Below are 144,179 nucleotides of genomic sequence, written 5' to 3'. Positions count from 1 at the left end.
CTCGGTAACACAGGTGTCAATCACCGCCGGGCGTCAGGGGGCATGAGGGGGTCATCGGTGACGACGACACCTCACCCCACCTGCCCCCAAGGCTGTGATTGGTCCGTGGGACCCACGGACCAATCACAGCCAAGGCGCGTGATTTAAACTAACGGTGACTGCACTGCAGACGCCATTCCGGTCTGGAATTGCGTGCAGAGCGGTCACCGTGCCAATCTGTCGTGATACATACCTGATCCTTGCCTGAAACTTACCTGATCACCGCTGATCACCGCTGGTAGCGTGCTGCCAGCAGCTGGATACTTCCTGGATCTTGTGACTTCTGTGTGTGCTGCTGCTGCAGTGTCATAGAGTCACAGATCGTGAGAGATAGGGACAGATAGTGACAGAGAGTGATAGAGAGTGATAGAGAGTGATAGAGAGTGCTATATTTTGTGTCTGCTGCACCCCCTTTTGTGCTGATCACTATATCTGAGGTGATCAGCAACTTTTTGGGGGTGCAGAGGTTTTTTTTTTTATATATATACCTGTCAGTTGCAGCAAAGGTTGTGCTGCCTGTGCAACTGACTGCTGCCCCCCCTTTTGTGCTGATTGTGCTGATTAATTAACTGATCAGCAACTTTTTGGGGGTCCAGGTTTTTTTTTTTTATATATATACCTGTCAGTTGCACCAAAGGTTGTGCTGCGTGTGCAACTGACTGCTGCCCCCCCTGCTGCCCCCCCTTTTGTGCTGGTCAGTTTAAATTAATTAATCAGCAACTTTTTGGGGGTCCAGGTTTTTTTTTTTATATATATACCCTGTCAGGTTGTGTGTCTGCTGCCCCTCACTGCTAATCAGTGTTGCATCACTGCATCACTGATCTGCAGTTTTTTTTTTTTTGGAGAGTGCAGTGGGGTTTTGTTTTTACACCCACGTTGCTTGTGTGGGTGTCCTGTGGCCGCTGAGCGCTGATCAGTGACGTACAATCACTGAACAGCATTTTTGGCACAGGGTTGATATCATTTTTTTTTCTGCAGTTTTTTTAAATTGTTTTTTTTTTTGGAGAGTGCTGTGGAAAAAATGTTTAAATTGTTTTTACACCCACGTTGCTTTTGTGGGTGTCCTGTGGCCGCTGATCAGTGACGTACAATCACTGAACAGCATTTTTGGCACAGGTTGATATCATTTTTTTTCTGCAGTTTTTTTTAAATTGTTTTTTTTTTTGTTTTTACACCCACGTTGTTTTTGTGGGTGTCCTGTTGCCTTTGAGCGCTGTTCAGTGACGGACGTTACTGACCAACATCTGTGCTCAATTTTTGGCGCAGGACCTTTTTTTTTTTTTTTAACCCCTTCAATTTTTAATTTTTTTTTATTGGGATCAAATTCCTGTATAATGTATTTTTTTTTTCTGCACTACATACACACTACACACTACATACCCCCCGTGTTGAAATAAAGTTTGTACCCCCCCTACACTATACACGTGTTGAAACATTACACTTACAGAAACACAAAAATAAAAATGGCATCCCAAATGTCATCCCAGTCATCCAGAAGAATGTATTCAGCGGAGGAGGCATATGCCATGCTTGCCTCTGACTCTGACTCTGACACAGCCAGTGATGCAAGCGGGGAATTTGAAGGATTCGCCTTAAGCTCCTCTTCCTCCTCTGCTGATGAGGGACCCCCTCAAAGACGCCCCCGTAGAGCAGCTGAGACCCCCCCCCAAATGATTGATCCCGTATGGACCCCACCACCAGACAATTTTGAGCCCCAGGTTCCTGAGTTTTTGGCCATCCCAGGAATCCAATTTGATTCAGCAGGTCTCAGAGAAATTGACTTTTTTAAATTATTTTTCTCTGATGATTTTATAAATTTAATGGTGGACCAAAGTAATTTATATGCCCAGCAGTTTATTGCTCAAAACCCCACGTCATCATTTGCTAGGTGGACCCCTGTAGATGCAGTAGAGATTATGACGTTTTGGGGTCTGGTGTTACATTTGGGCATAGTAAAAAAGCCAGAAATTAGGCAATATTGGAGTACAGATGTTCTGTACAGCACCCCATTTTACCGTATGGCCATGACTCGGGCTCGTTTTGAGATAATCCTTAAATTTTTACATTACACCGATAATACACTGTGCCCACCCAGAGATGATCCCACCTTTGACCGGCTATTCAAAGTCAGGCCGGTCATTGATCATTTCAGTGCCAAATTTGCAGAGATGTACATCCCTGAAAAATTTATTTGTATTGACGAGTCCCTTATACATTTTAAAGGAAGGGTTAAATTCCGCCAGTACCTTCCCAGTAAGAGGGCAAGGTATGGCATAAACATGTATAAGCTGTGTGAAAGCACCTCAGGGTACACCCACAGGTTTAGGGTATATGAAGGGAAGGATTCAAGAATTGAACTGCCAGAATGCCCCCCCCCTCCCTCGTAGGTGTTAGTGGAAAAATTGTCTGGGATTTAGTGCACCCCTTCCTGGATAAAGGTTATCACCTCTATGTGGATAACTTTTACACTAGCATCCCCCTGTTTAAGGCCCTTGGTTCAAGAGGTACAGCAGCTTGCGGTACTGTGCGTAAGAACCAAAGAGGCCTCCCAAAAACGCACATTGCCCAAGTAATGAGAAGGGGTGAAAGCAGGGGAATATGCACCGAAAATATGTTGTTGGTCAAATATAAGGACAAGAGGGATGTCCTTATACTGACAACAATTCATGGAGACAGTACCACCTCCATCCCTGTACGAGGTACCAGTACCCACACCTCAAAACCTAATTGTATCCTAGATTACAATAGGTACATGGACGGAGTGGATCTTTCAGATCAGGTACTGAAGCCGTACAGTGCCCTGCGGAAAACAAAAATCTGGTACAAGAAGCTGGCCGTGTATATCATCCAGATGGCACTGTATAACGCTTACGTGCTATTCCGTTGTACCAGCCAGAGGGGGACATTTATGCACTTTCAAGAGGAAGTCATAAAGGGCCTAATATTTGGGAACCAGCAGGCAGAGGGCCCCAGTACTTCTAGTACTGGCCCCCGTATTGTACCAGGGCAGCATTTTCCGAACGAAATCCCCTCCACTGCAAGAAAGGGCAGGACACAAAAAAGGTGCAAAGTTTGCTATAAAAAGGGAATAAGAAAGGAAACTATTTTCCACTGTGAAACTTGCCCCGACAAACCCGGCCTATGTATAAAGGAGTGTTTTAAAATATACCACACATCTATGGATTATTAGGTTCATCATTTCACCGTGCTTCGGGGGTCTTGCTAATGCCACATAGCACCCACCATTCATTCCACCAGAATCTGAGCTGCAAAATCCAAAAATCACTCCTTCCCTTCTGAGTCCTGCCATGCACCCAACTGGTATTTTTTGGTCACATATGAGGCATTGCCATACTCGGGAGAAATTGGGGCACAGATTTTGGGGTGCTTTTTCTCCTTCATACCTTCTGAAAATGATAAATTTTGAGCCAGAACTGCATTTTTGTGTAAAAAAATGTAATTTTTAATTTTCACTGCCCAGTTGTATCAAAATTGGTGAAACCCCTGGGGGTTTGAAATGTACACTATACCCCTAGATGAATTCCCTGAGGGGTGTAGTTTGCAAAATGGGGTCACTTGTGGGGGGGTTCCACTGTATTGGTGCTTTGGGGGTCTTGCTAATGCGACATAGCACCCACCAACATTCCACCAGAATCTGTGCTGCAAAATCCAAATATCACTCCTTCCCTTGTGAGTCCTGCCACTTTTTGGTCACACATGAGGCATTGCCGTACTCGGGAGAAATTGGGGCACAGATTTTGGGGTGCTTTGTCTCCTTCCTTCCTTGGGAAAATGAAAAATTTTAAACCAGAACTGCATTTTTTGTGTAAAAAATTAAATTTTTCATTTTCACTGCCCAGTTGTACCACAATTGGTGAAACCCCTGGGGGTTTGAAATGTACACTATACCCCTAGATGAATTCCCTGAGGGGTGTAGTTTGCAAAATGGGGTCACTTGTGGGGGGGTTCCACTGTATTGGTGCTTTGGGGGTCTTGCTAATGCGACATAGCACCCACCAACATTCCACCAGAATCTGTGCTGCAAAATCCAAATATCACTCCTTCCCTTGTGAGTCCTGCCACTTTTTGGTCACACATGAGGCATTGCCGTACTCGGGAGAAATTGGGGCACCGATTTTGGGGTGCTTTGTCTCCTTACTTCCTTGGGAAAATGAAAAATTTTGAGCCAGAACTGCATTTTTTGTGTAAAAAATTAAATTTATCATTTTCACTGCCCAGTTGTACCACAATTGGTGAAACCCCTGGGGGTTTGAAATGTACACTATACCCCTAGATGAATTCCCTGAGGGGTGTAGTTTGCAAAATGGGGTCACTTGTGGGGGGGTTCCACTGTATTGGTGCTTTGGGGGTCTTGCTAATGCGACATAGCACCCACCAACATTCCACCAGAATCTGTGCTGCAAAATCCAAATATCACTCCTTCCCTTGTGAGTCCTGCCACTTTTTGGTCACACATGAGGCATTGCCGTACTCGGGAGAAATTGGGGCACCGATTTTGGGGTGCTTTGTCTCCTTACTTCCTTGGGAAAATGAAAAATTTTGAGCCAGAACTGCATTTTTTGTGTAAAAAATTTAATTTTTCATTTTCACTGCCCAGTTGTACCACAATTGGTGAAACCCCTGGGGGTTTGAAATGTACACTATACCCCTAGATGAATTCCCTGAGGGGTGTAGTTTGCAAAATGGGGTCACTTGTGGGGGGGTTCCACTGTATTGGTGCTTGGGGGGTCTTGCTAATGCGACATAGCACCCACCAACATTCCACCAGAATCTGAGCTGCAAAATCCAAAAATCACTCCTTCCCTTCTGAGTCCTGCCATGCACCCAAATGGTATTTTTTGGTCACATGTGAGGCATTGCCGTACTCGGGAGAAATTGGGGCACAGATTTTGGGGTGCTTTGTCTCCTTCATTCCTTGTGAAAATGAAAAATTTTGAGCCAGAACTGCATTTTTGTGTAAAAAATGTAATTTTTCATTTGCACAGCCCAGTTGTATCAAAATTGGTGAAACCCCTGGGGGTTTGAAATGTACACTATACCCATAGATGAATTCCCTGAGGGGTGTAGTTTGCAAAATGGGGTCACTTGTGGGGGGCTTCCACTGTATTGGTGCTTGGGGGGTCTTGCTAATGCGACATAGCACCCACCAACATTCCACCAGAATCTGAGCTGCAAAATCCAAAAATCACTCCTTCCCTTCTGAGTCCTGCCATGCACCCAAATGGTATTTTTTGGTCACATGTGAGGCATTGCCGTACTCGGGAGAAATTGTGGCACAGATTTTGGGGTGCTTTGTCTCCATCATTCCTTGTAAAAATGAAAAATTTTGAGCCAGAACTGCATTTTTGTGTAAAAAATGTAATTTTTCATTTGCACAGCCCAGTTGTATCAAAATTGGTGAATCCCCTGGGGGTTTGAAATGTACACTATACCCCTAGATGAATTCCCTGAGGGGTGTAGTTTGCAAAATGGGGTCACTTGTGGGGGGTTCCACTGTATTGGTGCTTGGGGGGTCTTGCTAATGCGACATAGCACCCACCAACATTTCACCAGAATCTGAGCTGCAAAATCCAAAAATCACTCCTTCCCTTCTGAGTCCTGCCATGCACCCAAATGGTATTTTTTGGTCACATGTGAGGCATTGCCGTACTCGGGAGAAATTGGGGCACAGATTTTGGGGTGCTTTTTCTCCTTCATACCTTCTGAAAATGAAAAATTTTGAGCCAGAACTGCATTTTTGTGTAAAAAAATGTAATTTTTAATTTTCACTGCCCAGTTGTATCAAAATTGGTGAAACCCCGGGGGTTTGAAATGTACACTATACCCATAGATGAATTGCCTGAGGGGTGTAGTTTGCAAAATGGGGTCACTTGTGGGGGGTTCCACTGTATTGGTGCTTGGGGGGTCTTGCTAATGCGACATAGCACCCACCAACATTCCACCAGAATCTGAGCTGCAAAATCCAAAAATCACTCCTTCCCTTCTGAGTCCTGCCATGCACCCAAATGGTATTTTTTGGTCACATGTGAGGCATTGCCGTACTCGGGAGAAATTGGGGCACAGATTTTGGGGTGCTTTGTCTCCATCATTCCTTGTAAAAATGAAAAATTTTGAGCCACAACTGCATTTTTGTGTAAAAAATGTAATTTTTCATTTGCACAGCCCAGTTGTATCAAAATTGGTGAAACCCCTGGGGGTTTGAAATGTACACTATACCCCTAGATAAATTCCCTGAGGGGTGTAGTTTGCAAAATGGGGTCACTTGTGGGGGTTCCACTGTATTGGTGCTTGGGGGGTCTTGCTAATGCGACATAGCACCCACCAACATTCCACCAGAATCTGAGCTGCAAAATCCAAAAATCACTCCTTCCCTTCTGAGTCCTGCCATGCACCCAAATGGTATTTTTTGGTCACGTGAGGCATTGCCGTACTCGGGAGAAATTGGGGCACAGATTTTGGGGTGCTTTTTCTCCTTCATACCTTCTGAAAATGAAAAAATTTGAGCCAGAACTGCATTTTTGTGTAAAAAAATGTAATTTTTTATTTTCACTGCCCAGTTGTATCAAAATTGGTGAAACCCCGGGGGTTTGAAATGTACACTATACCCCTAGATGAATTCCCTGAGGGGTGTAGTTTGCAAAATGGGGTCACTTGTGGGGGGGTTCCACTGTATTGGTGCTTGGAGGGTCTTGCTAATGCGACATAGCACCCACCAACATTCCACCAGAATCTGAGCTGCAAAATCCAAAAATCACTCCTTCTGAGTCCTGCCATGCACCCAAATGGTATTTTTTGGTCACATGTGAGGCATTGCCGTACTCGGGAGAAATTGGGGCACAGATTTTGGGGTGCTTTTTCTCCTTCATACCTTCTGAAAATGAAAAATTTTGAGCCAGAACTGCATTTTTGTGTAAAAAATTTAATTTTTCATTTTCACTGCCCAGTTGTACCACAATTGGTGAAACCCCTGGGGGTTTGAAATGTACACTATACCCCTAGATAAATTCCCTGAGGGGTGTAGTTTGCAAAATGGGGTCACTTGTGGGGGGGTTCCTAAATTTTAGCATCTTATGGTGCCTAGAAACCTACATGGTGCCTAAAAAATAATCTCATAAAAAGGAGGCTCCAAAATCAAGTAGGTGCTCCTTCTATTATGAAGCCTGTGGTTTGGTCAACGTGCACACTAGGGCCACATATAGGATATTTATGAAAACAAAAGAATTGGGGGAATCAATTTTTAGTCACATTTCTCTAGTAAAATCTACTGTGTTCCTTAGAAAAATTTATTAAAATTGCAAATCTGCAAAAAAAATGAAATTTTGAAATTTCACCTTCACTTTGTTTTAATTCCTGTGAAACACCTAAAGGGTTAACAAACTTCCAAAATGCTGTTTTGAATACTGTGAGGGGTGCAGTTTTTGAAATGGCATCATTTATGGGGGTGTCTCACATACAAGTCCCTCAAAGTCACATCAGAACTGAACTGGTCCCTAAAAAAATCAGTGTTTGAAATTTTCTTGAAAATTTGAGAATTTGCTATTCATATTGTAAGCCTCCTAGTGTCCAAAAAAATTAAAAGGAAGTTGAAATAATGATGGAAACATAAAGTAGACATATGGTCTATGTTAGTTATTAACTATTTTGAGTGGTATGATTATTTGTCTCACAAGCAGAAAATTTAACATTTTGCAAATTGCTAAATTTTCCATTTTTTTACGACATTTTGGTATTTTTCACAAAAAAACACAGACTGTATCGACCCAAATTTACCACTAATTTGAAGTACAATGTGTCACGAGAAAACAATCTCAAAATCACTGGGATAAGTAAAAGCAAAAAAAAGTTATCCCCACTTAAGTGATACATGTCAGATTTGAAAAAAAGGGCTCTGTCAGGAAGGCAAAAACTGGCTGTGTCAGGAAGGGGTTAAGCAAACCACATTGCCATAAGCAGCATCCTCCTCATCAACTTCCTCTTCAGCACCAGCTACATCAATATCCTCCTCCTGGTGTAGAACATTGACACCTTCAATCTCAAAATTAGGAACTGGACTGTGGGTGATCCTTCCAGCATATGCAGAGGGCATGCTTCAAATAGTGGAAGGATCCACCTCTTCCCATACAGTGATGGCAAGGTAAGGCATCGCAACCACCAACACCCTAGGACTCTCCTTGGGGATTACCAATGTGCCTTCTAAAGACATGGGGATACCATGTCTTTAGAAGGCACAGTTGTTTGCTCTTTTTGATGACAGCTTAAAAATTTCTAGCAGGGGGGGAGGAGGGCTTAGATCGTCATGTGAAGCTGAACCACTAGTCATGAACATAGGTCAAGGCCACTCCGTGTCATCAATGGCATATTGGCAAGCTTACGTTGCTCCTGAAACAATTTACATTTATTTTCTTAAAGTTACAGAATTTTGCCATTTTGGATTTTACATACCCTCTACAATGACATTGGGCATCGGTCTTGGCAGAGGATGCTGATGGCATTTCGTGTTCTACAGTATGTCATGACTAGTGGCAGCAGCATCAGCCCTAGGAGGAAGTGGTTCTTGTTCTTTCACTATTTTATCCTCCAAATATTTGTTCTCCATTATTTTTCTGGAGTTATAATAATATGCAGCACAGAGGAGTGTACCCCGAAACCACATACACACGGCAAAGCCTTAAAAAATTAAATGGATTAAATAAACCCTTTAATTTTGGGGTTATTTATTATATGCGGCCATTATACGGATTTAAAATAACCCTTTTATTTTGAGGTTATTTATTATATGCGGCAGCACAGGAGAGTGTACCCAGCCCATGCACACAGCAAAGCCTGAAAAAATTTTGATTAAAATGAATCTTTTTTTTTTTTTTTTAGAATGTACACTGGACCATTTCAGGGTAGTAAAATGATGGTGGTGGTGGTGGGCCACTTGCTTGTGTTGCCCCCCCAGGCTGAAAGTTGCCAGCCAGCCCCTGGGCATAGCAAAGGAGAGAAAGAACTTGTTGTTACCAGTGGCACCTTCAGGAGGATAGCCTCAGAGAATCAGACCACCTTGTGTGACTCTGCACATGTGAGAGAGTGCTGTGAGTGTGACTGCATGTGTGAGAGAGTGCTATGAGTGTGACTGCATGTGTGAGAGAGTGCTGTGACTGCGACTCTGCATGTGTGAGAGAGTGCTGCATGTGTGTGAGCAAGTGGTTAGTGTGGTGTATCTAGAACCAGATTAAGGGGGTCCAGCAGAAGAAAGTGCCATGGAAAAGGTTTGTCCACTGTGTGCAGCAATTAAATGACTCTGAAGGGCATAATAATTAAAGGACTATATAGGTATAAATTGAGCCACAGTTTAGCGACCATTAATGTACTGGTGCAGAGTGAAAATTGTTCCATGTTCTTGCTTTAGTTTCAAATGGCAAAAGTTCCAAGACCAAGTGCATCTTGATATTGTGGTTGATGCAGAACTACTTAGCAGGATGAGAATTTAGGAATAAGGTTAACGATGTTTACCTGTGCACTCTGATTTGTTCAGTGCTAGCAGGTGCACTTGCCGTGAGACCAGTTTGGCCAAGTTAAACGAATTAGAGTGTAGTTGTAGTGCTGCGCTCTGCTCCTTTTGTGTGTGTTAGTGATGACTGATGGAATGGGTATGGAATGGCCATGTTTAAAAAAATAATAATAATAATAAAAGTTCTGTATTAAATTTAAACCTATATTATTTTCCTACAAGTGTACCCCGAAAAGCCTTTTAGTTCTCTTTGCTTTTTACACTATATTTACAGTTATTCCTACTGAACATTTCAGGAGCACCACCAACCATTTACTGTATTTATGATGATTTGCGTTATTGATGGTTTAAACCTGATTATTCTTCTATGAATTGTGTTTAGATTATTATAAAAAAACAGTGCTAATCCCCTAATCCCCCTGCTAGGCATCAATATGAATAGGTGCCCAACAGAGCAATTCAATTGTTGCTCCATTTGGGTGCTCATTGGTACTGACGTGTCTAAAAGCACCTAAAGAGGGGCTTAACCCACCTGAAGCAGTGGTTTGGGTGCCCAACCCTCAAACTTTGTACATATTACTTCTCGTACGTGCAAAAAGAGATGCATGTCACCCCCCCTCCCCTTCATGCAGTTTTAAGCATCTAACCCGAGTAACAATTGAAGTGCTCAGTTTTGCGTTCCCTAGTGGAAGCTGTGGAGAAAACAACTGAAAAGCTACTCCAAAATAGTATAAAAATATCAAAACTGGGGTCTTTTATTTTCTATTGTCTCTGGGTAATAAGTGGGGTACATGAGGCATTGCAAAATTAAAATATTAAATATGCACACTATTTGTATCTATTCAATGACATAAAGTACAGTATACTACAGGGTTCCGTTGCATTACATGCTACAGAAACCATTAGTGGTATTCAATCTATGCAGTGAAAGGTTTCCTCCTGCTGAAGGGAACTTAACTCTTTAATGAGTTAGGCAGGTGGATCGTGTATTTTTCCTCCATATACTCAATGTGTGTTATTAGTATTACTAAGACTTTCAATCATGAAACAAATTTATATTAACACTGACTACTTAGGAATATAAACTAGAGTTTATATAAATAGCAAATGTTAACATTTCACACTGGTACATAATTTCTTTAACAAACAACATTAAGTTACCGGGCTACACTTGATCATACTACAAAGAGAAACATCCAGACTTCTGGCATACACAGTCCACTGTTTGTTTTCCTTCTTCTATAGCAACTCTCTTAGCTATCTGTCAGCTAAGTGCAGTGGGCAATTGCAGTGATTGCCATAGGTGTATAGTGTTACTAAAGATTAATCTTAACTTTAGTCACTAGGTGGCAGGTGGTTATTTAAAGTTGCTGAAATGTCAAAGGCAATCAACTTAATATATGGAGCTTGGGAAAGTTATATGAGCAATCATACGATGATAGATAAAGGGCCTTAGTTAGCATTAACCAGCAAATCATTGCATATGGTCTTGGCATTTGAATTTATAGCTCCACTTACTGGGTCCTATCATTTTTAATTCAAGAAATTACTTTTCAGACCCGGTGACAGTCATTATGTAATTCTGTCTTTGTTTATTTGCGTTTAGAAAATAATAAATCACATGTTGATGCCTTGATGCGTTGTAAATTCTAACATAATTAAATTCTAACGAATACCGAAATCCTACGAGGTGTATTAGGAGACAATTGTAATGCTTTTAGTTATCATGCAGAACGCTTTGACGGAAAAAAATTGCAACGAGTAAATAAAATTAAAAATCTATGAAAAACTGTCATATTTAATACCACTGCTTTAAGGCAGAGATGACGGTTTCTATAATATCTGATTCCCACTTTCATTGTGTCCCATAAGTGTTTTATCTCTATGTAAGGATGTGTGAAAACCATGCAGGGCCAAAGTAAGATTTTTCAGGCCCTGGTACTATAGGATGTGACCAAGCATATGGGGTGTGGCCATGCCCTGTTGGAAATACTGGGGCCCGCCGTACATACTGTACTGATAGGCCCGCCATGAGTACTGTGTACATTCCCCGATAACCAAGTGTATATTTAGTGTGGTTCCCTCAGAACTCATCACTTGATAGTTTAGAAAGGATGGAATAATAAAACCATTCAAGAGGTAAAATGAAAGTAGAAGGATCAGCCATTCGCATTAAATGAATTCCGCTTGCAGATGTGTTTTGTCTTAAGAAATAATAACTTTGCCTGATATGATTGTCTTTGCACATATTTTCTAGTAACCAGCCAGGAATAATTTCTGTAATGGGGTGTACAAACGCTTTGATTTTTACATGTTTTGGATTCAATATTGCTTCTAGAAGCAAAATTGAATTGAAATAGAATAAAAAAGAATCGAATAGCCTTCGATGCAGATGTGATCCCGATGCGCGCGATGGAAAGCAGCAATAGACTTGGCAGGCAAGTCTCTTTGTGCTTTGATCTCGAAGATCTGAAGCAGTGTAATCCTGCTCTATGCAGCATCCCCCTCCCTCCCCCTGTGTGCCATCCTCCTGCCACCCTCCTGTCCTGCTGCCCTCCCTCCCTCCTGCTCAATTTCGGCAACCTGCCGGGTCCCGCGGCGATCAATATCAAATTGGTATCAACGTCCGCCGAGGTCGAAGCATGTGTACACCCCATTACACTGACTGATTCCTAGCCTAAAGCTGGGTACACACCTACAGAGTTATCTGTCCAATCTGTCTGAGGGAAACAAAATTTGGCAATGACATTAAACCATTCACTCCCAAACGCTTGAAAATGGTCAGAAACGATTGTTTGGATACATTTGTTGAAACAAATGGATTTAACCAATATTCCTGAATTACCATTGTCTGTTTTGTAGTGTTTGGGAGCAAATGTTTAATTTTTATATGCTACCCATACATTACCAGATGTTTGTTCCCACCAGATAGCTTGGACAGATTCATCTATAGGTGTGTACCCAGCTTTAAATCTGCCAAATAGCAAGGGATAGACACCAGTACATTTGACCAGCAATACTGCCCAGTTGTAGCTTATTTATGAATTAAATTAATCATAAGAGAGGGGGACATTACTTTGCTGTTAATACTGAGATGTGTTTAAACAGTACAAAGTTAAACTTACCCTAAAAATAAGATTGCTGAAGTATTACTAGTAGGTACAAAGTGCATTTTATATCTTATAGATTGTAAACTTGCAAGCAGGGCCCCCCTACCTCTTTGTCGGTTTGTTACTACCTAGTTTGTTTTTCACTGTTCCCTTTTGTAAAGTGCAATGGAATTTGCTGCGCTTTATATGAAACTGTAAACAAATATATAAATTACATGTATAATATGAGATATGATGCTTTCTCCCATTTTGCCGAGTGTAATAACTGTGTCTTCTTTTAGAAAACAAGCATCCTCTTAAAATACACTTTTTCCTTTACTTTATCTCCCTCATTGATTTTTCTCTTCTCCACAAACCATGAACATTGGTGCGAAGCTAAGAGCGTTAGTACTGATCAACATAAACAACATAAACAATGATTTTGTACTATACCATTCAAACTGTTGGGCAGTATTCAATGTGGATTTTCAGCATTGGATTGTCGCTGTATTCAATGCCGCAGGGGCTCGCTGCCCCTGATGGTGAATTTTAACTGCCGCAGGGAGCTGGGGGACAGCGGCAGGCAAGGAGATGGAAGCCTCCCTGTCAGAACCTGCTCTGCATGTGTGGTGATTTTTAGTAACATCTTCCCATTTTCGCATCTCATTAAATATGCGATTTGTATACTTTCCAATGAAAAACATCTGGATGCAAGTTCCGGCAGTACTAAAAAGCGATTTTGCTGCAAAATCCAAGTTTTTTTGCCGTATTTCACATCTCCTTAAATTAGCAAATTTGGGAAATGTGCGATTTCGGATCATTGCGATCTGTGCATGGTCCTGTCTAAGAAAATGTGTACAAGTTAATTTTGTAAAAATAAATGGCGTGGGGTCCCCCCTCCTGAGCATAACCAGCCCCAGGCTCATTGAGCTAGACCTGGTTCCAAAAATACGGGGACAAAAAGTGTAGGGGTCCCCCGTATTTTGAAACAGCACCAGGCTCCAACATCCCGCGGTGTCATGCCACAGCTGGGGGACACTTTTTACATAAGGTCCCCCAGCCGAACCATGATCACTGTGGCTGGTCAGCCTTGGACGGGGTCTCTGGGGGAGTGGGGACCCCCCCATTAAAGGGGTCCCCCCCCAGGCTTCACCCATCCAGGGCTGAAGCCCGGGGCTGTCACCAGAGTCCCTGGGCTTTGGACGCCAGCCTGATAGGGTTAAAACACTCATTCATAACATTGCTTTATACAGCTGAACTACAAGTGCTAGCAGCTGTCCCAGCGCTACAGAGGCTGCTGGGACAGCGCTATAGAAGCTGTTAGCAGCACCGGAGAACTTGTAGTTCATCTGTATGTTATGAATGAGTGTTTTAACCTTATCAGGCCAGTTTGTCAAAGCTCAGGGATGCCGGTGACAGCCCCGGGCTTCAGCCCTGGACGGGTGAAGCCTTGGGGGGGGACCCCTTTATTGACCAGCCAGGGTGCTCATGTTTCGGCCGGGGGACCTTATGTAAAAAGTGTCCCCCGGCTGTGGCATGACACCGCGGGCTGTTGGAGGCCGGTGCTGGTTTCAAAATACAGGGGACCCCCAAATTTTTTGTTCCCCGTATTTTTGGAACCAGGACTGGTCCAAGAGTCCGGGGCTGGTTTCAGAATACGGGGGACCCCTACGCTTTTGTCCCCCATATTTTTGGAACCAGGACCGGCTCAATGAGCCCGGGGCTGGTTATGCTCAGGAGGGGGGACCTCACGCCATTTATTTTAACACAAATTTGCACATTCCCTAAAATTCGCACATTTTCATCACTAAAAATCGCACATTATCGCACTTTAACCGGAATACGCACCTCATTAAATATGCGAATTTGCGGCAAAAAATGCAATTTTAAAAAATTGCGATAATGGGCGATTTTGGAAAGTTACTAAAACTCTCATCCTATTAAATGTCACCCTACTCCTTCAAATTAACATCTGTCACGAATACCAAATACTTGTTTTTAGCCATCCACTATATGTGTACATAATGCTTCTCACAGCATCTGCCAAATATGATGTCATTGCTGCCTGATCCGAGAGGGAATCTAGACCACGCTCATACAGAAAGCTATCTGCAGCACATCTAACACATTTATATAAATCATTTGCCCACTAAGATTATTCTGCCTCTTTTATTCAATATAATCTTTCTATCATATGTTTGCCCATTTATTGAGGGGAGGGGCCAAGGGAGCACAGAATTGTGGGAAACAGACAGAAAACAATGTCCTGATTTTCTCCTTTTCTGCCTACTAACTGTATTCACATTGCTACCCAATAATGGCATTTTGTTTTCTACATTTTACATTTGTTATTGGCGCACATGTCTGAAAAGGGAGGGTCGTTTCTGACCAGAGGCGGCTCCAGAGGTAGGGTTGCAGCACAGTTCAATATTCAAATAGTGGAGCCACACCAACTGCTATTACAAATGGACTCACTGGCAGTTGGTGTCGCTTTGAATTTTGAACTGTGCTGCAGCCTCACCTCTGGAGCGGCCACTGCCTCTGACCCATTAGGCCATACCCCCTAAAGGATGATGTTTTGGGGGTATGACTTTCACCAGTGACAGCTTGTCCCCCAAACTCCCAACCTCCCATGGGCACCGGCCTCTGGATGAATCAGTGGGACCGTCCTCAAATAGTAGAACTGTGGTGTTAAAATCAGGGTGGTTGGGAAGTATGTGAATCCACACAGCCAGACGACTTATGCAATAACAAAATAGCATTTTTTGCAGGAAATATAAGTAAGAAAGCAATATTGCGCAACTTTCTCCAACAGCAGCAGCAGCACTTAGGGCCTTATTCTAGTTCACTCTTTCTGCCAAAATCCTTCTTAGATGGAAAAAAACATGTGCACTGCAGGGGGGCAGATGTAAAATGTGCAGAGAGAATTAGAGTTGGGTGAGTTATTTTGTTTCTGTGCAGGGTAAATACTGGCAGCTTTATTTTTACACTGCAATATAGATCTCACTTTGATGTAAAACCCCACCCAAATCTAATTCTCTCTGCACAAGTAACATCTTCCCCCCTGCAGTGCACATTGGTTTTGTCCATCTAAGAAGGATTTTGTCAGAAAGAGTGAACTAGAATAAGGCCCTTAGTTACACAGGAAAAGTGGCCATCTTTACATGGTTTACAGGAAGGGGCATTAGTGTAAAACTTAAATAGCACTGAATGTTTTCTCAGATTCATGGGGGAGATGTATCAAACCTTGGAGAGAATTAAAATGTTTCAAGATAAAGGGCCTGATTCAGACCTGTTTACTAGGCTGCATATGCTCGCAGCCTAGCGCCAAAACCTGCGAGGTGATGTGTAGGAGAACACATCCCCTTGCACGCGGCCAAATGGAAGAAAAATCATTTGATGGTCGCCGACCATTAAATTATTTTTCTTCCCTTCGGAAATTAAAGTCAGTGAAAACTGACATTTATTTCAGACGGAGATGGCCGAAAAGGGGGAGGTAGCTGACATCATGTGACGTCATCCGTTTTCCCCAATCAAAACTGGATACATTCTTGGCCACTAAGGGAATCCTATAGATATGACTTACTCGTCAGTATTTACAAGTTAGATAGGTTGAACTTGATGGACTATCGTCTTTTTTCAGCCTTAAATACTATGTTACTATGGGGTTTATTCTGGTTTGTGCGGCTGGGCCGTAAGCGTACGTTCCGTTTTTTTTTTGATCTGCGCATGCGTACCTTCCGCAATGCGCAGGCGCGACGACTGCACAACGCTCACGGACGGTTCTTTACATGCAAAAAAACCTATCCGCAAGAGTACGGTCATTGTGGGCAGCATAGGGGCTTGTTGAGGGGAGCGGCCGAAATAATGAGAAAAACTGGGCGTAAACATGGGCCTACACGGGGGTGTGCACAAAAAATGTACGCTGCTACTACCGCTCGATCGGCGAAAGCACTGTGCATTTCGGAAACAAAACAGGCGGCCGCCACCTCCAGACCACGCATGATAACGCATGAGAGCGGACGCCTGGGTCTACTAATTAACTCTGATTACTACTCAAACACATACACCTGAATGTAATAAGCAATGCTGCAGCCTATTAAGTCCAAACCATTATTTCACTACCTGCAAGCCACACACAGCACTCAAACACATTGGAAGCATATCTTTCTACACTTCTCTACATGTAAAGGTTGATTTAATTTTAGGTAAGATTCATTCTAAGACCTGCTTATATATGTCAAGGTAGTTATTTTATAACCATCTACACCCATTCAATAAGTGTTTTTGTATACTTTAAAAAGCAGGACACTCAATTCACAGAAGTCGACATGTGTCAACTTTTTCACTATAACACCAACATAACTTTATTTAAAAGTAAAACCAATGTGGGGACACATAGATAGTGATTAAAATGCAACATTAGAACATAATAAATATACATGTAAGGAGGGGTAAAATGTATTTTTATTAGGCTGTTCATTAAGGTAGACAATTGAGGTAATAGAAAACAATAATTGAATAACAATTAGAATTTCATTTTATTGGCTTAATCATAGTTGAAAGGCTAGATTAGCAGGTCCATATATGTGAAGGGTATGCCAGCGTGCACGGACGTACGCTCACTCTCACGATCGGTGACATACGCTGAGTTTTCCATTGAAAACAATAGAGACCCGTCCGTGCACGGTGGTGTACGCTCAGATAGCTGCAAGATGTCGGTGGGAAAACGGATGAGAGACGTCCGTAAACGGTGGCGTATGCTCTGTTGTACGCCAGTTGTTGAAGTCTAAGCGGTGATCCGTCCGTGTACGGTGGCGTACGCTCAAGTGTACACCACTCCCCTTTGTCGGTGTTTGTGACCGTCCGTATGCGGATGTTTTGTGGGTGGACTTTCGCTCAACGTCCGCGCACGGGAAACGTACGCTGATACGGAACGTTTGGCCGCCGAAACCAGAATAAGGTCCTATGCTACTAAATGGCTCTGTGAGTGTGAAACTCGCCGAGGCCGTTCGCTCCCAGGGTTTTCACATGCGCGAACCCCCCCCCCCCCCCATCGGACAAGAGGCCCAAATTCAAACCCAACCAAATGGGTCTGAATCAGCCCCAAAGTGAAAATTAATCAGTTTCTAACTGCCAGTTTGCAGGCTGTGTTTGAAAAATGACAACAACTGGCGTTATCTCCCTTCAAATGTTATAAATCTCCCCCATAATGTGTACCCGCTCTCAAATTGAGCAATCTGCATTTATATCTGGTATAGGTGCAACCGCTGCTTTATTTATAATGGGTGCAAGGTTGGTGGTGCACATGGGCCTCTAGCATTTTTAGGGAGGGCGTGTGACTTCAGCTCTGGCCTTGACCAGCCTGTTTCTATTGCAGAGTTGTGGAACAGTCAGGGTTATGCTCACTTGCACACACTGGAAATATCATCCATTGGTGAGTGTGTTACGTATGGATTTGCATAGGGCCGACGATTGGCAATATTTTAGAAAGCCATTCGCAGACTTGCGTGGGGCAGGATTTCACTCTGTCTGGGTGGCGACTATCTGATCGAGGGCTCTGCAAAATCGGCCAGTATCAGCCCCAATATTTTGAATACCAACACTGAGCCAGTAACTTTTGCAGAGGAACTGCAAAGGTGCGAAATAGTGTTACCAGTGATGCCAGTGCTATACTGTAGCTAAATATCCTATTAAGATCTTGTTCTTCTTCCATTCGGTTTTATCAAGCATAATAGCTTACAATTGTAGGAACACTAATGGTCCAGTATTTCATAAGTGAGGAAAGGGAACAAGTTCATTACTCAGGATGACATTATACAACTCATACCCAGTATTTTGTGTTGCACCTGTCTGTCATTTGTTTTCTAAAGTGCATGAAGATATTTCCAGCCTGGGATAGCAGGCACTACTCTGTAATAGTCTGCATGAAATATAATAGCTGTGTTAACAAGATTATTGTCACAGGCAGCTGAATTGCGCAACATGAAAAAAAGATTAGGTTGTAAAAGTCCTGTACACTTATTAGAAATCTATTTTGCCTAAACTAACATTCTAACAGTAGTTTCTGTCCTTGCTGGTATGTATTAAAGGAAATATTTCAAGTTATGTATCTAGGTTTAGCGATCAAAGAAAAATAGATACATCTAAAGAGTTTCATGTTAAATTTGATCATTTGGGGACTGTTAATCATCACTAATGGAACCATTATATATGCATTTTTATGTGAAGGGCCTATTTGTTTTTAGGGCCTGAGAGTATTCAGCAAAACTGAAAGTTTGCTTGCAAGAACTAATGTCAGATGGCGTTGGTTCTCAGTCTGGGGTTACAAAGAGGGATCGAAGGGATCGAAGCAGATCCATCCACTGCCTCTAGGCGAACCTTTGGCTATGGGCGTGGGTGACATCAGGTCATGCGTGATTCTCCAGTAGGAATCACTGCTACTGCTAAACAGTGTCAGATTTAAGTGTCAGTCCACCCCTATGCAGCACCCCCCCCCCCCAACCTATTAGAAATTTTTCATTATTAAGTTATAAATCCTAACTTGCCAATTTCCAGTATACTGTAATAGTACATGAGCCTAGAGAGAGGGTGTAAAGAGAGGGGGAGAGAGAGAAAGTGAGGAAAGGAGGGAGAGAAAAAGAGAGAAAGGGAGGGAGAGAAAGAGAAAGAAAGGAGAGAGTGAAAGGGATGGAGAGATAGTGAGGGAGGGGAAGAGAGATAGAGAGAGAGAGGAAATGTGAGAGAAAGGGGGAATTGTGCCCTCGCACAACCCGTGAGGGGGGGATGTCTTGCCACCCCAAGCAGGCCTCACGGGCCTAGTGCATACCTCACAGCATGACCATTCAATGAAGGACAAAATGCTCTGTTCCGGGACTTCTTCACCAGTGACAGTATATATACAAGCTTTCAAAGCATTTGCATTTGCTTCAAGAGGGTATATATATATATATATATATATATATATATATATACCCTCTTGAAGCAAATGCTTTGAAAGCTTGTAAGGTAGCTAATGTGAGAGAGGAAGAGATGTAGTTTCACTTGCTGCCAACAGATGGCAGTGTCTTGTTGACACACAGATATATATGGGTTTAAACGTCTGCCACTCTACTGTATATCCAATATTGCAACGGCTCCCGTGCCCACCTCCCCACTGGGGATAAGTATATGAGTCAGGCTGGGTGGCACCCATGAGTCAATTTCAATGAATCACAAACACAATGAAGCTGTAAGTCCATGGTCATTTTAAGACTTATCAGCAAAACTTTAGTCTAATGCCACCAATACCCACTTTCCAACCCCTTAAGGCATACTTTTCTAATATTCTAGCAGGTAAGTGCCCAAAATTCATGTGGTTCTCCCAGTCCCTGGAAAGTTGGGCAAGATCCCTGCTTTTCCTGGTGGCTCTTTGCCACCCACAACAGAGTACAAGGAGGAGGGGGCAGAAAAGTATGGAAGTATGCCTCAAGGAAAAGTATGGAGGTGAGCTTGTTCCACATCAGCCACCTACATTAAGTACAACAAGGATCCTCATAGACATCCTTGAGGCAGACTTGGTGGCGACCCCCAGATCCCAGCGTCCTATTCAGCTGCCTAAAGCTGCCTAATGGTAGAGCCAGCCCTGTGTAAGTCAACGTTTCGGGCTGTTTGATAAAGAGCATAACAGCATAAAGAGCATAACAGCCAGAAACGTTGACATACAGTAAAGCATCGTTGTGATTGTGATTTATTGAAATTGACTCACGATTCATGCTATATGCCACGCTGACCAGGCCGCAGATGCGATCCAGCCGTTAAGATGACATTGCGGGAGGCATTGGCTGTGTGCACCCGGTGCTGGTCAGGGACTGGAGCGCCGCAGGATGACAGAAGGTGACAGTCTCTGTGCAACGCTGGAGAAGCATCTAGATCAGGGGTGGGCAACAGAGGGCCCATGGGCCGCATGCGGATTGTGAACAGCTCCTGAGTGGCCCACCGCTCAAACCTGTAGCGAAATGACAAGTGGCCCCACTGACTGAGACGCTTGTCCCAAGGCCACCACTGAGGAGAGCCGGGGTATTTCCTCCCTCTACTGTGATGTGACACGCTGCATCCGTCTGCGACCGCGAGATACTGGGAGGCGGGTACAGCTAAAGAGTCAGTCAAACTGGTGTGCTGCTGAGGAGAGGTTCTGTGAAATGCTGGGTGGCTTGCTGGAGGGCTGAAAAGTGCCAATCTCAGTGCCAAATCTCGCAAGAAGAAAAAGTCCTGGCCACAGAGAGAGGACATGCTGGTGGAGTCTGGATGAGGATGGAAGGGCTGGCAGCAGCCCGGGAGCAGATCACATCGGGCCAGGGAGTAGCTCAGGACCAGGCCGGAGGCGGTGAGTGAGATGTCTGGGAGCGGCCCTGGAGACCCGAGGAGTGGCGGCTTTGCAGGGAGCCCACGATGCTGGAAGCAGGACGGCCTGGGAGACAGCAAATGGGTGAGTTGTATTACCTCCAGGATAGACTGCGTCCATGCCATATCACCGTATGCATTCAGTTGCCCCTAGCCTGGCTGGATCACTGGATGTACTGCTGACAAACACAACTGGTACATGTGTGCCCAGTACATGGAAAATATTATTTCCTTATAGTGAGCACACACAAATATCCAGCTACCCCCTCTCCTATACACACATCCCCATCCACCCCTCCCCTATAAACACATCCCCATCTACCCCCCCTCCCCTATACACACATTCAAATCTACCCTATACAAACACATCCCCATCTACCCCCTTTTTACATCCCCTCTCCCCCAGGACCCAGATAGCAGCATCTTCTACCAGGTAGAAGATGTTGCTATCTGGGATCTGGGGGAGAGGAATGTAAAATGGAGGTAGAAGCAACCATCATTTTACATTCTAATTTGATTTAATTTGATTCCTCTGCATCAGATGAAAACATTCCAAATTGCACTAGTGGAGGAGTGCCTTTACATTTGAAAAGACACCACATAACAGAATTTTGCATCATACGGTGGCTCAATCTGGGTGCTACAGGTATGTGAATTTTGGATCATTTTGTGTGGCATAACGTGAATTTTGACTCATTCCATGTGAATTTTGGCTTATTCTATGTGGCATAATGTGAATTTTTGGCATATTCAGTGTGGCATAGTGTGAATTTTGCCTCCTTCCATTTGAATTTTGCCTCATTCTGTTTGGAATAATGTGAATTTTTACTACTTCAGTGTGAATTTTCACTCATTCCGTGTGGCATAATGTGAGTTTTGGCTCAATCTGTGTGGCATAATATGTAAGGGGCAATTATAAAGGGCCTACTATTGTGTTGCATGATGTGTGAAAGGGTTATATGGTGTGCTACAATACATTCAAAGACACACACCCATTTGAGTGACTACACCCCCTATTTCTGGAGTGCGGTCCTCGAATATTTGCTGAAAGTGTTAAGTGGCCCTCCCAGCTGAAATAATTGCCCACCCCTGATCTAGATGGTAAATAATTATTTCTTAAATCTTGAATCGTGACTGGGATAAATTTTCACATGTGATGTTGCTATCGGCAACCAATCAGAATATAATTTTTATTTATTCTTCTATAAGATAGAATATAATAGATAGTATCTGGTTGCCCATAGCAACATCACATCTTCTTAAATTTCCCCTTTAGGGGTAAATGTACTAAAGTTTAAGATTTTAGAAGTTAAAGACGTTGCCCATAGCAACCATTCCAATTTTTTCTCTCTCTTTTGCATCCTGGAAAATGATAGACCACTTTTCATTTTTTAGAAGCTTTAGTAAAATTTTCCCTAGCTAGAAGGTGCTAGATAAATAATAAGTAGAATCTAATACAGGGTTGCTAACTTTTGTAGTCTCTTTTCCGGGAGAAGCCCAGAGAGGAGACTTTCAGCAGGACTTCGGGGGGCAAGGCTTGAGCGTGACGCCATTAAGCCCCATCCCCAGGATGGAAAATAACTTGTTTTGCCGATCTCCGTGGAGGGGGCGAGGCTAAAAGGACATGATCATGACACACAATGATCATGTTATCCTACAATGTTTTAAAGTCACTACAATTGTTCCTGTTCCTAAATCAGTGGGAGTATTTGGTTTGAACGACTTCTGCTCGACTGCCCTCACTTCCTTAATTATGAAATGTTTTGAGAGAGTGGTTTTGAATCACCTTAAGGGCAGGGCCGGATTTACCACTAGGCCCGTGAGGTACGGGCCTATGGGCGGCACCTGCTGGAGGTGGCAAGGCATCCCCCCTCCCTTCACGTCACGGAATGATTTGCTGCAAGGGGGGGGGGGGGGGGGTGTTTCAAATCTTACAAATATTACCGACACTAGTCGAATGCCTGCAGCCTAAAGCAGCCGGCTCCCCTCCTCCACTCAGTGAGGACCCGGGAGCTTCTGAGCGTGGGCATGGTAGGAGGCGCAGTGCCAGGTGCTGTCTCCATCCTTTCTGTACAATACGGCGCGGACGGCGGCGCTAGCGCTCACATTGAAGATAATGAGTGCTCACCTCTGCTTCTGAGACACGGCAGTGAGTGCATATAAGCACAGGCTGGCGGCACATGCGCAGAAGGTCGCGGATGCTGGGGCTGAACACAGCGCTTCTTTCACTGTCTCCAGCCAGCAAGTCCCAGTGCCCAGGCGGCTGTGAGGAGCCCTTGCCCCCCTGGTCCCTGCTGCTGCCCAGTGCTCAGGCTACCCTAGCAGGGCCTGGACAGGCTCCAGCCCTGTGTTTTTGGACCCACCCTCTTGCGTCCTGTGAATGCCACTATGTGGCTGTCTCTGAGTAGCCCTAAGTTGGCCCACTGGCCCCTGCTGCCCTGCTCTAGCAGGGCCCTCCTACTTGACCTGTTGTCCATGAGCCAGCTGAGTGACACAGACACCACACCAGGTGTCACTGGCTGGCTGTTCCAGAGACCCCAGTCAGAGTATGAAACCCCTGGCATTGAGCAAGAAACCCATAGCAATGAGCATGTACTGTAGGTACTGTAAGTGGCACTTATGTGGCATAATATGTAATAGGCAGTATGGTGTTTGTTATTATATATAATGGGCATTACGTTGTTTGGTATAACGTGTAATGGGCATTACGTGTTTGGTATAGCATGTAGTAGGCATTATGACGTGGTGTAATAGGTATTACGGTGTGTGGCATAAGTGTAATGGGCATTATGGTGTTTGGTATAGCGTGTAATAGGCATTATGACATGTGGTGTAATAGGTATTAAGGTTGTATGGAATAATGTGTAATGGGCATTACGGTGTGTGGTGTAATGGGCATTATGGCATGCGGTATAATATGTAGTGGGTATGTGATGTGTAATAGGTATAAGGGTGTCAATTTTTGGTTGGATGGAAGGTCTACTGTGTGAGGAGGAGTTGCTAGGGATGGAAGGTGCACTGTGTGAGGAGCATGTCAGATTGCACCCCGTCAGGGATGGCAAGGTTAATTGAGGGAAAAGTGCCCAGTTTTTCCCATCTGTTATTTTAATTTTGAATTGTAGTATGTGAATTGTCAGTATTTCTTTCTCTCTCTTCTTTCTCTTCCTTGCGAATTTCACTTATGCATTTTTTTTAATGTTGTAGTGACAAAAAATTTGATTTGATGACACTTTAGCCCCGCCCCTCCTCAGAGATCAGCAGATCAGGTTATTTAAACGTCAAGGTCAGGGGGGAGGAAGCCATGATCAGGGGGCAGAGCAGGGATCCCCCAGAAACCGGGAGGGTTGCCCACCTTTCTGGGGGGCCGGGAGGGGGACCCAATTTTCAGGACCCTTCCGGCCATTCCGGGATGGTAGGCAACCCTGATCTAATGTGTGCAACATCTCTCACTTCTAAAAATTCACACTTTAGTAAATTGACCACTTATGCTGGGTACACACCAGGACGACTAGGGCCCGATCCCCACAATCTAGATCCAATTTCGATCAATTGGATGTAGATTGTGTGCTGATTGGGCCCTTTTCTGACCTGCTGTGGACCGATACCGATCCGATGCGCGGTCCCGCGGGTCGGTCGTTATTGAGATCCTACCTGCTGCAGGTAGGATCTCAATGACGACCATACAGCCGGGTGCGGGTCGCCATCGGATCGGACCCGCTCACGGTGCACATCGTGAGTGGGTCGTGCCCCCCCGCGTCACCGTGAGCGGGTCGGACGAGACACTGACGACCCGCTCACGATGTGCATCGTGAGCGGGTCGTCCTGGTGTGTACCCTACATTAGAGCCCAAGTATTAAAAACACACACAAGCAGGGCAGACTTGCAGGACGTTTGAGTTATTTTCTGCAATCACATTTGGTTTCTGTTCTTTTTTTCTTGCTATTCTATATTTCTATGTCTGCTTACTTTAAGTAGTTCAAGAATTACTACATTTTGTGAATAAAGTCTCAAAGCTCTGTCTGGGGTGTAATGTTTTTATGGCAATAAATAACACAGATGGTGACCTCAGTATCAAACTTATATAGACAATGGATCAAGTAATAGCAGCTTATGACTGTTCTATGACAGATTACATATCCTCCATGCACAACCTCTAGATGTGTTATACTACTGGGAATATCAATGATTTATGTTATGATCATTTTGATAAAATACAGTTATAATACGCCATATTCATTAAACTTTACAAAACACATTTCAAGAAGTTTGAGCATAATGCTGGTCCACAATCTGCGGTGTGAAAGCACCACAGCCACATTTCCCGGGTCGTCATTTTGACACTGGTCACAACCAGGGTTGAACACGGTTCTGACTCGGGTTGCTGTGCAGTGTGAACGGGTAACCCAGGTTGAGCGACCCTGGTCCTGTTCACACTATGGAGGAGGCAATGCTTGGAGACAGCATCATCTGCAAGCACTGCCTCCTCCCTCGCCCCCCAGTGACCCTGATATAAGCAGCCGGTTTGCTGTGGGAGCTTTCAGACTGCAAATGCAAGATCGCTCCTTGGATGGACAAGTGTTCCGATCATGGGTGCAAACTGGCATTTGCATCTGAAAGGGGTATTAGCCATACAGATGGAGCCAACCTCAGCCAGCCCGCCAGTGCGATATATCTATAGTGCTGGCGGAGACTGGTGGGGGCGTGGCCAGTGGACAGGGACGCACAAGCAGCTCACTCGCTCGCACGTCCCACACAGCAAGGTGGCAGGGAGAGGGGACCAGGTGCAGGGTTGGCCACAGAATGGGGCATGTGAGCATCTAGTGCGTGCTCACCCCATTCTTTCAGACTCTGGCAGACGGGCAGGGGAAGGTGCATGTAGACAGTATCGCTAGGAGCCACTCTAATGAGAGCGGCTCCATCTGTTAAACACACATTAGACCTGTTGCGTGTAATCGCAGCCTAGAGAACAGGTAAATGCCGCCTGGCCAAATGCCCAACCCCCCTCCGCCACATGAATCCCTCTCTTTTGCACCGGATTTGGACCAGTCCCTGATATCATGTGATGTCAGCCACCCGCCCCGAGCAGGCATCTCCACGCCTGCGTTCATAGGGTAATGCCCAGTGTTTTTATGGGGACACCCATAAAAATTCTGGGTGTTCGCCTGCTACCGCCTCTGGCCCTCCCTTCCTGAGTGTGAAACTCGCCAAAGTCGTTTGCTCCCGGGGTTTGCACATGCGCGTGCACAAACCTTAAAATTCGGAAACGGGGCTGAATTCCGACCCAAAAGAACAGGGCTGAATTGGCCCCATTATTTGTATCAGTGTGCCAACAATGCAAAAGAACATAATACTGTATTCAAGTTGCCACTTTAATTTTGTGTTCTGACCCAAGGTCCCTACTGAGCATGTGCATCGATCCTGGTATCCCTGGCTGCTGGCTGTCAGAGTAGTACTGTAAAAATATAGTGTAAACTGTGGACAGTACATGTATTTTGTGTATTGTTGTTCCTTTAATGCTACAAAAATTGGATTACATTTGATACAAGTCTTATTGTGGTACTCAATGTACACAGGTACCAAGAGGGGCCCAGTGCTCCTCTACATTGGACCAGTACACTTCATCTGCTTTTTTCAGACTTTTACCACTGAGGACTTTTCAGTAGGCTGGATCTTACAGAATGTTAAGTGTTTCCTTTTATTTTCTGACAGGGAAAATAACTCAAACATGATGTGCAGGACCTATCTCCTGTGAGAACCCCATCCATTCTTAGAACATTAGGCAATGATATTCCATGCTGATTAGGGATCAGGAGATGCTGCCTCGCCTCCTGTTTGCTAATGTAAAAGGATCAAGGGTACATCGAAAAAAGCCTGATTGGATAGGTATTTCTGAGTGGGTGGGGTGCTACATAGAAAGCCCCCAAGACATATTATACAGTATGCAATCAATTTCATCCATGTGAAAATTCCTTTATAGTATGTGGGATGCATATTTTCAAGATGTACTAAATATTGTGACAATAAGTATTTAGCATGAAACAATTTAAAACGTAACTCAAGAAATCCTGCAATACATTTAAGACATCTGTCTAATAAATGCATCATGTACAGTATTCATTAGTAGCCATAGTAATATACAAACTATTAGAACCCAGACTGTTAACTAATCTGTAAGCACTAAGCACATAAGACTGTATACATGTGACCAGGGCTGGCTCTTAGCCATCTATGCTTAGAGATGGTCTCCCACCATTGATAGTAACAATGAGCCAGATGTTTGTTTTGGCTGGCCCATCTCACTAACTTGAAAGACTGAGCTCAGCTATCAGTCAGCAGACTAGCCCCCCTCCCCCTGCTCGTACAAAGTAAGATGGACAGCTCGCTTTGCAGACTTGAGTGGCTGAGATCAGATAGCCCAGTCCCACCCCCAGTTCCGACTCATACACTGTGCCGGAATGGATGCGCATCTCCTCTGCACATTCTCGAGAATTTGATGGTTAGAAATGGTGCTACATAGCATAATCGTCTACCATCAATGGTTCAAGTTACTACAACCATCGATGGAGACCATTCTGATGGCAGTCCCTATATGTGGCCTTTGTTGATGTTTGATGATTGGCATGTTACTTTATGTGCTCTGTAAGTTGTCTAATTCTAAAATGGATGTCATTTGTGCTGTGAATTCTAAGTGGATCAGTGATCAATTGATTTTAAGTGGACAGAGCGAACAGAAGCCCAGCCCATTGCAGCGTCTGGTGCTAATATCACTCATTATTTATTTGCACAGTGCCACCCATTTAGCACTGTATAGATGGAGAATACAGTATTTGTCATTTACACGAGTCCCACATTAGCAAACACAGTAGCACACCACCAGGGCTGAAACAAGGATTTTCATCACCCGAGGGAATGCATTTATTTGGCTCTGCTCCAGCTCCTCTGCCCTGGCCCTCCTCCTGATTGCACTTCTAGGTATCACATTTAGTACCTAGGGCATGCAACCTCCTATTCCCCACCCCACCAGTTGCGGCCCTGATGCCCACAATTATCCTGCTTTTGGTTTGACAGATTGTAGTGTACTGTCCTGCTGTCCTACCCAAAAGCCACTGTATCCAGCATGGTGGGTGTGCGAACAGCAGTTGAATAGATGTGGCATCAAAACAGTGCAGGGATGAGCCTTGTGCAGCCCAGTGTGATAACCCCAAATCAGCAGCATGTTCCCCAGCATGGAAGGGGTTTATGGCTTGAAATTAGGATTCTACAAATCTCCTAGAGATGGTCCAGAAAGCCTAAGAGATGACTGAGGACAGGGCCTCCTGCAGAGTCTGCCAATTGGAGCTGTCATCATCTGAGAGCCTGCTTTTGCTGCAGAGGGACACAGTATGTAACCATTAGCAGAGGTGACACAAACTGACAGCAGTCGTAGCCAGGTTACCCTGTGCCATCACAGACAAAGTGAACACATTCTGTAGCGAAGTAAGCTCAAGTGCTGATTCAATTGTTTCAGCTCTTGAAAATTAAGTACTGTATAATGGCCTAACTATTTCTGAGCTCAGTTCCATTAGGACCCAAGGGTGTAAGTCAACTGGCCCTGGAGATTTATATATCTTGATTTTGCATAGATGCTTATGGACTTCTTCCTCAGTTAACAAGGATTAAGTAACGGGATGTTATCAGAACTATTGTTTTGTAATAATCTCACCATTTGGTCCTCTCTAGTAAACACTGAGGAGAAGAAGGCGTTCAATTCCTCTGCTTATCATTGCTTATCGCTGCTTGTCCTTATCATCATTAATTAATCCGTCTACCTTACTTTATAGGTGTCTTATATTTCCTTTTTTTTTTATAATTTTACCATTGATATAGTTAAAATAAAGTTTTTATGGTTTAACTTGCTTTCCATTGCAATTTGCTTCTCATTTTCCAATTTAACAGCTCTGAAAACACAGACGTTTTCTATGTGCCTTTTTTTAGTTATGTTTTCCAATGGGCTACTTGCACATGTTTGCTGCTGTGTTTGCCGACAGTCAAACACTAACGTACATAAAGCATGCACAAACTTCAGAACCCCCAGTCATGACTAGGGATTTTCATGGGAATGTGGAACCCAAAATAAAGCCATCCTTCCTAGGGCATTGAAGGCCAGGGCTGATGCCCGGTAATAAGCTTGGCTATCTGGGGCAGTGTTAAAATATGAATTAATATTGGCTTTTACAGGTGGAGCTCCAGCAAGCCTTGTCAAGTACCAGCATGAGGGGAATTTAAGTGCCCTCTGGTTCCTGTAATCCCCCTTAAAAGAAACATTAAAATAAAAACAAAACATGCACACCATAGAAAGTAAAAATGTAATAAAGCATACATTCACACTTACACTCACATACATATTTGCACATACTTATCTACGATCCCCTATTGCCCTTTGGTCCTCATCTACAGCCTGGTGCTCATTTCCAAAACACGGGGGACCTCTACGTCTCCCCTGATGCTGGTTATTTAAATACAGGGTGATCTCATACATTTCTCTGTCTGTATTTTTAGATCCAGGAACATTTCAAAGAACCTGGGACTGATTATGCTTATAGGGGGAACCCTACACAGTTTTTTGTTCTCATTTTTAACCATTTAGACACATTTACTGTAATTTTCAGGAGACAGAGCTGCAGTCTGATTACAAGAAGGAGGGCAGGACACTTGAAGGTAATGTTAAACAGCAACAACTCCATGGGGTTAAGGCAGAGGCTTAGTCGAGGGAAATCAAACGTTGGGACACAAATAGTAGTTATATAAAGCAGGAAGCAGCAACAAGTCTGTGGGGTTAAGGCAGCGGCTTAGTCGAGGGCAATCCAAGGTCCTTACACGAGTCGTAGATATACTGTATAAAGCAGGAACTGCGACAGGAACTAAATCACTGGCAGAAGCACAATAATCTGGCAAAGGAGGCAGGAACAGGATGGGCTTATATAGGAAGCTCAAGGGGTGGAGTAAAAACATGCCAGATCATCAGGTAACCAGATAAACAAAGTAGTACATGGAGTGAAGGCAGGGCACTGTCCAGCAGTGAGAATGGCTCAGTCAGTAGAGCAGCAGACTGCAGAGACAGAAGCTGTGACATTTACACAAATAATCACTGCACAGATCTTACTTGACCTGTGTAAGCCTAGGAATTGCTTAGAATGGCTTACAAAAATTAGCCGGTTTGGTGATTAACTGCGAATCCATATGCATGCTGCTCACCATCTAATGATTTTTCCAGTGTGTGCAGTCTGTGCGTAACCCAGGACTAACTCAGTGGCTGCGATAGAATTAGTCAAATCTCTTTTACATGTTGTGTTCTATAGACCATGCATTAGGTTATAATGGCTAGCACGCATTCAAGCTTGAATTCTGGAGAATGGCAATTTTGGAATTGTAACCCCATCCCAAGAAGATTAGCAGGCACTCCTCCCAAAATATGTGGGATATATTTTTTTGATACACAGTGCTGAGGCCATGGGTTTGATACCCGCCATGGCCCTATCTGTGTGTTTGTATATTCTTCCCGTGCTTCTGTGGTTTCCCCTGGGAACTCTGATTTCCTCCCACAATCCAAAAATATACTGTTTGGTTATTTGGTTCCTACCAAAATTAACCCTAGAATGAATGCGTGTGCGTGCACATGTGGTAGGGAATATAGATTGTAAGCTCCACTGGCAGGGCCGGTGCAAGGCACCGGAGCGCCCCAGGCGAGTCGGGGTGGGGGCGCCCTGGTGCCGGGGGGGGGGGGGGTACCTGTCGTTCGGCGCTGTGTATTTAAATCTGGTGGCGGAGGCAGCGGGGGTCCCTGCAGTCCATTAAAAATCACGAGCGCTATCCGCCGGGCTATGCGGAAGCCCTTCTAGTGTGAAAACACTGGCAGCACGCTGATTGGCTGAGATCAGCGTGCGCCGTGCTGCCAGTGTTTTGACACTAGAAGCGCTTCCGCATAGCCCGGCGTATAGCGCTCGTGATTTTTAATGGACTGCAGGGACCCCCGCTGCCTCCGCCGCCAGATTTAAATACACAGCGCCGTAGGACAGGTACCCCGGCGGCACAAAATGCCGCCCTCCAGTGGCCGGCGCCCTAGGCAAATGCCTAGATTTGCCTAGTGGTGGCGCCGGCCCTGTCCACTGGGGCAGGGACTGATGTGAATGTTCAAATATGCTCTGTACAGCGCTGCGGAATATGTATGCTCTAAATAAGAAACTGTTAATAAATAAATAATAGTTGTAAAAGTGAAGAAATGAATGGACCATTAAGAAATGTAAATCAAAGGGTTCAGTGACTCCAATATTATTAATAGTATATACATTTAAAAATGTGAGACTGAATTATTGCCTATTTTGAGTGAATCATTTCAGAACTCTTACAGCACAGTGATGTGTAAGTTCCTTCTGTTACTAGACTGAATATGGAGTATCCTGGAAAGTTAGAAATAAAAAAACATAAAGTTCACGCTATGTATAATTTATTGGGTTACTAATGATAATAATATCGGAATTACTAGTAAAGTTTTAGTTCTTTATTACTATTGGATAAATCTCCGGCCATTCTACTTCACGCATAAAAAACTCAATTTCTGGAAAAGAAAGCCAGGTTACATATTATAGATATATGGATTTCCATGTTCTGTTTGTGTACATTTACATTATACTGTACTGTACTTGCGGTAATGATGTAATATAATTGGCACAGAAGAGACATTCATTGAATACGTTAGAGATTCTGGACATCACTACCATTTAATTATTTCAAAACAGAATAAAAACAAAATAATAATTTTATATTTTATTGTCTCTGGTTAGCTCATTTCCACTAGACCCAAAACGCAGCGCTCAATAAATGAGATTACACATTTGCTAGTCAGTGTGGATGGGAATTAGTTGCCAGGTAGTAAGAGACTGTGACATGTGTGGCTTCAGGCATTTGACCTTTTCAACTTGATCCCCTGACAAAATATACACCCTGAACTGTCTAAATTTAAAGACATCTGCTAATATAATTTTTTTGTATTCCAAGGTAATGGGACAATGCCATATAATAGTGTGCCAGAGAGCATGTATGTAAGAGAACTCGGTACAATGAATGAGTCTTCATGAGGTATAGTCATTATCTTGTCACAGTAATATATAGGCAATAACTCTACTTTATTACAGGTAACTAGATTTTGCCTTTCAATTGTTAAAATCATAATCTGACACTAATACTTCTTACGTCAACATGGAAAGAAAATATATTATTTCTCTGTACAACGGCACGCTTCCATATCCAGTAATACATTTCTTATACAGTTTTAAAGAGCAGACTTTTAGTGCATACATTTTCACACATAAATCCCAACAGTGTAGATATAAATATACATTACATAAGTATTTTCAGAAAAAAAGAAACAGACTGTTTGGAACAAATGAGCTTAAAATTCGAAAATGTATTTTATAATATTAATGTTTAATTTAAATATTTCAAAAAGTGCTATTGCTACATAGAGCTGCCAGGACTCAGTGTGCTGCTATGGATGTAGGGGAATGAATATGCTTTGCAGACCAGAAGGTGGAGAAGAGAGGGGGAGGAGCTGGAGATGCACAGCCGGTGCATGCGCTGTCTGTAGCAAAAGTCGCACACCGTAATCCAGCCGGGAACCAAAAATGAGGTTGATTGGAGCTGAAAGCAGGTGTACTGGATCTGAAGAAGAGGTGGCCAGGAGACAAATAGGATGCTGATGGGAGCTGAGAAGATGTGTACTGGAGATGAAGAGAAGGTAGTCAGGAGCTAAAGAGGATGGAGCTTTCACCTGGCTGAAATCTGCATAAAGCTCCCTCTACTGCTCAGCACTTTAAGCAACTGTATTTCCACGTATATAGTATGCATCAGGCAGTCCATGGCTGCAGCATCAGTATATCAATGTCTCTGTAGATAACTATGATCTGGCCCCAATGGATATGCCAGTGGCAGGAAGGGGAATATTTTTGATTTATGAATTAATTAATTGTTCATGTGATCTGGATATCTTATTCATGCAATCCCAACCCTCCTCCAAAGTTTGGACCCAATTTTAGGCCTGACACTGTCACTTTCTGCTCCTCCATGTCCCCTCTGGCTGTCTGTGGGGGATGTAGTAAGAATACTGTCAGCAAGATCCCAATGGTTACAATCCTGGAATATCTTGAGTAAGTACAGGGGTTAGGATTAAGCACTAGGGGAGAGGGTTAGTGTCACATTCCGGAACTTCATCTGATTTACCTTTCAATCTGTCCTGCAGGTCAGATTATCTAGTTGTACTTGCTCTGTGAGCTGGATGATGTAATGACGGATCTTGTCAGCTGATTATATCTCCTTTAATCCTTTTTAGCCTCATCTGACTCCGGCAGCCAATCTGTTACCTCCAGCTCCTATATAATCTTTCCAGTTCATCAACTCACTGCCAGAGCAATAGGTCACATTGCTGAAATCCTGGCTCTTGTTAATCAGCAAATTTGTGATTTCTAGTGTTATCACATTGATCCAGTATTGTTGTCTGCAAGTTTCAGTGCTGTTGTACATTCCAAGCTGCAGATTATCCATGTAACTCCTTTGTATCTACTTAACTAATACCACTTTTACACCAGAATACCGGGTAGGACCCGGGAAATCGAACACGGGAAATTGCCAGGGCATGCCCTGCCTCAGACCCCATTTACACTGCAATTCAATCCGGGTTATTCCCGGGTAAGGCCCTTTCACACTGAAAACGGATCAGCCCTGTCTTTCCTTGCTGGTGTCATTAAAAATGGACCTTTGGGCTGTTTGAGATAAGGTCACAAGAAAGGGAAAAGGGAGGGGGTGGGTTCTGCTCCCAGCATTGCAGCAAAGATGGCAGACGGAGTAGCTGTGTTGCAGTTTGTGCTGTACTTTTCAGCAATTGAGAGTTTGAAGCAGCTTCTCACCCTGTGCTACTTGCTTCACACTTGGAGGAGGAGAGCACAATTCTTGGCTGAGAGGTCTAGATCTCGATAGATAGATCTAGATAGAGGTCTAGAGCGTGGTAACGCTGCTGCTGCGCTGCTACATGCGCCCTGTGCGGGTCTCCAGCAGATGACATCATCTGCCAGAGCCGCAGAAGCACCAATCAGCTCTTCGCGCCCCTCTACCCACCAAATAACCCGGATAATGACCATTTACACCACCCTGAGCCCCGGATAAGCCCCGTGTCCGACCCTGAACATTTGCCGGGTCAGATTCCCGGGGAACAGTACCCGTGTTATTTTTTTTCAGCCCATTTACACCATGCCCTGCCCCGGACTGGAGCGGCAATATCCCGGGTCCAACCTCTGGTGTAAAAGGGGTATCAGCCTCAGAGTTTATAGCTACAGTCATTATTTGTGTTTCAAAATCTGATCTACCTCCAGCTGCACTTCACTGATTATAAACTCCTCAGTGAGCTCCAGTCACAGCTATAGCATAGTTAGACAGCAGTATAGCTGGTTTCAGCCATGTCCCCTGTGTAGCTCCTGCCCAATATCCTGTGTAACTGAAACCAGTACAATATCTTATGTAGCCAGTTCTAGTCTGGCATCTAGCTATTTGGTCCCAGTCTGACATATTTTCCATTATTCATTCCCAATCCATCATCCAGTTCCAGTCTGGTCCTGTAGTAGCATCATTACATTTATTAGCTATTTCATTACAGTTTCAGTATATGTGCCCACAAATGAGATCCTGATTCAGGACAGTTAGAGTTAGGCTGCGGGACATATAGAGTTAGGCTGCGAGTTGAGGAGAGTTACGGTTAGGCTTCTGGAGGGGTGGAGTAGGGCTAAAATACCAGTATCAGGGATGATGGTGTCAGCATTCTGATAGGGGGGTAGGAGGGGCTTGTGGTGTAAGTAACCCCAGGCCTCCCACACATAAGTTGCCCCATGGACCTATAGGAAACTTTCTTAGTTTGGTCTGAGGTCTTGCAGCTGCATTTCTTCCATAATCAGGAGTACTGCTGCAACTGTGCAGAACTAGACTTTACACACTGCACTGCTTTGATTGGAGCAGAAGCACTCAGCAGTACTGTAGGTAACTGTGGTATCCATCTATATCTACATATTATATTATAAAAAGTATGGTACAACAAATCAAGTTTATTCTTGCAGCCTTCTTCAGTCATGCTCCAGTACTCAGTTCCAATGTTTCCTGTAGTCTGCTTAAGCCATGCTTCATAATTCTGTTTCAGTGTTTTCTGCAGTGTGCTCCCAGCATTTAGGGCCTTATTCTAGTTCACTCTCTCTTACAAAATCCTTCTTAGATGGACAAAACCATGTGCACTGCAGGTGGGGCAGATGTAACTTGTGCAGAGAGATTTAGATTTGGGTGGGGTTTTACTTCAAAGTGAGATCTATATTGCAGTGTAAAAATAAAGCAGCCAGTATTTACCCTGCACAGAAACAAAATAACTCACCCAAATCTAATTCTCTCTGCACATTTTACAGCTGCCCCCCCCCCCTGCAGTGCACATGGTTTTGTCCATCTAAGAAGGATTTTGTCAGAAAGAGTGAACTAGAATAAGGCCCTTGGTTCCAGTATAATTTTGATCTGATAGTCTACTTTCTGCTACAACCACAGGCTGTTCCAATAGCCTATATCTGTTCTCAGTGTCTGTCCTACCCATTCAGTAGCATTAGTCTTCTTCTACTACTAATAGTGGCCTTATTAAGCCTCTATTACTCATAATCCAGTGCATACAGCTAGTTCAAGGGTTCTAAAACACATGTTTTGTGAGAGGCATTGGCTGAATGTATACCGCGGGCAGTGAAACCACTTTACTAGGTGTTTCATTCATTACCATGATAGGAGTGAGTAGGTTAAACCATGGGGGGATATCAGTCACCACTGCTGCATTGCCTGGCTTCAAATTGGTATTCTGATCTGTTTGCTTTCTCTTTGCCACCATACTATTTATATTGTTATCAATAAATTGATAACCACATTCAGTGCCAGCACTTTATGATTGGGTGGCGTGGGGGTGCATTTAACATTGTAAGCACCCATTAGGGTGCTTATACAATGTTTAATCGCATCGCATCGCATTGTATGGCATTGTATGCCATATACAATGTCATACAATTTTAAAATTATATGACATTGTACAATATCGCGCGATATCGCGTCGCATCGCATACCATGGCATGCCATATGGTATGTGATGCGATGGGCGCCGCTATAATACACAAGTACCAAATAATATATTAATTCCCCACTAGTTAAATTAAAGGTAACATATGCATCAGTGGAAGCAGAATAATTTGACCACCCACACAACTTTCACAATCTTTGCCATCTCATTGAGGGAAATCCTGGGGGTCATAGAACAGAAGTCAGTAGAAAACATACCATACCACCTCACAGCCTTCAGCTCTTGCCTCCTGCCCTCCCCAACTCCCCTAAACTGTAAGACATAGGGCCAGATGTACTAAGCTTGAAAAGTGATAAAATGGAGAGTGATAAACCCCAAGTCAATCAGCTGCAGCCTGCCATGTGACAGGGGGTTTGACAGGTAGGAGCTGATTGGTTGGTGACCTATCACTCTCCATTTTATCACTTTTTAGGGCTTAGTACATCTCGCCCATAATGAGCAGGGCTCTACATCCACGTGCACGATCTATTCTGAATGATGCAACATTGCAGGCCACAGGTTTGGCTTTGATGGTTTTGATGGTACCAGAATTTAAGAGATTTCTGGTTTTTGAAGTTGGTATTGTTTTTTCACATTTTTTTTACAAGTTAAATGCTGTAATAATATTTGTCTGCTTACAGCTATATTATCAATGAATTTGTACATCTTCAGCTTCAAATTTGCTTCCCCAGATAGCAGAGTTGCTATAGCAACCTGACCCATGTTTCATAAGTATATCTTTTTGGAAATGTGAAAACAATGATCCTGAACCCCATGTGTGACTTTGCTTGAATTATCTGAAGGCTGGCTATGATACACTTTGTACACTTGTGTGCTGTAGTTTAGGCATCCCAATAGTACTGTGGGCCTGATTGCGAGGTAGATGCTAATAGTCCCATTTTACAGTTACATATGTGAAAGCAGAAATACTGCTAATGTCGCAGCCACTGTTTTTCTACAGCCTCCTGCCTGCATTAGTGATCTGAGCTATGTATGCAGCATTGGATCAGCTGCTACCCTACCGGATGACCGGGTGAAGCCATGTCTGTCAGAGGTAAGACTGCCTCACAAAATGCTTGCAACATGCTTGTGTTTCACAAGCCACCTTCTCCTAGTTACCTCCACTGAACCTATCTGATTGTCACTACAAGCACCATTGGTTAACCATCGTGATACATGCGCTGTGCAACTTTGATGCTCAGCACAAAAAACTGGACAAATGTGCAAATATCGGCATAGCATTCACCTCTGAATATGGTCTTTTTATCTGGTCTTTTTAAAATTTTAATATGCAGTAGTACATTTCAGTGTATGTTTTTGTTGTTGTTGCACATTGACAGAAATGTCAGTGTGTTGTCATGCATGTGCTGTTGTAGGATATGATTAAGCTGTGACATTTGGTTAGACCGGTTAGCAAACATGTGTGGTCGTTTAATGCTTGGAATCTATTGTGTATACTACCTTCAATTTTTATTATTATTAGAATTTTAGTTATAAGGCGCCAAATGTGTTTTGCAGCACCATACAAAGGACAGTAAGACAAACTTAACATTACAGTAAATGAATAATAAAATAGAGTACAGGTAAAATGAATGCCATAATTCAATAGATTGTAAGCTTGCAGCAGGGCCCTCCTACCTCCAAGTCTGTCTGTTGTTATCCAGTTTGTTTTATCACTGTCTACTATTGTAAAGCGCAACGGAATCTGCTGCGCTATATAAGAAACTGTAAATTAATAAATAAATACTCATTACAGCTTAAATGTATGTAGTGAGGACTTGACCAATGTGCTACTAGGGGCTGGTGGCCAAAGATGGAGATGAGTATGTAGACAAAGATGGTCGCTGAGTGTTTGAGTATGGGAGAGCTGTGAATGAGATGTTAAGAGAAGTGGGCTGTTGACAACAGGAGGGAAGAGGGCCCTGCTCTGAGGAGCTTACAATCTAGTAGGAAGGGGAGACAGACAGATTACATGAGGTGCAATTGGTGGGTATGTTTAACTTCAGATTGTGTAACCCTTTGAGTGCCAAGTGAATTTGTCAAAATAGGTGTGAAAATTGCAGAGCAAACATTTTTATTCATCATAATGACCTGTAATGTTACCTTATATAGGAAATGGCTGCCATTTTTAGCGGATATTTTGAACATCTCTCACGGAGATGTTGGCACTCAAAGTGTTAAGTACTTGGATCCAAAGTAGTTTATATGTAACATGATGCTAGGTTTGGGTGTATAAAAACATTTGGGAGTATTATGACTGCTTCTGTGCTTTTCTTATGGGTGAGCCCTTTGCAAACTTCTAAAAAAGCGCAATTACCAATGTCATTATGTAGCTTGCACATGGAGTATGCGATCTCTGAAATGCTGTTGTCACTTCTCAATCTTGGCATGCTTGATAGTTTGATAAAAATAACTGTATGCTTTTATTGTTACACAGTAGCTTTGCGAGTGTGGCAGGTCATTTTTTATAGCCTTAAGGCTTATTTCAGCATATATCGCTAATCAGAGAATTTTCTGTGGGCTGAAAAGCAGAAAACTGGTACCCAGGCAGAAAAAAAAAATACCCTGTGGAAATAAATGTTGAATAGATTGCTAACCGCAATCCATTCGCAATTCCCGAAACATTGGAGAGCTTTTGCCATTTGTGCAAATATGGGTAGGTCTGAGGCTTCCACTGACTTGTGACTGAGACAGGGTTGAAGTTTTAATCACTAACATCACAAACCCACCCTAACACCTCCTGGGCACACCTACATTATTTTCAACCACACCCAAAAAGTCAGGTTTTCGCCACCCAAATGCTGACTTCCTGTCAGCTGAACTGCGGCTACAATGCGGTTACGAACTATTCAAATATTTTATCACTAATTCCCCCCCAGGACATACAATGTGAATGTTCAATAATGTCTCGATTTGCGAATCCTTTGATTAGCGATCTATGCTGAAATAGGCCCTTAGTTATATCAGGTCTTCACACACACACACTGGAAATAGTTTTTTCTTTGCAAATACATTTTTTTTATATCTTTATTGCGGACAACACATGAAGACAATGGAATAGGTACAGGCTTGACTAGCACAATAGCATGTGATACAGAATAATCTACTTGAGCAGAGAGAAAAGTAGATGATGTATAGAGTTCTGGGTGAAGTAATTAGCGAGGTGTTATCATACATCCACATAACCAACGTATGTCTCATATATGTATTTAGCAGTTGAGGAGTCTTCATGTTTTCCAGAAGGTATGTTCAGTGATAGGTAATGTCATTTTATCTAAAAAAGGTGGCGCATTTTGTTCCAGAGTAGCCATGTTATACCAAGTGGATAGGAGAACTATGCCACAGATGTGATCTTTGTCACTGTCAGATAAAGTGCGTATGTAGGGCAACCGGATGCCAAAGAATTTTTGTGCCCTTGACTCTAAGTCCAATGAGCATTCAATCCACTACATCTTTAGGGAGCATCAATGAAAGTAGAATAAAGTCTGCAAATACATTTTTATTGAAAAATTTCCACATAATATATCAAATAGATTAAAAAAAATGGATCACAGAAGAAAGCTGTATACAAGAATTAACATACAGTCCTAGCACAGGCATTCCCAACCACGGTCCTCAAGGCACACCAACAGTACAGCTTTTAGTGATATCCAGGCTTCAGCACAGATGGTTTAATCAGAATCCCTCAGATACTAATTAAGTCACCTGTGCTCAAGCCTGGATATCTACAAAACCTGCACTGTTGGTGTGCCTTGAGGACCGTGGTTGGGAATGCCTGCGCTAGCAGGTTCATAAAACAGAGCATTCGTCAATAACATATAATCACACATTTAAAGGATCAGAATCAAACAAATAAAAAAGTGTTTGTTAAAATAATCAGACAGGACATAAAAATAAGTATACATCAAAAATTAGATAGAAAAAGAAAGGGAGAAAATAAGAGAGGATGCAGAAGGAACTGGAAGAAGTAAGACAGTGATATTCTAGACGTTTAACGCCTAAGAAGCTTCTTACCAATTATCTCAAAGCTTTACAGTGATCTGAGGCTTTACAAGCCAACCACAGATACCAGGGGAAGTGAAAGTCTTCCTTTTCAGGGACAGTGTGGATGCAAGATCATCTATAGCCATATACTGATCTATGCGTGAGCACCATTCCGGCATGGTGGGAGCTACTACAGATCTCCAATGCACCAGAATTACTGCTTTGGAGGCACTCAGAATATGTTGTGTAGGTGTTCTTAAATGGGATTGAGGGTGATCTTAACAAATTCAAAAGCCAAAAATAAGGACTGAAGGGCATATCCTCACGAAGGATAGTATTGTCCATCTCAACTACCTTCCACCAGAAGGGCTGAAGACGTTGGAAATCCCACTAAATGTGCATGAGGGTACCAACTGCTCCACCACATCACCAGCATGAGTTAGGCACTCCTGGGTAAATATTAACAAGCAGGCCAGGGCAATGATACCAATGAGTCAGGACTTTGTAGTGCATATCTTGTATTAATACATTGGTGGATGAGGAAAAAGACGTTACTGAAGATCTCTTCCCAGTCATCCTCAACCAACAGATCCCCAGACTTCCATTCCCAATCCCTTGTAAACTTAGTTTTCAAAGAAAATCTGTGCTTAATTAATAGTGTATAGGTTGTGAACAAGAGATGGCATGGGTAGGTCTGAGAGAGACACACATTTTCAAATGAAGTTGTTGTACATCTACTATCTGAAGAAAGTGTTTTATCTGGAGATATCTCCAAATGTCTTTATCAGACAGGCCCCAGGTGGTTTATATGTCTGGGAAACTTAATAGGCCTGATGCATCAAACAGCTGATAAATTATCAAGATACTTTTGTCATGCCAAATCCTAAATGCCATTGGCATAATACCTGGGGGAAATAAGGAATTACCGAATATTGGCATAAGAGGAGAAGGAATAGGAGAGATAAATGGTTGTGTGCGTAATTGACGCCAATTAGCAAAGGTAGGGCCTGCAAGTGGATGGGAGACATATGGAATGTTAGTGAGCCAAGGTGAATCAGAGTGTTAGTCAAGGGAGCAAAGCTAGCTCAATATCAACCCACTGTTTCCTATCATGTGCACAGGACCATTCCACGATTCTCGTAAGAAGCGCAGCGTGGTACTGTAGTATGACAGAAAATGTGGTAGCTGGGCTTCCCCCTGAAATTTCTTCCTATAGAGGATGTCATGTTTAAACCTGGGTTTGCGACCTGGCCATAAATAATCTCTGATAATTTGCTTTAAGATAATGAACCATGAGCGAGGGATGGAAATATGTAAAATTTGAAGGAGGTAGAAGGCTCTGGGAAATATGTTCATTTTGACTACTTCTATTCTGCCAATTTACAAAATCCTCTCCACCCACCAACCACCAAGGTCTAACCGGAGTTTGACTGGAAATAGTTTTGAGGTGTATTTGAAGAATTTTAAGAAATTCTTCCCATATGTTAGTAGCCAGTGTAACAGTGGATCATTTTTAGGGTGAAATACTTTAGGGCTATTCAGGTACAAATCCATTAAAATCTATGTGAAAGGGATAGAAAAGGGTATTCATCAGTCACTTCCAATGTCCTTCAGCAAGGCACAGTATGTTGCGTAAGGTAGAGGGACCTTAGCTTTGTATCATGCTCTACAGAGTTGTATATATTGTCATCACAAGTGCAGGAACCATAGTATTCCTTTTTTACCTATGTGGCAGGCCACATAGGAATGTATAGTGCCTGGTTGATCTCAGGTAGCACAATGGGGACGCTAATACTTACCAGCATATATGGGGCCTCATTCAGAGTTGTATGCAAACCCGATGTTTTCCCAAATGACTTTGCATGCATCTAAGGCACTAAGGTGTTTGACAGCAGTCGGAGGGAGGATTTTTGCAAAAATGATTGACAGTCATATTGTGATTGGGAGTGGTAATGGGGTGGTGGCCAAAAAACGCAAGTATGTCGCAATTTTTTTTGAGCCCTGTTCCATCTTATGTTTGCAATTCTGTACGCAGTAACAGTGGTTCAATCATCTCTCTTCTTTCCTCTTCTTTTATCTGCGCTACCATAGGGCTAATCAGAAGTTAGATAACCAAGTGATTAAGTTATCTCTTCTAAAAATTGCAGAGCTACTTGAGGGCATCTCAATACATTTCCAGGTGGGGGCAGCATTAGTGTATTTTCACACATTTACTGTGTACAATTATATGACTGCGAATGTGTTAAATGTATCCCTGAATCAGGTCCATGGTGTTTTCTTCATGCTGCACACCGCTATCTGTGCCCTCCTGCATATTTGCTTATACCTAGCTACTAGAAAGCACCCCCTTGCTGGCATAATATCTATATAAACAACTATGTTAACTACAAAAACACTTGTATGATTCTTACGCACACTGTACTTGCAGTGATTGGTGTATGTAAAAAAAGAGGCGAAGGCCTAGCTGTAAGAGACAGGAAACCTTAAGAGATAGAGGTGGTGTGAGGATAAGGTAAAAACAATTTTATTATTTTTATTATTGTTCGAATTACAATAATTTAATGCAATTTGAAATTTAATAATGACAAGAAATTCTGGAAACTATTTTACATTAAGACAGCTTATTAGATGTAAAATATTATACAAATCTTGTGCATATAAAAGAATAATGGCATAAAAAGTTTTATGTAGTGATAAACGAACAGAAGACACCTTTTTCTTTTATCGTATGATGTTTATACTCTACCTGAGAATACAATATTGTCCCTAACTAAATTTAAAATTATATTAATATTACTATTATTATGATTATTATTATTATTATTGTTTTTACCATATTTTGTTGTATTATTTTGAAAACTACACTTACCACCTATTAACCTCAGCTGAACCATTTCTGTGTTCGTATGAATCCAATAGTTGGCTGTAAAATAGTTTAGAGTATATAATATAGTTTACAGATAACATTTCTAGAATAACTATTTAAGTAATAAGGAGACTGAACTTGTCCATATTTAGTCAAATTCAAATGAACCTGTTTCAATTTACAGCCAACTTTTGCTGATCTCTACTTAGATATCAAAGTAATAAAGAAAAGTTAGTTTGTATCATTGTTTATAGCTCCTTAATTACTGAAATTAGATTTTGGACACTGCAGACTACAATGTCTTTGAGAATTTTCCTATTTGGTAATAGATTAATTCATGAATGCCTTGTCATACTGTATATTCTTAAATTAAAATATGTACTGTACAAGGGACTTCTGAGTAGATGGTGACTTTTGGGGAAGGCCGCACAATTATTTTTACGATATTGGTTTCTGGGGATAACTAACCTGTATTGATGGAAAAATGTCCTGATCAAATATATCACATAGCAAATTTCTTGGAAGAAAACTATGAATGTTTTGCTATATATAAAGCTATATATATATATAAAGTTTTTGTCAGTGGTGCTCCCAAGAGTCACTACCAATGTACTTGTATGTAAGAGAGGAAAAAGTAAAGAAATAAAAACTCTAGATGGGAGCACTCTTACCTTCTAGATGGGAGCACTTTTACCCAAAACCAACCAAAGAAGTATTAGAAGTAATTATCAGTATTGTTTAAAACACATTTTATTAGTAGCCATTACAATTCTGAGTATGATATGCAAGAATGATGTTCTTGTGATGTCAAGTTTGTGGAAAATCTAATGCCCAATCTCTTCTGATCTTGGAAGCTAAGTTGCGTTGGGATGGGCCAGGACTTGGATGGAATGATTAATTTCCATATTATACTCTCCTATTTGGAATAAATACTGGACGAATGACAGTCTTTTAGGAAGAACAATATTGACCATAATATACATGCACCTGAAACACTGGCAGTTTTTCATACTTGAATGTTCTTTTGCATGACAGGTACATTTTAAAAATAATAATACTTAGATAACTATTTTACTGTAGGTTTTCTGCATCTACAATAATAAACTAAGTAGATATATAAGATTCAAGTCTATAACAAGTTATTTCTGTTTTCAGTTTTCCAAGTCAAGACATGTGATACTCATTAATTCCCTTCATCGACCCTACATTATGTTCTTTAGGTGTTTTTAAGGCCCCTTCAAACTTACCCACTCAAGCCATTGAAAACATAATTTGATGTTGATTTTGTTAAATATGGATCTTTTTCTTTTACTCTTGGCTAAGATAAAGGCTTTGTTCATCCTGTCATCTTTATCTCACTTGGCCAACATCAACATGGCTATGTAGAATAACATTTCATGGCAGAATAAGGGCATGGCTCCTTGACAGTGCACAGATAACTTTATAAATGGAACACGCAAATGAAAAATATTTTAGAGATCCTGATTGTAAACAATTAAGCAAATGTCACTCTGACAAATGGGACAACATGTAGTTAAACATTATATTTTTCCAGAAAATAATAAATAAGAATGAATAAATAAGAAACCATCCACTGGCTACTCCAAGTATGTTAATGTATTGATTTGTTCATACACACAGTTATCTTAGTTAACAGATTGAAATATATTGGTGCTATTGCTAAAGCTGTATAGTGAGTATGCAAAGTATTAACATTCTAGAAATGGTCTCCAAGTGATTTGGAACATTCTATTGTGTGACATTTAAGTTTATTTAACTGCATGAGGCACAACAACTTTCATTCATTTTAAGCTTTAGGTAAATATTCTTCTCAATACAAAAAAAGTTTCTACACTTTTTGATATACAGTAGCACTTTTGTTATCAGATAATAAACTCAGAGATGCTATGGAAGACTGTACTAAGCTGTTGCCATGTCAATTACACAGGGCTATATTTTTGTGCTCATTATTATTCTTGGATGTCCCAATTTACATCTAAATGTACTGACTAATTTTGATCCAATCATGTCAAAAGTGATAGGTAATGTGTGGGAGGAGATGACAGTCCTACCGCCAGGAATTGCCAGAATGAGAATTCCTCGGGGCAATGATTTAATGCCCAACTCAAGCACTGCTGTCAGAATGGAAGGCCAAATTATGACACATTATGCTGTACTATGGACTCACACATACAATACATATAAAAAAAATGACTGAGATTGGAATTATTAAACCGTGCTTTAACCCCCGCTACAATTCCTTCTCTTTCTCTCTATTTCTCCTTTGGCTTATTGCAGTTGTTCAGAAACACTAATCGTACAGAAATTGCTTCTATAGCTGCCTACATTTGGAATCTTGCAGAGCGTGTGTGCGTGATTAAAGTGGGAAGAGAAATAATGTCACTTGATGTATACTTCGGATTAGGTCTTTCAATCATTTACAGTTCTTCTTTTTTACAAACTACATGTCAGCTTACACTTAGTTAAGGTGAAGGTTATATTTATTCTTTTCCATCTTATTTCATAGCATTCATTTATTATTCCTTTTTCTTCTCAAACAAATATTATATTACACAGGGAAACTCAATGTGTAACTTTCAGCAAGTTGAGTGCTAATTTACATATTAGATACCTAATTACAAATCAACATCATGTTTTCTAGATTTAGGGACTTTGCCTGTCAAATGCAAGAATTTTGGCATATGGAAATCTTCTAGGACGTGCATTAGACATGTTACTTGCTTCCCAAATAATTGGCTTTGAGTCATTTATGTGTTGATTATAGTGTCAATAGGTATGTTAATATGAATACTCAGTTATTAAGGATACTCAGCTAATCTAGCAGATGGAAAAACAACAAAAATGTCTGTCTATACCTAGCTTTTTTTTGTTTTAATTTGAGCATCAGTTTAATACCAAAATATATATATATATGTCAATGTATGTTGTGTTTAAGTAGAATTACTCAAAAATGTTTACTGTAGTATCTTAAAGTTAAAGTAAAGTTATTATTAAGACACACTCAGATCATTTCACGTTCATACAGCTAAACATAAACATAATAAATAAGTAAAAAACAGATAGATAGAGAAATTTACATTATCAAAAGATCTCACGACTTTCAGCCGAGCCATAGAATTCAAAAGCCCAAAATAGGGTAGTAAAAAAAATGGCTGACATTGTATAATAAAGAAAGAATATTTTAATCACTGTTCAGAGCTGCCAAGAAACTTCTGTGACCATTGTGGCCCTAACAATAACAACCGGTTTCTTTCATATCTGCAGACTAATAAGTCCCCATTTAGAGAGGATTTCTTGGCTCATGGTCTTCAAAGCTGTAACTTGGAGTAAGCCTTCACCCCGAATCCAGACTCCTATAGCACAGATTTGATGTGATTGGAATCCTGTAGGTATATTTAGCATTTAGGGTGTAGCAGTCAATAGTGTATTTTATACACTGACCAATAGCAAGGGAATTTGGTTTCCATCTATTGTTATTTTTATTAGTTTTATTATTATGATGATGATGAAATAAAATATATTAAAGCTATTTTTTTACTACAACTGTTTAATAATGAAACTGGTCACTTTGTGATAATTGTTTTGCTGCATAGACTTACTGTAGGTAGTTGTACTTCTATGTTACAAATTAATGTAAGAACCATTGGGCCATTCTTCAGTTACAACAGTGAATATGCACTTAATTCTATATAGAAATGTTAACTTGAAATTAGCTAGTAATGTATATCTATTACAGAATGCCATTACATCTAATAATGTTTACATATTAACAGTATCATTGACAAACAAATTGAGAACCATTTGATTGGTTAAAAACATAGAGCTGTCCATACAGTAGGAGCAAACATTCTCAAAATGCCTGGTTGTGCCCCTCTGTGTGACAGAAAAATGTTATAGGCAGGTATAGGCAATGACATAGGTAGTGGCTGCTGTGGAACTGTCCATACTTACACAGTCCCTTAGCAGCTTTAGTAACTAGTGTGATTCCTCTAAAGCACCAATTCTAATTCACTCAACTTCCTTTCATAGGTAGATTGGTATATCACAATGTTGTATACTTACACAGTAGACTTTATTGTTTGCACATAAGATTGTACATTATTTCATATGTGTATATTGCAATAATATATTATAACAAAATGACTTGTATTTTTTTGATTTCATAGTTGCCAATGTGTAAATAATAATGAAGTAATGTGTAATAATAGGTGTTGCAGGCATTTTTCCAGACTCTGAAGTGCCTCTGTTATTGCCTCTGCCCATATTCCCGTTATATTGGCCAGATTATTCACTAGTACTTATGATAATGTTTATTCAATGTTATGCCAAGTTTTGTCTCCCTGTACTATTCCTTTGTACGGCGCTGCGAAACACTTGTGGCACCTTATAAATAAAAAATAAAATAATAATAATAAATAATAGTAAGGATTTAATTGCAGGGTGATTGACAGGAAGGGACTGTTTGTTTGATTAAAGGTAGTGGCAGCATAAATGCATACATACAGATGGAGCCTTCCTCAACTAGCCTTCTCTGGTGAGCCATGGTTTATTATCATCTATTGTTATCAGCTGCAATACAATACATAGAACAATACATCAGGGGATTAGTGTTACAGCTCTGGCTCACTTAATCCTATTAAAGGAAAAGATGAGGATGGCTCCATCTGTATCATGGACATTTTTTGGGCATGATCATTTATGTACAGAAACATGGCGCAAGTGTCGCTGCTGCCATGTTCAGTCAGCATAGCCATAGATCTACCCCTCCAGTTGTTCATCTTTCTCGCATACACGATGAGAATGTGTATGCAGTTGTAAGCTAGTTTGTGATCACTCCAGTGGGCGTCTCTTTTCATTTCAGAGTGGCAGCTTCACTTGGTAAGATTAGCTATTCCACAGCATGTAATATCGCGCTTCCTAAAGCATATGTACAAACATGAATTAAGCCCTATGCCCCTAATGTACTTCCACTCATGTTCTATGTCAATGATTCTTTCTGTTCACCCACTCCTGGGCATAGGGTCATTGAAGAATACTATTTTAATGTCAATCACTAAGGTATCATATTGTGTTGTTTATTTTAGGCACATTCTTTTTGGGTATAATTTTTATTTATTTATTGTATAAGTAGTAGTGCCATAAATAGCAAGAAATTTGTGAAATAAATAAATGCATACAATTAACAACTGCATGCTCCAGACTAAACCTCGATTTGTCATTTTATGTGAACATTTTATTTCTATTGAGTCCTGGCACATTTTAAAAAGAGCACTGATATTACTACTGTTGCTACTAGTCTACTACTACTACTACTACTACTACTACTACTACTACTACTACTAGGACCTCTGCAAGACACAGTGATGTCAGCAAGCAACAAATGCTGTTTAAATCATTTTCTGTGTAGGCTGTACAACTTTTAAAATGATGATAATTAATCATGTTAACGGTTATATTGCCAGCAAGAGTAAATTCTACATTATACAGTATGTAGCATTTTAGACTTTCCAACTTCACAACATCTGCATTCTGGTGTCCCCATAATGCATGTCGACAATCTGAATGCTGAAAAGCCTACTACTTCACATTTTGTCATTCAAACTTCAGCAATCAATTGGAGCAATTTGCCATTTCACAGGTAATTGTGCAACTAAATCTGCAAAGTACGTGTTTCACAGATCACAGATTCTGATCCAAAATCAATTGGGATTGTTTAATTTCACAGATCAATAGGGGATGTAGATTGTTAGTGTATGGTCAAAATCTTCAGATTTGCATATCATTTCTAGTAGATTTATGAGTCTTTCAGGATTAGCAGATCTGGATTATCTGAAAAGGTTCTGAAAAAAATAAAAAAGAAATCACCTAAAATGTTTGGGCACAGATTGATGTTATGGTCAATCTTTAAATGAAGGGGGGAAAAAAACATGGAATCTGTGAATTATTACTTTACTTACCAATCACAGCTCCACTTATACTAATGTGATAGGGCTCAGAACTTAAACTGAGCTCCGAGTGATTTTGGCTATGGATGATTATGAGCCCAGAAACATAAAATCTTGAACTAAAATATCTTCACTTGCCATTTTGACTATGTGCTATTTGGTCTGTGGCCAAATACATTACAAGCAACATAGTCATAATTGCCTTGCCTGCACAGTCAATTTATCCATGTAATACCAACCTAATGGGGCCATGCAATGGTACTGCAGGCAGTGCAATTTCGGCTAACTTTCTCTACAATTTTGAGTATATAGTCAAAATTGTAAGCCAAAATTGCTCCGTGTATACATACCTTTACAGTACTAATCAAAATTGTTACTTTGAAATCTGAATAAACATCTCTATTGTTACTATATTCAGTTATATTTTAAAATATTCTTTACCTGTAAAGTATATATAATGTTTCCTATTATTTGAATATACATTTAAATCATAAAGTATTTTTTAATTTTAACTTAATATAATTTGTAGGGAAATGTTTATAGCCAGTATCCTAAAATGTTGGCTGAATGCATTTATTTTTGCAGTAACCCTTTGAGTGCCAACATCTCTGTGAGAGATGTTCAAAATATCTGCTAAAAATACTAGCGTCGCTCACATTTGTTAGATAAATTCAAATAAAAAATGTTTTGTAAAAACAGATTATATTTGTTATATAAGGTAAACATTACAGATCATTATGATGAATAAAAAATTTTTACACCTAGTTTGACAAATTCACTTGGCGCTCAAGGGTTAAAGAAAACCAAATGTAATGAACCAGAAACCTAAACAAAGAGTTAATTTTAACTGCTGTTAATGTTGTCCAACTTAATACAGGTCAGTGCAGTTAAAATTCAGCCATAAAGTATAAAAAGAACGCGTATAAAAAGTATGATTTTATTTTTCAAGATATTGCTTACCTTATTTGCCCCCAAGAAGGATATTTTAAAGTAACATATTTGAGGTCATACGTAGGTTCATGAAACTGAGCCTACTGTATAAACAGCATATTTGTAAATATAGAATCTTTCCGTTTGTTTCCATGAATGCCCCATGGATGGAATATGTTTGCTTTTGGTTTTAAATGATATCAAAGAGATGTCTTATAGCTGAAGCAAATGCCCAAGGGAAGAGTGATGCTCAACCAGTCGTTCTTCTGATGCAGTTGTATGCTCAAGGATTAACAATAATGATTTACTTGTAGTTTGGAGCAATTCTTATATATGAAAAGAGCTGTCATGTATCCTTAGAAAAATGACGATTTCCCCTGTAGCGTCTAATTTTCCGGCACCATGGTACATAGGGCAGCTGCTATTGACATCATACAATTGGAATAGGACAAAAGGTTTTTACTGAAACAAAGTGGTTTGGTTATTTCAATGAGAGAAACCAACACACTGTACTGTATGTACTATATAAAGAATACAAACTGAACTATTTCCAAAGTGTTACAGTATGAATTATTTCACAATTTTTTGGGGTGTTGTCTTTCAATTAAATGTAAATAACAATAAACCAATGATAATTTATTGTAAAACATGACTATTTTTTGTGTGCAAAAATTAGTTCAAACTTTGACATTTTAATCTTCCCTAAAATAAACTATGGTACTCTGAAAAACAATACCCAAAATAAATTACTGTTGGTTTAGATTTATTTGGATGGGGCTAAAGCCAGCCCTATATTGATATTAATAGTGCCTTGTATTGATATATACCTCTTTATTTGGGAGATGAGTACATTTAACTGCAGTGTAATGGGGTGCTGAAAAAAAAGGACTTGCAAAAAATTGTAGTCCATTGACTATGGCAGGCATTCCCAACCACGGTCCTCAAGGCACACCAACAGTGCAGGTTTTAGTGATATCCAGGCTTCAGCACAGATGGTTTAATCAGAATCCCTCCGATACCAATTAAGTCACCTGTGCTCAAGCTTGGATATCTACATAACCTGCACTGTTGGTGTGCCTTTAGGACCGTGGTTGGGAATGCCTGGACTATGGTCTGCAAGCTTAAATGTTTTGATGAAAATACTGTATGACAAAATACCCTCTGTTTTATTTGTTACAGTACCTACAAACATATTTGCAGTATATTATTAATAGCACCAATAGCAAAAATGTCTATATCTAATTTTGGACAAAAGTAAGGGCCTATCAACTGCATCCTAGTAAGGTCATTATTATAAAGGTCCCTAATATTAGAAAGGTTTAAGTCTAGGGTGTGGGACACCTCTGTGCAAATCCAACCAAACCCCACTAGTGAAAGATGAGGCAGGAGGTTGACCTTAGGAAGCCTCAGATGCAGGAATAGGTGAATACACAAACCTAGGAGCCCTCTGAGGATTCTTAGACATGCACTAAGACTTGAAGAAATGCCCAAAGGCGGGACCAGGACAATGGAGTAAGAATAAAATAAAGTATTTTATTTAAGCACGCAAGATGATGACAGCGGCAGATGGTAACGATAACTATGAATAGTATATCCACACAGGCAATAATAAAGCACAGTCAATAATATATAACTTGACACTCAGAGATGGAGAGAATGTAATACTTGACTGTAATGAATAGTCCTGGATAGTGTCCTGGGAGAGGACACTGGCCCAAAGGTGTGGAGCACCAGTGATTATTAACTGAAGACACTGGGGTACCGATGTTGAACGAACAGTCGATATTGTAGAACTGTGGTAATGAAGAATAGATGAAGAAGAACTGTGGTTCTGAAGAATCGATTATGAAGAACTGTGGTACTGAAGAATTGATGATGAAGAACTGTGAATTGATGTTGAACAAACAATCGCTGGTATCACTTAAGAACTGAAGAATATCTGCTGAAGTATTGAAGAATCGATGTTAGATGAATAAACGCTGGTGTAGTTGAAGAGCTGAAGATTATTTACTGAGCTATTGAAGAATTGATGTTGGACAAACAATCAATGGTGCTGAAGAACTGAAGAATATATGCTGAAGTATTGAAGAATTGATATTGGACAAACAATCAATGGTGTAGCTGAAGAAATAAAAAATATATGCTGAATTATTGAAGAATCGATGTTGCACAAATAATCAATGGTAGCACTGAAGATACAGTAATTTGAATAAATCAGGTCAGTCAGGTGGCACCATTGAAGATAATAGGTGCTGGTCTCTTTACGATAGATGGCTAGCACAGCAGCACACATCCATCTGCACTGAAGGCAATTGAAGCACTGATGATCTGCATCAGGTCTCCCAGCATACAGTACTTATCCCCACAGGTGGATGGGGATTCGCTGGAATGTCAAAATGGCTGCACCCAGACCAGACTGTGGAGGTGAAGTATGTTTGTTAATGGCGTGGCTGTGGCCTACTGTGATGGTGGCGACATGCGGCAGTGTTGGTGGCTTCAAAGGCCACGGGAGACGAGACCTGGACACCGGGGAAGCTGAGGAGACAATCGGCATGTTATCAATACACTGGAGACCGGATGCAGACGGAGATGTTGTGCGGCGAACACCACGCAGGCATCGCTCATAGAATCCAGGCCTAGCATGCTGAGACATTCTGAGAAGGCAAAAAAAGGTAAAAAATTTGTGTTTAGTTACCCAGATTGTGACAGATAGCAAGTAAAGTGTTCACTTTTGTGCTGAGCGATCTATTTAGCACTGAGCGCTTAGCACACATCACCTTATACACACATAGCAGGATCATGCATCGCCATTACAATGGGGCATACACATGGGGTGATGTGTGCTTAATTTGTAAGTGAACTAGACAGATTGCTTAGAAAAAAAAATTGCCCCATGTATATGCACATTTAAGGGAGCATTCAATGTTGGGTCACGGCTGTTGAACTGGCCCGACAACCGTGACCCTGTCCCATTCTCGGTCTGCTCGATTCAATGCCCCGACTGCCGCGGGATGAGAAGGGGGCATGGCTGCGGCTGGGAATCATCCTTTCTCAGCAGAACAATCCCGACTGCTTGTGAAGTTGGGCTCGTTCTGCCGAGATCCCCTGTTCAATGCCTTCAGGGAATACAGCATGGAATAGGGCCCTGCAGCCATCTCCCTGTCAGGAGATGGCTGCTGGAGATTGAATATCCCCCATAGAGAGTGTTAGATAAGTAGTAAGATTTGTTAAGAATGTTAATGGAGATAATAATTAATGTGTTAAAAGTGTTACATTTATAAAAACAAATAAATAGGTTGCTGTAAAGTGCTAAAATAAGTGTTAAACCTGTATTGTAATTTCCTGAAGCTCAGAGGTCCCACGCACCAAACTGTCCCCATTACTGAAATACTATATATAGATTTTTTTTCCTTTTATCTTTACTGCCAAATCAGAATCAGACTTATAATATACAGTAAGTCTACTTAGTATGGTTGCATCAAATACAATGATAAAAGAAAATGACAAATATCGCCCATGTTATAAAAACAAATAACCTTTAAGGAATATAAATTAGAATCAAATTAAGTATGATTACTGTATTTAATTATAGCAACACAATTTTGAAATAAAATAGAAAAATTAAAAGATACATAGAAAATAATAATAATTACACACATTGGAGTAGTGCGACCTCATCTGAATATGACTAGACATTGCATATTTTGAGCAACCATTAACCAAACAAAATATGAAGTTTTCTAGTATTAGTGAGTGAAAACGCTCATAAATAAATTATGCCCACAGAATTGTGGCACTGCATTGAATATGATCAGTTCTGTAACTGACAGTAAATATAAACAAGCTGAATATATGAACTTAATTTCTTGCTGAGGTGCATTTGATACCTCAATCTTTCCATATAGTATAGCAGTATAAGGGTAAATTGAAAAAACATTCATTCTATGTGTAGCAGAAGGAACCCAACCACCAAGGAAGAAAGGGCATGTGCGAGGACACTTCGGTCAGTATTCAATTGTTTTTCACCAGCATTTCAGCTCGTTATCCTCAGGGGTGGTGAGCAGAAATGCGCGAATGCGTGGCTAAATCTGATCATAATGAGCGCGATATGCACAAAAAAATAGATCAATTGAATATAGGCCCATGATCTTTCGTCACTTTAAATGGGAGATCGGGCACGATATAACAAGTGAATACCACCCTTAATGGCTGTAGAGGAGAGTCAGCCTGGAAGACTCTGCCGTCAGGAAAGACTCTGGCCTGTGTATCCTGCAAAATGGGGGTTGGGAAAAACAGTCAGAGCTATGGCCTTTATTCTGATCTGTGCGGAAATTCCCGCATTCTTACGGAGCGGTCCGCACGCCACGGTGTTTTTCCGCATGCGGCCATCGTCCGTAGAAACGCCCACGTGTACTCCGCATTCGGACGGACTCACTCTTTAAGAACAGGGCGTGTTTACGGACGACATACAAACCATGCGTGTGCGGGAGAAACACTCCGATTCGGCACGGTATTACAGAGTATTACAGAGTATGCTCGGGAATACCGCATCCGAACGGGAGCCAAGCGGTGCTACCGCACGTAAGCGGAGGATTTCCGCCAAACAACCCACTATGAAGTATCTTCTGCAATACATCACATGACCCACTTATTCAATTACCTACCCTCATAAAAAACAGCTTATTTGGAATTGGAATCAATTAGATTCCAATATATCCTTACAAGCATGCCTAACACATGCATAGCACACATTAACCCTTACAGCAATGTAAGTGCAATGGTTTCTATTACACCCTGTGTCAAACATTATAAACATTCTACACATATACTATTTAAAGTGCTAATAAAACCAACAACTGTGAACTTGCATAAAGAATTTATTAAAATATCGATTTAACATAATGAAAAAAAAAATAAATGAAACATTAAAGGAGCAGGTCTTTTAGGTCCTGCAAGTCGGCTTGAAGGAGCCGGAGATGGTGCTCTACTCGCAGGAGGGCCCCACGCACCCCCTCATCTGCCGGTGTGGTGTCATCTGTGGGCATGTCAAAGGGGCAAAAATTAGTCATGTTATTCATGCATACATTTCACATACTACGACATAAATTGCACAAATGCTAGGTGACATGTGTGTATATATATATATATAGAGATATATATCTATCTATGTAGAGAGATAGAGACACACATAGATAAATATATATGACACATACATATATACATACATGCAAACTTATTTACTACATACTGTCTTTTTTGCCCTCGACCCTTAACTCTGCAGAAGACATAACAGTCATATTGTTTCTTCTCAGTCACAACCCACCCATGACTAACCAATGTCAAGCAGGTCATGGCCTACGTCAATAAGAACTTGTCACAATCTGCTCAGTCTAAGTTCAGTGATGGTTGGTGGCATGGGAGTTATGCAAATGTCAGGAATGCACAATACACATCCTCTAAATCATAATTCTGTCTAAACCAACCTACAATTCTGTGAGTGACAAAAATAAATCAGAACTACAGGGGGGGTTTAGGTAGAGGAGGCTCCGGGAACACTGCCAACTTGTGACGCCATTCCAAGGTAGGCCGGCCCATACTCCATTTCGAGCATACATCCTACAGTTTATAAATAACATTCACCAACAATATCGATGCCACTATTTGATGGGTCATAATCTACGCTTGCAGCAGGTGATTTTAATCCACAAATGATCCACTCATCCCTTTACTCCTGGATCCTGTTTAACTACAACGGTTATGTGGCAGTCAAAATGGACCTCCAACCCATCCCACAAACCAGTGTAATTGAGAGGTGTCCTGGATGAAAGGGATGCCTTGGACACCCCATCTAACCCGTACCTGTATCTGTAGCTACCCACTTTGGGGTCTATATGATTAGTATGGGCCCAAAATTTGTAATCACCAGTGCTACATAACAAATACCAGTACAACTACTTCATGAATGTTGCATTATGTCAACATACCGATCTGCTGTGACTCGGGTGCCTGGCACGCCTCCTCCCCCTCGGAATTGGATGCGTCCGGGGCAACCGTGGCCTCCTCAGCCCCCTCCTCCGCCAGCTCCTCGGCCAGAACAACGTCCTCCTCAAACTCCTCCTCCACCTCCTCCTCAAACTCCTCCTCCAACTCCTCCTCCAACTCCTCCTCCTCCACCACCACCACCACCTCCTCCTCCACCTCCTCCTCCGCCACCAACACCTCCTCCTCCGCCACAAACTCCTCTTCCACCTCCTCCTCCTCCACCTCCTCACGCACCACCTCCTCCTCCACCATTTGCTCCTCCTCCACTTCCTCCTCTTCCACCCTTGCCGCCACCTCCTCCTGGGGGTCTTGGGCCTCGTCCTGGGCCAGGCCTGCCTCCGCCTGTTCACGGGCCTGTCGGGCTCGGGCTCGTGCTGTGTGGTAGAAAAAAACATCATGGTCAATGTCGGCTCATTGGGGCACATTTATTAATCCATAACAAGACATACATGGAAGGGTGATAATGATGGCAAACGATGCAGGAAAGTAGCTCCTTACTGTTAATGGACTCCAAATTGTGACATTGAAATTATTATGTGATTGTTAGTCATTTGTTCACACATTACAACCCAGGCATTTATCAATGTGTAACACATATTAGATTGGGCACATTGTATGCATCAGAATCCTCAATGCTATGGCATGACATATAAAAGGCACATGACTGCATGTTAACCAGGAAGAAGCACACATAAGAGTCTATGGACTTTTAAACCCATGGACACCCACTTATCATGAGACACATTTTATTGCTTATATATGCTATGTTGTAAGTGCGAAATTTCATAGCTAAAATACTCACATTCAGCAATTTCGCCCCTTATTTGTGTGAGCAGCTGGGGCTGGCGCCTGCGGAGGTCCGACCACCGCCTCTCCAGCTGCCCGAGGGACCTCCGCACCCGAGTGCGGGCGTAAATCCGGCGCCCTGCCGCTGTGTACGCCCTCCGCTTATGGCGGTTTGTTATGAAGGGCCCCGCACGGCCCAGCCTTGTCTCCATGACGGAGACAAGAACCCTGAGCTCCTCATGTGTGAAGGGTTCTGCCCTTCGTGTCTCCGCCATGTTGACAATGGCATCTATCAACCAATCAGGTGGTGGCATTGGTTGATCACAGTTATTTGTGATAATAACTTTATTGTTCATTTTTACATTAACAGCGTCTCTGCGCCAACACAAATGGTGACAAATTCGCATGCCTTCAAAACCGTAGTGTTGATGTATGCCAATGAACAAATCTGATATATATAAAACACAGTGTGTATGCCCTTAGCAAATCCAATAAGGCCGCGCTCCGCCAAGCAACGCGTGCTATAGCTTAGCAAGGCATAGCTGTAGTTAGCATTACTTACTCTATGCATATATGTGTATGCGTACATTTATGTGTAAAAGACACATACACACACTTGCAGGTATCCTGAAACCAGCATTATACACCAGCCCTGCCTGCCTGCCTGCCTGCCTGCCTGCCTGCCTGCCTGCATGCTCCTTGAAATGTTGAAACATGTGAATAAATTCCAACATCATATATAGATATATATCTATATATGCAAACAAATCATACATCAACACAGGAAATAATCCCCAACACATGATAGAATAAATCAATGTACTCACCAGTCATCAGGGATAGTATCAACTACAATAATGAAGATATAACAAACACATAAGATCCCTTGTCCAAGGTATAATAATTAGCACCTATATTGAACTTCCCCCAAAACTAAACACATATGCTAAATATCTCCTATTTCTTTGCCATTAGGAGGGCAGGCTGGCTAATGTTCGTTTTGTAACACTGACAACTAACACACTGGACTTATTTGAAGGGGTGATTGTGACTAAAATGGGTGTGTTATGTCAACTCAATAACATGTACCTGAAGTATCTTTGCGCCACAGAGTCCCGCAGCTGGTATCCCCTCCGGCATTCAGGGGCGCGGGATGGGCGCATGGGCGGATCTTGCGGCTCAGATGGTACCTCCCACTCATCAAAGGGTATCTCACGCCGCACAGCAATGTTGTGGAGAAATATACACAGGCCCACGATCCTCGACACCATTTCAGGCGCATATTGCAAGTCACCACCAGTGCGGTGGAGCACTCTAAATCGACCTTTTAAAAGGCCAATTGAGCGCTCCACCACTTGCCTGGTGGCAACATGCGCCACATTGAATGCCTCCTGTGGGCCCGGTGCTGGGGAGCTGTACGGCGTGAGTAGCCAGGGCGTACATGGGTAACCGGAGTCACCCAGAACCCACGCATCACGGCCTTCCAGCTCTTGGAGTCTTTGCCATATCCCGGTTTGTCGGATGACATGAGAGTCATGGGCACTTCCGGGAAACTTCGAGTTGAAGGCGAGAATTTCCATGGATGGGCCACATACCACCATCACGTTCAGTGAGTGGAACAATTTGCGGTTCCTATATATCTTCTCACTTCGAGATGGAGGCACAAATGGTACATGGGTGCCATCCACAGCCCCTATCACATTAGGGAAGCCAGCAATTTGTTGGAAGGCGTGCTGGCTTCTGCGCAGGGTCTCGGGGGCAAATGTCATGGCCATGAAGTGCCCCTTGCGCCTGAACATGGCCGACGTCACACGCCTCAGGATTCGGCAGAAGGCCGGCTGAGATATTCCAGCAAGTACTGCCACTACTTGTTGGAACGATCCTGAGGCGCAGAAATGCAACACCGCCAGCAGCTGTGTGTGAGGCGGAATTGCTGTCGTGATCCCGTGTAGAGGTTCCAAATCACTCTGAATTAAGTTGAGCAGATCCAGAATTACATTTGGGGGTAACCGGTACCTAGTAAGTACCTCATCATCGGGCATAGCAAACAGAGTCACCCGTGTGCGATAGATTCTAGCACGTCCTGGCCTCCTTGGGCGACGAGTGGGGAGAGCCGCAAGTGCCCTTAGCCTCCTCTCCATATAGCGCATCAATGCTTCAGCAACCTATAAAGAAATGAACATAAATACTGATGCACCTATGCACATAATGGCCATATCCCACTACAAACTGATTTGTAGGCTTCTATACGTACAATTGATGGCCGCCCCGTGTAATCACGCAGATCCATTTGACTCTATAATGATGACACAATAATATGAACTCAATACACACCGTCCAAAACACACAGATAAAGGTGTCTGCATTTTTTGCCAACATCATGTACTATGAGACATTTCATCTATTGCTGGGACATGTTGTCCTGCAATAGATGATCCCACACAGGTTTAAGACCTGTGAGTGAAATAGTGAACATGTGACATGTTGCACTAATGATACACACACTTTGCTGGCCCAACAATCTGTAGTCAGTGAGGCAATGGTGCATACCTTCATACACTTACATTGTGAATGGATATCATATCTACAAGGAGCATGGAAGAGCTTACCTTAGACCCTGACAAGTCGTGATCTGGAGACAACTGATTCTACCAGCAACTCACTATTTATAGGGCTCTCACATGTGTGGTCTATAACAGTAGAGATGAGTATTGCCTGACTTGTGGCCTGGATTCTCTAAGGGATTGGGCTACTTTTAGCTTGCAATCAAACGCCATAATACGACAGTAGTCATGATTCAAATGTCATGTAATGCTAGCAAATAGCATGTGTATTGTGCAATAGTCCCAGGTGTATCCGAAGATTCTATGCAATGTTATCATTGGTGACCAGTATTTCATTTAGAACTTTCGCCAGGTTTTCCACAATGGAATTTCCGCCACCGTATGCGGCGCGAAATAACAGCGACGTACGCTCACGCACGGAACGCAGCTGCCGCTGATGTCCGCCAAACAGGATACACAAACAGTATATAAAGGTGTATTACAGGGTGACAATGTTGTTGCTAACATGTCTGGCTCCCAACCAGAGGTAGACCCAGAGCTGCAGCAACTTTTTGCCCAGCTGGACTCCAGCACCACCTATGTGCCACTGCACATGCAGGCAGTGGGTAATGAGGAGGCTGCTGGCCCTTCTACAGCAGGCCAAGCTGCACATGACCATTCTACAGCAGGGCAACCAACACCTGGCCCTTCTGCAGCAGCCCAACCTGCAGCTGGCTCATCTGCACCATCAGCAGATTTGTTTGGAACACAACAGGGGACTTCACAAGGTAGTACCATGGCCAGCACTTCAAGTGCAGCGACTGGTGCCAGGGGGCGTGGCCAGGGACGTAGCAAGGGGCGAGCCAGTGCAACAGCCGAACCACCAAAAAAAAACAAGGCATATGAAGCACAGGAGCTGGCCATCCTGGTTCCCCGAGCACGTGATTGGATAGAGTGTCCATCCGAGAAGCTGACACACACACGCCGATGGAAGATTTGGGAACAGATAACGGCAGAGATTAATGCAGTTGCGCCACAAGTTCGTGAGACGGACCATGTGAAGAAGAGGCAAGTTGTTTTGTCATACATGTGGCCAGTAATAGCCAAGTAATGATTGAATTGATGCTTATATGCATTTTGCAAATGGCACATGAGGTTGTTACGATACACATACATTATTGCCATGTTATTTCCTTGAGAGTTAGAGTAGGGTGATTGTGAATGTGTATTGTAACGGTTGATATCATAGTTGCATGTAATATTATATATGGGACATTAATCACATGTTGTAAGATGTAGCACATAGCAATGGCTGCAACAGCTAACATTGGGAGTGACATGTATTAATATGTCAACTTACATTGCAGGTGGCAGGACTTCAAAAGCACCCTGAAGAGGAAGATGACCAAGCGGTGGGAACACAGCCAGACATCTGGGGCCGGCCCCATGCCATCAGGGCTAGAGCTCACCCCCCTGGAGGAGATGGCGGAGAGCTGTATCTCAGTTGAGGAGATCAGGGGGGTGAGCACGATGGATAGCGAGGCCCCAGCTGAAGTGTTTGCGTCTTTTCTGGAAGGTAAATATTGGTCATGCCATAAACTTGTGCAAGTAATTATCGTAGAATGTCTCCTAATTGTGTTTATCTTTTCCCACAGACACCCCACCGCTTGGTGAGGACTCTGCTCAGGAGGTGGAGGAGTCCGTGCCACCTGGCCCCAGAGGTAGGCCTGTGCAGCAGCAGGCATCGGGCCAAGCCGATTTGGCCGCCTTGGCCCAGGTGCTTGGGGACATCAACCAGCAGGGAGACTTGGCATCAGAACGGATGCGTAGGACCGAGGAGATCCTGGCGAGCTTGGTCAGCACCCAGCAGTCCATGGCTGCGAGCATGCAGGCCATGGCTGAGTCACATCAGGCCATGGCTGCAAGTGCTCAGGTGCTGGCCGAGCAAGCCACCCGCCAAAATGATCTCCTCCTCCACCATAATGAGCTTATGGTGGAGCTGATTACCAGCAACAGGGTCCTAATGTCATCCGTTTCTGGTGCATTACCACCGGAAACACTCCCTGCTGGCAGGAGGGGTAGACCAGCCAACCCCTCCACATCATCTGCTCCACCTGCCCCAGCATCTGGCCGTCCCCGAAGAGCTGCTGCACAGGCCAAGGAGCCTACCAAGGCCAAACGTGGTCGGAAATGAACTTGTGGCTGCATTAATCTCTGCCGTTATGTGTTCCCAAATCTTCCATTGTGCTGTGTGTGTCAGCTTCTTGTGTCCAATCACGTGCTCAGGGTAACCAGATGAGCCCTTGCTTCATATGTCCTTAGTGGTTCCCCTGTTGCCCTCTTTTGGCTGCCATTACTGTCAGCTGTACTTGAAGTGATGGCCATGGTACTATCTTGTGAAGTCCCCGGTTGTGTTCCAAATCATTCTGCTGATGGTGCATATGAGCCAGCTGCAGGTTGGCCTGCTGCAGAAGGGCCAGGTGTAGGGTGCCCTGCTGTTGAATGGTCAGGTGCAGCTTGCCCTGCTGTAGAAGGGCCAGCAGCCTCCTCATTTCCCACTGGCTGCATGTGCAGTGGCACATAGGAGGTGCTGGAGTCCATCTGTGTGCAATTATATATGTTTTGTATTTTTAATTATTTTGCAGCATTCCTGCCATGTTGTTTATTGTTTGTATGTATTATTTTATGGTCTTTGCATCACACTGGCATTGAGTGTGACATGAATATAAATAAATGTGTTTACTTTACCCAAAATGTGTGGTTTCATGAGTACATGTCGAATACACATGTGTATTGCTAGTATTAATATTCAGTCATGTCCATTGTTAGCAGTTTTAAAGTGTCTGACAAGTACAGCATATGTGGGGGATTACTAAGGTTTCCTTGAAGCAGCAATGGTTTCAATTAAAGCACTGACAAGCGGCCTATTAGTGAGTAATGAGTAAAGGAGTAGATTCTATTGGGTTCAGGTGTTAATGGTTGTAGTCATTAGGCGTACGTTCGCCTACCGCATGAACGAGTGGTGTCCGCAAAGCAATAGTACACTTGTGGACACCGCACATTTCAGCCCTTTTTGCTCGCGTGCATTCGGAGTGGTTTCCGAATGTACGCCCCCCAACATAAGTGTACTCCCCCGTGTCCGCCCATGTTTCCGCCCCGTTTTGCCCACTTTGAAACTACGCCCATGTGTCATTCCGCATGACGCCCATAATACGCCCCTATTTCCCGACTGATAGCGGTGACCAGTTTTGGACGGTCTTTGTCCGAACTGGTACCGAGTCAAGGCGTGGCACATGCGCGTAGCGTTCTCCACGCATGCGCAGACGCCGTAAAGACGCAATCCGTAAGAACGCGGTAAAGTCCGCATCAATCAGAATAAGGGCCTATGTTAGGAAGCTCGAGTGGGCCAGGATGCCTGATCCTATACCTGTCAGAGAAATGGAATGCCACCAAACTCTAGGTCTGAGGTACATGTTGCTGACAAAAACCCAGGCCAGAATGAATGTGAATAGACCAGGAGGCCAGTCTAGACCTGCAGGGAAGACTACCAAACTCTGTGAGTGAACTGTGCATGAGTAGCTGTTGCAGCCAAGCTGGGGCCTATGATAGACATGCAAGGAAGCAGGCAGGTACAGACTTTGAGATATGATATATGGAGACTAGCTGACCAAGGACAGTTAGGGACAAAGAAGTGAGTCAGTGCATTTACCCCTCTACCAAGCTAATTACCAAAAGTCATCACAATAGGTTGTCTACTATGTCCTTACTTTTCATGTCTTCTGTATCCCCAGTTTTTGCACGTTGGATTATGCTACTGTCTGCGGCCATAAAAGAGGGTGTTTGGGAATGATTCTGTAATCACTGCACACTCTATTCCCTGCCATGATTTGTGCTGCTCTGCTAAGAGTTTACTGTGGTAGTGGGCAGGAGAGATGTATGCAGCCGATTCCCCTCTTTAATATGTGAGGGGCTGTGAGGGGATGTGCCCTCACATGTCTCCGCAGCAGGAGAAATCACTTGATGGTCGCCGGCCATTGAATTATTTCTTCTTCCTTCGCAAATAAAAGTCAGTGGAAGCTGACTTTTTATTGTGGCTGCTGGGACAAAGATGCGTCAAGCAGCTGATGTCTTGTGAAGTCAGCTGTCTGCCCCTGGCAGGCATCAGCCTACCTGCATACACATGGGAATGCCCAGCGTTTTCATGGGGACGTCCATAAAGTGCTATGGGCAAGCCCAGTCCCCACCACTGTACATCCCTGAGCCCCAAACTTTGGAATGGGGCCGAACTCGCCCCGTTCTGAGTCAATTAGATTGAGGGCCAAACTCCTGAAACAGCAGGATAGACCACCACCACTGGAACTTTCCCATTAGGATAAAAATAGTTGTTAGACCATGATGTCTTTCCTATACTGTATGTTCTTCTGGATTTCACTTCCTGTTGTTTCTGTTGGTACCTTCAACTCAGTTAATGCTTGGCCTAGGGCTTAATATGTCTTTAAAGAAATTAACCAGTGAGTGAATACTATAATCCTACACCATTCATACCAATAATAAATCATTAACACCATGTTTACAAATTAGACCTCCTTTATCCCCAACCAGCCAAACACTATACAGGTAGAGTATCCCTTATCCAAATATCCATTATCCAAATAATTCCAAAAACCATATATCCCAGAAAGTGAAAAAAAACCCTTCCGGGGACATTTGTAACTTGCACTATTGGGGGCATTGTAGTGTGTGACCTTTCGATAGAGGATGTGGCCTGTCGGGTTTAAATCCTATTTTCTTCCCTCTAGGGGTACAGGAGATTTGGGCCGTAGTGACTCCACTGGGCAGAGTGACAAACACTTCAGCAGTCTGTGGGAATGTCTCGAAAATTTGGGAATCTCTTGGAAAGTACAGTAGGCAGGTATGCACCAACTGCTCTCTTCAGAGTTAACAAGCAAACACTGTATTAACTACCATACCAATAAAATACAGATAAGCATTCTACATGCTAGTTTCTAACACCTGCTGCATTCACTATTTTTCATCCCTTTGTATCCCTAATAATACAGAAATATGTTAAAACTTGTAAAACATTCTCCCCCCCCAGGATATTTTGCCCATTTTTATTCAATCTTTGTTTTTTCACAAAATCAGTAAGTTAGTAGGAAGAGCTGGCTTTTTTCAGTGACTGACGCTCATGTGGTAATTCCTGATCATGTTGTTGGAGGAAAATAGCTAGATCTAATTTACCCACAAAGTGTTTTTTTAATAGAAAAAGTAACATGCTGATATTGTCATGTCAGCCAGTCTCTCAAATATCTCAGAATAGCAATATTACGAGTCTGTTTCCCTTCCATATGAATTTACGATAAAGGGAATGTTTATGAGTGACACTACTACAGTAGTGGGAGTTATTGCTATTAGAACATGGGGCGAGATGTAATTTTACCATATCGCACATGTCAAATGTGCACATTTTTTCTGAAATTTGCACATGTAATAGGTTAGGATTTATTAGACAAAGTCATAAATAAGTTGCAATTTCTGGCGGTTTTTAGTAGCGGTAATGTGCAGGAGTGTGCAGATATTTGTTCTCATTACAAAAAAGTATCCCCCTCCCCAAGCATAACCAGCCCCTGGCTCATTAAACTGGTCCTGGTTCCCCAAATACAAGGAAAAAAAGGTGGGGATCTCACTTATTTAAGAAATAAGTACTGGGCACTTTGACCGATTCTGGTTCCAAAAATACGGAGGGACTAACAGAACCAGCACCGGGTTCCAGCAGCCAGCTGAGTCATGCTTTAGCTGGGGGCCCTGGACAGGGTACCTGGGTCAGCTCTGGACAGGGTACTCGGGGAAGTGGGGACCCCCAATAAAGGGGTCCCTTCCAGGCTTCACCCATCCAGGGATAAAGCCCAAGGCTGTCCTCATCACCCTTGGGTGGAGGGCTGATTGTTTGGTGTAAAAAAAAAAAAAAAAAAAATGATCCCTCAAAACCAGAGCTCTAGGAGATTCATTCCACACCATAACCCCAGAAGGGGCATCTGTCTCTGCATCTTGCTCAGTAACCCCAGGAGAGGCATCTGAGTTGCGTGCCCCAGGATAGGTGTCTAGTGCTTTAGACCCTGGAGAAGTGTCTAGCCGAATAACCCCTCCTAGGGTGTCTAGTCCAGTAACCCCAGACGGGGTGTGTCCCTGCTGTGTGGGTCGGAGAACATAAGAACATGTGACATATGCCCTCCATACTTTCCCCTTGTCACATATATTCCCAACCATCCTACTATTGTCACTTGAAACCATCCAGGTTTCTGCCAGCTGTATGACTGGTACATACTGGCTGTAGCATTCACAGCAGATCCAACCTCTGCTGCTCCATGGGGAAAAGAACAGATTCATCATTGATTCCAACTAATGACAGCTCCAATGGTCTACACAGGCCTCCCACATAATGGAGGAGCAGTGTGATACTGCAGAGTGATGCAGTGCTGTACTCTGCCTATTTCTCCACCAGATAGCTACACAAGGGGATGCATCTAGTATCCTGGCGGACAGTATTTCATAATACTGATGCCAGCTTCATGACTCCCGACAAGAATTCGGCACCAGAGTTCCATCAATCATGATGACGTGGCGGAGTCTGGACTGCTGGAATGCTGAATGTAAATATATAGGGCAGTTAGGGTTAGGCCAGGGAAGTGGGGGTTAGTTTTTGGCCCTAGTGGTGGACTTAGGTTAGAATGTGGGGGTAGGAGGTTATGGTTAGGCTGCAGAGAAAGAGTATTAGTGTTGGGGGGGTCAGGTAAATATACCTAAAGGTCCATACACACTGAGCATTTTTCGCCTGTTTTAGTGATTATCCTCAGGGTGGATGACTTAACATAGAAGGACGCTATAAAAAGCCGTCCTCTCTGCCGCTCATCTGCTGATAATACTGCTCAGCCAGCAATGATGCGGGAGCACACATCAGCACTCCCCGCTCATCGCTGCCTCATACCCACTGTCCTGGCTTTCAAGCTGAAAGTTGCCTAGTGTGTATGGACTTTTACCCTTGTCGGAATTCCCTTCATCAGGATGCCAGAGTTGGTATTCTGACCAACAGCATCCCCACCACCGGTCATCCATACATATACCTACACAGGCCACAATGGTGTAACACTGCTGTGTAATGCAGTGCAGTACTTTTCCTTATTCCTCCACCAAATAGCTACACAGTCTTCCTGAATAATGTAGGAGTATTGCGAGGCTGCTGTATAATGAAACACTACACTCTGCCTATTCCACCACCAGATTTATTTAAATTATATCGTTCCTTATGTATTAACATGTAATTAGTTTGCAAACAGAAATCTTGAAAATTAAAATGCATAAACAAAATAAACTTTCAGGCTTTTCCAATTACATCTTCACTAATGCTTCCGAGTACAATTTCTTAAAGAAAAAGTTGCATTCATCTCATGCCTACAAACCAGAATTGCCTACCCTCTCACATTCAGCTAGAGGCTCCCGGTTTTGGTAAAAACAAGGGGGTGGTTGGGCACTGTGTGGGAGTGTCCACCAAGGGGCGCTGAAATGAGCAAGGCAGCTGCACTAGCGGGTTAGTTAGACCCGATCAAAGACAAGAAAAAACAGGGTATCAGAACGAAGTTCTGTGGCAGCGCTGGGTGAAATATTGTGGTACAATTAATTAAGAGATTGGATGATCTGTACAGATATTTTTATTAAATTGGACAATCTGTCCATATATAAAGTGAATATGCAAAAATTAGCATGTACATACACTATAAAATTACAACAATGAAAAAATAAAAATAAAATGTATAAAAGACACTCTGCCTGCTGGTTTTTACCTCAGCCTCCCACTGCCCGGTATACCTTACCAGTCCCCCCAGTTTATGGGCCTTATTTTGGTTCACTCTTTCTGACAAAATCCTTCTTAGATGGACAAAACCATGTGCACTGAAGGGGAGCATATGCAAAATGTGCAGAGAGAGTTAGATTTGGGTGGGGTTTTACTTCAAAGTGAGATCTATATTGAAGTGTAAAAATAAAGCAGCCAGTATTTACCCTGCACAGAAACAAAATTACTCACCCAAATCTAATTCTCTCTGCACATGTTACATCTGCTCCCCTGCAGTGCACATGGTTTTGTCCATCTAAGAAGTATTTTGTCAGAAAGAGTGAACCAAAATAAGGCCCTATGTTCCTCTGAGAAATATTGTGAGGTGGGGCCTACCTGCTGTGCGGGCTGTATGGGGGGCAGTGTGAGCAGAGGCTGGCTCAGCCACAGTATCAGGGAAGATTGAGTAATGCAGTTGCTCCAGTCAGCCAAAACTTCCCTGAATCTGGCCCGCCCACCACACTGTACGCTGTTTGAATCAACCCTGCTCATCCAACCCTGCTCATCCAACCCTGCTCATCCATGTACTGTAATAGAATGAGAATTCTGGTAAAAATTGCACTTTTTGCCGCAAAATTTGCACATTTTGACCTGTTGTTTTTTGGCACACTTCAATTCACATCCAGATGTTTTCCCATTATAAAGTATACAACTCGCAAATGTAATAGGGTGCGATTTTTGGTAAATGTTACCAAAAATTGCAAAACAGATAGACCAAGTTTAGGCTGGCAAATTTTACAGCACCATACACAGATCAGTGAGACCTGTGCATGGTTCTGTCCCAAAAAATGTGTTAAAGTAAAAATCATTTTAAAAAAGGCATGCCCCCCCCCTCCCCTGAGCATAACCAGTACCAGGCTCACTGAATCGGTCCTAGTTTAAAAACTATAGGGGACAAAATATATAGGGGTCCCCGGTATTTAAGAAACCAGCACCAAGCTATTGGACCGGTCCTGGTTCCAAAGATTCAGGGGGACAAAAAAACTGGGGTCCCCGTATTTTGAGACCAGCACTGGGCTCCAACAGCCAGCACTGTCAATCAACAGCCAGGGACCACTTTTTCTACAAGGTCCCCCAGCCATACCATGCGCACTGTGCCTGGTCAGTCCTGGATGGGGTCCTTGGCGGAGTCAGAACCCCCATTAAAGGGGGGTCTCCCATCTAGGGCTGAAGCCCGTGGCTGGTTCCGGCATGCCAAGGCGGTGGATGCCGGACTGATGTGTGTAAAAATTAGAAAATAAAACATAACTTTTTACAGGAGAACTACAAGACCCAGCATAGGGGCATTAAATATATTACAATATTTGTAAGTGCCTTTGTTGTTCACAGGTAAGTGGCAATAATTATAATAAAAATGTAGGGAGATTAGACCTCCTGTTAGGTTGCACCGTAGTTTTATATGAAATGTAAATTTATGAGAAGTACATGTTTAATATTGGTAAGTGTTTTTCATATTATAGATACAAAGGTTATGACAGATAGGGATTCCCCTATTGTTCAGGGAAAAGGGTGATGTTCATTAATTGAACTAATAAATAGCAGTGGAAAGTTAAATACTTAGCCGTACTTATTATAAATTCAGAAACTTCTATTTAATGTGTAATTATTTTCAAGTCCAAGAATGTGTGGATTCTTGTGACTTGAAACCCCTCATAGACAAGACATGTATCAGACCATATAAGTCATATATATATATATATCAGAATGTTAACCAATTAGTCAGATATGTAATCAATTATTGAAATAATACTCAATTAATGAGTTTAATGGTGTCTTTGGTATAACTAGTGTACCCTCTGAAAGGGGTCTTAGTGTCTCCTATTGTATAAAACATTATTTATTTATTAGGAATGACAATTCTCCATCTATCTACTATAACTGTGATTCACCACCTATTGTGATTAACTATTTATTAATTTTATTAGAGTGCTTTCTAATGATAGATGTGCTTACTGATAGGAGAATTACACTGTGAAATATTAATCACTACTTGTATCAAATTTCTTACTGAAGTGCTTCAAAATAAAGGGATCCATTACAAATAATTATACTAAAGAATAAAGAAAAAGAAGAAGGTACTATAGATGCAGTCTGATTAAGGCCCTTATTCCGGTTGACTCACTCTTGTGTGAATTCGCAAGGTAGACCGATGTTTTGCATATGTGCATGAGCAGCAGTATTTTTGCGCAAATGGAAAATCCCATAGTGCAGTAGGAAAGGAGAATTTAATATAACAATACAATATTTAAAAAAGTATTTAAGGATAATATCCGTAACATAAAGCCAGGTAGCAGACCTTTACAGCATAAAGATGAAGATGGAACCCAGGTGTTCTTGATGCTGAAAATAAACCTCAGCCTTCCTATAATGGATGCGGTACCCTTAGCTCAGCTCCTCCAACATGTTTCAATGTTCTTGGACTTCTTTTTCAAGCCCAAGTCTTAGTGACACATCCCCTTGCATGGTTGTGAGGGTATATGGCAGCAGCAGGTGGCAGCAATTTGACAAGGCAGCGAGGTAGGCCCTCTGGGACAAACAGCATTATTACAGACTGCACTCCTGTTCACATACTGCACAGCTTTCTCTGCCCGCTGGCAAAGCAGGCTCTGCTGATTAGCCATGATGGACACAGAGGCTGATAATTGTGTAAAAAAAGTTTCAAAAATAAAATATTACTTATGACACTCAAGGACCGGTGATCAGGGATCCGGTGAGTGCAGCTGGTTATTGGATCTTTGTGCTGCTGCTGTGACCCCCGATGTTGTAAATTATGACGGGGGTCACAGCATCTGTGACCCCCGTCATAATTTAGCATCTATAGAAAAATCCCAAGGCGCAATCACAGAGTCCCTGCTGCAACAATATTGATGGAGATTCACTGCAGTTTCTCCCTTGTAGAATTGTAGAAAATAATAATATTGAAGGCGCTTGACTCCGATGTCGATGGATCGAATTATGGAATAAAGAGTATATAGGACAATGTGTAAATTATCTCTATTCAGAAGGCACTGAATTTTCCACACAAAAGAGGATGGTGAAGATTCGTACCATACTCACAATTGGAGTAGTATAAAGACTCCTATAATGGTTTCTTTATGACGGGATCTGTGGTTTATGTGTTCCCATCAGGATGTCCCGCAGACCTCAGATCAACGGTAAGTATAATCGGAGGAAAAGGGGCTTATGGAGAGTACCCATTGGCAATGGTAGCAGTGCATTCATGGACAGACATAAAAAATATCCTGGGTTTGCAATAACTGAATTTGCAAAGACAAGGGTTTCTTGCAAGCTCTGTCTATGCTTGTGGTACTTGGTAAATCCCTGTGCAGTATTCAATTATCACAGTGCAGATTAAGGTGAATTTATCACAACCCATCCACATCTAAGATGTCAATTGTGATACTGTAAATATGTCCCCAAATCTTGTAAAATTTTAGTTTTACTGTAAATACCAGTATTTCTATACAGTATTTCTTTTTAACTTTCTGATTTTGTTAAAACGATAAAAGTTACTATAACACATTCTCTTAGTTTCTGGTCACTGTAGTTTTGTTATATAATATTCTTCAATATATTAAAAATGTTATATACTGTAGGCTAAATATGTAATTAGTATCATTTTATTGCTGTCTGTAATTTTCTTTCTTGTGATTATTTGGCGTGTCAGTTATCCTGGATACAATACTGCAATAAAAGGTTTTCTGGAAAGGAAATTTTGCTGTTGGTTGTTCCCCAAAGTACAATATCACTTTTTTTGGAATAAAAATGATCATAAAGTGTATATGGAATTGAGTTACAGCTGTGACACATTAAACTTGGAACTGAGGTACGAATTGTGTATTTATAAATAAATCTTTGAATAATGAGTACTTTCTTAATATTATAATCTGCTTCTGCATGGAGCAAATTTGTTTTTAATATCAGTTTCAGGTTGAGAAAAACGGGGTCCATGAAGCAAATCCAGTTACAAGTAAGTTATTTGTATGATATTATAGTGACATAACATCACTGTGCCATTTTTTTATTTGATCAAACTTGGCCAAAGAATCCAGATAGGATAGAATATAAGATACACCAGTCTCCTTAATGACTGTCTTGATCTTAATTAATAATATGCAAAATATATAATTACTGTATACTTACATTACATTTTTTTTAAATCTTATATATGGTTGTCAAAATATGTATTTACTTGATACATTTTATTATTTGTACTATTTTATTTCTGTTTTAATTACATTAGAAAGTCCTAAATTCACTAAAATATAACCTAAAGCCGCTGTATATTTGGTGTATATTTTAATATTACGCATCCATTTCTTTAAATCAGTGCCCCCAACACAAGTCTTCTTTTTTCTTTGTGTATTCTCGTATATTTTAATATATAACATGTCAGGAGAGGTGAGGTGAAACACTATACTGACAATCAGCTGCCGCATAAAAGCCAAATGATATTAATGCATTGCATGCTGGGATAGAAATTGGTGTGAACTGCCTGTAAAAAAGTGAGTGCATAATTCTACTGGGACATTTTAATGTCTATTAATATTACTTGTGTAGAGCAATAATTTTCCCTGCTTCAAGTGATAGTTATATTGTTTTAGTTATCAGATTCAGACATGTTATTTCCAGATGTTAATCCTCTAATTTGTCCAGCTTTTAAGTTTTCCTATACTTGCAAAATTGTTATTGATGGGGTCACGTTTTCCTTAAGTGGATGAAACAGGAAAAAGAAAATGATATTTGTTTATAATTGCAATATAACTCTGTTGGCGTCTTTTATATGGCTAGAGAACATACACTGCCGTGAGATCTATGATGCTAGTGAAGCCTTGAAATAAGTAGGATATTCTGAGAGAACTAATTTGACCATTTTAAGAAGCAGGATGACTGAGGGAAATGAAAGGAAAGGAGGGGCTTAATCCACTTTGTAGAGGCCGCAATTAAAAGAAGGCCTCCAATCTTGTATAGCAGACTTGTAGCTTGATTTATTGGGCTGGGGCAGGTTATAGAAGCCAAGGACTAAACTATGTTTGTAATTTCCCATTAAGAACACATGCTGAGATTTGTGAACCCTGCTTCCTATGAGGTACTTTGGCAGTCAGTAAATCGAAGCCATTGAACATTGATGAGGTTTTTTTTTTTTAGATCTATTTTAGAAATGGCTCAACCTATTTTTTTATATGTATATGTTCTTTATAAAATAATTGTTGAATGAAGTCTTAAGGAAATGACTCATGAAATGTAATATCTAAGGCTGGAACAGTCCTCTATGCCCTATTTATATTTCAAACTTTAATATTATATTCCATGTAATTATATTATGACTTTTTGTAATGATTTCCATTATTTTAACAATATGGATCCAGTATAAAATTCACTACAGAACACACTACAAACTTTATTGAACGGAATTTGATAGAAAAGAAGAGATGTTCTAGAAGTTAATTTTTATTAATGAGTAATTGCACTTAAAAAATATTTTTTTAAGAATTAATATTGGTATTCAAATTCTAATTATTTTATTCTAATAATTAAAATATAATATCTGCCTAAAAATGCCTATTTAAATCTCAAAAATGCACACAGGATTTTAACAACTGCCTGATCTCAGAAAATATCTATATCATTGTAGACATCTGTGCCATGCGTCAAAATTTTAGTACAGTGCCCCATTAACTAAAACCACCAAATCTATGTTAAAATACAGTTAATGCAGTTAGAATTTCTAGTTGGCCGTTCCTAGAAATCAGTAATATTCAAAGTTCTATCAATATAGGCAAAGACACATATAAATTGTATTAAAAAAAATATACAATAATCTAAATAATGATATTTTTTTTAAATAGGAAAACTACCCCAAAATCTGTCACTTTCTGCTTCTCATACCCTATTATATTTGGTCCAAGCTCTGCAGAATATGTATGTGTCATATAACTAACTGAAATTAAATGAGTAAATAAATAAATTAATAATGTGTGTTGGAGTATAGCAACAGCTAAAAGATAAATGCATTTGAATAACTTCTACAAAGAAAATAGATGGTGCTGTGTCCATAACTATCACTGCATTGTTTCTGTTTACTATAGTGTACTATTTAAAAAAAAAACACTCTTGTTACTCTTCCATGTTACTGTATGTTGTGTACTGACATTGTAATGGTCACAGTAAAATGTACCTTCCTTAAGCTTAACACTACATATATGCCCAACACTACATATATGCCCAACCGCAATGGTTCTTTACCAGGCCTCTCATATCAGTGTATTGCAATATAAGGGTGGGGCTGATGGAAGGGGATCTTCTGAAGAGCAAAGAGCGAAAGGGGCAGAAAGCTGCAGAAGACTGTGTTTCAAGCCAGAGAGAGCAGAGAATACCACAGTGCAAAGACAGTGGGGTCAAGCTAGCCAGATAGCTAGACCAAAGCATGTAAGAGCTGTTTATTACCAGGCTCCTATACTGGTAACAAATGCTGCATCAGTCTGTTGAGACTGATGCAGAGACTGTTAACAGAGACTGTTTCTCTTCCTTTCCATAGGTACTAACATTGTCAGTTGGTCACTAAGCAACCACATTTCAGCCCATCACTAGGCATATGGTAAGGTCTTTTGTACATATCCGCAGTCAAGAATGTGACTAACGGTGCAGACTGCAATTAGGTTGTTTGGTGATTTAGGTTTCCATTGGTAGTGCATCATGCATGCCGCTCTTTCCTGATTTTTCACACCACTTTTCAAAGACAATTATTTGGGACCAGACTCTCCCTGTCCAATTTCCCAAATTGGGGCGAGCTTGCCTAATACCAGTTAGGTTGAACTCTTATATCCTTTCAGTTTTTTCTATGCATTACATTCATTTCACTGCATTGTATTTTCTTTGTACATTACTGCATTGGGTGTATTCATTGATATTTGTATGTAATGCACCATCATAACTTTATGATGCCAGATTATGTGAAAGATATAGACTAGTAAGTGTTTCCCTCCTATATCCCTATAGATTGTAAGCTTGCAGCAGGGCTCTCTTACCTCCAAGTCTGTCTGTTGTTACCCAGTTTGTTTTATCACTGTCTACTATTGTAAATCGCAACGGAATTTGCTGCGTTATATAAGAAACTGTAAATAAATAAATAATAAATAGTAAGCAATACATAGCTGGCTAATTTTGTTTAGTTTGTAGCTAGCTACTGTAGACATCCTTACAGGTAGCCTTTGTGGAAGGGTTTTGCACATACCAAATCACAGTTGTTACATACAGTATAGCATCAGAAGGACAATTTTAACTAGAAGAGGTCTCAGCTGTATATTTGTACAATACTACTTTTCCGTGGAGTTCTGTATAACAGTCATACTGCCTGGAATAATAAGATCCTTCTCCGTTCTTCAAAGAGATTTCTTTACTTATGTAATTGGCCCCTGACAGCTAACAGGCAGTTTGGCAGTTGATCTTCATCATTCTTATCTTTACTATTTTAACTATACAACTAGGTTGACAGTAATCAAATGATTACTTAAATTGTCTCATTATCCAATCAACTACTTGTGAATTGCTAATTGTATCTTGGGCTTTTTATTCTTTAATCACAGCAGTTTAGAAACTATCCAATGTCATTGAGAGTCTCACTGGATTACCAGTCTGCTTTTTACTGTGGTTACAGTCAGATGTTTTCCCAATCACTGCTGAACTAAATGTAAAAATGCCCCAGCAGGAAATACAGTTGTAAATGTTTGAGCGCCGGTAGCCAGCAGATGGCGCTCAATGGAGCTAATCACTTGTTGCTTTGTTAGCGCGTGATCAGCTGCTGGCATCGGCATTTCATCTCGCACACCCACCTGTTCTGAAAATAAAGGTGATGCTAGGGCACCATCTTTTTTTTGCAAGACAATTATCCATCTGCAAATGCAATAGTGTTTGTTATTTGTCATACACTTTCTATTACCAGTGTTGCAAGTAAGGGGGTACGGCGTGGTACGGAGTACCTGTAAGAAATATGTTGCAGGTACGCATTACCACTTACCCCTAACCCACTGTCAGTTCTATTTTTATTTTAAGTCTAAATATAATGCATCCGCAGCCCGCCCACCCAGTGTTATGATTGGTGCTGTATGCAGCTACCGACTACTGCTGATTTAGCCTGTCACATTGACAGACATCAGTGGCGCCAACAGCATGAAGAGCAGGCTCCACAATTGTAAGCACAAGCTGCCCGGCTCTCCCCCAAGCAAGAGCCAACCCACCCCCAGTCATTCCCTGTTTCTCATTCCCTGTCTCCTGATGCCACGCCACTATTGTCATTTAGTCTCTCCTCTAGCTTTGTGTGACCACGCCCCCTCATGACACATGACCACGCCCATTTTTGGTGGAGGCTATCGGTACCACCAAGAAAAAAATTCTACTTGCACCACTGTCTATTACACAATGGTCTGAGTGCACGTGGCAATCATCGCTGATGCCTTCATGTTTCTTACCTTGCTCTTGTGTTTCCTCATACCTTTGACTGTCTGTAAATACTAAATACCCAGTTTGTTGTATCACTGTCTCCATTGTAAAGTGCAATGGAATATGCTGCGCTATATAAGAAACTGTTAATAAATAAATAAATAATAAGTTGTGTTTCTAGAGTGCGTTTCTTTGTGTGCCAGTATAAGAATACATCCAGAATGTTATAGAACAGTTTTCAAGGTGTGTTCATTAATTAATTGCCCTATCATCCTTGGTTATGTCTCTACATGTACTTTGTTGAAGTATTTACTTAATGTCTCTCTAAATATGGGTATTAAATTACTTGAACAGTGCACAGTTACTTTATTTCTAGTAATCTCTTTAAATAAAAGTACTCTTTCAGTTCTCTAAAATGAAACTGGTGCCCATGATTATGTGTTTCCTGACTTGTTTATGCAATATCAGTGTGATCACCTGGGCTACTGTGGTACAATATACTTTTAAGTCCCATACGCACTAAAGTGGGCAGGCATCAGCAAGGGCATACACACTTGCCGATGCCTGCTCTGAGATGAGCGATGGCGGGGGGGCGGTGGGGGGGGTGCGTCGTTGGCTGGGCGGGAGGCGAAGGCCGCGTTGCAGCCATCATTGACGATGAACTCCCTCATCCGGACATGCTTGGATGAGGGAGGGGGTTGTTACCAACATGCAGGAGTGCACATCATTAATGACAGGGAGCGTACATACTAGGTGATATTGTCCACAATATCACTCAAAAAGCCCTTTCTGAGCGATAATCTGAACAATATCACATAGTGTGTTTGGGGCTCAAAAGTATGGAAGCTTGCATATTTTATTCTGTGCAGTACAGACTGAGTTATATACTGTATCTACCAGTATCTGTACAGTATACTGTACATACTGTATACAAAGAATAGGAAACTGACAAGTGGAACTCTTCAAAATCCTGCCATTACTATTTCCAAAATGAAAATAAAATGCAAATAATAATAATAATAATAATAATAATAATAATGCTACAGTTACTGTTACTGCAGTGCCTGCCATCAATTTTTTTAAGTTAGGAAATCCAGTTTCTTTAAATAAAAGGCTGTTTCATTATAGTCTATTTATTTTAGTTTAATTTAATTTACAAAACTGTACATAACCTTCTTTGTCTTTGCTGCCAACAGCCTTCACTATGGAGCAGTGGTTTGTAACTTAATAGGACACGCAAAAATAAAAACATAAGTAAACAGCGCTCTAGAATTTCAATACATATCTAAAACTAAATAAAAATATCCATTAAACGCGCATAAGGGTTGTGCCAATAATGTATTGTCTTTTGTTCCAGCTTTTACTTTATTAACATTTAGTCTCTTGCATTGGCATCGGGAAACTGTCTGTTCTTTGTACACAGCCTTAAAATGTCAACTTTAGTGGTGCGTTGAAATAATCCTTCTCATCTGCTAAACTAAGCTGAAACTTTAATGAACATTAATTACAAGCACTATTGCAGGATTTGGTTCTAATTTAGCCTCCATTTAAATTAGCAAAAATCTATGGGCTTGATTTATTACATTTGCAAAAATCACACTATAAGATGGCAATTCCTTCTGAAAATGCCACATGCAGGCAGGAAAAGGAAACCAATTAGGAATCGGTGAATGATAAATGGGCATTTTCACCAGCAGTTTACTTAATATGCCCATTAAGTAAACCTCTTTGCATCTATCATTTCATTCTCAGCTCAATCTACAAGCTCTTTTAATTGCTGCTTAAATAAGCTTTCTATTTTAACTCAGATCAGAACTTTAATAAAGGCCCATACATTCACTGCATTTGATACTCACCACTCCAACTTCTCAGAATATCAATGATCACATAACATGGATATAAAACATCTCCATCACACAAATCACTTCTGGTACAACATTTCCTTAGAGAGTGGAATTAGTTTCCTCTTTAGACGTGCACTGAAACAGATTGATGTCATCATGATTTCCTTTCATGTCAACATGAGAACTGAAGCAGCGGTGAAAGCAGATGCAATACAGATTTGAATGGGTGTTAATGATTCTGAGCAGAAAGAAGTTATTGATTTCTCCTTAAAAACTTGTTGGGTTACTTAGCTAACATACACAACAAATGTTGTTGCTTAAAGAGAAAATTAACAGTTCAAAGACTGATGTTGCCTGATAGTAAAGTCTATATCAGTCCATGATGCTAATATTTCTAATACATTTTTAATTGATGTATTTATAGTTTGAGAGTAGTATGGGTTGATATTCATATTAATTAAAAAATAATCATAAATAATAATAAAAAAACCACACTACTTACTTTCTATCTATCTCTCACTATGTCCAATATGAAATATATATTGAGATATATTTGAGCCCCAGTGGATGTCCCCAGTACCTCACCTCTCCTTCCTGTCTGCAGTACTTCTCTTCTGCCTACTGTCCCTAGTACCCCACATCTGCCTTATGCCTTCCTCACCTAACTTCTTCCTCCAGCATCTCATATTTTCCTCCTGTCCCCAGCACCTCACCACTTTCTGCTGTCACCAGCACTTCACCTCAACTCTGTCTTCTGTCCCCAGCACCTAATCTCGACTCCTCTCATCCCCTGCACCTCACGTTACTGCTGTCTCCATCGTCTCAGGTTTAATCCTGTCCCCAGCACCCCACCTCTTCCTCATTTCCTGAGCACCTCACCTTTTCCTTCTGTCCCTAGTACCTCACCTCTCCTGTGTCCAGCACCACACCTCAACTCTGCCTACTGTCCCCAGCATCTGATGTCATGTCTTCTTCCGATCCACACCACCTCACCTCTTTCTCCTCTGCACTGTGCTTCCAGCATCTAAGGTCTTCCTCCTGTCACCAGAAACTCACCTCTTCCTCCTGTCCCCAGGACTTTACCTCACCTCTGCCTCCTTCATCCAGCATGTCACCTCTTCTTCCTCTCCCCAGCACCTCACCACTGCCTCCTTCTTCCTGCATCTACATCTGTCCCCTGCTTCCAGCATCTAACATCTACCCCCAGTTCCCAGCACCTCACCAAACCTTTGTCTCCAATAACTAGCACTATACCTTTTCCTCCTGCCCCTCTCTATATGTGGCATCAATGCGATATATAGTAATGTTTGTAGCTCACGGTTTACACCCACCGAGCCGTGACAAAAAAAGGCTGTCTCTTTTTCAGTGACATTAGCCAGGTCTGCACTGTAACATAATGTGCACCACTCAGCTCCTGTCACAGTGTAGAAACTGGCACTGCAGACAAGTCAGCATATGGCCCCCTGAAGAAATGAAAATAGAGTCAGACAGTGAGGGTCACTACTTACTGCAAGCCCAAGCTTCCTTTCTGTAAGGCCATGCCCCCTCTTTAGTAGTACACGCCGTGGAGTTTTTAAAATGCTTCATGTGTCACCACTGTAAGTCATGCATATGTATAAAACTTAAGCAGGAGGAGGAGATTGCAGGTATACACTAAATATAAATGCTAAACCTATTAATAACATTGCTGTATTGCATTTCAGAGGTTCTTAGCATAATGATGGCCATTATTATGCCATGGGGTGGTTCTGCTGGGCTGGCCTGGGGGGTCCCGCGCCCTGGATTTGTCCTATAGTAGTGTTAGGGACTTGTCGAATAGAGGTTATCAGGACGCAGTGGACACACCTGTAATAATGGCCATCATTAAGCTAATAACCTCTGAAATGCAATACAGCAATGTTATTAATAGGTTTAGCATTTATATTTAGTGTGCACCTCCTGCTTGCTGCACCACAAGTCTTAGCAGGTAACATGTCCATGGTGTGGAGTCTAGGGCCCCTCCCCCTATGTAATGTATAAAACTTACCATGCAGGTAGAGGTGAGTGCACATTTCTAAATTGATCTTTTAAATAGTTTGCTTCTTTTGTATTTTATTGCAAAATTCTCCCTGATATGCTGTTAGAATTTAACTTTAATAGTCCTACTCCCATCACACAGCAGACATTACCCACCATTATCAACCCAGCTCAATTCATATCATGTAAATACAGACAGTGTGGAATGGGTATGGTGCTAGTGGTAGTCTGCTGCGTTGTTCCGTGAAAGTTGTGATAATCCTATTCAGAATATCTCACCATACTGTCCTGCTGAAAATACCTTGTACAGCCTTCTTTAGATACAGGCTCCCAGCATAAAAGGATAATGTGGCAAAAAAAGCTACATAAAATAGTTGCAAAGAGAAAAGGAACACCCAGAGCCAACATGCAAACATAGATGTTTCTTCCTGTAATTCTTCTCTGGATCCACCACTGGTCATGGCAATATGGTTGTAATTTCCTGCAGTGTATATCAGAGTACACACCTGCAATGAGTTATAATGTACTCCAGTAGATATGGGTTTAATGTCTTGATATCTATATGGGTGAAGTTTTCTGCAATATATACTGTATGCAGTGGCGTAACTATGAATTGGGCGCCCCCCCGCCATTAATGGGGGGCGCCCCCCGCCGCACCCCACGCCCGCAGCCTTACCTGTCTTGCTGGTCCCGTCCCGGCTCCCTTGCTGGCTTCATTCTTCTGCTAGTGAGACGGATCAACATAAAATGTCCGCCCCCATACAGCAGACAGTTTCAGAGAACAGTCTGCTATATGGGGCGGACATTTTATTGTGGTCCGTCTCACTAGCAGAAGAATGAAGCCAGCAAGGGAGCCGGGACGGGACCAGCAAGACAGGTAAGGCTGCGGGCGGCGGATTGGCGGGTGGCAGATGGGCGGCAGATGGGTGGACGGGAGGGGGCTAACTATAGCACCACAGCCCCCCGGCACCCACACATGCACAGTGCCCCCCCGCGGCCGCGGGGGCTGCGGTGCTATAGTTACGCCTCTGACTGTATGGTTGTAAATTGTGTCTACAATCTATAAGGGTGTAATCATATGTAATCTACAGGCATTCTGGTGCCAGGGGAGTCTCTTTATGTAAAAGGAAAAGCAGCGTGCCTGTGGTGTGTATGGGTCTTCTCATTCTACCGGACTCTATGGAGTTAGTTAAATTAGAGTTACTGACATTCTGTGATATTCATATAGCAATAAACACTAGTTTTATTGTATGGTATGAGTAATTTTTAAGATATTATAGAGGAGAATGTACATTTATATTTGCGGGGGTCGCCATACACCCCAGTATCAGCCATGGTAAATCCAACTTGCACTGTTGAACTATCCAGTTATTCACTCAAAAACAGTGGGTGGAAATAGCCCTCTTTATCGGTGGAAGTAAGAAGAATAACCAATCCGAATAGTTACCCCAATCTGAGTCTTACATTGTTTATAGACCTGTAAAAAGGGTACCATAATATCTAAAGCACTGGGTATAGTTCTACTGCCTCTGTAAATCTAAGAGGTCTCCAAAGATGTATAAAAGTTTAACAGTCAATACTCCGTTTAGATGCTGGTAAGTAAGTACCATATTTTTCGCTCTATAAGACGCACCTGACCATAAGACGCACCTAGCTTTAGAGGAGGAAAACAGGGGAAAAAATATTCTGAACCAAAAGTGTAATGCCCGCTTCCCCCCTCCCCTGGTAAAATGTAAGTGACAATATGGCTAGTGGGCACTAGATTTACTAACACATATGCATAAGACAGTGTATATAGTGAATAAAGGGGTACATTTATTGTGAAAAACAAACATAAGCAAGCATGCACTTTTAAAATAATCCTCTTAGCCAAGTGGTGGGTTGGGAAAGGGTCTCTGAGCTGTGGCCCACCAGGCAATGAAGCAGAGTAACAATGAACAGGGCACAGAACCCCTGGTGATACCTCAGCAAGGAGACAAGTTCAGCGGACAGGCTCCTAGCATGGTTCCACGCTGTGCAGAGTTGATTCCTCAGTGCTGCTTCCAACCGTTAACGATTTGCCGGGGTATCGCAGTGTCCTCCCACTGAAGCCATTACACTACGTCGAGCGACCTCCCGGCATGCGCCGGGTGATGATGTCACCGGGCTCCGTCCACGCTGTGGATCTCCGTGTGTTCCAGTCAGTGCCGGTGCGGAGGCTTCTAAAGGTGCAGGGGGCAGCGTTTGTGTGAGTGGGCTACAGGGGATCAGTATTGACAATATCCTCCAACTTGTAAGCAGCTCACAGAGGTCCGGGCAGCGGAGATCATTAAGTGTGCTGTGGAGTCTGTTCGGTGAATGGGATATCATCGGCGGGGTCCCTGCTAGTTTACCATCTGCCGCAGGGACCCCGCTGATGATATCCCATTCACCAAATGGACCCCACAGCACACTTAATGATTCCCGCTGCCCGGACCTCTGTGAGCTGCTTACAATTACCAGGGGAGGGGTTAGCGGGCTCTGCTGCAGCTCCTGAGATGCTCATGCAGCAGCAGCAGCAGCATCCAGGAGTTTGCTTTATTTGCAGTATTCACTCCATAAGACGCACACACTTTTCCTCACACTTTTTTTGGGTGAAAAATACGTACATGAAAAGTCATGCGGTCCTGAATTACATCTAAAAAGTATGTAAAGATTTAAAGCACTGGTCTGGGAACAGGGGTAAATTACCCCAAATGGGGTAAAAATGAAATTCCTCGGGGTAATGGACAGTCACACTGCCGAGAGACAGGCAGCGCGACCATCCATTACCCCCTGGAATTTAATTTCATTGCATATAGAATCTATATATAGATTCTACATGCTTGCCCAGCTGAGTGTATTACAGTACTGTAGAGTACAAGGACCTGATGCAGTGCATCAGGCCCATTTGTATACATGCTTCCCTGCATGATGCCCCAGGCACCGCCTCCAAGTCCACCCGCTTCTTCAGTAGAGATGACTAGTTGCTGCACCATCTCGGCAGCAAGTAGCCTGTCCTGCTGCTCCGGCACTGAGTTTCTTTGCCTAGTTAGTCAATGTATACCCATTTGTAGTCTAGGGAAATAAATTTGCACAGACTTTCACTATATATCATCTTGAAATCCTGACATGAATAGTTGCCTGGACATCACATTATCAATGGCTATACAATACACAGCCTGGCAGCCTATGATGAAGATGATGATGATGAATACCGTGTATGGCTGGGTGTGATACAAATCAAGGGGGTAAAGTCAACGTATCTAATTATATTTTGAGGTAAAAGGTAAAAAAGTTCCCTGACCTCTGATTTATAGGGATTCAACTCTTTGACAATGAAGATGGTAACGTTTTCTCATATTTCATCAGATGTGGATTCTCCTTCACCTCATCTTAGGGAGCAAATCAAGCTCAGCAGAAGTGTTGGTATACTGTAGTTGCCTTGGTCCATCTTTGAGGAAAATTTCCCCTAAACTGTCATACATTGTATACGCACTGTGCTGCAGAGTAACTTCAGTAACCTTTCTTGACAAAATTTGAGCCAGTACGTTAAACATTAGACAGTAATCCTGTTAGTTTTTATATACAGTAAGCATGTGCCCCACAATATTTATATAATTTCATTTTATTCTGAGATTTTTTAATCTTATTTTCATTTGAAATAGATTTTATAAATACAACTAATGGTGTATTTGTTAGGTCTAATGTGAAAGTAGTAGAAGTAAATTGACATTATTATATTGGGTTTCTCAAATTTCCAAATACATGCAATATCATTATCCATGATCTGAAAATGGAAAATAAAATCACAGGGCTAAAGTTCTTTTTTTTTCCTATTTGTCAGCTATAAAGTATACACTTCAGCTATTTATGTATTGTGGTCATAAAGTCACAGTTTCAATATCTAAATTAAATATAGTTGAATACTATAAATAGTCATAAGTATAAAACATTCAGTATTTTACAATATTGCCATAAAACTCGTCTATCCAAAAATCCCGATGTGATTGTGAGACACATTTACAACAACAACTTTAATATTTAGTCATGAGATTACATATTCAATTTATAATTTTGCTTCTGACAGCTTTGTTGTTTATTCAGTGGAATGCTCTTTTTATTACTTTATTTGTATCTCAATTCTGTTTTCTCAGTGTGTCTTATTGTTGCTATCATAACATCAACTGTCACTTGTTTAAGCTCTTTTCATTTACTGCTTGCCTTCAGTCAATTGCTATTTAATATGTGTTGTGAATTAATCAACATGTTCCAGCTATATGGAAAGTCCCTTGAGAAGACCAGTATTATTTTTTCAAGAGTATAAACTTTTCATCTTACCTAGAAATACTGTACGCACCTATATATGACAGTTTATGTAGAAGAAAATGTGAATTATAGAATTGTAGCAACTGCCATTACTGAAAAACTATGCAGGCTTTATTTGATACCTAAATGACACCAATAAATCAAGAAGTAAACTGTATTGTTTTATTTTTAATAAACCCAAGTACAATACGATACACTGATTTGCAGAAACAAAGTTGTCTTATATGAGCAAGTGGGCTGGGCAGCAAGTTCTTGGTGAGGGGTAAATTGACTGTACCATATATTTTCATGGTGCCTCCTGGGAGTTGCCTGAGGCATTTTTATTTTCAAAAGGTATTGCTATAGAAGTCTTGGTTTACTATCTCTTGATTTTATCATATCAGTCATCAATTTTCTATGACTTACTTATGTTAGGAATTACCTTTCTTGATGAGGGGTAAATTGACCATAGTCCTTAACGTTTTCATGGTGCATGCTGGGAGTTGCCTGAAGCATATGTTATATACTTTTTTCGAAGGTCTTGTTATTGGAGATTGCTCCTCATTTTATAATATATGGAGGAAGATGACTTTGGTTAAGGCTGTGATCTGTGACTAATTTATGTTAGAAATGACCTTGCTTGGATCAGTATGTTTACGAAGGAAGATATGGGATAGAGAATTATCTTTCAATTCATGTAAAAAACATTTGCATTGTGAGACAAATACATACCAAAATGTTTTTTTGATCATTTAGTTTCTTGCCTGTTTCAATATATTCAAGAGTTTTTTTCTGGCTGTATTAACATTGATGATGTGAGAGGCTTTTTCAAACCTATGGATCCATTCTTCAAGGGACCATTTGCAGCTAATATAGTAATTCATGGATTCCAGTGCCAGAATTGGCCACAGAGGAAAATTATTTCCTAGAAAATTAAGCACAGGGATTCAGTATTTTATGATTGTTTTGAGAATGTGGGTCGAATAGCTCTGGATCTAACTTCAGAAATGTTGAGTTCAACAATGGATGTCTGGGATACTTTGAAGTGATCAAAGGCTATAGTACTGTAGAAAGTGCACTTCATATTATAAAGTCATATTATAACTTGGCAATAATCCAATATTCTCTCAGGTTTTTTTTTTAAACCAGTTTGTTTTTAATGAAGAAATGACATGCATAATACAATTATATGTACCATGAAGAAAACACCAGGAAACATAGGATAACAATATGAAGCAAAAACATTACCAAATTGCCTTATGGATAATACATACTATACCTGTACATGAATTTCCACATACCAAAACAATGCTAAAATTCTATATAAAAGCACAAGATTCAGGCACTATCTATATGATAATAAGTGACTTTTATATAATATAATACTTTTAGAACAACAAAAATTTCTTACATGACAAACAAACATCCATTCATAAAAATGATGATAAATACCACAAGTCTTATTTAGAGACAATAGTACAAATATTAATAGAAGATGCATAATACTTGAAGGTAGGGAAAGTAGAACATATCCCACAATCCAATGCTCAAAAGACTGCGAGACAATAGGGGATAGGTTTGATCATAGAAATTTAAAACATGACATTTCAATTTACGGTCACTCGCTGTGAGCAAGTGTCTGTGAAAAGAATGCAGCAGCAGCATCACCCATTGACCTTGAGGCCACAGACAGTGAAATGGATTTCTGCACAGTCCAAGATGACATCCAAGATGAAGTCTTGGATGCATCGCTTCACTTGCAACATTCCACAGTGAGTCCATCATCATCACCTTCACCAGTACAGCGACCGCCATCAGCGTCGCCATTGCAGCAACCACCATCAACATCTGGAACATCACTCCCAGCTGAAGGTAGTGCAGCCCTTGAAGCGACGCCACAAACAGAGAGTAAACATCCGCAGTTATGCACAAACAGTAAGTTACCACACACTAATTTTACGGAATACAATATTTTTGTTTAAAAAATGCTGGAACACCTGAAGGAAATGGATCAATCGATGCAAGCACATGAAGATGCACGCCTACAGCGATTTATGGAAAATGAACATGAGCTACATAACTCTTTACTTGCAGCAATTGTTGGTATGCATGAGCGTATCAATCGAGAGAATCGAGAGACACAAATGGAGTTCCTTAATAGTCTTTTATGTAGGGTACAAGGCCATGCACAGCTCGAGCCACCACGTAATATTTTTGAGGGTAGTTATCCAATGTATAGCAGAGACCAAACAAATTATGTTCCCCCAAACCAAGAAAACATGGCGCCACACAGCACGCCTCACCCTGCACTGATTCCTCCTCATTTCCCTAAGTATACAGCTGGAACACCTCACCCTCCAGCAAATCCTCACCATTTCCATGATTATATGGCTGGAACACCTCAACCTCCACCAAATCCTCTGCAATTCCCTGAGTATAGGGCTGAAACACCTCACCCTCCACCAAATCCTCTGCATTTCCCTGAGTATAGGGCTGAAACACCTCACCCTCCACCAATTCCTCACCATTTCCCTGAGTCTACAGCTGGTACACCTCACCCTCCACCAATTCCTCGCCATTTCCCTGAGTTTATGGCTGGTACACCTCACCCTCCACCAATTCCTCACCATTTCCATGAGTCTACAGCTGGTACACCTCACCCTCCACCAATTCCTCCGCACTACCCTGAGTATGCTGCTGCTCCACATAGTCATGAGAAAACTGCAAACCCCTGCCGAGTACCTCTATATAGTAAGAAAGGAGGGGATGTGAACCCATTAATGGAAATTTGTGCTTTTGGATTCTTATACAACAGTGCCATCCACTTGATGAAACCTGATCCGAATCCAAATGCATGAAGAGTATTCCATAGATAGCTCCACTCGACAGAATCAAATGCTTTATTCGCGTTGAATGAAGCTACTGTATTACGGCATTTAACCCCCGTGCATTTGCATGTTGGATATACAAGAAAACCCTTCTTACAATAATTAATCATAGTGGATTTCCCACTCATGAACCCTGTTTGGTCAGGGTAGACAATATATTGGATTACTTTATTCAATCTATTTGCCAACACCTTTGCAAATATCTTTGTGTAGGTTGGTATTAAAGATATTGGTCTATACGAGTCCACCCTGGTGAAATATTTTTCCTTTTTTGGTATGACAACTACGGAAGCCTCAGCCATTGAAGATGGCAGATCATCTTCTGCCATTGGAAAATCGCAACTAAACTAGGGACCAATATTTTATCAAATTTTTGGTACACCTCCCCAGGTAATCCGTCGAGACCTGGGGCTTTTCCAGATGGAAGAGATCTAGATACCTTTTCTACTTCATCAGATTCAATGGGAGCATCCAGAAAGCCCTGAGCTTCTGAGGAGAGTCACAGAAGATCTATTGCTCCCAGAAATGCCCCGATTTCCTCATGTCCCATTACCAAATTTGATTGATACACTTTGCTAAAGTGGGTAACCAATTTGTCCACTATTCTGGGGGTGGAGGTCAGAATTTCCCCTGAGTCAGTTCTAATTTCAGAGATAACGTTAGATGGCCTATCCCACGGGTGTCAAACACAAGGCCCACGGGCCAAATCCGTCCCGCCAGACCTCGTCATGTGGCCTGTGTGAGGAGATAGCACACAGGGCAGTGTGTCCCAGCTCCTGCCTAGGCCACCTCCTCTCACCCACCCCACCGCGGCTGCCTTACCTGTTCCTCCACTGTCAGCGGCCATGTTCCTGTAGGCACATATGTATGTGGCTACAGAAACATGGCCGCCGGCCTCCACGGCTACGTGGAGGAGGACCCGGCCGCCTGTTCCCTATGATGCCCGGCAGTGACAGACACTGGGTGGGGACGTCATGACGATGACGCCGCCCGCCCATGCATCTGTAGAGAAGTAGGAGCAGGCAGGGAAGCTGGACCGGGAGTCGGGGACAGTGTGGCCACAGCAAGCAGTGAATAAAAGCTGGAAGCCGCAGCAGCTGCAGGACAGACGGAGAAACAGTAAGTGAGGATGAGGATCACACTCACAATAAAAAAAATATATATATCTGCTGTTTCCTGAGGTGTCCCGGTGTATAATAATAATAATAATGCCATGACACCACAGGCTGCTCCTCCTGTATAATCATTTATGTGTCATGGCATTACTTTTATTATATTATACAGGGGGAGCAGTCTGTGGTGTCATGGCATTATTATTATACAAGGGGAGCAGCCTGTGGTGTCATGGCATTCATTTTATATTATACAGGGGGAGCAGCCTGTGGTGTCATGGCATTATAATTATACAGGGGGACCTACAGATACAACCGGCCCTTTGAGGGTGACCAAAATGCTGATGCGGCCCCCGATGAATTTGAGTTTGACACCCCTGGCCTATCCTGTCTCAATAAATAGGCCAGACATTTCCCCACTTTGTCAGAGCTAGAGTACCAGTGATGTGAACTTGTAAGAAGCTCCTTCAGATATTACAGCCATTCTACCTGTGATTTTTGCCAATCCATCCTCTCTGAGTATATCTTACTTAGTGAACCTATAATCAGAAAAGCCACCATGAGTGAAAAACTAAAGCAAAGTTAAAGTAGTAGGGAAAGTACAGCAGGGAAAAGCACTGGAGAGTTGAAGACTATCATGGTGGCTTTTCACTCATGGTGGCTTCTCTGATTATAGGTTCACTTTTCTGTATCTCCGGCTGGCTACAGTGATCCCCGCGGCTGTAGTTGCTTAGCGACGCACGATGCTGGGGTAATCCCGGAAGTGGTCACATTACGTCACCACACCCGAGAGGACGCCCAACAGGAAGTGCAGAGGGGCAATGTTCGAGCAGCAGGAGGAGTCTGATGGACACCAGTGCTGACTACGGGGTATTTATGTGAGTATGTTCTGTGCATATATTGTTCTTATCTTGAAAATGGAATAAAACCCCGAAACGTTGATATATTGTCACAATCCTGCCAGAACTCAGTGTGTTTGTCCTGTCTTACCTGCCTGTCAGTCTTGTTTCTCAGCCTGCTGCAGCAAGATCTGAGTATTTGCTTGTAATGAGCACCTGGGTGATTCTGATTCAGCCATTAACTCTGTGGTTACCACTTGAAAGATACAAGTTCCCTGTTGGCCTCATCCAGAGACTGTTCCAGGTGTGGCCATTCCCAATCACCCGGATGGCCAATCAGTGCTGCTCTGAGGGGTTATCCTCCCAGCCCTGCATAGACACTTTGCTTTTGCATTGTTGTCAATAACTTGGGAGGAAGCTTCAGCTTGTGTTCCTGCTTTAGCTCTGTGGTATTCCAGTTACCCAGCATTTGTATCCTGCTTCCAAGACCCTGAACCAGCATTTCTACACCTGTGTGTCTCCAAGTACCTGCTCCAGCATTCGTACACCTGTGTGCTTCCAAGACCCTGCACCAGTGTTCCTGCACCTGTGTGCCTCCAACACCCTGCACCAGCGTTCCTACACCTGTGTGCCTCCAAAACCCTGCACCAGCGTTCCTACACCTGTGTGCCTTCAAGACCCTGCACCAGTGTTCACCTGTTCCTGCATTACAAGTACCTGCACCAGTGTTACCCTGTACCTGTATCCAGTACCTGCTTCCTGTCCCAGCACCTGTGTTCCCGAGTCGCCTGCACCTGTGTTCCTGAGTCGCCTGCACCTGTGTTCCTGAGTCGCCTGCACCTGTGTTCCCAGTTACCTGCACCTGTGCTTCCAAGTTATCTGCACCTGTGTTCATCTGTGCCAGTGTTCATCCATACCTGTGCTTCCGAGTTACCTGCACCTGTGCTTCCGAGTTACCTGCACCTGTGCTTCCGAGTTACCTGCACCTGTGCTTCCGAGTTTCCTGCACCTGTGCTTCCGAGTTTCCTGCACCTGTGCTTCCGAGTTTCCTGCACCTGTGTTCATCTGCACCAGTGTTCATCCTTTCCTGCATTTCGAGTTACCTGCACCTGTGCTTCCGAGTTACCTGCACCTGTGCTTCCGAGTTACCTGCACCTGTGCTTCCGAGTTTCCTGCACCTGTGCTTCCGAGTTACCTGCACCTGTGACCACTTGCACCCGCATGCTCCAGCATCTGCACCTGTGTCCACCTGTCTCTGCGTGCCTCAGTACCTGCACCCGCAACCACCTTCACCACTGCCTACAGTGCTTCCGGCACCTGCTCTTCAGTGGCCCTACTCTGTGCTTTCCAGCTCCGGTGCTCCCGTGCCTCTACTACGTGCCTCCAAGTAACTTATCAGTTCCCAGCTTTCCAAAGACTTTTACAGACTTTCTAATGTCCCCTGTACCAGTTCATTCTATGCAATAAACATTACCCATTTGTATCCACTTGCCTCCGTCGTGTTTCCATTGGGTTGTCAGCTAGCCACCAAGGTCACTCCCGGGTCCCAAATCCCCAGTTGTGACAGTATGCAAAAGCCCCTGGACTTGGCTAGTGACTTTAAAGTGGCTATGCAAAATCTGACAGCAATACCAATGGGAACCTACCACCACTCACTTATCCAGCTGCAAGAACTTTTGGCAAAAATTTTTCCCATAATAACTACGTTACTCAGTTACACTCCTGAGGTTGTGAAGCCCATCAGCTACAGCTCCAAAGTGAAAGGAGTCTCAGTGACAGTGCCTGTGAAATCTGAAAGGCCTCCCAACCTTCAGAGCGAAATTTCTGTCCAGGGCAAGCGGAGGTCCCAGCTTTCAGAATCTGAACGCCAAAGACGCAGGTCTCTCCATTTATGTTTCTACTGTGGTAATCCAGACCACTTCATTGAGAATTGTTCACTCTGGAAGCCCAAGAACAAAGTGATTCTGACCATATCCAGTCTTCAGCCCCAAGTGGGGGTCCGCAGTCTTCAGCCCCAAGTGGGGGTCCGCAGTCTTCAGCCCCAAGTGGGGGTCCGCAGTCTTCAGCCCCAAGTGGGGGTCCGCAGTCCTGTGTCCACTCCGGTTCCAGCCGGTTCAAGTACCTCCATTGATGATCCGGTTCCAGCCGTCAGTCAGGAGGCTCATTCGGTTCCAGCCGATTCCGACACCTCTGGACCTCATCCGGTCCCATCCGTCAGTCCAGAGTCCACTCCGGTCCCAGCCCGTTCATGTACCTCCATTGATGATCCGGTTCCAGCCGTCAGTCAGGAGGCTCATTCGGTTCCAGCCGATTCCGACACCTCTGGACCTCATCCGGTCCCATCCGTCAGTCCAGAGTCCACTCCGGTCCCAGCCGGTTCAAGTACCTCCAATGATGATCCGGTTCCAGCCGTCAGTCAGGAGGCTCATTTCGTTCCAGCCGATTCCGACACCTCTGGTTCTCATCCGGTCTTAACCGTCAGTCCAGAGTCCATGCCGGTCCCAGCCGGTTCAAGTATATTCAGTGATCATCTGTTGCCATCCATCAATCCTGCGTCCATGCCTGTCCCAGCCGGTTTAAGCATCTTCAGTGATCATCCGGTCCCATCCGTCAATCCAGAGTCCCTGCCGGTCCTAGCTGGTTCAAGTACAATCGGATGTCCTCCGGTTCCAGCTGGTCCAAGTTTGTCTACTTCAAAGTCTGTACTATCCTTCAGCCCAGAGACTCTTCCAAACTTACCTGATCCTGATAATTCCAGCCTGTCTTCTATCGACTCCCACTGTGTTGAAAAAACAGTTAGTACTCTAGAGACTCTATACTTTAACACAGATTTAGCTCAGTCCTTCAAGATGGAACTCCCCGAACAAGACCAAGCTCTTCTTGACCAATATATAAAAAAATTTCGGGCTCCCAGAAAACAGGCTGGTTCACAGTCGTCACCGAAGACTCAGTCCATAGATATGGAACTAAATTATATGGCTCTGTCTCCTTCCAAAGATTCCTTCGAGTTTTCTGCTGAATATCCCACATCTTCAAGGTCTGTACCCATGAGCTTAAGAGTTGGCTGTGTTTCTCTGTCTCATCCTCAAGTGGAACCTTCTACGGTACCTTGCCCCAACAAGTCTTCAGAAACCTCCAGTCAGAGCAAGGCAGTCTTAACTCTAGACATGGATTCTGATTCCGAGTATGATGAGGATTATGACTCTACCCCTTTCCTCGAAAATCCTGTTTCACCTTGCCATGTCTTACCTCTGAGAAAAATTCAGTTAGATGCTAAAGATGGCTATCCGAAAGCCCCTGGATATCGAACAAGATTTAATTTGAGTCCTAGTGGTGCCTTAGCCTCAAGGGCCCGATCTTCTCATGTCTCAGTTCCAGTCAAAAATACTTCAGTTATCCCTGATGAATTTGATTCTACGTCTTTCTCCAGTGGTCCTCTTCGTCCAAGTCAAGTGTTACTTCAGGACGGAAGTCATCCTCATTATCGTGTCCAATGGAACGGGAATTCCGTTTACATCGACGATGGATGGTCCACCTGTTCTGATGATGAGGCAGAATTGTGACTTTTCTTCAAAGTTCCTGAAGTGTCCGGTGGCCGCCCGTAAAGGGGGGGTACTGTCACAATCCTGCCAGAACTCAGTGTGTTTGTCCTGTCTTACCTGCCTGTCAGTCTTGTTTCTCAGCCTGCTGCAGCAAGATCTGAGTATTTGCTTGTAATGAGCACCTGGGTGATTCTGATTCAGCCATTAACTCTGTGGTTACCACTTGAAAGATACAAGTTCCCTGTTGGCCTCATCCAGAGACTGTTCCAGGTGTGGCCATTCCCAATCACCCGGATGGCCAATCAGTGCTGCTCTGAGGGGTTATCCTCCCAGCCCTGCATAGACACTTTGCTTTTGCATTGTTGTCAATAACTTGGGAGGAAGCTTCAGCTTGTGTTCCTGCTTTAGCTCTGTGGTATTCCAGTTACCCAGCATTTGTATCCTGCTTCCAAGACCCTGCACCAGCATTTCTACACCTGTGTGTCTCCAAGTACCTGCTCCAGCATTCGTACACCTGTGTGCTTCCAAGACCCTGCACCAGCGTTCCTACACCTGTGTGCCTCCAAAACCCTGCACCAGCGTTCCTACACCTGTGTGCCTTCAAGACCCTGCACCAGTGTTCACCTGTTCCTGCATTACAAGTACCTGCACCAGTGTTACCCTGTACCTGTATCCAGTACCTGCTTCCTGTCCCAGCACCTGTGTTCCCGAGTCGCCTGCACCTGTGTTCCCGAGTCGCCTGCACCTGTGTTCCCGAGTCGCCTGCACCTGTGTTCCCAGTTACCTGCACCTGTGCTTCCAAGTTATCTGCACCTGTGTTCATCTGTGCCAGTGTTCATCCATACCTGTGCTTCCGAGTTACCTGCACCTGTGCTTCCGAGTTACCTGCACCTGTGCTTCCGAGTTACCTGCACCTGTGCTTCCGAGTTACCTGCACCTGTGCTTCCGAGTTTCCTGCACCTGTGCTTCCGAGTTTCCTGCACCTGTGCTTCCGAGTTTCCTGCACCTGTGTTCATCTGCACCAGTGTTCATCCGTTCCTGCATTTCGAGTTACCTGCACCTGTGCTTCCGAGTTACCTGCACCTGTGCTTCCGAGTTACCTGCACCTGTGCTTCCGAGTTTCCTGCACCTGTGCTTCCGAGTTACCTGCACCTGTGACCACTTGCACCCGCACGCTCCAGCATCTGCACCTGTGTCCACCTGTCTCTGCGTGCCTCAGTACCTGCACCCGCAACCACCTTCACCACTGCCTACAGTGCTTCCGGCACCTGCTCTTCAGTGGCCCTACTCTGTGCTTTCCAGCTCCTGTGCTCCCGTGCCTCTACTACGTGCCTCCAAGTAACTTATCAGTTCCCAGCTTTCCAAAGACTTTTACAGACTTTCTAATGTCCCCTGTACCAGTTCATTCTATGCAATAAACATTACCCATTTGTATCCACTTGCCTCCGTCCTGTTTCCATTGGGTTGTCAGCTAGCCACCAAGGTCACTCCCGGGTCCCAAATCCCCAGTTGTGACAGTATGCAAAAGCCCCTGGACTTGGCTAGTGACTTTAAAGTGGCTATGCAAAATCTGACAGCAATACCAATGGGAACCTACCACCACTCACTTATCCAGCTGCAAGAACTTTTGGCAAAAAATTTTCCCATAATAACTACGTTACTCAGTTACACTCCTGAGGTTGTGAAGCCTATCAGCTACAGCTCCAAAGTGAAAGGAGTCTCAGTGACAGTGCCTGTGAAATCTGAAAGGCCTCCCAACCTTCAGAGCGAAATTTCTGTCCAGGGCAAGCGGAGGTCCCAGCTTTCAGAATCTGAACGCCAAAGATGCAGGTCTCTCCATTTATGTTTCTACTGTGGTAATCCAGACCACTTCATTGAGAATTGTTCACTCCGGAAGCCCAAGAACAAAGTGATTCTGACCACATCCAGTCTTCAGCCCCAAGTGGGGGTCCGCAGTCTTCAGCCCCAAGTGGGGGTCCGCAGTCTTCAGCCCCAAGTGGGGGTCCGCAGTCTTCAGCCCCAAGTGGGGGTCCGCAGTCTTCAGCCCCAAGTGGGGGTCCGCAGTCTTCAGCCCCAAGTGGGGGTCCGCAGTCCTGTGTCCACTCCGGTTCCATCCGGTTCAAGTACCTCCATTGATGATCCGGTTCCAGCCGTCAGTCAGGAGGCTCATTCGGTTCCAGCCGATTCCGACACCTCTGGACCTCATCCGGTCCCATCCGTCAGTCCAGAGTCCACTCCGGTCCCAGCCGGTTCATGTACCTCCATTGATGATCCGGTTCCAGCCGTCAGTCAGGAGGCTCATTCGGTTCCAGCCGATTCCGACACCTCTGGACCTCATCCGGTCCCATCCGTCAGTCCAGAGTCCACTCCGGTTCCATCCGGTTCAAGTACCTCCATTGATGATCCGGTTCCAGCCGTCAGTCAGGAGGCTCATTTGGTTCCAGCCGATTCCGACACCTCTGGACCTCATCCGGTCCCATCCGTCAGTCCAGAGTCCACTCCGGTCCCAGCCGGTTCATGTACCTCCATTGATGATCCGGTTCCAGCCGTCAGTCAGGAGGCTCATTCGGTTCCAGCCGATTCCGACACCTCTGGACCTCATCCGGTCCCATCCGTCAGTCCAGAGTCCACTCCGGTCCCAGCCGGTTCAAGTACCTCCAATGATGATCCGGTTCCAGCCGTCAGTCAGGAGGCTCATTTCGTTCCAGCCGATTCCGACACCTCTAGTTCTCATCCGGTCTTAACCGTCAGTCCAGAGTCCATGCCGGTCCCAGCCGGTTCAAGTATATTCAGTGATCATCTGTTGCCATCCATCAATCCTGCGTCCATGCCGGTCCCAGCCGGTTTAAGCATCTTCAGTGATCATCCGGTCCCATCCGTCAATCCAGAGTCCCTGCCGGTCCTAGCTGGTTCAAGTACAATCGGATGTCCTCCGGTTCCAGCTGGTCCAAGTTTGTCTACTTCAAAGTCTGTACTATCCTTCAGCCCAGAGACTCTTCCAAACTTACCTGATCCTGATAATTCCAGCCTGTCTTCTATCGACTCCCACTGTGTTGAAAAAACAGTTAGTACTCTAGAGACTCTATACTTTAACACAGATTTAGCTCAGTCCTTCAAGATGGAACTCCCCGAACAAGACCAAGCTCTTCTTGACCAATATATAAAAAAATTTCGGGCTGCCAGAAAACAGGCTGGTTCACAGTCGTCACCGAAGACTCAGTCCATAGATATGGAACTAAATTATATGGCTCTGTCTCCTTCCAAAGATTCCTTCGAGTTTTCTGCTGAATATCCCACATCTTCAAGGTCTGTACCCATGAGCTTAAGAGTTGGCTGTGTTTCTCTGTCTCATCCTCAAGTGGAACCTTCTACGGTACCTTGCCCCAACAAGTCTTCAGAAACCTCCAGTCAGAGCAAGGCAGTCTTAACTCTAGACATGGATTCTGATTCCGAGTATGATGAGGATTATGACTCTACCCCTTTCCTCGAAAATCCTGTTTCACCTTGCCATGTCTTACCTCTGAGAAAAATTCAGTTAGATGCTAAAGATGGCTATCCGAAAGCCCCTGGATATCGAACAAGATTTAATTTGAGTCCTAGTGGTGCCTTAGCCTCAAGGGCCCGATCTTCTCGTGTCTCAGTTCCAGTCAAAAATACTTCAGTTATCCCTGATGAATTTGATTCTACGTCTTTCTCCAGTGGTCCTCTTCGTCCAAGTCAAGTGTTCCTTCAGGACGGAAGTCATCCTCATTATCGTGTCCAATGGAACGGGAATTCCGTTTACATCGACGATGGATGGTCCACCTGTTCTGATGATGAGGCAGAATTGTGACTTTTCTTCAAAGTTCCTGAAGTGTCCGGTGGCCGCCCGTAAAGGGGGGGTACTGTCACAATCCTGCCAGAACTCAGTGTGTTTGTCCTGTCTTACCTGCCTGTCAGTCTTGTTTCTCAGCCTGCTGCAGCAAGATCTGAGTATTTGCTTGTAATGAGCACCTGGGTGATTCTGATTCAGCCATTAACTCTGTGGTTACCACTTGAAAGATACAAGTTCCCTGTTGGCCTTATCCAGAGACTGTTCCAGGTGTGGCCATTCCCAATCACCCGGATGGCCAATCAGTGCTGCTCTGAGGGGTTATCCTCCCAGCCCTGCATAGACACTTTGCTTTTGCATTGTTGTCAATAACTTGGGAGGAAGCTTCAGCTTGTGTTCCTGCTTTAGCTCTGTGGTATTCCAGTTACCCAGCATTTGTATCCTGCTTCCAAGACCCTGCACCAGCATTTCTACACCTGTGTGTCTCCAAGTACCTGCTCCAGCATTCGTACACCTGTGTGCTTCCAAGACCCTGCACCAGTGTTCCTGCACCTGTTTGCCTCCAACACCCTGCACCAGCGTTCCTACACCTGTGTGCCTCCAAAACCCTGCACCAGCGTTCCTACACCTGTGTGCCTTCAAGACCCTGCACCAGTGTTCACCTGTTCCTGCATTACAAGTACCTGCACCAGTGTTACCCTGTACCTGTATCCAGTACCTGCTTCCTGTCCCAGCACCTGTGTTCCCGAGTCGCCTGCACCTGTGTTCCCGAGTCGCCTGCACCTGTGTTCCCAGTTACCTGCACCTGTGCTTCCAAGTTATCTGCACCTGTGTTCATCTGTGCCAGTGTTCATCCATACCTGTGCTTCCGAGTTACCTGCACCTGTGCTTCCGAGTTACCTGCACCTGTGCTTCCGAGTTACCTGCACCTGTGCTTCCGAGTTACCTGCACCTGTGCTTCCGAGTTACCTGCACCTGTGCTTCCGAGTTACCTGCACCTGTGCTTCCGAGTTACCTGCACCTGTGCTTCCGAGTTTCCTGCACCTGTGCTTCCGAGTTTCCTGCACCTGTGTTCATCTGCACCAGTGTGAGTTACCTGCACCTGTGCTTCCGAGTTACCTGCACCTGTGCTTCCGAGTTACCTGCACCTGTGCTTCCGAGTTTCCTGCACCTGTGCTTCCGAGTTACCTGCACCTGTGACCACTTGCACCCGCACGCTCCAGCATCTGCACCTGTGTCCACCTGTCTCTGCGTGCCTCAGTACCTGCACCCGCAACCACCTCCACCACTGCCTACAGTGCTTCCGGCACCTGCTCTTCAGTGGCCCTACTCTGTGCTTTCCAGCTCCTGTGCTCCCGTGCCTCTACTACGTGCCTCCAAGTAACTTATCAGTTCCCAGCTTTCCAAAGACTTTTACAGACTTTCTAATGTCCCCTGTACCAGTTCATTCTATGCAATAAACATTACCCATTTGTATCCACTTGCCTCCGTCCTGTTTCCATTGGGTTGTCAGCTAGCCACCAAGGTCACTCCCTGGTCCCAAATCCCCAGTCGTGACATATATATATATATATACTTTTACTAATTTTATCTGCACACGTACATTGGAGTTTAAAAGAATATGCTTGCCATAGCACAATCACAGAAGTACTCAAAGCATGAAGATGATACATGGATGAAGCTCAGAAGCCATGGTCAATGAGCAGGATCTGACATGCTGGTAGCCACAAGCTGGGAGACGCTGGAAGATGGATGGGACCAACAGGAAGACGTAACCATGTCAGAATGAAGAGGCCACGCCCAACGCGTTTCGTCATCAGGTAAGACTTCCTAATGACGTTGGTAGTGGCCTCTTCATTCCAACGTGGTGACGTATATACATTCTACCCTGCAAATGGATGTTTATGCAAAACTACCGTTCACATTGGGAGGGGATATTTGCAGTGGGGCATTAGAAGGCTCGCTAGCAGCGAACTACTGCTGCTTAGTGAGCCAACCAGAATGACCCCCTTAGCCTTATAGCGGTAGTGGTGAAGTGGAATTATTTGGGGTCACTAGTCTGAGTAATGCCATTTCTACTGAGGTATTGATAGAGGGAATGTCCTAGTAGCATGGAGGACAGGAGATGATGTGCTGAGGATATGCGGTAGTGCAGAAGGGGCCTGATTCTGGTTGACTTGGTAAGCTGCGACGATCGAAGCTTAGCGAGTCCCAGAGTACCCGCCCCAGTGAAAAACCACCCCACTGCAACCATGATAGGGAATTTGTTATGAAAACACAACCCCTCATATGTGCCCGCAGCAGGAGAAATCATTAGATGGTCAGCAACCATCAAATGATTTCACCTGGGCTCTCAAATATAAGTCAGTGGAGACTGACTTATGTTTGCAGGAGCTGGGATGAAGATAGGTCAGGCAGCTGATATCATGTGACATCAGCCGCCCACCCCCACCCCCGGAACACCTGTATTTTCATGGAAAAACCTAGCATTATTATGGGGATGCCCATGAAATGCTGCCCTTTCGCATGTCCCATAGCTGCCACTGCCCTCGACCACCACCCTCCCTCCACGCTGCAAATGGCCGGAGACAGTGTAAATTGCCAAGGCCATTCGCAGTCGGGATTTGCACGTGCGCATAAATGTGCATGTGCAAACCTCGACCAACAGGGCAGGGGCTGATTTAGCTTAATTGCGAATGAACCAGAATCGTCCCCTGAAGTATGCCTCTACTAGGTGGCCTAATGCATGGACAAAGAGTGAACACATGGTGCTCTCTCCTAATACCTCCCTTTGCTCAAGTCTGTACCTGGTTACATCACAAAAACACAGAATGATCAGTCATAATACATTATAAATGAACATATCAGATATTTTCCAACATTTCCGTAGAAAGGCATTCAGTACACGTGATGTCAGTGGCATAAGTTTGTCCCAGTTGCTTGGAGGCAAGATAAATATTGGTGCCCCCCAAATTGCTCAATCAGTAAGGTGTCTATCTCCATTAAGACAAGTCATGGGTTCAAATACAAAGTGCGGCACTTGCAAAAAATATTGGGAGGGGGAGTCAGCCACAGAAGCAATATCAATGGCTTTTAATTAATTGATTCAAACTCTCAGGGAAGGAGAGGTGCCCCTTTGGGTGCAGGAGCATGGCGGCAGATGACTCAATTGTCTCCTGGAGTTACGCCTCTGCGTGATGTCAAACATGACAAACATTTTACCAATATTCTCTCCACTAACTACATATCTCACACTGATCAAAGTGCATATACCAACTGATGATGACATAAGCTATATAGCATTATGCAATAGCATGACTATGGTATTTGGGACTGTACTGTAAGACAGGTTGATTAAACCTCTATTCACATGCAATGTTGATGGTACTATCTGGATTCAGCAGATGTAGATTACACAAAATGGCCAAATGAACCAAGCTTCAAAAAGTGAGAGTGAAGTGGAGAGTGATAAACAACCAGCCAGCCAACCCCTAACTGCCACGGTACAGTCTGTGTTTGAAAAATTACATCTATGAGCTGGTTTGCTGGTTGTTTATCACTTTCCACTTTATCACTTTTTAAAGCTTGGTGCATCTGGCCCAATATCTCCTTCAGTTGCAATGCCTAATTGGCTGATTCTGCGCCATATACTCAGCTTTGGTAGTAGACAAGGCAAAGGTAGGCTGTTTTCTGCTAGCCCTGCTAAAAGCTGTTCCCGCTAAACAAGTATCCTGTGTAGAATTTCATATACAGTAATATTCATATGATCCCTAATATGCATCACAGAACATTTGTGCGTATATTTTCAGTTTTCTTAAATATTATATTCAGGGAACTTTTGCCTTTCAGATATCTCAGTCTATGCTTAATAGCAATCCAATGCTCGTTTCCAGGATTGAAGGCAAATTGGCGGACACGACTGACTGCATGTATGACGTCTGGACGCGTACCAATGCTAACATACACTAAGTACCAGTGGCATTTTGACAAGGAGCTCAACTCATTTCCTCATCTCTGCTTTCAAAGTTTTAGACACTTAGCTTTAGATATTTTTGTACGCTCATAAAGTGGGTATAATTTCTAATATAGCATCTGCAATGACAAATTTGTTGAGCATCACCTCAAGTTATTCATCCTGGTCAAAAATAAGAGTCCCAGCATTCAAATTTTGCTTGATTTTCAGACCTAGTGTGCTGTTCTAAGATCTTTTTAAGTTGATTACCTAGCAACAATTTGACTTCAGTTCTTTAACTTTTTTGCCCTGCAAGCGACAAATTATCTATGTACACAACTGTGATGAACAAATCCTTTTCCTTCAACTTGTAGTGTAGTCAGTTATCGTTTTAAGAATGCAAATGTCAATAAGATAATGTCAAGTGTGACAAACCAGCCGAGGCTGTTTTGTTTCCACGATACAGTACAATGGTTTCTTTTCCCTTTTTGAAATGCATTTCATTGCAATATTCAATCAAATCTGTTTAACTAGTTTAGCATTTAAGAAGACTTAAACGTTGTTCAGTTGGTACTGTATGTCAGTAAATCATAGCAGATAAAGAAATAACCATATGAGAACCTGGATTTCGGGCAAAAAGTCAGGCTTTTTAGTAGTCTACAAAAAATTCAAGAGTGTAGAAACTGCTCTTTATAAGGAAAGATTAACCAGTACAACACAGCGTGAGTAGTTACTACAGTAACAGATTTATTAATACATAATTAAAAACACAAATTAATTAGTAAATAAAAAACTTTGAGCAGCTTATTTCTAGATAATGGAAAAAGGCCACTCCTCTTTACCACCATAAATGGGATCCTGTTCCTATTTTGGCCTTTTTTCGATGAGCCAGTGGCATGAAAAGCATCAGGCAGGCAGCTCATCCCAATATCTTTGCCACTTTTGGATCTACAAATTCAATTATTTGTGGATACCTGCACCAGGACTTGCGGACACCAAATTCTTTGGAGGAGAAAAATTCACAAGCTAAGGACATCATTCAGCTGATTTTATTCTCTCAGGGTTTTTACAAAAGGACTGTATTAAATAGAAATGTGCAGGCTCTGATTTACTCTAATTTACTCTGATTTCAAAGCAGGATCTTATTGGCTATCAACTGTCAACAACTGTCATGTGATTTGGGATAGCCAATAAGATCCTGCTTTGAACTCAGAGTAAATCAGAGTTAATCAGAGCCTGCACATCTCTAGAATTAAATGATAAAGGTGAGAAAGGCAACTTAGGTAGGAAGAAACACTGAAAGGTACTGTAGTTTATGTGTGAATATTACCAAAATTCCATGATTGGTGCGATGAAGATTATTCAATACTGAGTTGAGATAATTAAAATTGTAAAGATTTCTACTCTGCTGTATGCATAAACAGTAGATTCAAATTGTTTATCTTCTAAAAAAGGTTACAATAACTGTTGTACAGTACATACTGTCGTTTAATGATGACTTTTAATGACTAGAAAAGCTGTGAAGTTTTAATTCAAGAGTGCACCCATAACAGAGGTTTTTTTTATATGTTCCTTTTGTACTTAATAAAAGATCTTTTCAAGCTAATATAGCAATAAGCTTGTCCAACATTATCAAATGACTTCAAAGCACTCCATACAAAATGTGAATAACGATATCACTGGATGATACATTAGATTCCATACATCCAGTCATGGTCTGTTGGATGTCATCAAATCATGGAGGGAATAATAAATGTGGCAAAATATATCACAACACTTTATATAACAAGGCTTCACTCTGTGAAAGAAATGCTTCCGGATGAAGATTTTATCTTTCAAGTTAACAATGCATAAAAGGGATGAGGTCGACACAGAAAGGTAGACAGGCAGAAGGTTGACAGGGTCCCTAGATCTACTGCTGGAAGGTGGACAATGCAGAAGGTCAACACAGGTTTCAGAACAGGTGGTATACACAAATTGGAAGGTATACTCTGAACTAGGCGCTCCTCTTATGGACACTTTAAATGTGGCAATATAAATGGGCAATTAAAATCAAAAGAATACTCCCCTTCTTCTGTAACTTGTTTGGTATTCTTCAATAAACAATTGGTTTTCTTTCAGCCTTTTTCTCAGATTTTTCCGAAGTTTATAAAAATAAGGAAAAAAAAGGCAAATGTGTAGAAACGTCCTGAAAAACTTAATTTTCTATTAACAATGAGTCAACCAGTTGCATACCGGTACTCACTATTTAAAAAGCTAAACCAAGCATATCAAGGTTTCTTTTCCAATATGGGTAGCGTACCCTTACTCACGATAATATAAGCAATTCCATGTGTGTAGCAGTTTCTTTTAAATTTTCTTATTTTATTTGAAGATATAAACTACACAAATCAATATAAAAACTGCTAAAACCTCAGAGTGAAGGCAGTGACGATGTGAAATCAACACACCTGTTAAGGGATCTGGATCCAAAATAGGTGTGGACCACCACCTCTACACTTACCTCCTCCTCAATGAGTTCTTTTGCAGGTAAAAAACACTAGACCAGAGTCAACATGTTTCGAGATTAATATCTCTTCCTCAGAACTCTGGCTAGTGCATCCAGGCTGGCTATTTTATCCAAACTTAGGCCCCTCCCTTTCTGGTTCCAGTCATTCATGACCGGAAGTGATCAGCGCACATAAAACATATAGAACATATAAAACATATATATTCCCAAAGTGTTTCAGGCTTTAGTTAGCAAGTTCCTTAATCTAGCATGTGGTATCTGGTCGCATAAAAGACGGATACCACATGAAAGCTCACAAATTAAACTAATAATCCCTGTTCCTCTTCTGGTTTTGTCCATGTCTAAAGGTCCCCATACAGTACTTATCCCATTGGAGAACTCGCAGTTGATCCCCCTATATACAGGACATCTAACTCCTAATATATATATATATATATATATATATATATATATATATACTATATATTACTATATATATATTACTCTATATTGTTTTGTTTTGTAGTATAATCCTTTTTGTATCTACACCTAAATCTCATATAAATGTACTGCTTTGTGGGAAAATCACTCCTGTTAGCATCACCCATGAGTACTGGGTGCAGGCTACAGATATAACCTTGAATACACGTTAAAACTTGAAATAGCTTTAATTCTGCAGCAAATTGAAGTAAAGGGAATTTAGTTAGAACCTACTGAACACCTAGCAGTGATGTAAAACACTAGGGCACTAGTAAATCTGAAAGGCTTCTTAAGTTGCTAGTACTGTTAAACCCTCTAGTCAAACTCTTGTGTCTAATACATCAACTATTGAACCCAAGGACTCAAGAGGCTGACTTCCTGTCTGTCTCTGTAGTCTGCCTGTCTGGCTCTGTCCACAGAAGACTGAACTGCTTTTCAAACTTTAAATTTATATGGCCCCACATAGTACTATAAACTGATCTGGTACAAGACATATAAACCAGTAGGGAAGAACGAAAACGAAGAGGAATGGAAATGGAAGTATAGAATTGACTAGTTTTAAAATTTCCACATAAAAAAGTCATTTTATCAATACATAATACATTACCATTGTTATTAAAATATCTGGATTAATGCAGTGCAATGACTTTTCTACATTTACACAGCAATATCACTCTGTTACAGTCACAAATGTAAAAGTGTAGATCACCTTACTGCATCTTTCCCAATTTCTAGAAGGAGGCACAAAGGGGGGACATGATAGAAACTTTCAACTTTATCAAGGTACAGGTGGGAGACATTCTTCACAGGAAGAGGAGCAGCAGAACACGAGGACATGCACTGAAACTAGAGGGAGGAAGATTCAGGGGAAATGTGAGGAAGAATTACTTCACAGAAAGAGTAGTAGATAAGTGGAATAGCCTCCCATCAGAGGTGGTAGACGCAAATACAGTAGTACAATTTAAACATGCTTGGGATAAGCATATTGATATCCTTAAGAAAAAATAAGGATCAAATATGGTTTGAGGTAACATGTTTAAAAAAGAGGCAGACTAGATGGGCCAAGTGGTTCTTATCTGCCGTCAAATTTATGTTTCTATGTTTCTAACACAATTCTCATTGAATCACATAATCTTGGCCACACCCCAGTTCAGGGACCAATGAGTGCACCTACTTTTCTTTTACTACTGTTTATATATATATATATATATATATATATATATATATATATATATATATATATAGAGGTTGTAACCCCTGGAGAAAAGCACTGAAACCAGTTACCCCAGGGGATCTGGAGTGCTGGGAATTATGTTGTATATATATATATATATATATATATATATATATATATATATATATATATATATATATATATATTAAAAAAATTCATTACCACCCAACATGTGGATACATGTTGTTTGGATCTATGACAATACCATGATTGATTTATGTAAATATTATACCGATATTTTTTTTTTTTTTTATTTGCTTTTTTTTGGTGTGTTTTTTTTTGCGTTTTTTATTATATGTTTTCTTGGACCAGTATGAATGCTGCCACCCGGGCTGGCTTGGGTACCTCCCCGCTCGATATAACACTTGCAAACAGTTTCTAATCAGATATGGTAGGCTTGCTTGATTTATGCTTAACGCAGCCCTCTCATGACAATTTGTAACCTCTAGAATACACATAACATCGTAAGTGCTTTTGATATGCCCCTGTGCACTTCCTGGTGCCAGTGGAATGCAAACATTAACCACAGGACGCACTTCCGGGTCTGGTTACCCTGTGCGAGTACTTCCTGCTTGACTAGATGCCACAGTGTTGATACGCCCCCGCAATAGTGTTGTGTGCTTCCTGATGCTTTTGGAACGCACACTTGAACCGCATGACGCACTTCCGGGTCTTGGTTACCCCGTGCGTGATCTTCCGGTTTGGCGCAGCAAGCGCTAGTTAATAAGCTGTGAGTATACATATATTGATATGAGTGATTTTACACTGTTAGGTTACATATATGTTTTGTATATAGTCCTGAGACTATCTATGAGGGTCCCCTGTACATAGGTTATGGTTGCACAGTGTATGAGTGGGGTGTCAGGTAGTGATGAGGTCACTTCCTGTAGACAGGTACTTAAGCTGGCCCGGTGAGGCAGTACAGGTGTGTCTCCTGCTGAGGATGGACGCCAGGTTGGTTATCTGATGGATTTGTTTTTTGGCTGTACTCTATCCTGATGATGGTCCTTACAGGACCGAAACGTCACGTTACGTCGGTATGTTAGCTTACTTGTGATGCTATGGAATAAAATCCAGTTGAAAATTTTACTTCAATGGTGAGTGCCCTTTTCTTCTACTATATATATATATATATATATATATATATATATATATATATATATATATATATAGATCACCTCTCAGCCAGCTCAGGGAATCGCCAGACTCTCTGAGATGGCACAGGCTGGCAGAGAGGCTCTCCATCTAATGAGGATGCACGAGCATCTCATATGCTCATGCATCCCCTCAGCATAGCGGCGGGGAGCGGATTCCCTGCCCATCTCCACTTCAGGTAGACGAGTAGGGCTGCGGGGGCCTACAGGCGATACGGGGAGTGGCAGTGAGCAGGAGAAGGGCAGTCATGGGGTCCGTCAGACTAGGGTGCGCAAGCACCTCGTGTGCAGCTGGCAAACAATGGCGATTGGTGATAGAATCACTAGGCGCAGCTCTAATGAGAGCTCCATTTGTATCTTTATTTATATACAGTATATTTAGAACCAAGGGACTGGCACTCCAATATACCAGAGGAGATGTAGCTTGCTGGGGTGCCTCCTTTAGGACTGAATGCACAGCCCATATAGAAGAAATAGAACAATAAGTGGCACTCCTCAGACGGTCAAAAAAAGTAAAAGTCAGGGGTGTGGCCTGGCGAGCGTGCTGAATGGAAGCAGCTGCCTGAAGCTCCTGCTCGGTTTGCCCCAAAACACCTATTTCACCCTTCCCAAAATCCCATCCTACCTTCCACCCCAAAGCTACCCACCTGCACCCGTGCTCCGAGTGCCGCTGGCCCCCGCCGCAGAGCCGGGGAGCACTTTTTAGTGCTCCTGCGGGTTGCAGCCTGGTCGCAAGGCCGGAGCCGGGACCTAAAGTTTTGCCTGGAGGCGGACCGTCGGACTCCGCCGAACGAACAGAGCGGGGCACCTGGTGGAAGGGAGGGCGGAGGCTGACTCACCCCTCTTATCGCGGCTCTCCTCCCGGACCCCGTCGCGCCTATACAACCCGGTACCCGCCAGCCAGCTGCCTGTCATCGCCCCCCGCCGAGCGGAGGCCGGCGCCCGGGACAGAGGCCGGGGGTATGCTGCTTGCCTGCCGCCCACCTGCATCTGGGGCATACGGAGCTGATATTTTGCAGTAAGTGCACACAGGGGGCACCTGGGCTGACCTGCCATCGGGAGCTGTGCAGGACATCACTGCTGCTGTCTCCCCACCACCATCTTGGGGAGTTCAGCCCTGGGTGACACTCCCCATAACTTTTATCATCCAGACCTAAGCCCTGATTGTATTTGAACAGGGGGTCCCTCTATACTTAATGCTGGTCACTGAACCCTTTTAGCCACAGTGCTACATATCCCCCTCAGACAGGCTCTTCTCTATAGAGTTATTTGACCACTGCTGCCCAACTCAGAGATTTCTGTGCTGCAGCTGCTCACAGTTTGCACCCTGCAAAATTGCAGATATATTTCAGGGGTGGGGGGCACTCCGCAGACCTGCACCGGTGAGCCCTCTCTGACTGCGCCAACTGGCCCCCAACTGCCCTGATACGGGCCCTACATCTGCACCAACTCACCCTATTAAAATCAACACAGGGGACTCCACTCTGCTTGCTCAGATGTGAACACCCTGCCTTCATGGCTGCCACTCCTTAACGTCCAGTCTCTAGCACCACACATGCTACTGTAGCTTGAAACAACTACCCCCACGTTACCACACAGAGGCGTAACTAGAACCAATCGGGCCCCATAGCAAAATCTTGAGAGGCCCCCCCCTCACCATTGTCAAAACAATTTCACTTAAGGGGGCAGGAGAGAGAGACGGAGATGGTGTCTGGGAAAGAGTGTTTCCAGGAAAAAAAGGAAATTAGAAAGAGGAGGGAGAGGGTGTAAGAGAGAAAGGGAAAATAAGGGGGAGAGACAGAATTAGGGATAGAGGGTCTCAGAGCAAGAGAGAGTGGGAGGAACGACAGAAAGGGTGGGGTGAAAGCATTAGTGAGACACAGGAAGGAGCAGGGGGCAGACTGTCACCTGCAAGGAGTGGGGGTAGGACCCAGGCACACAGGATGGAGCAGGGGGGCAGGTTGTCACCTACAAGAAAGGGGGTCACAAGCACATACAGGTGGGAGCATTGGGGCTAATCACCATTACCTCATGGAAACCAATGCCCTACCTTTCTCGCCTAGACCCTCAATCCCACACTCCCGTTGGTTACCTTGGTACATATATACCACAGAAGGAGATGGTGCCAAGTTCCTCCCCTCCGAAGCTCCATCGCGTTCACCACAGTTCAGCCTGAATGAACCTCCCGATGCCTCCCCACCCAAGTTCAATGCCTCAGGTCTGCTCCCTCCACCTCGTATGAAGGTTGAGTGTCACTAATGCGGCGCTTTAGGAAATATTGTACTTTGCCATGTTTTATATTGCTCACAATAATGCTGCTTTTATTGGTTGCTCTGTGTAGCGACATGTTATGAGTTATTCACCAATTTGTATCCCTCATATGTTTGCTATCCATGTCCCCCCCCTTGACTGCCCCCTCTTTCTTTTTGTACCCCATATAAACTTTCTGCACCAATAAAAATGTATTGATGGAAAAAAAAAAGTAAAAGTCCTTTATTAGTCCTTTATTAGGCCAATGCTGTTTCGGGGTTATACCCCCATCTTCAGTGCCACTTATTGATCTATTTCTTATACAGATATACATATCCAGTGTAGAACCGGCACTCTGCCATGGAAGATGATAGCACCTGAGTGCCTTTACAGGTATAATATACTCAGCAGATGTGGAGATATCCAAAGAAACTCCAGCATACAGCACTTCAGGATTTGTAGAATAAGTGAGCTTTAATACAACGTTTCGGGGCGACACACACCCTTTCATCAGGTGTACAGCAATGAAACAAGTGTAAAACAAGGTATTACCTTATATAATGTATGTAGGAGAGAGGCCGCCTTCCTCACACTTCCGTGTGCCGCACCGGGACCCCAGACCGAAAGTGCCGGCGTGACGTGTATCCAGGAGCCTGTGTCCAGTAGCTACCTCTGTTACTAGGCAACCAGCTTGGTGTCTGGATGCCGGGAGTTGGTGGCCATTTTTATAAAGTGCAAATAGTGCTGTGAAATAACAAAAGTGGTAGACATACATACATTGTTAAAAAGTGGCTGCCAATAGTTGTGACATTAGCTAAATGCTTAATCCACTGGGATTAAGCATTTAGCTAATGTCACAACCATTGGCAGCCACTTTTTAACAATGTATGTATGTCTACCACTTTTGTTTTTTCACAGCACTATTTGCCCTTTTTATAATAATGGCCGCCAACTACTGGCATACATACTGTAGAGAGAGAGAGAGAGAAAGAGAGAGAGAGGGGGTGAGATTTAATAGGGTGAGAGATTCAGAAAGTGAGAGATTTGGTGAGAAATCTCCAGTTTTTTTAAAGCGGCAATCATTTACACTGCAAAACCAGTTTGGTTTTAAAGTGTAAATGATTGCCGCTTTAAAAAAACTGGAGATTTCTTACCAAATCTCTCACTTTCTGAATCTCTCATCCTATTAAATCTCACCCAGAATGTTTTAATAGTGCTAATCAAAGGATACCTGATGGGAGGCTATTCCACTTAGCTATTACTCTTTCTGTGAAGTAATTCTTCCTCAAATTTCCCCTGAATCTTCCTCCCTCTAGTTTCAGTCCTCGTGTTCTGCTGCTCCTCTTCCTGTGAAGAATGTCTCCCACCTGGACCTTGTTAAAACCCTTGATATATTTGAAAATTTCTATCATGTCCCCTCTTTCCCTTTCCCTTCCCTGCTCTAAAGTATACATATTAAGATCGTTTAGTCTTTCCTGGTACATTTTGTGATGTAGGCCACCATTTTAGTTGCCCTTCTTTGTACAGTCTCTAATGTATTTATATCCTTCTGGAGATATGGCCTCCAGAACTGAACACAATACTCTAGATGAGGTCGTACCAATGATCTATACAGTGGCAATTTTACTTCTTTCTTTCTACTGCTGATACCTCGACCTATGCAACCAAGCATCTGACTTGAATTCTCCATTGCTTTGTTACATTGCCTACCTGCCTTTAAGTCCCCTGAAATAGTGACACCTAGATCCCTCTGTTCCACAGTAGTTTCCATTATAGTGCCTTTTATACTATATTTAGTCTTTGGATTTTTGCAACCCAAGTGCATGATTTTGCATTTTTTGGCATTAAACTGTAGTTGCCATGCTCCTGACCATTCCTCTAATCTACATAGATCATCAATCATTTGTTTTACCCCTCCTGGTGTGTCTACCCTGTTGCATACCTTTGTGTCAGCTGCAAAAAGGCACATTTTACCCTCAATTCCATTTGCCATATCACCAATAAAGATATTAAAAAGCACTGGTCCAAGTACAGATCCCTGGGGTACTCCACTTGTAACCTTTGCCTCCTTTGACTGTACTCCGTTTACTACAACTCTCTGTTTTCTGTCCTGCAACCACGCTCTTATCCATTCAACTATCTTAGAATCCAATCCCAAGCTTGCAAGTTTATTTAACAGTCTGCGATGTGGGACAGTGTCAAAAGCCTTACTAAAGTCTAGATAAGCTACATCTACAGCCCCACCTTGACCTATTACTTTAGTCACCCAGTCAAAAAAGTCAATAAGATTTGTTTGACATGATCTTCCCCCAGTAAACCCATGCTGTTTTGAGATATTCTACAACTCTTTGTTTTAAGAGTGTTTCCATCAATTTCCCTACTACTGATGTAAGGCTCACTGGTCGATAGTTGCTTACCTCTTCCTTGCTTCCACTTTTGTGCAGTGGGACTACATTCACTGTTTTCCAGTCCTCTGGGATTACTCCAGTAGCTAGTGACTGGTTGAATAATTCTGTTATTGGTTTTACCAGCTCCCCTTTAAGCTCTTTTAGTATCCTTGGATGTATCCCATCTGGCCCCATTGATTTATCCACTTTCAGTTTTGAGAGTTCTGTGAGGACTTTCTGCTCTGTAAATGTACTTGTTTCTCCCTTAGTTTTCTGACTATACTTGCAACTTAACTGTGGCCCCTTCCCCTCTCTTTCAGCAGTGAATACTGAGCAGAAATAATTATTAATATTATCTGCTATTACATTGTCCCCCTCAAGAAAACTTCCACTCTCTGTCTTTAGTCTTATTATTCCACTTTTTGCTTTTCTCCTTTCACTTATACAGTATACCTAAAAAAAGTTTTCCCCCCTTTACCCACTGACTGGGCCATTTTCTCTTCAGCCTGCGCTTTTGCATCTGATTACCTTCTTAGCCTCCTTCTGTCTAACAAAAAAATGTAAGGGGCTTTGACAGTTAGCAATGCCTACAACCCCTCCCAGTTAAGGCCCCTCACGCCAAACCAGTGAATGACTCCGGCCTTAGATAACGCCAGAGCCCTGGCAGCTAGTAGGTGTCTATCAGCACAGAAAATAAAGGAAAGCTATCCATTCCTGAAATGATTGTAAACAATGTTTTTGGGCTGGCGCAACAGGTGCCAAATTACAACTTATCTAACCTAACATAATTCTTATAAGCAGAAGACCTCCACCGTCCCACCATTTCAATGGTGGAAGGAGGAAGCCCTGCCGCTGGTGCGCACGTAGCCACACCGATACGGAACAAATGCATTCGAAAATCCCCGAACCTTAACCCTGGGGCCACAAAAGAACGACGAAACACAGCCTTAAACTGGAATTGAGTCAGAGGCAACTCATTCTCATGTGCCAAAAATTGACTGCCAGCCCCGGGTCTGCCGGAGACATAGTCCTTGGCAAGTAGGACTAGGCAGATCGCACCATTAGCGTGAGCTCTCAGAGAGACCCAGTTGCCCTTGCCCAGTTGGTCGGTTTGAGACCCCGGATCCTACACATTACTAGCCCCTCAAGGAAGACCATGTCCTCCAATAGAAGCCCCCACATGGAGGATCACTTATTAGCTGCCACTAATTTACTAAAGTGAAAAGCGCCAAACAAGGCAAACGCAAATCCAAAAAGGGCCACCTGGAATGCGCTCTCGGCCAGGGTGGGCAAACCAGCCATCAACTCACAGCATGCTCTTGTCAATGGGTCCGCAGTAATCTGGTGCGACAGGCTGCTCCCTGGCCCAACCCTGAAGAGCCTTTGTGGGGTCATGCTTGCCATGGGAACAAAATGAGATAGCGGCTAAAACAGCCACCATGGCTGACTTAGACCTGCCTGTCTGATAGTTTTCTCACACAAAAGCAACTAAATGGTCATCGAACCACTCACCACCAACCTCAGGGGAAGCCGGAAATGACAACTGAATAAGGAGTACAATTCTGGGCCCCACACTATAAAAAGGACATCATAGAATCAGAAAAAATTCAAAGACGAGCAACAAAGCTTATTAGGGGAATGGAGAATTTTAACTACGAGGAGAGATTAACCCCTTCCCGACATTTGACGTATATATACGTCATGGCCGGGATGTACTTCCCGACACATGACGTATATATACGTCATGGCTTCAAACTGTCACTGTGTCTAGAGACGCAGTGACAGAGGGACGATGTCTGCTGTCCCTGACAGCAGACATGTCCCTGCATGCCCAGGGGGGGCTGCGATGCCGCCCCCCCGTCGGCGATCGCTGTGATTGGCTGTTCAGTGTGAACAGCCAATTACAGCGTTTTCTGTGTCACCGGCGAATAACGTTCGCCGGTGACACAGGGATCGGAGGTGATTGGTGCTGTAAAGTACAGCACCAATCACCGCGGGGTGTAAGGGTGACACTGGTGTCACCCCACCTCACCCCGCCCGCCCCCAAAGGCCGTGATTGGTTCGTCGGACCGACGAACTAATCACAGCCATGGAGGGGGGTTTAAACTAACGGTGACTGCACTGCAGACGCCATTCCGGTCTGGAATTGCGTGCAGTGCGGTCACCGTGCCTAGCTGCCGCAGTATACTGACCTGAACCTTACAAAATACTTACCTGATCACTGTCTGGATCTTGCTACTTCTTGCTTCTTGCTGTGACTTCCTGTGCTGTGTTGTGCTGCTGCAGTGTCATCGAGTATAGATAGAGAGATAGAGAGAGAGAGATAGAGAGAGATAGAGAGGGCTAGTGACAGAGAGTGCTATATTTTGTGCTGCTGCAGTGTGATAAAGTTATAGATAGAGAGATAGAGAGAGATAGAGAGAGATAGAGAGATAGTGACAGATTGTGCTATATATTTTTTATATAACTGACTGCTGCCCCCCCTTTTGTGCTGATCAGTATAAATTAACTGATCAGCAACTTTTTGGGGGCGCAGGGTTTTATTTTTATATAAATACCTGTCAGTGCTGCTGCTGCAGTGTCATAGAGTGATAGATAGTGAGAGATAGAGAGATAGAGAGAGATAGAGAGAGATAGTGACAGAGAGTGCTATATTTTGTGTCTGCTGTCCCCCTTTTGTGCACCCCCAGCAACTTTTTGGGGGTGCAGGGGTTATTTTTTATATATATTACTGTCAGTGCTGCTGCTGCAGTGTCATAGAGTGATAGATAGTGAGAGATAGAGAGATAGAGAGAGATAGAGAGAGATAGTGACAGAGAGTGATAGAGAGTGCTATATTTTGTGTCTGCTGCCCCCGCCTTTTGTGCTGATCACTATATCTGAGGTGATCAGCAACTTTTTGGGGGTGCAGAGGGTTTTTTTTTATATATACCTGTCAGTTGCACCAAAGGTTGTGCACCTGCTGCCCCTCACTGGTAATCAGTGTTGCATCAGTGATCACCTTCTTTTTTTTTGAGGGTGCTGTGGGGTCTTTTTTAAATTTTTTTTTTTACACACACTGTGATTTTGTGGGTGTCCTGTGGCCACTGTGCGCTGATTAGTGACATCACTGATCAGCTTTTTCGGCACAGGGTTGATCTATTTTTTTTTTTTGATCAAATTCCTGTTGCCTTTGAGCGCTGTTCAGTGACGGACGTTACTGACCAACATCTATGCTCAATTTTTGGCGCAGGACCTTTTTTTTTTTTTTTTAACCCCTTCAATTTATTTATTTTTTTAACCCCTTCAATTTTTTTTTTTTATTGGGATCAAATTCCTGTATAAAGTATTTTTTTTTTCTGCACTACATACACACTACACACTACATACCCCCCTGGGTTGAAATAAAGTTTGTACCCCCCCCTACACTATACACGTGTTGAAACATTTCACTACCAGAAACACAAAAATAAAAATGGCATCCCAAATGTCATCCCAAATGTCATCCCAAATGTCATCCCAGTCATCCAGAAGAATGTATTCAGCGGAGGAGGCATATGCCATGCTTGCCTCTGACTCTGACACAGCCAGTGATGCAAGCGGGGAATTTGAAGGCTTCGTCTTAAGCTCCTCTTCCTCCTCTGGTGATGAGGGACCCCCTCAAAGACGCCCCCGTAGAGCAGCTGAGACCCCCCCCAATAATTGATCTCGTATGGACCCCACCACCAGACAATTTTGAGCCCCAGGTTCCTGAGTTTTTGGCCATGCCAGGAATCCAATTTGATTCCACAGGTCTCAGAGAAATTGACTTTTTCAAATTATTTTTCTCTGATGATTTTATAAATTTAATGGTGGACCAAACAAATTTATATGCCCAGCAGTTCATTGCTCAAAACCCCACGTCATCATTTGCTAGGTGGACCCCTGTAGATGCAGTAGAGATGATGACGTTTTGGGGTCTGGTGTTTCATATGGGCATAGTAAAAAAGCCAGAAATTAGGCAATATTGGAGTACAGATGTTCTGTACAGCACCCCATTTTACCGTATGGCCATGACTCGGGCTCGTTTTGAGATGATCCTTAAATTTTTGCATTACAATGATAATGCACAGTGCCCACCCAGAGATGATCCCACCTTTGACCGGCTATTCAAAGTCAGGCCGGTCATTGATCATTTCAGTGCCAAATTTGAAGAGATGTACATCCCTGAAAAATTTATTTGTATCGACGAGTCCCTTATACATTTTAAAGGAAGGGTTAAATTCCGCCAGTACCTTCCCAGTAAGAGGGCAAGGTATGGCATAAAAATGTATAAGCTGTGTGAAAGCACCTCAGGGTACACCCACAGGTTTAGGGTATATGAAGGGAAGGATTCAAGAATTGAACCGCCAGAATGCCCCCCCTCCCTCGTAGGTGTTAGTGGAAAAATTGTCTGGGATTTAGTGCACCCCTTCCTGGATAAAGGTTATCACCTCTATGTGGATAACTTTTACACTAGCATCCCCCTGTTTAAGGCCCTTGGTTCAAGAGGTACAGCAGCTTGCGGTACTGTGCGTAAGAACCAAAGAGGCCTCCCAAAAACGCACATTGCCCAAGTAATGAGAAGGGGTGAAAGCAGGGGAATATGCACCGAAAATATGTTGTTGGTCAAATATAAGGACAAGAGGGATGTCCTTATACTGACAACAATTCATGGAGACAGTACCACCTCCGTCCCTGTACGAGGTACCAGTACCCAAACCTCAAAACCTAATTGTATCCTGGATTACAATAGGTACATGGGCGGAGTGGATCTTTCAGATCAGGTACTGAAGCCGTACAGTGCCCTGCGGAAAACAAAAATCTGGTACAAGAAGCTGGCCGTGTATATCATCCAGATGGCACTGTATAACGCTTACGTGCTATTCCGTTCTACCAGCCAGAGGGGGACATTTATGCACTTTCAAGAGGAAGTCATAAAGGGCCTAATATTTGGGAACCAGCAGGCAGAGGGCCCCAGTACTTCTAGTACTGGCCCCCGTATTGTACCAGGGCAGCATTTTCCTAACGAAATCCCCTCCACTGCAAGAAAGGGCAGGACACAAAAAAGGTGCAAAGTTTGCTATAAAAAGGGAATAAGAAAGGAAACTATTTTCCACTGTGAAACTTGCCCCGACAAACCCGGCCTATGTATAAAGGAGTGTTTTAAAATATACCACACATCTATGGATTATTAGGTTCATCATTTCACCGTGCTTCGGGGGTCTTGATAATGCCACATAGCACCCACCATTCATTCCACCAGAATCTGAGCTGCAAAATCCAAAAATCACTCCTTCCCTTCTGAGTCCTGCCATGCACCCAACTGGTATTTTTTGGTCACATATGAGGCATTGCCATACTCGGGAGAAATTGGGGCACAGATTTTGGGGTGCTTTTTCTCCTTCATACCTTCTGAAAATGAAAAATTTTGAGCCAGAACTGCATTTTTGTGTAAAAAAATGTAATTTTTCATTTTCACTGCCAAGTTGTATCAAAATTGGTGAAACCCCTGGGGGTTTGAAATGTACACTATACCCCTAGATGAATTCCCTGAGGGGTGTAGTTTGCAAAATGGGGTCACTTGTGGGGGGGTTCCACTGTATTGGTGTTTTGGGGGTCTTGCTAATGCGACATAGCACCCACCAACATTCCACCAGAATCTGTGCTGCAAAATCCAAATATCACTCCTTCCCTTCTGAGTCCTGGCACTTTTTGGTCACACATGAGGCATTGCCGTACTCGGGAGAAATTGGGGCACAGATTTTGGGGTGCTTTTTCTCCTTCATACCTTCTGAAAATGAAAAATTTTGAGCCAGAACTGCATTTTTGTGTAAAAAAATGTAATTTTTCATTTTCACTGCCAAGTTGTATCAAAATTGGTGAAACCCCTGGGGGTTTGAAATGTACACTATACCCCTAGATGAATTCCCTGGGGGGTGTAGTTTGCAAAATGGGGTCACTTGTGGGGGGGTTCCACTGTATTGGTGTTTTGGGGGTCTTGCTAATGCGACATAGCACCCACCAACATTCCACCAGAATCTGTGCTGCAAAATCCAAATATCACTCCTTCCCTTCTGAGTCCTGGCACTTTTTGGTCACACATGAGGCATTGCCGTACTCGGGAGAAATTGGGGCACAGATTTTGGGGTGCTTTTTCTCCTTCATACCTTCTGAAAATGAAAAATTTTGAGCCAGAACTGCATTTTTGTGTAAAAAAATGTAATTTTTCATTTTCACTGCCAAGTTGTATCAAAATTGGTGAAACCCCTGGGGGTTTGAAATGTACACTATACCCCTAGATGAATTCCCTGGGGGGTGTAGTTTGCAAAATGGGGTCACTTGTGGGGGGGTTCCACTGTATTGGTGTTTTGGGGGTCTTGCTAATGCGACATAGCACCCACCAACATTCCACCAGAATCTGTGCTGCAAAATCCAAATATCACTCCTTCCCTTCTGAGTCCTGGCACTTTTTGGTCACACATGAGGCATTGCCGTACTCGGGAGAAATTGGGGCACATATTTTGGGGTGCTTTTTCTCCTTCATACCTTCTGAAAATGAAAAATTTTGAGCCAGAACTGCATTTTTGTGTAAAAAAATGTAATTTTTCATTTTCACTGCCCAGTTGTATCAAAATTGGTGAAACCCCTGGGGGTTTGAAATGTACACTATACCCCTAGATGAATTCCCTGAGGGGTGTAGTTTGCAAAATGGGGTCACTTGTGGGGGGCTTCCACTGTATTGGTGCTTTGGGGGTCTTGCTAATGCGACATAGCACCCACCAACATTCCACCAGAATCTGAGCTGCAAAATCCAAAAATCACTCCTTCCCTTCTGAGTCCTGCCATGCACCCAAATGGTATTTTTTGGTCACATGTGAGACATTGCCGTACTCGGGAGAAATTGGGGCACAGATTTTGGGGTGCTTTTTCTCCTTCATTCCTTGTGAAAATGAAAAATTTTGAGCCAGAACTGCATTTTTGTGTAAAAAAATGTAATTTTTCATTTGCACAGCCCAGTTGTATCAAAATTGGTGAAACCCCTGGGGGTTTGAAATGTACACTATACCCCTAGATGAATTCCCTGAGGGGTGTAGTTTGCAAAATGGGGTCACTTGTGGGGGGGGGTTCCACTGTATTGGTGCTTGGGGGGTCTTGCTAATGCGACATAGCACCCACCAACATTCCACCAGAATCTGAGCTGCAAAATCCAAAAATCACTCCTTCCCTTCTGAGTCCTGCCATGCACCCAAATGGTATTTTTTGGTCACATGTGAGACATTGCCGTACTAGGGAGAAATTGGGGCACAGATTTTGGGGTGCTTTTTCTCCTTCATTCCTTGTGAAAATGAAAAATTTTGAGCCAGAACTGCATTTTTGTGTAAAAAATGTAATTTTTCATTTGCACAGCCCAGTTGTATCAAAATTGGTGAAACCCCTGGGGGTTTGAAATGTACACTATACCCCTAGATGAATTCCCTGAGGGGTGTAGTTTGCAAAATGGGGTCACTTGTGGGGGGGTTCCACTGTATTGGTGCTTGGGGGGTCTTGCTAATGCGACATAGCACCCACCAACATTCCACCAGAATCTGAGCTGCAAAATCCAAAAATCACTCCTTCCCTTCTGAGTCCTGCCATGCACCCAAATGGTATTTTTTGGTCACATGTGAGGCATTGCCGTACTCGGGAGAAATTGGGGCACAGATTTTGGGGTGCTTTGTCTCCTTCATTCCTTGTGAAAATGAAAAATTTTGAGCCAGAACTGCATTTTTGTTTAAAAAATTTAATTTTTCATTTTCACTGCCCAGTTGTACCACAATTGGTGAAACCCCTGGGGGTTTGAAATGTACACTATACCCCTAGATGAATTCCCTGAGGGGTGTAGTTTGCAAAATGGGGTCACTTGTGGGGGGGTTCCTAAATTTTAGCATCTTATAGTGCCTAGAAACCTACATGGTGCCTAAAAAATATTCTCATAAAAAGGAGGCTCCAAAATCAAGTAGGTGCTCCTTCTATTATGAAGCCTGTGGTTTGGTCAACGTGCACACTAGGGCCACATATAGGATATTTATGAAAACAAAAGAATTGGGGGAATCAATTTTTAGTCACATTTCTCTAGTAAAATCTACTGTGTTCCTTAGAAAAATGTATTAAAATTGAAAATCTGCAAAAAAAATGAAATTTTGAAATTTCACCTACACTTTGTTTTAATTCCTGTGAAACACCTAAAGGGTTAACAAACTTCCAAAATGCTGTTTTGAATACTGTGAGGGGTGCAGTTTTTGAAATGGCATCATTTATGGGGGTGTCTCACATACAAGTCCCTCAAAGTCACATCAGAACTGAACTGGTCCCTAAAAAAATCAGTGTTTGAAATTTTCTTGAAAATTTGAGAATTTGCTATTCATATTGTAAGCCTCCTAGTGTCCAAAAAAATTAAAAGGAAGTTGAAATAATGATGGAAACATAAAGTAGACATATGGTCTATGTTAGTTATTAACTATTTTGAGTGGTATGATTATTTGTCTCACAAGCAGAAAATTTAACATTTTGCAAATTGCTAAATTTTCCATTTTTTTACGACATTTTGGTATTTTTCACAAAAAAACACAGACTGTATCGACCAAAATTTACCACTAATTTGAAGTACAATGTGTCACGAAAAAACAATCTCAAAATCACTGGGATAAGTAAAAGCAAAAAAAAGTTATCCCCACTTAAGTGATACATGTCAGATTTGAAAAAAAGGGCTGTGTCAGGACGGCAAAAACTGGCTCTGTCAGGAAGGGGTTAAGCAATTTGGGACTACAGTATTTACATTAGAAAAGAGACGTTTAAGGGGGATATGCTCAACATGTACAACTATATCACGGGCCAATATAAGGAACTGTCAAACAGCCTTTTTACTACTAGAAATGAATCTAGGATGCGAGGGCATGAGTATAGATTAGAAGAACAAAGATTTTGTTCAGCTAGAAGAAAAAAATTCTTTACAGTCAGAGCAGTCAAACTCTGGAACTCTCCTCCTGGAGAGGTGTTGTCGGCTGACTCGATAAATACATTGAAAATAAGGTTGGACAAACACTTACTGGTTAAAACCATCCATGGGTACAAATAAGAAATATAATCTGTCTTTAAAATATCAGAACATACTATACAGCAATGGATACTAGGTTGAACTAGATGGAAGCAAGTCTTTTTTCAGCCTTACGTACTATGTAACCAGTCCCGCCCAGCAGCCATATATGCTCTATGTGTGGAAAGGGCCAAGGACGGCAATGTCAGCTCCATCATGCCTGCTCTATAATCTGCCACACAGCAATGGGGACAACTGAGCCCCTGGGGTCAAGCATCGGTGGCCAATTCCCAAATTGGAACCGTGACAGAGCGTCAGCGATGCTGCTATCTACCCCCGGGATGTGCAATACCAGGTGCCCGAGCAGTCTGAGGGCCTGCGGGAAGAAGACCTATGGTTGTTGATGTCATGAACCACCCCGAGGTTGTCGCTCCAGAGTCCAATGTTCTGCCCCGTCAACTGTGTGGACCCTAACTCTGCCACGACTATGATTGGAAACAACTCCCACAGCGGCAGGTACACCCTGACAATATGCCCAACACCCATAGAGCTAGCATCATCCGTAAACAACTGTAGCCTGGAACTAGCGGCAGACCCAGAAGGCCATTTCAATTCCTAATCAAAATGCTCCAGGAACGTGGGCCAAATGACCAGGGCATCACGCATAGCCCGGGACAATCTAATTGTGTGATGGGGGTCCCCAAACCCCGTCGTGGCCTTCTCTAATTTATGGCCAGCAGCCGGAGGCAGTGCAATTACAATACCCAGGTACGAAAGCTCCCATGATTCCAATGGCTGCCAAGAGAGAGAGTCAGCGCATGTACTACGATCTCCCGGCTCCACAAAGAGAAAGTCATCCCAGCAGTGAGCCACACCGCGGCAACCCGTGTCGGCCTGGATGCACCAATGCAGAATAGTGCTGAACGTCTCAAAGTGGAGCAAGAGAAAAAGCACACCATCGGTAGACATCTGTCAATATTAATGCCACCCCTTAGATGGAAACCCATACACCTAAAGGAGTCTGGGTGAAGAGGGTGAAGGCGAAAGCGGACTCAATGTCCAGTGTTGCCCTGAGTGCACCTCTACAGAAACCACGGACTAGAATGAGCACCCCATCAAACCGCTGATAGTGGACACTGCCATATTTGTCAGGAATCGCATCATTGACAGATGCCCCATGAGGGTGCGACGGGTGCTGTATCAGTCTAAATTCACCGGGTGCCCCATTTGGCACTACTCCTAAAGGAGAGAAGCACATCCCGCTAAAGTGGAAAGGACCTGCCATCCTGCCCAAGTCCACCTCAGTCTGTACTTTCTGTCGCACCCCTTGGAGAAATCCCTCACCGACCTCAGGTTCCTGTTAGAGGTATGGTTGGCGTGCCGCGCAGAAGACTTGCTGGACTTGACTTCCAGTCGAATCTCCACAGGCATGACCTTGGACCCCCGCGGGTCAGATTAAACTTTTTGTCCTAATCCCACCATGTGCTACCCTTGTATGACATGAACGTCTCGTTTACCAGGGACAGGTAATGCACAACGTTCATGTGCTCTTCCGGCCTGGTGCTCAGATAACAGGAGGCAAATATCAAAAACCCCTTAAGCCAATGGTGAAAATTCTTATACACGATTTCACCCTTGCTTGGACTTCTTAGCATTGCATGTTTGCGGTTAACGTTATACGAATTAGCCCCACCTGAGTTTGTCTGTTATATCCTTGCATAGACCCCGGGAGGCTGCTGTGCTGGAGCCCCATTCTTCCTAGAATGCTTGGCCTTACCCACTTTCTTCGCTACTGCATGCGCAACCAGCTTAGCGAACTTGCGCGGGTGCTTGGGGGAACCTGACTCATCGCTGCTAGCAGAAGAATGAGAGTAAGAGGATTTTGAAAAAGAGGAACCAGTATGCTCACCACTGCCAGACGGTTTCCCAGGCTCAGGAGCCTCTCGTTCCCGTGGTTGCTGCGTCAGGAGCAGCTGATGTTGCCACTCAGCCAGAGGGTTGCTCTCTCGAGGCTGGGACTGGAGTGTTCCTCCCGCTTGCCGCGTCCATGGCGGGTGTTGTCTGCGCCCAAACCAGCACCTGCAGAGAGCGCCACCAGACATTTCCCTGTGCTGGACCACCTACTGTTCCCAAGATGTTGCTTCAGGAGCAGCTGACATAGCCACTGGAATAGGGGTAGGTAACTGCGCTCGCGTTTGTTAGCAGCCTTAATTGGAATTTGGGTAGTTAATTTGGGTATTTAAGGCGCTTGTATCGGTAGCGGGATTGGGGTTAAGACATAAAACATAAATGTAAAATAAAACACTGTGCTTGCCTGTAAGAAAAAAAGAGGGATTAGTAATAAAATGTTTACAGCTCCTTTTAGGAGTGAGTTTTGTTTTTCAGTTTTGCGGATGGTTTCCGGGGATCACGCTTGAGACTATGCACCTACACTGTCCCTACCAATACCTAGCAGGTTCAGTGCGGTGTTCGTCCTGATGTTGTGCAGCGTATCCATCTCCCGGTCCTCCATCCGTCCGGCTCGTACTACCAGAAGTTCGGGGTAGCGTGTTTCCGGCTCACACTCCCAGCACCAACGCGTTTCGAGCGGGTCACTCTTTGTCAAGGACATAGCCACTGGACTGGAGTGCTGAGATGTGGAAGCTTGTTGTTCCCTTGATGCAGGAGCTGGGGTGTCATTCCTGCTAGCCACCTCTGTCAAGGCAAGTAGAACATCCCGCTCATCTTCTTTTGAGGACCTCGTTGACATAACCTCAAAACCAGATGGCCTGCTCGACTCCTGCTCTTGAGATGTCCCAGCCACAGCACTGGAATCAATGAACACACCTAAGATCCCATCGGAGCGCCATCCAGTGGTGACGGCCTGCACCAACTGTGACCTTGGAAGAAACACAGGCATGAGACATCACAACATTAATAATCACCCTGGGAAACAACATGGTTGGAGGTCGCCTCGACTGACCCATGGCCCTCGGGGGGGGGAGGCACATTGGGAAACTAGGGGAATGTGTAGAGACCCTAGCCGCAGGGAAACTAGCCCAGAAAAGCTTGAGAATGCACCAGACTACCAAACAGGGACTGCAGCAGGGATGCGCCAGCCCACACAGGTACGTATGATGCACCCTGTAACCCCTTGTAAGGGGCGTATTTCTGATATGCAGCCTGCTGCAATGGAATAGCCTGAAAACCAAACTACTGTAGGACTGTATAAACAACAAGGTGCCCAGCGGTCCGAGGTGAGGTAAATGACCATGTATTCTGCAAACTGATGACCCCCCAGTGAAAAAAACATCACTGGTAAACTTGTGGTAAAATTTAGAGGCATAAGGCCCTGTAAGCAAGGCTGCCCAGACTGGGGCCTGGCTATGCCAGTAGGCATGGAGGCCGCATGGACTGAGCCTTGATTAGCTAACAGAGAGGGTAGAAATGGTGGGCCAACTGTAACAGGCATGGCTGACTGAGACTGCACCATCCCAAGTGAGGCAGGGAGCCCACAGACAGAAGGCCTTGTGCCTCAAAGACACCCCCATATTAAATGCCACATGTGGAATCAAACCTAGTGACCAGGGCGCCAGCAGGTGGCGCTGTAGCACCACCACTGCCAGCATGGAAATCCCCAGCCCCGACACTGTCTACATGTGGCTGTGATTCAGGACAGGGTATTTTGTGCAAGAGGGAGCAGATAAGGTTCATAGACAGAAAAAACATGCTGTGAAGGGAGGAATGAGGAGTGTAAGTACAAAAGTGTGAGGAATGGGAGAGAATGTGAGCAACTGAGAGGTGTGACTTATCTGCTTCCAGACTGTTCCAGATTCAAAGAGGAAGTGACTTCCCCTGACTTTACCTAACATACCTCTCTCTAAGCTACCGCCCCTAAGCCACTTGATTGGCTGACCCACCTGCTACTCACTCCTAAGCTTTTCCTGGGTAACCTGCCTTCTTCAATAACTTTATTTAACAATCAATAAATTCACAGGCTCTTAAATGCACTTGAGCCTATGCAGCCCTCATTTTATCTTATTTATTTTTATTATGGTTTTTTTTTTCAGCCTTCAAAATGAGTTGTGTTATACAGGTTTCTCTTACCATAAAACTATATAGGTATGGCACTATCTTATGGAGGAAAGTTTGGAGAACATAAGTTTTTTCTCCTACATATAAATAACATAAAGTAAATGATCACTCCCATTGAGACCTACAGTATGGTGGCTGATCACTAAGGAAAGCGATAAATCACTAAGGAAAGCGATAACTAATACTAAAATAAAAGTATAATCAGCAATTTCACTGCAGTTATCTCATCTATAAATAGGGAAAAGATAATAAAATGTAGTTTCCCAAGCTAAATGCTGGAGAAACAATGTTTTTGTATTTACATAATAAAGCCCTAAATCTTTTGTTTTGGTGCTGAAATAACATAATGGCCATCTGGATTCTTGGTAAACAAGTTATTTCAATTTTTGGGACCAAACAAAACCATGCTTGAGCAGTGTATTTAATTCTCTTACACTGGTTATTTCTCTTATTGCAATAGGTCGTTATTAAATATTATATATATATATATATATATATATATATATATATATATATATATTATGAAATATCTGATTTTTCTAATACTTAGACTGTGAATCTTCCTTGGGTGTTGCTCAGAAATACATTAATACAAGGAAATAACTAAATGTATACTTAAGTCAGTGGTTCTCAACCTTGGTTCTCAAGTACCCCCAAAAGTTCATGTTTTTTAAGGTCTCCACACAGAATCACAGGTGAAATAATTAGCTCCACCTGTGATCTTAAAATGAATAAGTGAATAATGAGTGCAATTGTGCACCTGACAGGTGACCTGGAAAACGTGCACTGTTAGAGGTACTTGAGGACCGAGGTTGAAAACCACTGACTTAAGTCATATGCATACAGCTCAGTTAAGGCAGATATTGTTGATTCATTTTTTGTCTTTGAATCAGATCATATTCCAACAAACATTTATGTGCACTTTTCTATATCTTACCAAATTAAATGTTAAATGTTTTAAATTTGGTTTTCAAATATAATAAATATTTTAGCATTTGGAATATGAAACCATGTATATTACAATAGATAGTATTACATTGCAGAATTGTGAATTCTATTAATATGTAATATATATCATAGAAGAGATGTATTATGATGTACTATTATTTGTATGTAGTAAGTTATATACAGTATGTATTCTATTGAATTTAATTACATTTATGTAAGACCAAAGCAGTGTTTCTCCATACTGTATATTGAGCCATGTAAACACATATTGATATAATATGCATATCTGTAAATAGAGAGTTTTTTGTAGAATAAATCATTTTCACTCAATAGTGAATTTAGCGCTACTAAAAAAAAAAAGGGATAAAACTGATAACAGGAGTATATAATCATTGCAAATATTGTTAGCCAGATATAAAAACAATGGACAACAAAGTATATATACCATAGAGAAGATATAAAACACTTGCATTTCTCAATTTGTTGGCCATTTTCTCTATGTTCTATCATTTATATATCATGGATTCTTTCTCCATCTAAGTAGTTTGAAAAACTTGGTCTTTATGCAATTGTATTATAATTTATTATTATTATTATTATTATTATTATTATTATTATATAGCTACCATATACTGAATGCAGTGCCTATATGAGATTATTTTTATTGAAATATAGGAAACCAATTGCTATGAAGTTTAAGCTTGAGGTGCTGGTATGATGGTTTATGAAAGACTTTGGTTTGACGATCTTGAGAAGCAGACATTTATATTGATCAACTTATCTAGGCAAAAAAAAAAGAAAAAACTTTTATCCAATATTCAATATGAACATATTTGGATAAAAAGCATTTTGAAATATGTAGAAAATGTAAAGTTAGAAATGTACATAGTCTATGTTCAAGAATATCTGGATGATACAGCAGGGAAATTGATTCTGTGGGGAGTAGAGAACAATAAATGTGAGACGGAATAAAGCAATTCAACATATTTCCCTTGGTGTTTGGTAGCCACGAAGGATATAACTAATGCGCAAGGGAAAAAATATTCTACCTTAAAGGTAACATTTACTTCTTGCTGTCAATCTAGATATAAAAACACCTCCCTCAGAACAAATGTATGGAAATGTTATGATAATTAGAAACTTTGTGGGGTTTGTATGGCAAAATATGTGTTTGAAACGTACATTTCAGTGGGATTGCTACTCTCAAAGTATTAGATCAACGGCAGTGTGGGATTAAAGTATCGTACCATAATGTACATTTCCCTAGCAGAATAAATAACATGATTAAGGTATATATGGAAGGGTAGTGACAGCAGTAGATTCCATAGGTACAAAACCCCTCCGGGGATTTGATGCAATATGGGATGTTTTAGTCTGGAACTATTTGCATACTTCATGTGCTTGTCACATTCCTCCTGACAAGTAACAAAGATCTACCATCTACAAAGTAGGAACAACTCACGGAAGAAAAAATACATCACAATGGTCGTGATAATAACAGGCCATTTGTGGAACCACTTATAGCAGGGATGGGGGACCTTCGGCCCTCCAGCTGTTATTGAACTACACATCCCAGCATGCCCTGCAACAGGTTTAGTATGACCAAATAGCAAAACTATTGTAGGGCATGCTGGGATGTGTAGTCCAACAACAGCTGGAGGGTTGAAGGTTCCCCATCCCTGACTTATGGTATAGGTCTGATACAAATGATAATCGACTATATTGTACAATAATAAAAGACAAGAGCTTTTTGAAGGGATATAATACTAATATTACATAAGTAGTTACCATGTAATGTGCACCTGTAGCCTCTCATGTCCATATGGTAGAAAAGCAATAATGTATATTTCAAAAATACTGTATGGTTATAAAATATAATGACTGAGTTATGTTATTCCATTATGCTGTCAATTTGTCTTAACTAAATACAAAAACATACCAGAATTCAATTGGCATAAACAAAATATACATGATGTAAGTCTTGAACACAATATATATATATATATATGTCTTGAACAAATATATACAGTACATACAGTATGTACACATGTTTTCCAGTTCAGCTCAAGCTGTTGATTTTTAGAAACAAAATCCAGCAATGATAATTACAAATCTTTTCTATGATTTGGAAGATTCAACCAGTAGAAATTTGGCCGAAATCAGGCTATTTCACAAGTTTATAAACTTCAGGTTGATTTGCTCTTCCGTGCAAGAAGACTGGGAATTTCTACATTAATTATTGTGTAACACTTTGTGTAGCTTAGCCGTGTGAATGTTATATAACGCTCATTCCATTCAAACAAAGTACTTTATGATGTGCAATGTAACAACTATATAATTAGAGTTTGCTTACTGCAAAGAATGATAATTGATCTATGAATACTGGTGACTATGATTTGGTGACAATAGTTGGGATTGTCCCACATTGACATTCAGCAGCCTCTTTTTGTCTAGGCACCTGTTAATGAAATGATGCCAAATGCAATCCATTGATATAATCTGAATTTTGACATGGACAGAAAGTCAACATTGTGAATGCTGAGTGGCAGTATGCTGAGTGATGCATAACCTTAATCCTAACTTTCCCTAACCCTGACCCCTACAGTAACCCTAATATCATTATATTATGTTAATGTTGTGTAATTGTTGACAATGAATGTCAACATTTTTGCATAAATAATTTTTCTAGTAAGCATCACACATTTGAATATACAGTATGATTGGGAGCAGCTATGAGCTAATAATAGGAATAATTTTATGGACTTTCAGCCATTTTTCAGCCAAACAAAATGGCTGCCTAAATTGTTTTAGGTAAATAGTACACTTTAATAATTAATCTTAAAGAAATAGTGACCCTGTTACAAAACAACAATATATGAATTGGACACCTATTAAACAATACAGTAGATGTGTTATTTAATAAAATACAAAATAATATTTTTAGAAGTATTTCAGTGTTCATTTAAATAACCCCCTGGACAAAATTGTAAATAGCAAACCGTGAGGTCTTTCATATCTATTTCACTGTATTCAGTTTTCTTATTCTTGCAGTCTAAAGTTACAGACCACCACCAAGAAACATGTATTAAAACTTTAACATCCTTCCATAATTTTGAGCAAATAGTTTTCGTAGCATGAATCAGGCCTAACCTCAAAAACAAAGCCCACTTTCATGTGACATGGTTTACAGTTTGTGGGAAGTCATTACAGGTTGCTCTTAGTGCCGCAATCAAACTGTCTTCCACTGAAGTTAAAGAAGCAATTTATTCTTTTCTGTTTTGACAGCTCTGCATCAGAATGACATCAGGTAGCTGCCATTGCTATCAATTCTACTGTGATCATTGCATTCAGCACCTGAACAGCGGCATGGAATTGTTTAATCTGACTTCTAATTTAATGGCACATTGGAAGCTTTGTATGGTCAGGCCCCCAAGGCCCAACATTTTCATTTGATACATTCTTGAGGTACTTTCTATCAATTACAGTGCAGTCATTTACCTGAACCAGACCATGTGTCATGTTTGTGCCAGTCATTTCCTTCTAACATGCTGTTTTGAACATAATGCTTATGAAAATGTGTCTTCATAGCCAAATGATATTTTAACTGAGTTGAACTAATGAACATTGAGTGCTAGATTATTGGCCAGGGGTTGTTCTTTCATTTCCATGGAGATGGAGAATTGATATTTTCTTTTTTCATATATATATATTTTTCGGTTTTCAGATTTAACTTTGTTTTTTCTGTAATGCACATTCTCAGACCTTGGCATTTTTCCTAATAAAGCAGGCTGAACGTTTATTATTTATAAACTTTCCTGACAGATCTAAAAAGGCCTCAGTTCACTGCTTTGCAGACTTAGTGAGGTAGCCTTGTCTGCTACATTATTAAATGTTCTGCCTTTACAATCAATTGGATACTTATGCTTTAATATAGCATTTCATTTGGAAATTGTGGTATAAAATGTGTATAATACTTGATTTTTTAAATACAAGTAGTCATTTAATAAAACAATGTATAAGGTTTGTGAAGCACACATATATATTATGTATAAGAAACATCAGTGAAAATCTTTCTTATATTTATTTTTTTCTTAGAAATATTTTTTGATTTATCATTTTCACATATTCTTATAATAAGCATAAATATACATAACAAGGTATAATAATCAGTATAAAACAAGCATATATATAAGCCAAAATTGCACAAAGTATAACCACCTAATTTTTATAATCCTTCATTAATATCCAAAATCTGGTTATAAAAATAAAGGAAAACAAAACAGTATAGGGACCGGGGTACCAGCTCGTACTATCCTTAACCCTAATCGAATTTAATAATATTCAGAATACCCAATCCACTGCTCAGATTTACCCTGATCACAGATTTACCCTGGTATGTGTACCCTGATCAGTATAAAGATAAATAAGCAAATAGAAAAAGGGAGCAAGATAAAAGAAGAGAAAAAAAAAGAAAAGAAAGAGGCCTATTACGGGTAGGAAAGAAACCAAAAGAAAGAAAAAAACTCAAGTGAAAAAATAAATACATAAATACATAACTACCTATTTCAAACTTCAGATAGACATAATTAGACTATAGACTATATTAAATCAAAAGTTCTGAGAAGCCGGTTGGAATAGATCTATACAGAGTCAGATTATTGAATATAAATCATGCACTCCATAGAGCTAGACATTTATAGGATGTGCCAGATTTTATTCAGTGATTGCTGAAATGGTGGTGGGTCCTCACATTTCCAGTACCTGGCAATTAAGCATCTTGCCAAATTTAGGATATATACCGACAGCTTATCTGGGTTTTTGTCTAACCTATCTATGTGGCAACCAAAGAGGAAAGACCATGGTGAAAACATCTGATGCCATTGGCAACACAATCTTTCTTGCACAGTTAGCAATGACACAGTTTCCATATATGTCTCCTGTTGTGTTTCAAATATTTAGGTTGCAGGTACCTGTGCATAAAGTTTATAGCAAGCAATTAGACCTGTGTCAATCCTATAGGGCAGAAATTATATTTGAAAGCAAAATTGCACGTTCAACATATATAACAGCTTATTGACTTCCCATTAAAATAGAACAGTGATTTCCAACCTGGGGGTACATTACAGACTGGCTGGGTGTACTTAAAAATAATATCGGTAATAACAGGAGAAGAAGTTGCCTTCCGATGGTGAAAGAAGTCTCCCATTGCCTGCATCATCATGCAGCAGCATCAGCATCTCCTCATGCTTTTACCCAAACAGGAATACACTGGGAGCTACTGACGCTGCCTTCAGACATCAGAGATCATCTACCATGCACTGACATGGGTGAGGAAGCAATGAAATGAATCCTTCAGGCATTATCAGGAACCGCGAAAACAGAAAAACAGCCAGCGGCCAGACATGGAGGACACCGATTTGTGACCGCGCGCTACTCCTCCGATACTCCTTAATATAAGGACATGGATACCATTCACTTCCACTCCACTCATAGGCACTGTGCATATTTTAAATTGAGAGGATGGGGTACTCCTAAATGAAAAGTCAAACCAAGGGGTAAGTGAGAGAAAAAAGGTTGGGTACTGCTGGCATAGAAGATGACTTGGATCACATTTATTTAATTACAGGTGACTTAGTATATAAAGAATTTACAAATCTTGAAAAATTATTATTTACTTTTCTTTACTTAGCAGAATAAGGATTTGACATTTCAAAATCGATTTTTTTATACCTCATTGCCTTTGAAGACAAATATATAAACATTCCTCCTGTGTTCCACCTTACAATGTACAGTAACCTATAATACTGTATATCTGTACAAAGTCATTTGCAAATCATTATGTAAATGAAGTACAGTATTTACTCCCTATCTTATGGGAACATAAAGGCATGAGGATCTCTAATGTGGTAATTTAAAAAAAATATATTTTTTCTGCAATATAGGGTCCCATCCTTAGAATATATAAATCACTTTATAAAAATCATTATTCTTTTTTTCCGGCCCACTAGAATGTTTGGTACTTGTGTATTATCTGGGCACCCGATTTTTTGCATTGCACCTTAAAATCAATGTTTTGCAGACTTAAATAGGAGGACCAGCAGGAGTGCAGAATATTGTTTTTAACTTTTCTATACAGTACGTATATGGTTTGGCACCAATAGATTCCATACGGGGGGGGGGATACAATATCAGATTCTGAATGTCAGAACGTCCTTACAGTTGGAATCCCGCCTGTTTTCATTTCATCCGACAGTAACTGTTGGAGAGTCCATGAATCAGCGAAAATGGCTGTGGATTGTTGAAAAAACATCCGTGAATGCGACAACCCGTAGCCGTTTCCAACCAAACAGATCCAACTTTAAGAAAAGTCTGATCTGACACATTTCAATGCTGTTGTTGCAGTTTTGAATAGGCACATATTGAATAGGAATGGGATCATTCGTCAGACTGCATTTAGGTCTACAGTCATTAGGTCGACCCCACTAGGTCGACTTGCAGGAAGGTCGACCTGACTTAATGTCGACATGGGCCAAGGTCGACATGACTTAAGGTCGAATTTGCATAAAGGTCGACATGAGGAAGGTCGACTGGTCATAAGGTCGACATGGGTTTTTCACTGTTTTTTGATCCGAATGTCGACACAGTCGACATGGACACAGTTGGCAATGAGAATCGGACCCTCGCATCGCTCGCTTCACTCGCAATGCTTCGGGCACGGTGCCTCGCTGCGCTCGGCACACTATTTTATTCTCCCACCACGCCCTAGTGGATGGTAGGGCATGAAATACCGCCTGTCGGCACATGTCGGCTCAAAAAACAGTGAAAAACCCATGTCGACCTTATGACCAGTCGACCTTCCTCATGTTGACCTTTATGCAAATTCGACCTTAAGTCATGTCGACCTTGGCCCATGTCGACCTTAAGTCAGGTCGACCTTCCTGCCAGTCGACCTAGTGGGGTCGACCTAATGACTGTAGACCTAAGTTCATTCTAATAGATGACCGCATCCCATTGAATACACCACTAACTCTGCAATTACTATGTAACCAACATTTTTGAAACTCTTCAGCAGAATAATCTGCTATTTTCTCACTTGGGTGCTGATGTTTACATTGATTTTCATGGTTCTTCATACATTCCTCTTGCAGAATGTTGTCTTTATTATTTATGTAATTCCCTTTATTTATTATTATTATTATTATTATTATTATTATTATTATTTCTATAATCCAACAGAATCCACACCACATAATGGAATGAATTGAGAATACCATTGCCCAAGCTCCATTCACAAATTTGTCATTTTGAAAAATGTGTTCCAATGTTTATAAATGTTGTGTGTTTAACATTAGCAGAGCATAACTCTTATCTCACTTGAACTTTATCCATCAGCAAAAATTTATGTCTACCCATAAGAGGTTTTAAAAAAATACTGTGTTAAATTTTGAAAACTGTTTATTAAAAATAAATAAAACAACACAAACAATGACAGACAATTAATATATAGTCTTTAATGTGAAACTTAGGGCACTCTCTAATAAATGGCAGCATGGATGGTGTAACAGCACTGAGGTCATGGGTTAAATTCCCACCATGGCTCTAATTGTGCGGAGTTTGTATATTCTTCCCGTACTTGCGTGGGATCCCTCCAGGTACTCCGGTTTCCTCCTACAATCCAAAGATATACTGGTAGGTTAATTGGCTCCCAACAAATTAGCTGTGTGTGTGTACTTGTGGTAGGGAATATTTATTTATTTACAGTTTCTTATATAGCGCAGCAGATTCCGTTGTGCTTTACAATTGTAGACAGTGATAAAACAAACTGGGTAACAACAGACAGGCTTGGAGGTAGGAGGACCCTGCTGCAAGCTTACAATCTATAGGGATATAGGAGGGAAACACAAGGACAGGCACCAGTAATAGCTTAACAGTCCCACCAAGTTCCAAATCCAGAAGGGAAGCTATATAATACATAAGTGCCTCAGAGGGTTATGCGTGTGGAACTTAACTATGATAGGCTTACCTGAAGAGGTGGGAACACTAGGAAGTTTTGAGGCTAGTGGAGAGTTTTATTGTGCGTGGAAGGGCATTCCATAGGATGGGAGCAGCCCGATTAAAGTCCTATAATAGTGAATGGGAGCTAGTGATCTGTGCAGAAGAGAGACACCGATCTTGTGCAGAGCGGACTGGTCGAGATGGGAGATATTTTGTGATAAGTAAAGAGATATATGCTGGAATATAGATTGTAAACTCCTCTGGGGCAGGGACTTATGTGATTGTTCAAATATTCTCTGTAAAGCTGTAAAGCGCTGCGGAATATGTGTGCGCTATATAAAATAAACTTAATAAATAACTGTTAATAAATAAATACACATATTACAAGAATAAAGTTTTCATATAATGCATCATAAAAATAGTTATAGAGAAAATGTAAAAGCTGTCCTGGTCCTATGGGTCATGTAACACAAGGCCGTTAAGTAGTAATATCCACCAATTATCATTTGTTGGCCACTACAAAGGAATACAAATGTTATTTAATTTTAACTTGTGATGGTTTACAGAACATTATCATTTGATTATGTGCGATATCATTTTAAACATAGTCAGTCTCTTGTTCTATAAAAAAATGTGACCACATTTCTGTATTTCCTTGAAAACAAACATTCTTTCCATCCTCATATAAAGTAAATAATTTTGTTGTACGGGCTATTATAGACTAAAATTATTAAGTATCCTGTATTTACTATCTTTTGATGAATCTACTGGGAAAGGATGTTTCTTTTCCTCACTCCCAACATTGATTTCTGCATTAGACTGTAACATTGAATAATTGATATAAACCTCTAGCGATTTGCATTGCTTGAATATTAGGTTATCAATCACAGCCCACTTGTTCTAATGTAATCATATTGAATATATGTCAGAAATGTTTTCCCAAAAGATGACAACAAATTTTTCTCGGCTACTTAATATAAAGCAGAGGGTAAATAGTGTATTACAGTATGATGACGATGATTTAAAATAATTATAATACCATGATTTATTTATTAAGATCTTACCATAAAGGTCAGCTGGAGGACTTTGATATAAAACTATGTGAATGAGAAAATAGTTACAGTTCTTTATATTTGCAAGTCTGTCTTGTTTATCAAACGTATTATTAGCATGACCAGTGTACCATAGTGTGATCATAGTTCACTATTTGGATTTATTTGAGTCTGATTTATGAGCACAGGGAAGACCCATGTTCCCTTGTAATATTAAGAATAGGGAAGGTCACTTCCCTTATTAGGGATTCATGTTTCAGTTTTTTTTATCATCAATTAAATATAAGAGAGGTTGTACCTCATTAGCATCTCCAAGCTCAATAAATATTATATATGGATGGTGTAATGGTTAGCATTACTGCCTCACAGCACTGAGGTCATGGGTTTGATTACAACCATGGCCCTAACTTTGCAGAGTTTGTATATTCTCCCCGTGCTTGTGTGAGTTTCCTCCGGGTACTCCGGTTTCCTCCCACAATCCAAAAATATACTGGTAGGCTAATTGGCTCCCAACAAATAAACCCTAGAATGTCTGTGTGTGCATGTACATGTGGTAGGGAATATAGGGGGTTATTCTAGTTCACTCTTTCTGACAAAATCCTTCTTAGATGGACAAAACCATGTGCACTGCAGGTGGGGCAGATGTTACTTGTGCCGAGAGAAGTAGATTTGGGTGGGGTTTTACTTTAAAGTGAGATCTATATTGCAGTGTAAAAATAAAGCAGCCAGTATTTACCCTGCACAGAAACAAAATAACTCACCCAAATCTAATTCTCTCTGCACATTTTACATCTGCCCCCCTGCAGTGCACATGATTTTGTCCATCTAAGAAGGATTTTGTCAGAAAGAGTGAACTAGAATAACCCCCATAGATTGTAAGCTCCACTGGGGCAGGGATTGATGTGAATGTTCAAAGATTCTCTGTAGAGCACTGCGGAATATGTGTGCGCTATATAAGGAACTGTTAACCCCTTCACGACATTTGACGTATACAGATAGCGCAGGGCTTGTCTTTGCTGGGGATGGCGGAGGACTCGCCACCCGCCATCCCCCGCCCCGCGCCATCTGTATGTCGGAAGGGGACGCGCGTGCACGAGGTGCACGCGCGTCCCGTTCCGACGGAGCTTTTGCCCGGGTCCCCGCCGGCTTCCCCGGGTCCCCGCCGGTCCACACCGCCCCCCCGCAGCCCCCCGCAGCCCTGCCCGTCTCCCTGAAGCTGGAGACGGGCAGGACTGCACCCGCCACGCCGCCTCGCCGCCCGGCTATTGAGACGCTCGTGCGTGGGAGACGCACGAGCGTCTCATTCAGCCAGAGCGCCAGATTGCTGGCGGATCGCCAGGGACACGGTCCTGGCGCTCCGCCAGCAATAATAAGCCCTGCTCCATCTGTATATACGTCATGGCCGGGAAGTACTTCCCGACCGTTGACGTATATATACGTCATGGCTTAAAACTGTCACTGCGTCTAGAGACGCAGTGACAGAGGGACGATGTCTGCTGTCCCTGACAGCAGACATGTCCGTGCATGCCCAGGGGGGGCGGCGATGCCGCCCCCCCGTCGGCGATCGCTGTGATTGGCTGTTCATTGTGAACAGCCATTCACAGCGTTTTCTGTGTCACCGGCGAATAACGTTCGCCGGTGACACGGGATCGGAGGTGATTGGTGCTGTAAAGTACAGCACCAATCACCGCGGGGTGTAAGGGTGACACTGGTGTCACCCCACCTCACCCCTCCCGCCCCCAAAGGCCGTGATTGGTTCGTCGGACCGACGGACCAATCACAGCCATGGAGGGGGGTTTAAACTAACGGTGACTGCACTGCAGACGCCATTCCGGTCTGGAATAGCGTGCAGTGCGGTCACCGTGCCCAGCTGCCGCCTATACTGACCAGAACCCATCCAAAATACTTACCTGATCATTGATATTGCTTATGCTTGTGACATCTTGTGACATCCTGTGACATCTTGTGCTGCTGCGATTTATTAGATAGAGAGAGAGTTAGAGAGAGAGAGATAGAGAGAGATAGAGAGGCCTAGTGCTATATTTTGTGCTGCTGCAGTGTGATAGAGCTATAGATAGAGAGATAGAGAGAGATAGAGAGAGATAGAGAGAGAGAGATAGAGAGAGAGATAGTGACAGATTGTGCTATATATTTTTTATATAACTGAAAGAGATAGAGAGAGATAGAGAGAGATAGAGAGGCCTAGTGCTATATTTTGTGCTGCTGCAGTGTGATAGAGCTATAGATAGATAGAGAGAGATAGAGAGAGATAGAGAGAGAGAGATAGAGAGATAGTGACAGATTGTGCTATATATTTTTTATATAACTGACTGCTGCCCCCCCTTTTGTGCTGATCAGTATAAATTAACTGATCAGCAACTTTTTGGGGGCGCAGGTTTTTTTTTATATATAGATATACCTGTCAGTGCTGCTGCTGCAGTGTCATAGAGTGATAGATAGTGAGAGATAGAGAGATAGAGAGAGATAGTGACAGAGAGTGATAGAGAGTGCTAAATTTTGTGTCTGCTGCCCCCGCCTTTTGTGCTGATCACTATATCTGAGGTGATCAGCAACTTTTTGGGGGTACAGAGGTTTTTTTTTTTATATATACCTGTCAGTACCACCAAAGGTTGTGCACCTGCTGCCCCTCACTGGTAATCAGTGTCGCATCACTGATCACCTTTTTTTATTTTTTGTGAGTGCTGTGGGGTCTTTTTTACATTTTTTTTTTACACACACTGTGATTTTGTGTGTGTCCTGTGGCCACTGTGCGCTGATCAGTGACGTACATCACTGATCAGCTTTTTCGGCACAGGGTTGATCTATTTTTTTTTTGGGATCAAATTCCTGTTGCCTTTGAGCGCTGTTCAGTGACGGACGTTACTGACCAACATCTGTGCTCAATTTTTGGCGCAGGACCTTTTTTTTTTTTAACCCCTTCCATTTTTTTTTTTTTTTAACCCCTTCCATTTTTTTTTTTTTAACCCCTTCCATTTTTTTTTTTAACCCCTTCCATTTTTTTTTTTTTGAACCCTTCAATTTTTTTTTTTTTTGTATTTTTTTTTTCTGCACTACACACTACATACCCCCCGGGTTGAAATAAAGTTTGTACCCCCCCCCTACACTATACACGTGTTGAAACATTTCACTACCAGTAACACAAAAATATAAATGGCATCCCAAATGTCATCCCAAATGTCGTCCCAGTCATCCAGGAGAATGTATTCGGTGGAGGAGGCATATGCCATGCTTGCCTCTGACTCTGACACAGCCAGTGAGGCAAGCAGGGAATTTGAAGGATTTGTCTTAAGCTCCTCTTCCTCCTCTGATGATGAGGGACCCCCTCAAAGACGCCCCCGTAGAGCAGCTGAGACCCCCCCCCCAATAATTGATCTCGTATGGACCCCACCACCAGACAATTTTGAGCCCCAGGTTCCTGAGTTTTTGGCCATCCCAGGAATCCAATTTGATTCAACAGGTCTCAGAGAAATTGACTTTTTCAAATTATTTTTCTCTGATGATTTTATAAATTTAATGGTGGACCAAACTAATTTATATGCCCAGCAGTTTATTGCTCAAAACCCCACGTCATCATTTGCTAGGTGGACCCCTGTAGATGCAGTAGAGATGATGACGTTTTGGGGTCTGGTGTTACATATGGGCATAGTAAAAAAGCCACAAATTAGGCAATATTGGAGTACAGATGTTCTGTACAGCACCCCATTTCACCGTATGGCCATGCCCCGGGCTCGTTTTGAGGCAATCCATAAATTTATACATTACACCGATAATGCACAGTGCCCACCCAGAGATGATCCCACCTTTGACAGGCTATTCAAAGTCAGGCCGGTCATTGATCATTTCAGTGCCAAATTTGCAGAGCTATACATCCCTGATAAATGTATTAGTATCGACGAGTCCCTTATACATTTTAAAGGAAGGGTTAAATTCCGCCAGTACCTTCCCAGTAAGAGGGCAAGGTATGGCATAAAAATGTATAAGCTGTGTGAAAGCACCACAGGGTACACCCACAAGTTTAGGGTATATGAAGGGAAGGATTCAAGAATTGAACCACCAGAATGCCCCCCCTCCCTCGTAGGTGTTAGTGGAAAAATTGTCTGGGATTTAATGCACCCCTTCCTGGATAAGGGTTATCACCTCTATGTGGATAACTTTTACACCAGCATCCCCCTGTTTAAGGCCCTTGGTTCAAGAGGTACAGCAGCTTGCGGTACTGTGCGCAAGAACCAAAGAGGCCTCCCCAAAACGCACATTGCCCAAGTAATGAGAAGGGGTGAAAGCAGGGGAATATGCACCGAAAATATGTTGTTGGTCAAATATAAGGACAAGAGGGATGTCCTTATACTGACAACAATTCATGGAGACAGTACCACCTCCATCCCTGTACGAGGTACCAGTACCCACACCTCAAAACCAAATTGTATCCTAGATTACAATAAGTACATGGGCGGAGTGGATCTTTCAGATCAGGTACTGAAGCCGTACAGTGCCCTGCGGAAAACAAATATCTGGTACAAGAAGCTGGCCGTGTATATCATCCAGATGGCACTGTATAACGCTTACGTGCTATTCCGTTCTACCGGCCAGAGGGGGACATTTATGCACTTTCAAGAGGAAGTCATAAAGAGCCTAACATTTGGGAATCAGCAGGCAGAGGGCCCCAGTACTTCTAGTACTGGCCCCCGTATTGTACCAGGGCAGCATTTTCCCAACGAAATCCCCTCCACTGCAAGAAAGGGCAGGACACAAAAAAGGTGCAAAGTTTGCTATAAAAAGGGAATAAGAAAGGAAACTATTTTCCACTGTGAAACTTGCCCCGACAAACCCGGCCTATGTATAAAGGAGTGTTTCAAAATATACCACACATCTATGGATTATTAGGTTCATCATTTCACCGTGCTTCGGGGGTCTTGCTAATGCCACATAGCACCCACCATTCATTCCACCAGAATCTGAGCTGCAAAAACCAAAAATCACTCCTTCCCTTCTGAGTCCTGCCATGCACCCAACTGGTATTTTTTGGTCACATGTGAGGCATTGCCGTACTCTGGAGAAATTGGGGCACAGATTTTGGGGTGCTTTGTCTCCTTCATTCCTTGTGAAAATGAAAAATTTTGAGCCAGAAGTACATTTTTGTGTAAAAAAATGTATTTTTTTCATTTTCACTGCCCAGTTGTACCAAAATTGATGAAACCCCTGGGGGTTTGAAATGTACACTATACCCCTAGATGAATTCCCTGAGGGGTGTAGTTTGCAAAATGGGGTCACTTGTGGGGGGGTTCCACTGTATTGGTAATGCAACATAGCACCCACCATTCATTCCACCAAAATCTGTGCTGCAAAATCCAAAAATCACTCCTTCCCTTCTGAGTCCTGCCATGCACCCAACTGGTATTTTTTGGTCACATGTGAGGCATTGCCGTACTCTGGAGAAATGGGGGCACAGATTTTGGGGTGCTTTGTCTCCTTCATTCCTTGTGAAAATGAAAAATTTTGAGCCAGAAGTACATTTTTGTGTAAAAAAATGTATTTTTTTCATTTTCACTGCCCAGTTGTACCAAAATTGATGAAACCCCTGGGGGTTTGAAATGTACACTATACACCTAGATGAATTCCCTGAGGGGTGTAGTTTGCAAAATGGGGTCACTTGTGGGGGGGTTCCACTGTATTGGTAATGCAACATAGCACCCACCATTCATTCCACCAAAATCTGTGCTGCAAAATCCAAAAATCACTCCTTCCCTTCTGAGTCCTGCCATGCACCCAACTGGTATTTTTTGGTCACATGTGAGGCATTGCCGTACTCTGGAGAAATGGGGGCACAGATTTTGGGGTGCTTTGTCTCCTTCATTCCTTGTGAAAATGAAAAATTTTGAGCCAGAAGTACATTTTTGTGTAAAAAAATGTATTTTTTTCATTTTCACTGCCCAGTTGTACCAAAATTGATGAAACCCCTGGGGGTTTGAAATGTACACTATACCCCTAGATGAATTCCCTGAGGGGTGTAGTTTGCAAAATGGGGTCACTTGTGGGGGGGTTCCACTGTATTGGTAATGCAACATAGCACCCACCATTCATTCCACCAAAATCTGTGCTGCAAAATCCAAAAATCACTCCTTCCCTTCTGAGTCCTGCCATGCACCCAACTGGTATTTTTTGGTCACATGTGAGGCATTGCCGTACTCTGGAGAAATGGGGGCACAGATTTTGGGGTGCTTTGTCTCCTTCATTCCTTGTGAAAATGAAAAATTTTGAGCCAGAAGTACATTTTTGTGTAAAAAAATGTATTTTTTTCATTTTCACTGCCCAGTTGTACCAAAATTGATGAAACCCCTGGGGGTTTGAAATGTACACTATACCCCTAGATGAATTCCCTGAGGGGTGTAGTTTGCAAAATGGGGTCACTTGTGGGGGGGTTCCACTGTATTGGTGCTTGGGGGGTCTTGCTAATGCGACATAGCACCCACCAAAATTCCACCAGAATCTGAGCTGCAAAATCCAAAAATCACTCCTTCCCTTCTAAGTCCTGCCATGCACCCAACTGGTATTTTTTGGTCACATGTGAGGCATTGCCGTACTCGGGAGAAATTGGGGCACAGATTTTGGGGTGCTTTGTCTCCTTCATTCCTTGTGAAAATGAAAAATTTTGAGCCAGAACTGCATGTTTGTGTAAAAAAATGTAATTTTCCATTTTCACATCCCAGTTGTACCAAAATTGGTGAAACCCCTGGGGGTTTGAAATGTACACTATACCCCTAGATGAATTCCCTGAGGGGTGTACTTTGCAAAATGGGGTGACTTGTGGGGGGGTTCCACTGTATTGGTGCTTTGGGAGTCTTGCTAATGCAACATAGCACCCACCATTCATTCCACCAAAATCTTTGCTGCAAAATCCAAAAATCACTCCTTCCCTTCTGAGTCCTGCCATGCACCCAACTGGTATTTTTTGGTCACATGTGAGGCATTGCCGTACTCGGGAGAAATTGGGGCACAGATTTTGGGGTGCTTTGTCTCCTTCATTCCTTGTGAAAATGAAAAATTTTGAGCCAGAACTGCATGTTTGTGTAAAAAAATGTAATTTTCCATTTTCACATCCCAGTTGTACCAAAATTGGTGAAACCCCTGGGGGTTTGAAATGTACACTATACCCCTAGATGAATTCCCTGAGGGGTGTACTTTGCAAAATGGGGTGACTTGTGGGGGGGTTCCACTGTATTGGTGCTTTGGGAGTCTTGCTAATGCAACATAGCACCCACCATTCATTCCACCAAAATCTTTGCTGCAAAATCCAAAAATCACTCCTTCCCTTCTGAGTCCTGCCATGCACCCAACTGGTATTTTTTGGTCACATGTGAGGCATTGCCGTACTCGGGAGAAATTGGGGCACAGATTTTGGGGTGCTTTGTCTCCTTCATTCCTTGTGAAAATGAAAAATTTTGAGCCAGAACTGCATGTTTGTGTAAAAAAATGTAATTTTCCATTTTCACATCCCAGTTATACCAAAATTGGTGAAACCCCTGGGGGTTTGAAATGTACACTTTACCCCTAGATGAATTCCCTGAGGGGTGTAGTTTGCAAAATGGGGTCACTTGTGGGGGGGTTCCACTGTATTGGTGCTTGGGGGGTCTTGCTAATGCGACATAGCACCCACCAAAATTCCACCAGAATCTGAGCTGCAAAATCCAAAAATCACTCCTTCCCTTCTAAGTCCTGCCATGCACCCAACTGGTATTTTTTGGTCACATGTGAGGCATTGCCGTACTCGGGAGAAATTGGGGCACAGATTTTGGGGTGCTTTGTCTCCTTCATTCCTTGTGAAAATGAAAAATTTTGAGCCAGAACTGCATGTTTGTGTAAAAAAATGTAATTTTCCATTTTCACATCCCAGTTGTACCAAAATTGGTGAAACCCCTGGGGGTTTGAAATGTACACTATACCCCTAGATGAATTCCCTGAGGGGTGTAGATTGCAAAATGGGGTGACTTGTGGGGGAGGTTCCTAACTTTTAGCACTTATGGTGCCTAGAAACCTACATGGTGCCTAAAAAAAAATCTCATAAAAAGGAGGCTCCAAAATCAAGTAGGTGCTCCTTCTATTATGAAGCCTGTGGTTTGGTCAACGTGCACACTAGGGCCACATATAGGATATTTTTGAAAACAAAAGAATTGGGGGAATCAATTTTTAGTCACATTTCTCTAGTAAAATCTACTGTATTCGTTAGAAAAATGTATTAAAATTGAAACTCTGCAAAAAAAAAGAAATTTTGAAATTTCACCTACACTTTGTTTTAATTCCTGTGAAACACCTAAAGGGTTAACAAACTTCCAAAATGCTGTTTTGAATACTGTGAGGGGTGCAGTTTTTGAAATGGCATCATTTATGGGGGTGTCTCACATACAAGTCCCTCAAAGTCACATCAGAACTGAACTGGTCCCTAAAAAAATCAGTGTTTGAAATTTTCATGAAAATTTGAGAATTTGCTATTCATATTGTAAGCCTCCTAGTGTCCAAAAAAATTAAAAGGAAGTTGAAATAATGATGGAAACATAAAGTAGACATATGGTCTATGTTAGTTATTAACTATTTTGAGTGGTATGATTATTTGTCTCACAAGCAGAAAATTTAACATTTTGCAAATTGCTAAATTTTCCATTTTTTCACGATATTTTGGTATTTTTCACAAAAAAACACAGACTGTATCGACGAAAATTTAACACTAACTTGAAGTACAATGTGTCACGAGAAAACAATCTCAAAATCACTGGGATAAGTAAAAGCAAAAAAAAGTTATCCCCACTTAAGTGAGACATGTCAGATTTGAAAAAAAGGGCTCTGTCATGAAGGCACAAACTGGCTCTGTCATGAAGGGGTTAATAAATAAATATATATTATTTATATATGTATAAACTGTTTTTTTTTATCCATTGTGTCTGTTTTGATAATATATTTCTAATGTTAAGATTTTGATTTTAGGGAAACTTTTCAATGTCTATATATAAAAATTAAAGAGATAAAGCACAAACATATTCAAATAGAAATGGCTGGGTGACTGTTGTGCTTGTGATGAAGTGGTGAAGATACTATTTTTATTATACTTTATTTACAATATATTGTGCCACAAGGGATCGCTAGCACCTTACACAGTACTAAGGCCCCTATTCTGGTTGGATCAGGGGACGCATGTGCGTACGGATCGTCCGACCGGATCCCGCACTCTTTCGATGAGCGTGAGTCCACCCACAGAACATTCGCACACGTACGGTGTGAAAAGACAGCAAAGGGGAGTGGCGTGTATATGAGTGTACGCTACCGTGCTCGGACGTATCTCAGCCTTTTCGGTCGGGAACTAAGAGCGCTTCTCCTCTCGTAGGAGGAAGCGTACGTCCGATCACGGTGGCGTACACTTCACATATATGGTCCACCAATTATTTCCTCTGAAGTGATCTTCTAACAATTACCCAATTATGCTAATTTGTTTTTTTTATTGATTTATTCCTCATTTGTCTCCCTTAATTAATCTACAATTGAACCCTCATTGAATGTATATTTCTTGTGTTCTAATGTTGTACTTTCCTCACTATCTAGGTGTTCCCCAATGTTTAATTTTTACATATATTTTAGTGTTTGTATGCATGCTGTAAATATTGTTAATAAATACTATGTCCATATTTATTTACATGTCTCGCTACCCTAATGATATGTGTGATGTTAAACTCCACCAACACCTAACATTCATGCATGTACATTCTCTAACATTTAAGCCTAAACCCACACATGCAAAAAACATAAATTCCTTACCCTTCACTTTATATTACATATATAAGTTACATTACACATGTGTACATGTACCTATGTGTACCTGCACTCAGAAACACTCTAACATATTACTATAAAAACCACAGACAACTTCTAAATATTCATAAACTTTTATTTGAACTAAACAAAAATAATATATTAAAATAAATTTAAAGAAGGGAGTGGAGGCGTCCCAGAAGAGTGGCAGCATCTGCAAACGTCCGCTGCAGTTGTCGGACTGTTTCTGCCAAGGCCTCCTGGTGCTGTTGATTTTCTGTTAGGAATTAATTTTTTTTTTTTTATAAGTTGAACATAAAAGTTTTTCCTTCTCAAACTGTAGGACAGTGATGTCAAAGTCATGGGCCTCCAGCTCTTGTGGAAATGCACACCCGGTCATGCTGGGACGTGTAGTTTCACAACAGCTGGAGGCCCATGAGTTTAACACCTCTGCTCTAGGATCTTGCAATGGATGTAAGATGTAAGGTGTGCCAATCACTGAAGGGGTGATGCATGGCCACACTCCAAACCTACACATGGGACCCATTGTTCCTGGAGGAGGACACCCCACAGGTCATGGTGGGACTGGAGTGTTGTGGAGGAACTAACAATGTTTTAGAGTGCACATATGTGAGTGTTGTGAATGTAAATGTGTATGTGTATGCCACATTTTTTACTTACCTCTGCCATCGACATCCATCATTTGTGGTCCTGGAGGTGGGGTATTTGGGGATGGGGGAAGGATGAGGCAGGGATGGGTGTAGGGATCAAGGTTGTGGGGTGTGGTGGGGATTGGTATGGGTTGGGGGTGGGTGGTGGGGAGTAGTAGGGGGGTTGAAAATGGGGTGGGTGAGGTGGGGAGTGGATGGGGGCAAGGGAGTGGATGGGGGCAGGGGAGTTGGTGGGGGCAGTGGGAGGGGTGGGGGCAGGGAAGTTGGTGGGGGCAGGGGAGGGGATGGTGGCAGAGGAGTGGATGGGGCAGGGGAGTTGGTGGGGGTAGGGGAGGGGGAGATGGGGTGGGCACCAGCAGGTGCAGCTGCCCGGTTTTCTGAGGCCTCCTCCTCCTCTTGCTCGAGACCCTCCTCCATTTGCTCCCAAGCTTGTTGTGCCCGGATGCATGCCCTGGCGCGTGCTGCGATGTGATTGTTGATTGAAGTTTATCGTAGGTGGTTGGATATGAAAAGGAAAAAAAATAACCGTTATTAACTCAAACAACAAACATAATTTACATTTTATTATTGTGAGTTAACATATTAAAGCACATATACATACACACATACACACACACAAAAACACA

Source organism: Crinia signifera, chromosome 2, assembly GCF_055691185.1.
Source record: "Crinia signifera chromosome 2, ASM5569118v1, whole genome shotgun sequence".
NCBI lineage: Eukaryota > Metazoa > Chordata > Amphibia > Anura > Myobatrachidae > Crinia > Crinia signifera.
The sequence above is the reverse complement of the archived record's forward strand: the minus strand, read 5'-3'. Positions refer to the sequence as shown.